Here is a 144,179-nt window from a genome sequence, read left to right on the forward strand (position 1 = left end):
GTGTGTGTCGGGGGGTGGGTGGGTCTGGTTCTCCTACTCACTTTGAAACAATACTGTGTAGTGACATAGATTCATCGTAGGCACCTCCGTTTTCAGTCAGACCCCTTTCCTTTCTCACCTTTTTTACATGATCATAAAACTATCAACAGGTAGAAAATGTAGAAAGTAGAGGGGAAAATCATTCATAATTCTATCCCCCCACAACTGTTGCTATTTTGCGATCTCTTTATCCGCCTATCCACATGAAGAAAGAGCTTCTTTGGAATCACCAGTGGCGGTTCCACATTATAATAACTTTCTATGCTGCTACGTAGTCTTAATAGCTATCGTGTTTAATGGCTGTATAATATTCCACCCAATGCTGTGCCATCACTTAGATGCACGTGGTTCTATTTATGTGGCTTTCAAGCTTTCAGTACAATAAATAGCACCATCTGAATGCTCCTCATTCCATCAGGCCTGGCTGGCCCCCATCACGTCTTTTACTCTGAGTTTGCACAGTGTCATTAGTTGTAGATGGAGTGGCTCATCTCTCAGTATCCACAGATTCTACAGGGACGCACACACAGAACATCTTTATCAGACCTCTGGTGGGGACAGCAACAGGATGGACATCCAGTTAAAATTGGCACCAGCCACCTTCATCGCCCCCTCCCCAAAAGTGTGCAGCTGTGCCCACCCCACCTCATGCCAGCCTGGTACACTCTTACAAAGTTTTCCTTCTTTTCCCTTAATCACTGATTCCCAGAGGCATCTTTCCTTTTCATTTCAAGATGAGCAGGACTTCCCAGAGTGGTTACAACTCGCTGAAAGGAATGATTTTTCGGGCCTCCTAGCAAGGGTAGACTTCTTAAAGGATTGTGGCAGGATCTGTGTTTGGGGCTGGGCCCCCTTGGGTTTGTGGTTCTGAGGACTTTGTACAGGCTCTGCTCTACAGGAAACTGACTCTCTCCCAGCCCCCATCACACCGTCCTCCGTTGGGTCTGCACGTGCATGCTGCACTGTCCCTGAGACTTCCTGATGCATCCTTTGTCCTTCCTCACAAAGCCTCTCTGCCTTGTCCCTTTTCCAGCACCAGTCCCTCTGACCATCCCACAGTCTGCCGTGACCCGACCCCAAGCTGGTACCTCCTCACCCATCATCTCTGTGCCCCTTTCCTATCTGTAATGTCACTGATCTCTGAAATCAGCAAGTTGCGTGGGGATTATTTTCCAGTAGGGAAATAATCCGTCACAGGGTAGGCCCATGTACGCTTGAGTCATAGAAACTTCAGGAGAAGGGAGACTATAGAAATGATGCTTTTCCACCACTTCCAGTGTCTGCCTTGCTCTTAACACAAGATCCCGGGGAGCTGCCCCGACTGGGAAAGCTGACCCTCCATACCTCTTTGAGAGAATCTAGCTCTGCTCCTTTTCATTGGCCCAGCAAGTTGATGATTTTGGGCTTTATACCCTCCACCTCTTCTTTTTTCAATCTTCTCTCTCTCTTATTGGTCTTTTCTCACACCCGATGCCCTTTCCTTTAGGAAATGCTGCTCTCAGGACAGTATAGCTGAAGTGTACACCTTACTGTGAATGAAGGGGTGTCCTTAAGTTTCATGAGCAGGCAGGGTGGTGGCTACAGGTTGTCTAGTCGCATAGAAATGAGTTCAAATTCTTACCCTGCAACTCACTAGTTGTTTGACTTAACTTTTTCGAACTTTAGTTTCCTCATCTGTAAAATGGGAGTAATACCTACCTTGGATGACATAAGACATGTACAATATTTAACAAAGTTCCTCACACATAATTATATTTATTGCTATGGATTATTTTTATTAGAAATAAAATAATATTTTATTTAATTAGAAATATTATTTTATTTCTAATTTCTTAGTTCTGTTTGGGGAAAGAAAATATGTAAAGGGATTTTAAGCTTGAGCAGCAGACTTTGAAGCACGAGTGTGTGTGTGTGTGTGTGTGTGCGCGTGGGCGCGTGTGCGCGCGTGCATGGGTGCGTGTATATCCATGGATGCGTTCATGTGTAGTGATTTGGAAAATCACTGACTCAAACCCAGGACCACACAGGGAAGAAGATTCTGGGACTTAGGGTTTCTAGAGTAACTGAATTGACAATAGATTAATCTAGTCCAAACTTTGAGGCTGGGGCTATAGCTAGAAGGTCAAAGCCTTCTTGCATGCTATGCTCTGTACATAAGCATACTGTCCTAAACTCTTCACAACAAAAATGTGCACATGGAGTGCTTGTGTATGAGAACAAAGAAAAACAAAAAATAAAAATAAAAAGGAAGCCAGAGGCTCTTAATTTTTTTTTGTAAACCCTTAATAGGCTCCTTCCTCCTTTCCTATAATTTCTTCCTGCTGCCCTCATGGTGTAATTCCCCTCACCAACTCACCCTCATGAGATCGCCAATGATTTCACTAGTAGCAAATAGAAACTGAAAAGGTGCATGCTTGTGCAAAATGTGTGTGCACATGTATGAGTGTGCTTGTGTTTATAGTGCATGTATATATACACATGTCTGCATGTGTATATAAGCATGTGTGTGTTGGGTGTGTGTGAGCCTCCTGGCCTGATTTACCCTCGTCTCCTTCTCTTTAATGATGGCTTTTGACCTGTGTCAAAGACCTGCAGGGGACAAGAGAGCCAGGAGGGGGCTTGGTGAGAGAAGATGGAGAGTAAGCTCCCTGGGAGATGAAACTCATGCAGCACACAGGGGGCTTTTGTTCCATTAATTTTTATTGGAAGAGGCACATCCCCTGCTGCTTTAGACTGCCTCTCCCTCAGGCACAAAGCCAACTGTGTGTGCTCCTGCAAGTGCCTTTTTTGCAAATAACTTGGGGAAGAAGAGGCGCGGCTGAGATAGCTGCATACAACGTGGAACTGATAGTCTAAGACTCCAACTTACTCCTGGAAGGGGAGGACTGAAGGGAGTGAGGAGAAATGAGGGGGCCAGTGGGCAAACTGCTGGCACTCCATTAGTCAGAAGCACAGTCCTGCCTGGGGGTGGGGGGGAGAAGACGTAGGAGTGAGTTGATCGACATCATGAAGGCGAACTTGGTCTTATGGCTCCACATTTTCCTTGAACCAGACCCTTTGGCATTTGTGTGTGTCTGTTGTTGTTTTTTTTACCAGGCTGAGCCTCTACAAAAAACAGGGGCAATGACCTTTCTTAGTGGATCCCAGGTGTCCCATGTACAGGAGGGTTCACTCACCATTTTCTGGTGGTGGTGGTGGTGGGTGTTGGCCCAGAGAACATCTGAGATGCCTGAGCAATCTGTATGCGACAGAGGGCTGTCCTGGACTGCTGACCCCCTCACTCCTAAATTAGTCCTTAATAAGGCCATGGATTTAGTTCACCTCTCTCAGCCCCCTTGCCCCTCTCCTCTGGTAGCACGCCTCTGTTGTGGGTTTCCAGCTCCTGGCAGCACTTTAGCTGGCATGGAGCAGAATTCCTTCCACATTCTTCAAATGCCTCCAGCCCATTGGCCCTCATTTCCTACTCCTTTTCTCGTTTACCCTGCTCCCATCATGATAGTCTGTACTCGTTGATGTTTGACGGTATCAGGTTTACTCCAGCCTGTGGGTCTTTGCATTGGCTGTTCCCTGTGTCTGGAATGCTCTTCCCCTGCCCACATCTCACTTTGCAGCCAGGCTGCCCTGTTTAAACAGAAAACCACCCTACCCCAGCACACACATTCACACCATGCCTTTTACTTTACTTGCCTTTTCCTTCATAGCATTTATCAGCTTCTAACATATTATGACATTTACTTTTATTTGTCTTTTTGTCTGTTTATTGTTTACATCTCCTTCCTCCTTAAAAAATTAAGCCTTTGAGGGCAGGAATCTTAGTTCATTTAGTTAGCTGATGTATCCTAAAGGTACAGAGTTGTAAATTGCTTGGAGATATTTCACATTTTGGTGAAATTAAGCAGAGAGGACTTCTGGTAAAGTTAGCACTAAAATGAGAGAAAACTGTTCTTACAGCATTTCCCCAGATTCCGGCAGTGGAGTGTATTATGACGGAGATGGGCTACTGTAACAGCAACAATAATACTCATATGTAAAATGAGCATGTGATACCTAACCATTGTGTAGTGCTCTACAGATGTTACACACCTTGTAGTGGAGCTTCACAATGATCCATTGAGAATGACAAGGTAGATAGCTTACTCTCAATTGTAAATGAGCAAACAGCCTCAGAAAGCTTAAGTGGTGCACTCCAGGTCATACAGCTAGTGAATGATATAGGTAGAGGCCCAAGCCTGTTTGTCTGATTGCTAGACACTCTTTTCCCCCCTCATCCACAAGGACTGACTTCCACATATAGCCTATTCTTGGCAGCCCCTTAGAGCCACTTGGGTATTTCCAGCTTGAGTGGCTGGGGTGAGGAGCAGAGGCTGGGAACAGAAGGTTGACTTTGTACCATGGGTTTGCTGGAGCTTTGAATACCTACATGCAGGGTTTGAGAATGGAGCAGGGTGGAATTGTCTGTAAAGGTTTTGTTAATTTTTTAATTGCATAAACCACGTAATTCATGCAGGGAGTATTGACTGAAGCTTCACTGTGGAAGGTGGGCAATATTGCCTTCAACCAGCTGGGTTTGTCAGGAACCTTTTGTGTGTGTGTGAGAGAGCATTCTTTGAGTAGTAGTTCTCAATGGGGGTAATTTTGGGGACATTTGGGAATGTCTGGAAATAGATTGGTTGTCCCAGCTATGGAGGGGGTGCTACTGGTATCTTGTGGTAGAGGCCAGGCATGCTGTTAAACATCTGACAATGTCCAAGGCAGCCCCACAGCAGAGAATTATCCAGCCCCAAATGTTAATGGTGCCAAGGTTGAGAACTCTTGCTTTAGAGAATAAGGTGGGAATGACAGTCTCTGGTCCCCCTTATGCTGTTGTTTTTCTGATTCTGTAGTCTTCAGACACCCTTCTGGCACCAGGATGAGCTGGTGAGCAATTGGAGGGGAGGGTAAGCACTCTATGCTGTCAGTTGCCTAGAAACCTAGGGCATTGCAAAACCCAAATGAACTTCTGGGCCTAATCTGGTACTCTGGTACTGCTGGAATGCCCTGGGATATTTGTTCTAACTCATCCAATTGGTATTGAAATACTTTCCAAGTGAAAGATAGCACTGTCAACTACTACTCTGGAAATTAGCATATGCCTGCCAGTGTTTACTTCCTTTACCAATAAAGTCAAGTTAGAATTTCTTCCCTATACCCAATGCTCTTCATTTCTTGGAGAAACATACTGGATAATTGATTGTTACATGTACACACCTGTTTACATATATAATTTTAACAGAACATTAGGATAGAAAAAGAAGAAAATACCTTAAAAGATTACTTATTCCTACACTGTAACTTAATAGCTGAGGAAACAGAGAACCTTAAGCAATTGAAATGATTTTCTGAGACTCCAGGACCAGGACTGGAACCATGGTCTGGAAACTAGCTAGCTGAAGATTAAATAGACTATTAGAGTTACTAGGATAGAGGTATTCCTTGTTTGGGTGAAAGATTTTGTAGATTGTTAAGTTTATAGATCTGAGCATGTCGGGCACCATTCCTGTCATAGAGATGTAGGACTTAGGCCATGCCTCTTGCTTAAGAATGCTATATCTTCTAATTAAGGTCTTTATTCTGTCTGGCTTTCCTCCTAGCTCTCGGGAACCCGTGCTTTAATCTCCTTCACAGGCTCCTCTCCTTCCAGTGGTCCTCACATTCTGGGGTTCCTTGGGGTCAGCTCTTCTCCTTTGCATTTTGCATGTTCCCTTTAGATGACCTCACCCGCCCTCTTTCAGTCAGTTGCCCCTAAGAGCCCATATCTTTTTTGGTGTTGCATGCCCAATCTATCTCCAGCCCAAGGTGTGTGTATGTGGGGGAAGTTCTACTGAGGATAGGATTTTAATGACCAACTTTCTGGCATTGACATCTCAACTGGGTGAGTGTCTGATCTTCTTAACTGGACCCTGAGCTTCATCAGGCTCTTCATTTTTCCAGACTTCAACACAATGTCCAACAACTTAATACATAATGAATGAATGAATGAATTAATTAATGTATAAGGGGGATTCAGAGTTGCTGAATTTATATGAAAAACTTCCAATACTAGTAGACTGTGGATAATCTAGAAGTCTTTTTTTGTTTGTTTTTGCAGTTAATATACTGTTTTGCTCTGTTTGGGCTGCTATAACAAAAGCACCATGGACTGGGTGGCTTATAAACAACAGAAATTTGTTTCTCATAGTTTTGGGGGTTAGAAAATTCAAGACCAAGGTGCTGGAAGATTCATTGCCTAGTGAGGAACAATTCCTAGATGGCTGTCTTCTTGCTGTGCCCTCACATGGTGGAAGGAACAAGGAAACTCTCTGGTATCTCTTTTACAAGGACACTAATCCCATTCACGAGGACTCTACCCTCATGAGCTCATGACTTCCCATAGGCCTTTCCCTCAAATACCACCACATGGTGATATGTTTCAACATAGGAATTTTGGAGGGGCACAAACATTCAGTCTATAGCAGATGCCAAGGCCTTACTACAAATCTTCTCAATCAGGATTTTAGGATGTGGATTCTGGACATTTGTGGTTGTAGGAAGCTCTGCTGAGGATTTTGCCTGTTCAGGTAAAGAACCAATAACTAGCAAATTATCTACTGGGTGCTTTGTTTTTCTGTGAGAACACAGCTTCAGTATTTAGTAAGAAAATAGGAGCCTCTTTGTATTAATTATATATTATTTCTGCAATACATCTATGGTAGGTGTTGCTTTATGACCAAGAGTTATCAGCCTTTACTCAAGTGATATAAATTTTTGCTTTCACTGTAAGTATATGTCTGAGTCTTGCATATTTTTTAAGTCTAGGTTCTTTATTGTTTAATGTATTACATAAGTCTCCTTTCCCCCCCATTGACCTCTCCCTGGCCACCCCCAACTCCCAACACATGCCTTCAACACCCCCTTCCCCCCGACCCCGCTCTTGGGTCTTGCATTTTTGCTGACCCACTAATGTATGAGAGTCTTGGATAACCACTTAGTTATTATTAAAAATAAAATATTGATTCATTTAATTGTTTTAGATGCAGGATTACAGTAATGAACAAAATAGACAAATATCTCTGCTTACACAGAACTTACATTCCTTATGGAAGATAGCCAATAAACAATGATACAAAAGTATCTATATATATAAAATCCTAAGTGACCGTTACAACAGAATGACCAGAATGACCGATCACTATGATGCGCACTGACCACCAAAGAGCTGATGCTCAACGCAGGAGCTGGCCCCTGGTGGTCAGTGTGCTCCCACAGCTGGAGCGCCGCTCAGCCAGAAGCTGAGTTCATGGCTGGCAAGTACAGTGGTGGTGGTGGGAGACTCTCCTGCCTCTGCAGCAGCATTAAGGAGCAGGGAGCTGAGCATTAAGGAGCAGCGAGCTGAACGGTGACGAGTGAGCAGGCAGGTGGGTAAGGAGCGAGCAGGCAGGTGGGTAAGGAGTGAGCAGGCGGGCAGTTAGGAGTGAGCAGGGGGGCAGTTAGGAGTGAGCAGGCAGGCAGTTAGGAGGGGTCCCAGATTGCGAGAGGGACGTCCGACTGCCAGATGTCCGACTGCAGGGATCGGGCCTAAACTGGCAGTCAGACATTCCCTGAGGGGTCCTGGATTGCGAGAGGTTGCAGGCTGGGCTGAGAACCCCTCCACCCCCCGACCCCATGCACAAATTTCATGCACTGGACCTCTAGTGATACATAATAAGGTTAGATGGTGATAAAGGCTATATTATCTATTGCTATGTAATAAATTAAATTAGCCCAAAACTTTGAGGCTTAAAACAACAACAACAAAAATTTTTTATAGTTACTACTAGAGACCTGTTGCATGAAAAGATTCATGCAATAGGTCTTCCCTTCCCCTGGCTGCCGGCACTGGTTTTCCTCTGGCACCTGGGACCCAGGCCTTCGCTCCAACCGGAGCCGCCTTCAGTCTTTGCTGCTCCGGCTGGAGCCGCCTTCAAGCCTTTAGTATGCAAATTAACCACCATCTTTGTTGGCGGTTAATTCGCATATCTCGCTGATTAGCCAGTGGGAGGTGTAGCGAAGGTATGGTCAATTACCATGTTTGTCTATTATTAGATAGGATTGGTCAGGAATCTGGGAGTGGCCTAGCTGGTTTTTTTTGGATCGAAATCTTTCATGAGATTATAGTCAGATATTCACTGGGGCTATAATAACTTGAAGGCTTGACTGGGGCTGATGGATCCACTTTCATGATGGTTCAGTCCTATGCCTGTTGCAGGAGGCAATGTGGGCCTCTCCATAGAGTTGCTTGAGAGTCCTCATGACATGGCTACTGACTTCCAAACCCAGGGCAAGTGATCCAAGAATGAGAGAGTGTGTTAGGAGAAAGCCACAATACCTTTTAAAGACCTGTTCTTAGAAGCAATACACCATCATTTCCACCACATTCTATGTGTCAAAAGTGAGTCACTAAGTAAAGCCAATACTCAAGGGGAGAGAAATGAGGCTCCCCTTTTTGAAGGGAAGAATACCAAAGAATTTTCCATGTATTTAAAACCACTACAGAGACTAACAGAAAAAGATCAAGTGGAGAAGGGAGAATGGAGTGCTGATGGAGGGTAGGTTGTCATCTTAGATGGCTGCCTGGGGAATGTATCACTGAGAAGGTGAAACTTGAGTAAATATCTGAAGGAGGCTAGTGTGATTGGAGCAGAGTGGCAGGAGGGTGAGTAGCAGGAGATAAAACCAGAGGGATAGTGGGGTGTGTGGAGCAGATGGGAAAGGGCTTTTTAGAATGGTGTTAAGATGTTGGCTTTTACTTTGAGTGAAATGGGGCTTAATGGAAGATTTTTAGGGTGATGATTTTTTCTGTTCTGTGGAGAATAGAGTGTAGGAAAGCAAGAACAGAAATAGGGAGACCAGTTAGAATTTCTTAAAATAATCTAGGTGAGAGAGGATCATGGCTTGGCTTTAGAGGGAATTTGTGTGGCGATGAATAGCAGATGTGGTGAGGGGTGGTTGCATTCTGGATATATTTGCAGGTAGTGCTACAAGATTTGCTGATAGATTGGATGTGGGGTGTGAGCAAAATAAAAAGTGAAAGGGATCGCTGCAAGGGTTTTGGCTTGTAGAACTGAAAGAATTGAATTGGCATATAGTAAGATGTTAAGTAATTATCATCCATTTCAACAAGTTTGATGTACGAAACTCATTAAAACTTCTTTAATGATAATGAGCATTTTTTACTTTGTCATTTTAAAACCAGCAAAAATACTCAAAAGTAAACAATGATTATTGGATCCTCTGGCATCTATCTTTCCAATTAATATCCAAAGAGTTTAGAAAAGAACATGGACTTGATGAATTTTTATAACCATCATTGTTGGTAATCTAAAAGAGTAAGGAAAATGGTTATTAACAATGTCTATAAATGCTCAGAGTTCCTGAAAATAGGGATCATAACTTCAACAATGAACTACAAGGAGATATCTCTGATAGAAAAGTAATCAATGTAAATGAGAAAAAGAAATTTACACAAAAGACTGCCCCATATGCAAAACAAACTAGAGAACTCTTGCTCATTCAGATGAACATTCTCATTTTAAATATTTGAAAATTCATTTTTCATTCAATAAATATTTATAGATCACCTAATATGTAGTAGGTGCTGTTCAAGGTTCTGATCTAAGGCAGAAATATTAGGTTGAACCACATGAAGCTGGTCTACCGAATGGCAATTTCGTGTTGTGCAAGATAATATTTTATGAAAAAAATTTTGTGTACAGGTTGATTGCTCTAATTAACATGTCATTTTACCATGTGTATGTATGTTTATAATCAATATTTTAATGTCTATTTCTTCTGCACTCTCTTTGGGCCACTTATAATGTTTTACTTCTTTTAATAACCTAGTCACATCCTTATTTCTGTCTTTTTATACCAGTCACACCTGCCTGTTGTAATTTAAACTTTATTCCTTCCTTTCCTGTCCTCTTTGTAAATGGAGCACAGCTGTTTCCTGTCACCTGTGTGTCCAGTGTCCTTTCATGTACTTGAACCCATCTGTAAGGTTGTATTATGAGCTATAACCAGGCCTGAGGATATACTTTATAACTAAGTACATCACCTCCCAGCCATTTTTGCTATCAGTTTAGTGTTTTAAAGACCCGTCTCAACCAGTTATAGCCAGGCTCTGAGCCCCAGCTGTGTGGATCTTGCCTAGTTATGCTGTCTTGCATGTAACATTTGTGACAAGCTTAAGCTGGGGTAATTGTGTCCCAGCCTTGAGGGCGGGTTCAGCCAAGGCTAGTTTATAGTGATGACCATCATTTGATAATGTTCTTCAATTTCTTATTTCAGAGCTGAATGTGTGTGATCCAAACCAGAACTCTCGCTAGGTATGCAGGCAATTTTATTTTATATTGCAGTGAGAAGTGGTTGAGTTTCTCACTCCCCTTGGATTCACCTGCATTTTTTATTCCAATATAACATATGCTCAGCTTTGCACATCTCAGACACACAACATCTTATCACTCAGTTGGGAAGTTTCTCTCTTCCTATTATTTGCTTTCTCTGGTGCTCTACAACTTTATTTTGTGTTGTCTCAGAGGCTTTCCTGAGCTGAGTGGTACAATTACATTGGAATAGCTGCAGGATGTGTCCATACTGGAGCGTGATGAGTATGCTATGTGAAGCAGGATGCCATTATTTTTGTCTGTCTTCCTTAATTAGTATTACACACAGCATGACTTGGGTCTGATCCATCCCCAGTTTATTGGGGAGTAACACCATGAGGTGGAAAGAATGTCTGTCGATATTAAGAAAAGGAATTTCTTTTGTGGTACATAAACTGCTAGATGGGTGGAGAGAGCATTACCCAGCACCTGCATTCTCAGAGATTGCTTTGAAACCCATTATATTGTTTCTCTCCCCTTTCTTTATCACATTTGGCTACAGGCAGAGCGGCTGTCATTTACAATGTCTATTGTTTGATCGCAGCCATTGCCTTTAAAAATCCAGGTCTGGAATGGGTGCAAAGGGGTAGAGAATGGAGACAGCAGACCCTCACCAGGCACAGGATGATGACTCCATTCCAATCACATTTCCTTTTAATGGGGATCCTGATGGGGCTTTCACTCCTCCACAAGTGCCATGCTGCATCTGGTATAATGGCTGCACTTGATGGATAATTTATGCAAACAGAACCCAAACAAGAAGTCATTAAGCCACCGAACGAGGGTCCTTGACTTTTGCAAAACCAAACAGTTATTCTGATCCTGATGAGTTTAATTTTACTTTGGGTTGAGTACTGATGAATACATTATATTTAAAATAAATATTATATTATCAATATTCATAATCAAACTGTCACTTGGTATTTAATTTTTTTAAAATAGTGTTATACAAAGCTTGCTTTTCATAAAGTCACAAAGTATTCATATTTAGACCTTTAGTCTTATCTTGAGTCTGTTTCTAATGGACTCCAACATGGCTAGATGTAAAAAGGAGGAGGGGAACCTATTATTTGGATATTCATAAATACCTTTACTTTTCATTTGGTTAGTCCTTCTCTTATATTTGTAGTTCTAGAATGCATGTAAATGTGAACTTGAGAATTGGATGCACAGGAACTGTAAATCACTAGACAACATAAAGGATATTGATATTGAATGTGATTTGGCTTCCTAGTGATTAAAATCCACTTACAAAGATATTAAAATGGAAAAAAATAAGGCTTTAGCATGCATCACGTCGTTGTTGTAACTCAAGCACTATGTAGGCATACAATGTTTGGATGTCAGTTTATATACTGTGTGGTGTTCTTGGTGCTTTCCAGATGCCCAGCAGTTTATTTTAGTAATTTTAATTTTATTAGAACAGCGTCCTGTGACTTGGTTGCTGTACGGTATCCCTGGGAATGCTCATGTGAAAATCATTAAAGCCTAAATGTTCCTGGCAGGTAATCTCACCGTCTTTTCATCTTTCATCTCCAGGAAGGTGGCCCCTGTAGATTGTTTAAAGGGAAAGAAACACTAGTCTACCAGAACAAATGACAATGCTGCACCCAGACCATTGCCTCCCACTTGATGAAAAAAAAAGAGAGGCTGTAAATCCATGGAGTTCAATCCTTCAGGCTTTACCTTTGGGGAGAATGTTCCTCTCCCAGGACCAGGTGCAACATGGCACAGTCCTCAGGGTCTTTAAGCCCCATTCACCCCCAGAGGGGACAGAGCCCCCAGCACCTGTGACAGGCAAGCCTCCCAGACCCACAGCTAGGGCAGCTGTATCTATGACATTGCCATTTCAGAGTGACATGGGAAACAAGAGGAGCTGATAGCTTGGGGGCCTGCAGCTTCAGGATAGGAGTTCACTGTGGTTCCAAAATAAGAGAGAATGGGGGGTGGGGGGGTGGGGTAGGGTGGGGGGGTGGGGGGGGGGTGGGGTGGCAGTGGGGGGAGGACTGAAGTAGAGAGGGGAAGCAAGCTTTCTGAATTGTCAGGCCTCTGACTTTTTCTCTATGGAAGAGTAAAGGGAAGAGAGAACTATAACACACAGTCCAGAGGTGGAACAGATTCCAAGGAACATGTCAGAGAAGTCAGAAGGCCTTTAGTGGATTATCAAACAGAGAGCGACACTCTTGCAGCTATAGATGGCATGGCATGCATCATTAAAGAGTATCACTAGCTCACTTGGGAAGGAATACTAGCAGCCACATCCTAAATTGCTTGTTGATACCAAGGATTTCTTTGTCCAGAAACCCTTATTCCCCAAATATCTTAGAGACTCTTCCAAAAATATGATAGATTTCTGTCTCTAGATTTGCTAATTCCATGTGTCACCTGCAGGGCCTTAAGCTTAGGTCTTTAACAGGAGTCTCAAAGCAGTTTTGTTGTGGACAGCCAGAACCATAGTTTACAGATTGTTGTGTTAGATCCTGAAGTCAGGGATCCTGCATCTACAGAACCATCTCCAGCCTATAGCTTAAAGAGATCTTTATTTAACTTGCGGGTCTCTGAGGAGAGCTAATTTTCCCTTTCTGGTAATTTTCTTTTCCTCTCAAGGTTTTAAAATTTCACACAAGAGTTGGAGTGATCTGAATAGGAGATTGTTTTTACTTTGGCTTCAGTGCAAAATTCCATCAAGACTGCTCTATACTAATCTCTACCCCTTGACCATGAGTCTAGAGTCAAAAGACTCAGGTATAAAGAAATTACCTTTTCCCACTCCATTTGTGAGAGGGGAGATGTTATGTAGGAATAAGTTAAATAGATTAGGTAGAAACAGTTGGGCATATCTTTAGGTTATCTCCTTATTGTTCTATATATTATTTCATCTGTGCCTGTCATTTCTTACAACTGTGTTTCTTAGGCTCTCCTAGGCTTCTAAGTAGGTTTGGTCCATGGAGGCACTAGCAGAAGGCTGGAGGTGGGGGAAGAGAAGACAGGACATTTCTCTCTCACTTTGCCCTCATGTTCAATCACTGGCTACATCTCTTCCATGGTTCTAGCTCCCATAGTTTCTTCCTCCATTGTTCCAGCTCTTTCCAGATAGCCTCTGGAAAGTTTCTGGGAACAACATATCTGTTCTTTCATCCAACGCTGATAACAACTTTCTGTTATGAATCCTGTTTTGCTTTACTTCTTTTACTTTTTAGCTCTTTAACTATCTGTGTAACTTATCCCCTAAATAAGTGTTACTCCTTTGAAAATGTCTGGAGAGGAGAGGTTCCTATTTCCTGCTGGACCCTGACTGATTCACTGACCACAGGTAAGACACTCCCTTGCATAGAGCCTGATGGAATTTAAGGAAGGTCATGTGGTATAGTATAATGGATCTGGACTTAGAATTCTGGGGTTCACATTTTGACCACAGGCAAATAATTTCATCTCTTTGGACCTCTGTTTATTTGGCTGTGAAATCCTAATGGGTAGACTCCAAACTTCCCTTTTATCTTCACACCAACTCTTCCAAAAAAGGGAATAGGGTTTAGATTTAATAGGCTTATTGAGAGCTATGGAAATCTCATGTATGATCTGCCTTGTGTTATAACTTATTATAATTACTCATTATAAGTGCTCACTATATATAAATACTCATTATAAATACTCATTATAAATATAAGCACTCTTTTATGCTGAGCCCAGGCATAGCTTCACCAATGCTTTCCAACATAATGATTCTGGCAAAGGACAAGATTTGGCAAGCAAGTTGAAACCCAGTTTCCACCCATGATTCCAGGTCTTTACTTTTTTTTTTAATCCAGATTCAGAGACTGAGGCTGAGAGAGGCTAAATGCATGTCAGATGCATGGAAAAATACATTTTTATTTTAAAATTATCCTGACATGTCAGCATATTACACACACACACACACACACACACACATTTATATATTGTATACACACACACACACACACATTTATATATTGTATACACACACATTTATATATTGTATATATATATGTGTGTGTGTGTGTGTGTGTGTGTGTGTGTGTGTGTATTTAATATCATAGAATTTGTTTGAAATGGGAAGGCAGCTGGGAGATCATCCATTCCACATTTTCATCTTATGGACGAGGAACATGAAGCTCATGCTCTGAAAACAGGGATGTGTGTTTAAATTCTGTGGGGAAATTAAAGGAAAACAATGAAGGGGGTGTTTGTTTTTCATTTCAAGCAGTGAGCAGGTCCTCTTTTGGTTGGTAAGTGACCCTCTATCACTAGAAGTGCTACAATTTTTGTATTTTTGTTTTGATGATTAACACATGTTAACTCTGTATTTTTCACTTTTGGAATCTGGGGAATGGAAAAGTTCAATGGCCAATTGTCACAGAAAATAGAGGGAATGAGATACCCACAAATGGCTTTTAATTTCTCATAAAATTGCCGTATCTCGAGTGTGGTGGAGTCAGCTTGTGTTAAGGCCCACTGGAATTCTCTCCTTATAAGGGTAAGAAAACAAAAGGTGGCAGACAAAAATATAAAACTTCTGGGGTTTATTTTAGCAGCTCATTTTTGATGGAGACGATAAGTTTGCAGAATATATGAAACTCTGTTTTATTTTCTATAATCTGTCTACCTGCTGATTTTTTAATCGTAAATGATCTAACAGTGATTGCCATAGATTTCCCCTTCATTGTAAAAATGCAAGTGTCTGAAATAAGGAGCAGAGCAGTTGATTTGTTTGGTTACATTTCACAGGAGCAGTCCATTCCCGGTGTATGTGCTCCAGATGTGGGCGAGCAGTAAGGTAGAGCTTTCCAGAAACCCGAGGTCGAGATTTTTCCTTGCAGCGCTGTCCAGTTTGTTATTTATATGCCATATGTTCTCTCAAACTCACCCCTCTGCTATATCAATTAAAACCTTGACTTGTTTTGTTGTTATTATTAAATTGTGATGGTCTCTATCTTGAAGCATTTTCACAGAAATGTTTATTGTTCACACTGCTCAGGTCCTGAGCCATACCCAACCCACCGGAGGGAGGCAGGAGAACTAGGACATCAATCTTACCAGCTGGGTTTATGGCTTCATTGTCTGGTCTGATTTTATGAGAAGAAAGCACATGGTGGTGGAGGAGAAAAATTGCTAGGGGGTAAACGTGTCCTTTGAAATGCCACTCTTGGCTTTCTGACAGGGTAAAAAGAAAGCCTATGGTGGATTTGTTAAAGTACAGTGATGGAAAAGAAGCCAGGGTGGACTTTTTGGCAGGGAGCTGAATTTTCCCTTCTCACGTAGATGTTAACTTTCTGGGGGAACACACTCTTCTACAGGAGCAGTAAGGAGCATCATTATGTATCCTCTTAGCTAAAAAGAGGGTTTGATTGTTAGAGATGCCACCTCAGAGAAGATTGGCCAGACCACCTGGAAAGCCAGAGGTGTTCAGGAGCCCACAGGGTTCTCATTGACCCAGGGGCATGATTCATCATGAACTCTAAATCCTGAATATCAGCCCTAATTCCAAGTGCCCACTTGGCTCTCTATTTGATAGTGGTCCCAACCATCAAGCAACATAGTGCTCACCTACCTTAGGAAGGAAGGAGAGGAAGGATCGTGTAGGTAAGAAGACGGTTAAAGAGGATACACTCTGAATTCAGACTGGCCATGTTCAAATATTACACCTGCCATCTACCAGCTTAGTGAGTGGAACAATTTTCTAAACTTCAGTTTCCTCATCTGTAAAATGGGTACAAAATAGTGCTTCAGGAAGATCATTTATGCACAGAGATTTGCACAATGTTAAGTACTCAATCAATGCTGGCTTTTATTATTTTTAAGAGATCTTGACAAGCATTCAGGATATCATATATACACTGAAGATATGACCAGGCAACCCAGACTACCACCTGATCTCCAGGCCTGAAGGAGGTTACACTGTGAAGACAGAGGGGGATCTCTGGTGGAATGTTGGAAGTTTGCTCTTCCTGGGTGTTCTGTTTCCTTCCTGAAACAGGAAGCAGACATTTCCTCTTTACAGTGGTGAGATGGAGCTTGGGGTCTTCTGCTTGAGAGGCACCTCTGGCTCAGGAAGGCTGAACAAGCCCAGGGTGAACCCACACTTTAGTCTGCTTAGGGCTGGCTCTGACTGGATCCTGAGGGGTGAGAGGGATGAAGGGAACCCTATTTCTGGGCCACCCAGTTCATCTCAGCAGGAGTGGAGCATAAGCCCTGTCAAGACTATTGTGAAATCAATGGAAATAGCACTTTTATTTTATATCTTAGGGATTGTGTTGAGGTGCTAGAATTTAGATGATTGTCAAGGTCATTTCTAACCACATGATGTGGAATTTTGATTATTTTCTAATAAATAAATAATCAAACTAGAGAATTGAGGCCGGTTTTTCTACCCCAATTTCCTTTGTGTTCCTTAAAGTTACATCTCTCTGAGGGCACACACATGTTTTGCTGAGGGATACTTTTGGGTTGGAGTCTTGTTGGACACATTTTCTTCACTAATCTGATAAATATTTATTGTCTGTATTATGTGTCAAGAAATATAACAGTCACTGGGGTATGTGGCAGGAAACTAGCCAGATGGGGCCTTGCCCTCATAGAACTCCCAGACTAATCATTGCCTCACTGGCAGGCTCCGTGTGGTAAGATAGCTGCCATCAATTCCTTCCTGCCTCACTCAGATGCCATATGGTGGAAGTGATGCTCTATCATTTCAGGATCTGGTCTTCAAGAGGACTGACAGGTTGTGCTTTCTCTGTTTCTCTATTTCCCTATATCCATGGCTGGTCATAGAAGAACCCTAACTGCCCATAGACCACCCAAGGAGCCACCCGAAGCTGAGGAATCTGAAGGAGAACCAGAGGTATGCTACAGACATACAGCCCTAGTCAGGCTATCGCAGTCCTCTTCAGCTGTTAGAGCTGCTCCTCTGTGCTCTCACGGAACTCTTGCCTCCCAGAATCATGACCATAACAGAATGGTGGTGGTTGTGAGCCACACGTGGTGGGGTGGTTTGTGAGACAGCCATGGGTGGTTGGAACACACAGTGTCTGATCCAGCTTTGATTCCTAGAGTCAAGCTGTGACTAGCACATAGTGAATGCTCAATTAAGTGTGCACTGGACATTCATAAACCATGCCTCACTCTTACACTGAATTTACATTTCTGCATTTGTGGATGCCAATATTTGTCACAAGAAAAGTGATACAGAGGCAGAAGCCAGGATCTAAGCTATATAAGGTTTGGACTGACTTCACAGGATTTGATTTTCCAGGACACTCAAAGACAAACTCCCTCTCCCTTCACCTCCCTGTCCACTGCACACACCTTTCAGAGAAAATCAGCTCATTCTTATACATGGATTCTTGAAGGCTTAGAGCATGAGCTTCAGGATACCTTCCCTCTGAACTTCGAAGCTCTGGGTCCCGTGTTAGAGCATTGGTTCCTGTGGAGACATGCCTGATTCTTCAAACCACCCTCACAACGCACTTTTGGCCTGATCCTGGGCATTAAACTTGGCTGACTCTCCAACTCTGACTCTTAACTAATCTGTTGCAAGAAAGGACCTTTCCAAAAACTATGCTGAGCCACCTGATTACCCCACTTCTTCCAATTCCTCTAAGTCAGTGGTTCTCAACCTTGGCTGCACATTAGAATCACCTAGGAATCTTTTAAAAATCCTGATTTATGGGCCTCATCCTCCAGAAATTCTGTTTCTTTGTTACTAATGTGTGGCCCCAACCCATAACAAAGAAACAGAATTTCTGGAGGATGAGGCCCATAAATCAGGATTTTGAAAAGATTCCTAGGTGATTCTAATGTGCAGCCAAGGTTGGGAACCACTGCTCTAAGTCAACCCTCCTCAATTCTTGAGTGATTAGCTCTTAGTCTTTCTTATGTTTTGTAGAGTCCTGATGCTCCCATGAATGCCACTGTAGTTTCTCAAAGAAATTTTTCTATATTTAGAAGGACTTGATTCAGTAGAATCTTGCCTTATTCTCCCACCCTACTCTTCCACTCCAGAAATGGAATGTTCTTCACCCCCTTTTGCATGGAATCAGGCATACCTCTGTGGTGCTGCCCACGTGGACATCCTATGAGCCTCTCAAACCCAATGCGAATGGACAAATTATGTCCTTATTCCTAGTTACCTAATCTTTAGGATTTACTTTTACACATTTCCCCCTTCTCACATGGTGTTTAATCAGTCCTCTGGCCTTATAGAATCTTCTTTCCAGATGTTGCTCACACCTGCCTCCTGTATTCCATTATGGCTGCCATTGCCTGTTCTATTATAGTATGTCTCTCCTCTCCATGCCTTTCCACTCCATGTCAGATTTACCCCCCAAATGTACAGCTGCCCACAGTTCCACTCCCCTGGGGAAGACCCGTGACTGACTCTCCATTCTTTACTCAGTTAAGACAAACATGTCACCTGGCATTCTCAGACGTCTTCAGTTTGTTCACCTTTATTTCTCATTCTTGTCTCTACTACAGCAAAACTGGACTATTTTGTTTTCAGACAAGCACAAGTCTGTTTTGCAATCGACACTAGGTTTGTGAGATTCTTTTTTTCTAGAGCTCTTCTCCCTTTTCTAAGAGCCCACTTGTTTCCAAAGACCATCCAAAGCTGGCCTTTTCAATCCCACCTCACCTGATGTAAGTTCCCTTCCTCAGCCCATCCAGGGGAAGCCTTTCCTTTGGCTGAGTTCATAAACCATATGGTTGCTCTCTGACAGCTATCATTGGCTCTGCATTGTAGATATCTGAGCATAGCTCTGAGACATGCTAGCAGACTCTAACCTTACTGAGCATTGGGGCTAGGCACACAGGAGGAGCTGTCTCAGTATTTGAGAGACTGAACTGACTTGGTTCAGCTGAAGCTCAGACTATCCATTGGTTAAATTCGGTCAGATCTTTTCTACCAATATTTTCTCCTCTGCTGTCTTTCTTTTTTCTCTTTCCTTTCTATCTCCCCGAGAGCCCAGCACTCCCATGCATACCTTGGATTGCACGCAGTTCTCCACCTGCATGCTGAGGCAGTGTCCTGGCTCCTAAGCTTTCTTTTCTCCTTTGCTTCCCTGAAACTTTCCTGCCCTGGGCTTTTCCCCCTCACGTCTCACTTCATGCAGGAACTAATTTTATAAACTAGTGTGAGTAGAGGTGAAAATCAGTAAAAATCGAACCAGAAAATATTTGCCATTGGTTGAGTGCTCATTGCCTGCTCCCACTGACCCATCCCAGTTCAGGCTCTCACCATGATATGCCCTTTGTGTCGCTACAGCAGGTCCCAGTGGATTGTCTCCTCTTGCTCACTCTCTCAGCTCTGGAATTCTACTTATTGCTTCCCGACAAGTGTCAACACAAGGATATGGTTATTTTGCTGCATTTCAAACTTCTTGATTATCTCAAGTCTTTCATATTCAGACTCCCAGGTACCCTTGCTTCCCCCTCTCTAAGGATATGGCACAGCCCTTGCTGGTTCCCTTTGCTTTGGTCAGGCTCACTCCCACACTCATGGTCTCCATCCTCATGTCATTCTCAAATGTGCTCAAGAGTTTCTTGTTTTCATCACTTGGATCATGTTGCGCCCTCTTCCTGGCATGCTCCTCTGCTCATCAGAAGCCATCCCTCCTTGGTGCAGATTCCTTTTCTTTTGGAAACAGTCCTGAATCACCTCCACAGCCATCTCTCTAGGCTTTGGATGGCTCTAATGCTTCTCTGCATCGCTGTTTGCTAATTCATCATACACTGGCTTGTGACACTTCTTGTACAACTTTGAGCTGTTACTTATCTTTCATATATTTGTTCACTTTCCTTGCAAATTTTATGTCTTATGTCCTTGAGGTCCCTGAGAACACAGGGCACATCTTTGGCATTCTTTTTTGTCCCCCTCAGTGCCTTGCTCACTTGTCATAGCTGCCCTATAAATATTTCTGGACTATCAAGGTTTAACCTTCCTCAGGTGAGCCCTACATTTCTTGTATAACAGTGATCTTTGAGGCCTTAAGCCAGACAGTAATTATCAAGAGACTTTCTTTGACTATCAAGGAGGCCATGGGAGGTGTATTTTGGCACCTAGGGATCTATGGATGTCCTTTACATCATCCTATATTAATAATGACTGACTCATCCTGAGACTCACCATGTGGCAACCTCTGTGCTAAACGCTTGAACATTATTTTATTTAATCCTTGCAATAATCCTATGGGAGTAATTATTAGTGTGATTATACTTTACAGGTTAGGAAACTGAAGTACAGAGAAATTAGCTCATATGTGTGGTATGCCACATTTTCAAACACTGTGGTGTGAAATTTTAGCCACTATTCATAGCACACCCTGACCAAAAATGCAAAAATAAATAAATAAATAAATAAAAAGTCAGCCCTTATATTTGCACACTATTACCCCTACATTCTATAACTTTTACACATAGAATCTTTTTTATTTTATTAATATTTATTGTTGAGATTATTACAAATGTCCCTCTCCCCCTCCTCACCCTGCCCATAGCTCTCCTCACCCGATTCCCACCCCACCCCAGGCCCTCATCACCCTATTGTCTATATCCATAGGTAATGCATACATGCATATAAGATCATTGTCTAATTTCTTCCTGCACATCCCACACCCCCTGCCTTCTGAGAATCATCAGTGTGTTTCATTTCCATGCCCCTGATTCTATTCCATTCACCAGTTTATTCTGTTCATAAGATTTTTATTCATTTGATTTTTAGATTCAATTGTTGATAGATAGATATATTTGGTGCCACTTTGTTGTTTATATTTTTTTATCTTTACCTTTTTCTTCTTCTTTCTCTTCCTAAAGAATACCCTTCAGCATTTCATATAATACTGGTTTGGTGGTGATTAAGTCCTTTAGCTTTTTATTGTCTGTGAAGCTCTTTATGACTTTCAATTCTTAATGATAGCTTTCCTGGGTAGAGTAATATTGGTTGTAGGTTCTTGCTATTCACCACTTTGAATATTTCTTGCCACTCCCTCCCTTTGGGCCTGCATACTTTCTGTTGAGAAATCAGCTGACAGTCATATGGGCATGCCCTTGTAGGTAACTAACTGCTTTTCTCTTGTTGCTTTTAAGATTCTCTCTTTGTCTTTTCTCTTGGCATTTTAATTATGATGTGTCTTGGTGTGGTCCTCTTTGGGTTCCTCTTGTTTGGGGTTCTCTGTGCTTCCTGGACTTGTAAGTCTATTTCTTTCACTAGGTAGGGGGAGTTTTCTGTCATTGTTTCTTCAAATAGGTTTTCAATATTTTGCTTTCTCTCTTCTTCAAATGTTGAATGCAAATGTTAATGCAAATGTTGGTACGCTTGAAGTTGTCCCAGAGGCTCCTTACACTCTCTTCATATTTTTGGATTCTTATTCTTTTTGCTCTTCTGGTTGGGTGTTTTTTGCTTCCTCATATTTCAAATCATTGATTTGATTCTTGGGATCCTCTAGTCTACTGTTGAATCCCTATATAATATTCTTTATTTCAGTCAGTATATGCTTAATTTCTAACTGGTCCTTTTTTTTTTTTTTCATTCTCACTAAGATCCTTGAAAGTCTCACTAAGTCCCTTGGAGGTTTCTAGAAGATTCTTGAATAACCTCATAACTGTGGTTTTGAACTCTATATCCAGTAATTTCCTATCTTCCATTTCTTTCATTTGTGACAAGTTTCTTTGTCTCTGCATTTTGGCTGCTTTCCTGTGATTATTTCTATATATTTCTATATATTGTGCAGAGCTGCTATGTTTCCTTGAGTTGATAGAGTGGCCTTGTGTGGTAGGTGTTCTATAGGGCCCACTAGCTCAGCCTCCCTAGTCACCTGACCTGGGAACTCTATGTGTACTCCTTTGTGGGCTGTGTGCACAGTCTTGTTGTAGTTGAGCCTTGATTGCTGTTGGTGTCACTGGGAGTAGTTGACCTCCAGGCCAATTGGCTGTGGGGACCAGCTGCGACTACAGTGGGAGAATTGCTGTGCAGGAGACACCCTTATGAAGCAGGACTTGCTTCAGTGGGGCTTTGGTGCTCACTGAGTCTGCCCCTTGAGTGTGTTGCTTATGGATGTGAAGAGTTGTAATCTGGTATGGTCTGACACTGACCACTGGGTACACTGGCTCTTGAGTCTCCAAGGAGGTGCAAAGTCAGCCACTGCCTGGGGCCACACAGCAGGAGATACAAAGAGATCTGAAGGTTCCTCCTCTTTGTATCAGGTTTGGAAGTGCCCAGTTGAGGCCCAGCTGTGAAGCAAGGCTGGCTGGTGCTGATGCCAGGTTTGGGGTCTTTTATTGATAGGTTTGGGATTCCCTGACCCAGCTGTAGCTCATTTGACAGGTTTTTAGCCTGAGCAAGGACAGGCCATTCATATGCAAAATCCACTGCATACTTAGGTGAGGTTGTAAATTGGGTGGGGCAGGGTCTCAGGGAATCACCAGGGCTGAGCAAACAGAAATGGCTGCCAGTCAACCCTGCAACCCAGGAGGTCCCAGCAAGGGAACACTGACAACTGCGAGCACCTCCCTCCTTCGAGTTCCTGTCTCGATGCCAGACAGTCCAGTTTCTCCTTGTATGTGTCTGGGTCTACCAGAGCCTCATCCGGTACTGGAGTTCAGAGGAAGCAGGACCTTGTAAGTTCAGTTCATAGTGCTGGCCTTTTAAGAGGAGCAACTGCGTCTCCAACAACCTGTGTGTCACTCAGCCCCAATCCACACTGGTTTTTATAACCCTTAGTTCTTACTGCCCATAGGGACTTCTTTTCCCAGCTCAGGGACTCTGGGCTGGGGTCTGGTGTGGTCCTGGGACTCCTTGCTCCTCCTGGCAGCTTCTGCAGAGGTGATCTCACTCCTGATTAAAAAAGTGGCCCATGTGGGTGCCAGACCAGCCTGTTCCACAAAGACTCTGTGTGCTTTCTTCTTTACTTTTCTAGTTATAGGACTTCCATTTAGCCAGCTTTCTGGCGGTTCTGGATGATGATTGTTCTGTATTTTAATTGTAATTTTGATGTGGTTGTGGGAGGCAGCGAGTACAGGCTTTTGCCTATGCCGCCATCTTGTTTCTCCTCCATAGAATCTTATTTAATTGACTCCACACCCCTATGCAGAAATTAGCACACTCCTAATTTATTTCTGTTCTTCTTCTTTATATCTTAGATTTCATCCTCTCACATAATCTCAGGTGCTTTATGCTGCTGATAATGCTTCTTCTCTCTTGTAAAATCAACATCTCTAACTTAATTTTGTTCAGTGTATCATAGATACTTGTGTTGGTTAGGAAACACCAGGCCTCTCTGTATTTCTCTTAGCCTTTGCCTCATACTTGACACCTCATGTTGCCAATAAAGCTGCTGTAGTTCAGACATCCTGTCCATTCAGGGCAGGGAGAAGAGGTATCACCTCCTACCTCCCCCTGGCACTTCCATTCATGTGTCATTGTCCAGAATGCATCTCCTGGCTATTTGGAGCTTGAGGGAAGGTGGAGAAAGCAAATGTTCAGCTTGGAACACTGTAGGATCATGTTATCAAGGAGGAAGAGAGGAATGAATAGTAGAGAGGTAACTTTCTGCCATAGCACTTGTTCAGTCTTAGGTTAATAAACAAATGATATATCATCTTAAGCTTATTCAATTTTAAGTTATGAAAGTAATACGTGAATGCATTCTTACTGTAAAACAAAATCTAGTATGTCTAAGTTCACAGGATAAAGAGAAAACTCCTCTTTAATCAATTCCAATCATACCCCCCTCCTTGGAAATAATAATGTTTATCAATACAATGAACATCCTTTTAGACATTCTAAGCATGGGCAGGTATGTCACACATTCATATATCATTCTCTATCTCTATAATCTCTATCTCTATATCCATATCTATCTGTATAAGTGTATTTATATAGTCATATATATTTATACATAAACATGTGATGAATTCATAGTTTAGTTTTCTACATGAAATAATATGCTTTTTCTATAAAATGAGAATATCTTGTAGGTTTTGGTTCTGTGCTTTGCTCTTTATTTACAGTACCTTAGTGTATCTTGGAACTCTTTCCATACCAACACCAATAGAGATCCCTCATTCTTCATCTTGACTCCAAAATAATCCATGTATTGGATGTGTTGTGGCTTGCTTAATCTCTCCCTTGTTTTAGAATATCAGGATTGTCTGACTGGGACTAATAGCCCCTTTTTGAGTAAAGACAGTGCAGTTTGACAGAGGATCAGGGACTCTGTTGGTCACATACTGGTCAGGTGGAGCGCTTCAGAACCAGGTGTCAGGATTCTCCCATCCTGTGCATTTCCCAAAGCTGCCATTTGGCTGAAATGCTGCCACATGGCTGAGGAAGGCCGTGGTTGAAGCCTCTTTGTGGGACTCTGTTAGAAACCTGAAGTCTACTGAAATGATTCCTCTGGCAATACTGATTGGTGTCAAAATCCCACATCAAAAGACTTCTAACTAAATAGCTGCCAGAGACATAGACATAGTTTTCTTTAAAAAACTACCTCAGAAATTTTTCTTCCTGAAATGATGTATTACAAGTATCCTTGATTTCTCAGAAGGAAGTGATTTTGATTCTGTCCCGGAGCCTGTTTCCTGGGTAAAAGGGTGACAACAGAGCTGAATTCTCTGAGCTTTGTGCTTTTCTGAAGCTCACAGTGGGAACACTCATGCCACATTAGGGCAGTGCCAGAGGCCCTTCAAAGTCTTTTTTTCCCCTTGGTCTTGGAGGGTGGGGGTAGATTTGCCAACGTGCTCATATTTGAAGGTGTAACACATACGCTAACACGTGTAAAAGGGCAATGAAATCACACAATGGTGCATTAAAGCCTCCAGAAGTTCAAATAAAAGCTCAGCGTATCTGTATTTTCTGGGGTTTGGCAGGGAAAGAGCCATCTGCTGGAGCACACTTCGTGGCAGTTCTCATTGTGTATTCACTTAAAATGATTGCAAAGACGCATTGCCTTGTGCATAAATGCTCTCTGATTTCCTTTAGGTATGAGTAAGACCTGGACGGCCAAACATGATTTGTTAGCTATTCCAGATATTAATCAAGGTCAAGGGAAGGTGAGTGTTGGAAGGCAGGAGAAGATTTTCCCTTGGTGTCAGCTGGTGCATACAAACCAGAAGGAAGAAGTTCTTTTGCAGGAAAGGAAACACACACACACACACACACACACACACATCATTTTCCCTTCTGTTTCTTTCAAAGGCACAGCTTATTTACATAAACCAAAATGTTAATTTTCCCAGAAATCAAAGCCACTGGCAGACTATTAAGTAAAATTCATGTGTGTATGATTAACATTGGTACCCTCTTGCTCTAGTAGAACCTTATTTTTTTTGAAAAACATATGGAACTCATTCATGCTTGTATTACCCATATCTGTGTGTTCATATAGATGTTTGACTCTGTGTTCAGTGAAATGTCATCATTTCTTTTACAACAGATTCGGAAGAGAAAATGCTCCTTAGCGCACAGCGTTATAAATGGGAGAGGAAATGAAACTGTGTGTGTGAGTGAAGTGAGGATCAGGAAAGTGACCTGTGTATCAAAGAAGCAATTTTCCTACGGGATAGAAAACTTTCAATAAAAACTGGAAGGCAAGGAGCAAATTTTAGAAATGGAATTTTGCCATTGATTGTATGTTGTTTTTCCGGGTTGTGGGGGCTGCCATTGAAGTCTCCTTGATGAATGTTTGCTTTTGTGTCAACATTTAATAGGGGAGTTTCACACGTGTTGAGGAGCTTCCGGCCTTGTTAAGGCACTGGCTTGCAGATGTAATCAAAGATGGTAAGATTGACTTGGGAAGGTGCAAATACCAGTTCTGGAATTTCCAGCAGCAAAACATAAGTGTTGTTGTTGTTTTTTTCAAATTCTCACCTGAGGATATGTTTTAATTGATTTTTAGAGAGAGAGGAAGAGAGAGAGAGGGGAGAGAGATAGAGATAGAGATAGAGATAGAGATAGAGATAGAGAGAGAGAGAGAGAGAGAGAAACACTGATCGTTGCCTCCTGTACCAAACCCGCAACCTATATGTGCCCTGATAGGGGATCAAACCTGCAACCTTTTGGTGTGTGATGATGCTCCATCCAACTGAGCCACACAGCCAGGGCAAAATATTAGGTTTTTGTGCATAATTCTAAATAGGTAATTTTAGAAGTTACATGAAAAGTACCAGAATTTTCAGAAATTTAATTATTTTCACAGTAACTACCCTGAACTAAAAAACAAAACAAAACAAAAAAACCCCATGAAATTATTCCCACTCTTAAGGGATTTTCTGATTACAGAGAGTGTGTAGTCTCATAATTCAGGCAGTGATGCTTTCTTATTAACTGAATAAAAACATTCTGATGTTGGAATAGTTTAGGATGACTGCCCTGGTAGTTAAGACACTTACGTCTGCTCTGAGGTCTATGGGACCAGCAGCACTGGGCAGATGGGAACCTGAAACAGTGGAAACAAGGAAGTAGTCTGGGGAGTTAGAGTAAGTTCTCACCTTCATGATCTCTATGCTCAAACCAACGGCTGCCTCTGATTCTCATATCTCTGATCACTCCCCTCAGTCTCTTTTGCAGATTGCTTCTCAGGTTTCTGAGCTCTAAATACTGGAGTGTCCCATGATTGTTCCTGGACCATTTCTCTTTTCTATTTACACTCACTCCCTCGTGATCTTCTCCAGTCACATGGTTTTCACACCACTTGTCTGCTAATAGCTCACAAATATATCCTCCAGTTTGGACCTCTCCCCCAAACTAGACACATATATCCAACTGACTACTTGATAATTCTAGTTGGTCCAATGAGCATTTGACCTTTCCACACATGACCTTCTGATAATCTCCTGTAGCCAACTCTACCAGCAACCTCCTCATCTTGGTTAATGTAATCTCATTCTTCTGAAATCTTGGCACTATCATTGCCTTCTCTCTTTTTCTCACATTTTCCATCCAGACTATCAACACACCCAGTGAGTCCCCCCATTCAACTGCTACCACCTTGATCCAAATCACCATCATCTTTTACCTTCTAACTGACCTTCTTTCTTTTACCTTTGTTCTTCTGTAGTCTATTCTCAACTGGCAGCCAACATGATCTTGTTAAAATATGCCAATTGTTTTTTCATCTCAATCAGAATAAAAGCCAAAGTCCTTACTGAACTATAAATCCTGACACAATCTTGCTCCAGGTTATCTCTCAGACTTCGTATCCTACACGTTCTTCCTTGCCCTTCTCTTTACTCCGGCTACACGGGCCTCCTTGGGTTTCTAGAACATACCAGGAATATTCTTGCATCAGGGAATTTGCATTTTCTGCACCTCCTCTCAGAATGCTCTGTGTGTAACCACACAGTTCACTGTCACTCCCTTGCAGTGTTTTAGTCCCTTATCTAATAATGTATTCCTCATCTGATACTACTTGTTTGACTGTCTGAGTTTGATTCTTTCTCCTTCTACTTAGTAGCCGTGTGACCTGGGAAAGAAAGTAAGATGCTTCAATTTCTACATTTTTTAAATGGTGATAATAATAACAGTATTAGGTTGAACCCTGAGGTTTCCACATCCATAGGGCAACTGGTGCAGTATTAGTTATGTTTTTTTATTGTTCAACCTAATACCTACCTCTCTGGGATCTGATACGGACTAGATGATGTCATACACATGAAGTGCATTGTGCAGGGCTTTGTCTACTATAAACCTTAAAGACTGTAGGCTGTTAATATTGCTAAATAAAGTCCCCAGTGGATCACTCAAGGCCTTCCAAAATCTGGCCCCTGCTGTTTGTCTATCCTCACCTTCTTGTGGGCTTCATAACATACTTACCACACTTTGACAGTGAGGAACTTACTGGATTTCCTAAGCCCAGATGGCTCTTTCACGTACTTTTGTTTCTGATTGTGCTAGTTCTCCTACTGGAATTTCCCTCTGGATTTTAAGATCTAGCACATTTATCCCCTTCTCCTCCACCTCTGTGTAGATATCGCTGCTCCTCCCAATGTCACCTTCTGTGCTATTTCTGAGATTTGAATAAACTTCATTGCATGCATTGCAATGATTGATTTACATAGTTATTTCTATCATTTGAACCTGACTTCCATAAATACAAGGCTGGTATCTGATTCATTTGTATCTTCAAAATCTTGCACAACCTGACATCTAATAGCTCCCAATAAGTATTTGGTGACGGAATGAATGGACAAATTCAGAACATGGAGACCCTGTTTTAAGAAAGTTCTCTTTTACCATTGGTCAAGATTAAGCTAACAGTTAAGAAGACAAAAAACCATGGAGGCATGATGAAATGAACACATTTCAGAAATCCAGGTAAATAAGCTTAGGAATATAACAGGACAGGGAGAGAGAGCAGAATTGGGGAGCAGAAATACTGAAGTAAATTAGATCTGAGAGGATGGCTGCTTGCCTTTTGGCCTCTTTGTGTTCCTGATGGTGGGGCTGGATTTTGTCCCATAAATAACTATAGGAAGCAACTTCCTGCCAGAGGGTGAGCTGGAGACGTGTAGGTCTTGCACCCTCATTCTGAGTGATGTGCTGCAGAAGCCCCAGGAGGTGAGTATGTTCTTACAGCTGCCCCTTTAAAGGCCCCAGGCTACACTGATTTAGGAACAGACTCTCAGATGATTTTTAATTCAAAGGAGAACTTTCTGGGCCTGGCATCAATGCCTTTAGATATTTATGCACACCTGGGTTATCAGATAAATAGAAGCGGGTGGCTTAGGGATGATGGTGAGCTGAAGACCCTGCTATGGCTGTTGAAATGAGACAACCTGGGTCCTTTCTCTGTGGACCATTGACCTTCTTTCTGTATATCAAAAGCACTGGTCTGGAGAAAACCAGCATGCATGATAGCTGCACTCCCCACCCCCCCTCCCCCCCAGGCCCTGGGAATGAAATAAAGTTATAATTATAAGAAAGATAAAGCTGAATGATGCCAGTGTCTTGCTCAGTTAGATTCTTTACCTTGCTAGGATATTTCATAACCATGGCACATGGGTTTAGATTACAAGTGTCTGTGTTTCTTTTGGTGCCTAGTATAGCACCTTACAAATGGACAGCATTCAAGTGAATTATGCTATGAAGGCTGGATATTTCCAACTACAGGAAAACTGGCCAAGGAGTGAGACATTTAGCTGGTCCAGTGTTCAGGGATTCATTTAGGAAAACAAAATTAAAAGGGCAGAATCTCTTTTAATTTTGTTTTATAGCTTGTCTGTGGAAGATGGGACCACTCAAGATTTTAAAGTCTGGTCTGATTTGGTGGCCCTTAAAAAAAGTGTTATCACTAACAAGGGGATGAGAGTGACTTTATAGCATATTGGCAGTTAAAGGAAATAGTTAAGTGCATGGGTTTTTGGTCAGACTCTCTGCCTTCAAATTTTGTCTCTGATATATGCTGGCCAAATAATAGAATTCTCCTTTGTGCCTCAGTTTCTTATTTGTTAGGTGGGAATAATAGTGGCACCTGTTATTCAAAACAAAAATTATGTTGATCCTTGTTAAAATGGTAAAAAAAGACTTTATTCAGGACTATTGCAATAAGGGTATTACAATAGGGGAGAGAGATGGGGCTCAGCTCTTAATACAGCAAAGACAGCTGGGGATTCATTGCCAAAGTGGAAGGTGAGATGGCCAGTGGATGAAAAATTATGAAGGGAAGGCACAAGGGCAGGGGGAGGCTTGATAAACCCACTTAACAGGATTCCTGTTGAAGGCAAATCAGGGTGACCAGATATCAAGGGTGGGGAATTCTCTCTAAATGAACTTAGCAGGAGTCTTACTAAAACTGGACTCGGCAAGGATGGATATGGAACTCCAAGGTTGACACCTGGTCCAGCAGAGTGTTGAGAGGAGCCTGATGTGTTTGGTCAAGGAGAGAGTCTCTGCCATTATATCTTTGGATTAAATAGCTAACATCTGTAAAGTGTTTGGCACAATACTAGGTAATGAATAAACATTAACTAATAAAGCTGGGTTTGCTTTCTATGGAATATAAAATATGGACTGACAGTGTGAGACCACTTTCCTTTTGTTTAGGCCCTTGTGAGGACTCAAATGAGTCAAACTCTAGGAAAAAAATCCTTGTGTGGTCCTCCAAGAATGGAGGCTCCTGACGGGGAAGGATGATCCTGTAGTTAGTGGTCCATGGTCTAAGTCCAACCTCCTGGACAACTTATGTTGGGCAGTTTTCTGTTGGAAAGACAGAAGGGGGCAGAAGGAGCGGCAGGACTTCTTCTCTAGAGACTCTGCCAGGCTATGTGGAGATGCGCTTGATCTTTGTTGAGTGCCCTTAAAGGATTTCCTAATATACACAATTTTTAAAGAACCCTGTGTGATGAGCATCCCAGATTGACTTTGGCTTCCCATTGCTCAGGGAGGAAGAGGCCCTCATCCCAACAGAAAAGAGAAGGTGGTGAGTGCTCTAGGAACCCAGGAGACACCGAGGGGGATGCTCTTGGGGTTTCAGTCTGGGGTCCAGCTGTGCTGTGGAATCCCTAAGCCCTGATTACTGCAGGGACTGTCCCTGTGCTCATGTACCATGCCTGCTTCTAAGGTCATTATCTCCCAGGGGAAAATGCTGAGAAAAAATTCTTTAGGAAGAAAAACTTTGAGGTCTCCCATATCATTGGTGATGTTCGATCCTAAAAGATTCCTGGAACTTTAGCTTGATGTTTCTAAATCCAGTTATCCTTTGGATGTGTACATTAACCAGGTTTTCTGTTGTAGCCCCCATGTGGGAGGGAGACTAGAGATTAGGGATGGGAAGAGAGAAGCTCACCAGGCCCACCCTATCACTACCTACAAGGGATGAAAGTGAGGAGAAAGATGACTTGAAGTACAGGGGGCTGAGCTAGATTGAAAAAACTGCCAGTAGCAGACACTCATCAGTAGTTCAGATATTAGCAGTACTGGGAAAGGTCTCACCACTAACTCTCAATCCCCATGAAAAAGAATCAAGGCTATCAATAGGCTCTCAAGGTATTATTTATTGGAGTGACCTTTGTTGCTAAGTAACAGCATGATTTTTCAGACTGTATTAAAAATTATAATTGGCATGAGCTTAAAATAATGTGCACCAGCGTTGGAGACATTAAAATGTGTGGCGGGGATGTAAATTAGCCAGAAAGGTTCATGGGGGAGGAAGAAGGGGGGCGGTCAGTGCAATTGTCAGATAATGCTGAACCAAGTCAAATTAATTTCTAATAATTTGTAGAAGGTAGGCAGCAGAGAATCACCAAGCCCCTGGAAGCTGTAGGAACCACAAAGCTTGGGTGTCAGGCTAGAAATATGGGACCTCACCCATGCCAAAAAGCATTTAAAGGCAGCTGTTGGAATTCAAGGAATGACATTTTCCAAGTTCAGACTTAATCTCATTATAACTCAGTTTTTTTGACTTTACTGGGCAGAAAATTCAGTAATGACAGAGGGCCAGAGAATATCTCTTACCCTCAGGCTGCCAGCCTGAATGTTGTCCCTGAATTTTAACCAGAATTAGAACACACTCAAGTGCCAGCAACAGGTTAAATGCTGAGCTGATCATTAAGCCTGGTGCAATTTTTTTCTCAGCAGGCCAAAAATCTAAATAAGCCAGGTAGGCAGAACACCAGGTAAATTAAGATACATCTTATCCTTTTACCCCACCGTGAAATGTAAGCTTAATGCACAGAGGCCCTTGTGGGGAGAAAAGTAAATAAACTCTGGTTATGGAGCTGGAGTGGGGGAGTGAGCATGGGAAGCAAGGAGAGGTTGGTGTAGTGGGCATCACTGTCATTCCCCAGGACGCAGACACTGTGTGGGCAGAGAACGTTTGTACGGGTTAATTATTATGAACTTCTGAAACGATGAGACAAGTTTGAGGGAATTGTGCGGTTCAGGCTCTTTGAGAAGTTTTAATGTCTTGTTTTGTAATATGCTGTCCATGGCAACTGGAGCCCAGTGTTATGTGGGGCTGTTCTGTAATGGTGCTGGGGATAGAATAAGAGAATTAAATGGAGGCTAAGACTGGCCCATCGCTGGACCACTCTACAAACCTCTGCTCCTTCTGGCACTCAGAATGAGGTCTGGCGCTGATGACTCAGAGGAAGAGCCACTTTGCTGTCTGTGGCAGAATCTGCTAATGCCCACCTATAATCTATGTCCTCCTCTTCCTGGGCACATAGGCAGGCCACATTTTCCATCATCGAGGAGTGATATCTCACATGGTGGGGGAGAGAAATACACAATAGGATGATGTCCGATGATGTCATTGGGGTGGGATTTTGAGCAACATAAAAGCCCAGTGGAAGACATTATTATTAAGTACTAATAATAACTGCTGATCTATTCTGTGATTTCTCAAATAAGCCTGGCATACCTCCCCCAATTAATAAGCTCTGAGAGACTGGGTTTTGTGGTCAGACAAATCTGTGTTCACATCCTACTCTGTTACTTACTTAGCTCTTTGGTCTTGGGCAAGTTAATTGAAATTCTCTGAGACTCAGTGTCTTCCTGTATAACATAGGAGTAGTAATAGACTTGGTCAGAAGGGGATACAATGTGATAAGTATCAAAGCACACTGTTCAGTGATTGGCATATAGTCAGTGCTCAATAAATCTTTTCCTGTATACAATGGTCCATTAATATCCATGAGGATATTGGTTCCAGAATTCCCTTGGATACCAAAACTTGAGGATGCTCAAGTCCCTTATGTAAAATGGCATAGTATTTGATATAACCTACATAATCCTCCCATATACTTCAAATAATCTCCAGATTACTTATAGTAACTAATATAAATGTTATATAAGTAGTTGTTATACTGTATTGTTGCAGGAATAATGACAAGAAAGTAAGTCTGTATATATTCAGTATAGACACAACCAACAATCATGGCAATCATCCTGGCCTAGTTACATAGTATGTGTCAGCAACAATGTAACTTTGTTCAAATATTTTTGATTTGTGGTTGGTTGATGCCACAGATGCAAAACCCATGGGTATGGAGGGTTGATGGTAATTGTTATTATTCATATTGAGGGAACCTTTGAGAGGACCTTGAGATCAGCAATCACCTCATTCTGTAAGTGAGGACTTGATGAATAGAACACCAGACTAGGACTTGTTCTTTTGTGTATCCTGGACGTTCTCAGTCTTGACTGTTAGCTCAAGATGCCCCTCAAATGCTTGAGAAATGTTGCTAGAGTACAGTTCATTGGAGTCAGGATGGCCAAAGAGAGGCTTCTGTGTAGGACAGGACTCCTGGGAGTACAGCAGCTCCTCTTAGGGTCATGGCTCAGTTCCTTGGAATAACATCCACTTTGGAATCGGACAATTTGGTTCAAGTCCTAGCTCTGTCACTTACCAGCAGCATGACCCTGTGTAGGGGATATGATTTTTCTAAACCTAGGTCATCTTGTCTGTAGAAGAAGATGACCTTTTTCTCAAAGGATTGTTATGGAGATACAATAGTGGTTCTCAACCTTCTGGCCCTTTAAATACAGTTCCTCATGTTGTGACCCAACTATAAAATTATTTTCATTGTTACTTCATAACTGTAATGTTGGTACTGTTATGAATCATAATGTAAATATCTGATATGCAGGATGGTCTTAGGTGACCCCTGTGAAAGGGTCATTCGACCGCCAAAGGGGTCGCAACCCACAGGTTGAGAACCGCTGAGATACATTATGAGACCCACGAACACCTGATTTGATATCCTGAGAATCCCCAACATCTAGCCTGATATCAACAGAGGAATGGATGATTATTTTTCTCCTGTTTTTTTCTTATATTGAATGCTAGCTAGAGCCAAGGAATTTTAAGATTTTATTCTTCAGAATTTCTAAGGATTTAAATAATCTGCTTTAAGTTTATAATAATATTTTCCAGGTTGTAGTGATAATATGTATTCATTATACAACATTTGGAAAAATAGAGAAACATCCAGTGAAATAAATGGAAACAACAATGACAAAAATCTAATTCTAGCGATAACTCAGAGATGTTTACATTTTTGTGTCTTTCCTTCTAGTCATTCTTTATTTCAAGCATCTTTAGATCCATACTACATATGTAGTTCTTTATGTAAAAAAAAATCTGGCTTCTTTTAGTATTGATTATATGATGAGCATACTCTCTGCTATCATTCTTTGAGAATGAAAATGATTTTTAATGGCTGTATAAATATTGTTTCTATAAACTCTAATATATATTTAACTATTCTCCAAATGTTGGGCATGTAGATTGGTTTTTAATTATAAATAACACTTGACCATATCTTGAATTTGATCTATTCCTTACCTTTCCCAACCTGCTTTCTGCTCTAGGAGACACAGATGTATGGTTAACTCAACTGTCTTTTTGTCCTCTGACTTGTGGTTGGTTTTGGTTAATTTGGGACCCAGACAGACAATTGGGTTATCTCTTTTCCTAGCTCACTTCATGCTTTGACTGAAGTCACAGCACCTTTCAAGGTGTGCTCTGCCCAGGTTCTTCCTCTTTCCCATAACCCTTCAGCCTAGGAATGTAAACACCTCCCTGTTACTAGTCCTGGAGTACTAATCTCTCCTTCCTGTACTTTCCATACCTGTCTTTTACTTCTGTAAAATAATCCATTGTTAAACTTCTTAAAATGATTCCATTTTGAGTTTTCTAATTCCTGCTGGAACCCTGACTGATAGAACCATTTTATCTGTTGTACCAGCAGTTGTATCTTAGAGCAGTCTTTAGACCTGTCTGATCATTCTTTCTAGAAAATTCCTATGAGCTAGTATATAATTCCTAATCCTTAATTTCTTCACCTGTAAAGTGAGATTAATAATAATACCCAACTCACAAGGTTGTTGGAAGGACAAATGTGCTAATGTATGAAAATTCTGTATAGCCTATGAATTGCTTTACACATATAAGACACAGGTTATTATCACTACCTACTTAACCCCAAGGGAGCCCTAAAGTGTATTGGTTTGGTTCCAGGTTGAGGTTTTGCAATATTAATCTTTGAAATGTTTTGAAAACCCCAAAGTAGCTGTGGCTAGCAGGTTCCTTTGCCTTGCCCCCATAAAATTCACATCTTTGGTTTCTCCACTCCAAGAAGAAGTGACCTTAGGAACTGCTTTGTTTGGTCCACATACTTGGCAGGCCATTATTTCTTCATGGAATTTAACAAGGGCACGGAAGTTGTGGGCTCCCATGGGTGGCATATTCAATACGTGGTGTGAAGTATGGCTGACCCAGGAGAACTCACTCACCTTCCTGAAGTGAGCAGCCTCTTTTGAGCTCCTGGGCTGACCCAGTCCATTGCATTCAATATGGATCTGTTTTAAAAAATCCATTCAAGCACATAAGGTAAAAATTGCCTTATTGGCTTTTTGTCTGAAATTTTGGCAGAGCATAGACAGATTTCAGCATTTATTGCCCTTTGAGTGATTTCCAGCTTTGTTCCAGGAAAAATACAATTAATCTTGTGGCAGCTGCTCTATCAATCCGGATGAGGGGCAAGTTGTTTCAGTGATCACGTGGCGTTTCTGACTCCTTTGGCTGTGCTCATCTTTTTGGCTGAGGTTGAGTGTAATGCACACCAGGGGAAGCCTCTTGCCTCCATTTGTTCAGTTGTCTGCAAAGTCCCAAGCCTTGCGTGGGCCAGAGGCTTTGTGCATCCAGCTGTGCTCCATCAGACTAGGGAACACTTCTGGGAATGTAAATGCAAGGGGCCCCAAATTGGACTGGGAGAGGCAGAGGTGCAGTGTGTGTCACGAGGAGGGTGACCAAGACCTAGGTGACTTGCATTTGTCCTGAACATGATGCTGTTTGAGTGTGTGGCTGGGGGAATGGAGGACAGCTGCAGCTCTAACATCCTGAATCAGGACTCTTAGCTCCCTCCTTTGTGTGCTCTTTGTTCTCATAGTGGTTGCTGTAGCATGAAGCTCTATTAGGTCCAGGCCAGCCTAGAGTCCCAGGGCTACAGAACACATTTCCTTACTTCCCAACAGCTTTGCAGAGCCTGGTATTGGCTTGACTCTGAACCTGGCCTCAGCTGGTTAATTTCTCTGCCTTTATTATCACGCTATCCTGGTGCAGGGAATATTCTAGCCGTCTCCCTGTTACCACACTAATGAGTGATGTTAAACAAGTTGCTCTATATCTCCGGGTCAAGACTTCTTTTACAGTATGGGAGTTAGATTAGATCACAATCTCTCAAACTTCATATTGCAAGGACACTTCTGATTATTCCTTCCACCCATTGCCCTGCTCTTTTGCCAAACTGAATAAATAGTGAACTTATTTTTGTTTCACAATTAAAAGACCTAATTCACCACTTGTAAATTTTATCCATTGAAATGTCAATTTCTCCCCATTTTCACAGCCACCACCAAGGCCAGACTACATGGGCCCCCTCAACAACAGTCTCCTAGTGGTGGCTCTCACCGCAGTGGAAGCATTCTGATCAAGTCCCCTCCCTACATGGCTCACAAACCTTCAGTGCCTCCCCAGGGCTCATGTGATAAATTCCAAAATGTTAAATAGGTGATCCTCAGTGTCATCTCATGCCACCCATTCTCCTCTCATTCTCTGGGATGGCCACTTTGGTCTTAGATCAGTAGGACCTCTGGATAAACTGTTTTCTCCTCCTCTTCTTTATATTTCATGGACTAGTTTTCCAGATGGGGTCCTATTCTGTTATGGGTTCTACAGAGGAGTTCCCTTCTTTGTAGCATCATCTCAGGGAATCATCATATTGGACTTCCCCACAGACTGTGAGCTGCACCAGGCTTGGCCTGGCACCCTAGCATTTAGCAGAGGGCCTGGCTAATAGCAGGTATGCCATAAACCCTAAAGGAAGAAAGGAGAAAGGGAGGGAAGAATAAGTTTAGTTATTCTGGATAGATGTCCAGTTTCCATTTCAAATTTTGAAATAGTGGCTGTAACACAAAATGCCCTACATCCAGGGTAGTCATGGTCAGGTTGGAACCAGCATTAGCCACTCATTGGGTCCAGGCAGAGGGAGGGGGTGTTTTTCTTTGCTTCCACTGATCCTTCCCTTTTATCCCTGTTGTGGGTGAAGGGAGGTGATGCTGGTGCCAGTGGCAGCCTGTAATCTGTCCCTCTGATTGATGGGCACTGGGAGAGGTCAGATAGAGCAATGCACAGGTAGAATTTGACACCAGAATCATTACTTCTGGCAGCAGACAGTAACGAGTAAGATAACAGGTTTTCTTTTCTCTGCTGCCCAGAAGCTTAGACATCATCCAGCCCAGCATTTGCCCAATCTCCCCATTTGTCAGCATCTCCTGGGCAGTGCGCTAAAATACAGATTCTCAGGTCTATTGCATAAATCCTAATTCCACAGGCCTATGAATAGTCTGATTCAGTAGGTGTATGGTGGGATTTACACTTCTGTTTTAATAACTCAGGATCCTCAGGGATTCAGATGCTCAGCCAGATTTGGGAACCACTGACCTAGAGCCTAACCCCTTATTTTATTGTATCTTCATTACAACAGTTTTGACTATCATATCAACAAAAAACTATTCATGCAGGTTTTTCTTTTGTTTTCTCTTAAGAAAGGTGACATCTTTTATTTTCATACCACGTTGAATATTTCAAAGTGTTTTCACTGCTCTTGTCTCATTTGATTCTCATACAAGCCCTTTTAAGATCACTGGGACCTCCACCGTCTTCCTCTGTAGTCGATGTGGGCACTGAGGGGCCAGGTAGCCAAGGGAGGATTTGCCAAAGGTCCTGCAACCTGTTAGTGCCACCGCTGCTTCTATAATCTGGACACTTGCATCCATTTCTGGGAGGTGCCCGTGTTTGATTCTAGAATGCCACACAGCTTATTTCATACTTTTTGATATATAATTTCTGTATTAAACATTTGCAATTAGCCTTAAAAGAAATGATTGATGGCCTTTCCTCATTTTTAAAAAGGGTGCTTTACAGATACATAAAGGTAAGGAGCTGTTAGGGGAGGTTTTATGGCAGATGGCTCTTGGCAGCAATTGCTTTACTTTATGGCAGTCTGGAAATTTTCCTGGGTAATAACTTTCTTTTCTTTTAACAGGCATAAAATAAAGAGGTTCTAGATAGTTGGATCATTATCAAATGATTTTCCAAAGACAACCATAAATTGTCAACACCATTTAGGCAAAAACAAGAGTTGCTCACATCTGGAAATCGAATACATCAATTTTTGAGTTTTCCCCTTTTCTTGGGAATGTTATTTGGTTACCCAAACTATTATTCCTTAAATGGCAATTAGACTTGGGATCTGGGAGAAGGAAATTTGTGAGAATTTCATGCAACTTCCCCAAACGGTAATATTTCTCTTATGAACAGAGAAGTGAACATTTGATCTTGATCGCCCCAAAGATTGAGAACAAAGCAAACTTCAGTTTAGGCTGAATTGGCAGAAATTTAACTGTGAAAATTAGCCTTGAGAAAAATTGATGGGACTGAAATCATAGCAAGCTGCTTGTGTTTCATTAATTCACTCAACCAAAATTTTGAATCTTGATTATGTGATTAAATGCCAGGCTTTGTGGGAGGCACTGGAGATTCAGGTGGTAGAGAAACAAATGTGAGTTCCAGCCTAGCAGGAGAAGGCCATTGGGTACATGCCTTGTTTTGCATGATGTAAATAACTCATCATGAATATCATCATTGCTACTTTATTGAGTGCTGACTTTATGTCACTCATGGTGCTTCATAAACTCTTGAATTCATTTAACCCTTACAACATCCCTGAGATGTAGACACAGTTTTTAATTTCTTTTGATCACGGAGGAAAGTGGATCATTCAAAGTCACACAGACAGGAAGCAGTGGCCCTGGGATATAAACCCACCTGTCCAGCTCTTAAACTCATGCTCTCAACAAGGTAGATCCTCTCTCAGCAAATACTTACTGTGTGCATGAATGGATGGATGAATGAAATAATTGCAAGTAGGATGAGAGTTTTTAAATGGAAAGCACAATATTGCAAAGGAGTTTAAACTTGTCTACGTCTGAGTGGGTCTCTCTGTGAGTGGCACTTCAGCTGAGTCCTGGGATGGTTCAAGTGGATGGACAATGGATGGGAGGGGTAGAATGTGAAAGTCAGGAAGTCAGCGGGATCTTGAGCCAGACGAAACCTTAAAGACCATCTAGTACAGTCTCTAATTTTATAGATGAGAAAATGGGCAGGGGGATTGATGGGAATGCAGAGAGCTGGGATGACAAACCAGATTTCTTGGCTTCAGGAAACATCAGGAAATGATTAACTACGGTAAAAGAAAATTTTTAAAAAGAAATACCACTTACTCTGTTACACCATGAGGCTAGACCAGGGCTTCCTAACCTTTTTTACATCATGGCACACATAGAAAATACAGTTGAGTACATCTGTGACCATTCCAGCAGTTACCATTTGGGAGGAGACCTGAGTTCCAAGACCCACCATGGAGGCATTGTGAATGGCTCCCCCCCTGGTGTCCCCTCCATGCTTCTCTTTCAGACTTTACTGTCCCCTAGACACCCAGTCTCACTCCTGCACCTGCAGTGTACAGGGACCAACCTTACAGATGCCTCTAAAAGTCCATACTTGGCAATCCTTTCCCATCCCCTGCATTGCCTAGAACTCCACACTGACCTTTTCCTCCCACCCAAGCAAATGGCCTTCCTTTCACCATCAACACTTTTCTATTGGACAGAAGTAATCCAATCACACTCATATCAAGTTGTGAAAGACTACTCTGCTATCCACTCTCCTAAGATGAGAAGAGGGTTTATTTACCTTGTAAAAGAAGAGTTAACTACAAGAAGTGAATCCTAGAGACCCAGGAGCAATAGTGATGTTTCCTGGAAGGAGCCAGTCTCCTTGCACTCATGACATGAGAATAGCTGGGGGACTATGTACATCAATTTTTGATGTATATATCTTACTTCTCCAGCAGTGTCAGCAACACACTGCCTCTTTTTTCAGCTCCAATGTGTGATACATTTCCATCAACCCAGCTAGGTAAACTTCTCAGGATGATGGCCTGGCCAGGTGTTTTTCTTTCTGGGCAACTGGGTTTTTCTTTCTGTGCTATTAGTGGCAATAAGATTCTCTTAGTTGCTGGACTGTTGCATACGAAATGCTTAATGGGACAAAGGAAAAGATGTTGACCATGTGAAATAGATCTGGACACCCTAGCTTCATTTGCAATTGGGTCTCTGATCGAAGGTATAGACTGTTTATTTTTTTAAATCAGTTCCAGGCTGTGTGGGAGGGAGAGAGAAACTGTAAGTGTCTGAGAGTCAAGAAGACCAAACAGAACTCAGAAGTAGGTAGTGAATGCAGTGGTGGACAGGTGGAGATTTCCTTCTGCTTACAGGTTGCCCTTTGTGTGTGTCCATGTGCCTGTGCTGCATCCTGGGCCAGGTGCCCCTCTTATTACCTCTCCAGAATACCACCCTGATATGGTGGTGCCAATTTCTGGTTGACAAAGACACAGCCGACCTTGTCTCTGCCTGTGCTTGGATTTGTCAAATGGGGCACATACAACTCTTCCTGATGGAGCTTTCTCTAGCAATTAAGTATTCAGATGATGGCAGCTTAGCAGAAGTACCATTTTTCTTAGGAGCATGGACCTGGCCAACAGTTATCTCATCGGAAATTTGGGTGGTAAGGCCGTAGGTGGAGGGCAGGGCAGATTAATAAATCGTCAATGATTCATCTGTACTTGCATAACATGAAGTGTGCAGTATCTCTCCTGTGCAGTTTTCCCCTAACAAGGAGGGCGCTGCAGCCTCAGTAACTCACCGCACTATAGTCTGAGGCTGTTACTCACATTCTGGAAGAGTAATCTTGTGAAGGTTTCTCAGCTGTTGTCCCTTCAGGCAGAACTCCATGAAAGCCTGGAAGAGAAGAAGAAATTTGGGCTTCATTTAATGAGCAGATGCCTCTTTTCTAGTTTCTAGGTACTTCATTGGGACATTCAGACGTATCTTTATATCTTCTTATGCAAATGAGTTATCTGCATTATTTAAAATAAGATGTTGTCTCCATCAATTTTAACAAATGTTTCAGTTATTCACTTGGGTGTTTCAAGTCAGATTATGATCTCTAGAGAGGATCTCTCTCTCTCTCTCTCTCTCTCTCTCTCTCTCTCTCTCTCTTCTCCCCTCTCTTCCTGTTTATCAGTTCTAGGCTGAGCAGAATATTAGAGGTTACCTTCTGTATGGGAAGTACCCTTGTACCCCTTCCTTGTACCCTTGATTTTTATCTTTCAATGTATGGTAGCATAATCATTTGTGTTCAATCATGTGAATTTTCTAGAGTAAGAGGTTTATGGGCATTTAATTCTATTAGTACCTTGGAAGAAGGTAACAGCTAGTATTAGCTTTTGTTTACAAATGGGAAAAGTAGAGCATTGGCAGGGGAATGTTTTCCCTATCATTCAAAATATGTTAGGATGAAACCTCTTGAATTTCTGAGCAAATCTGGTATATCTTTTGTCTGTTGCTTTGCAATAAGCCATCCTAAAATTCTGGGTATAAAACAACAACTATTCTTATGTTATTATCATAGTTATGTATTATAGTAGTTATTATTGCTATAGAATTATTATTGCTCAAAGCCCTGTGGTTTAGCTGTGGGTCAGCAGGTCTTGGTTGGGCAGCTTTGCTGAAATTGGCTGGCTGACTTGGTTGCCCTAAGATGGACTTAGACAGATTTGTTCTGCCTCATGTACTCCTCATTCTCCTCTTGGACCAGCATGTTAGCCTAGGCAGGCTCTTTACATGGTGGAAGCAGAGATGTAAGAGGTCAAGCAGAAACTTGCAAGGCACCGTAAGACTCATCTGGGAATTGGCACACTTTCATGTCTACTTGACTCAATTGGCCTAGTGGTCACATGGCTGGACATGAATCAAGGGTACAAGGAGAAGTGAAGAACTGAGCTGATAACCATACCTAGTGAGCAACAAATTCACAGACTGAAGTATATTGTTTTCTTGGTGGAAGTGTTAGGGAATGAATAGGTTGGTTCAGGAACACAGGCACAAGAGAGGTGATTCCAAGACCTATATTACACCTTTGTGTGTGTGTGTATGTGCAACACACACACACACACACACACTTAAAAGAAAAGGAGATACAAAAAGTTTAAAAAGCAAATAAATCTTCCTACTCTTTTACTGAACACTACTATCCTTCATTCTCCCACATATTGTCTTTATTTTTATACTTTATTTCTCACCTTCACTTTTTCATTCAATTAACAAAGAGATTCAACCATGGAAAACTCTATCACTCATCATTTAGTAAGATTTGCTCTGGGCAGGGGTGCATATAATTTGGTAGGCTCATTAGCCATTCATTTTCTTTTAAATTGCATACTCTGGATGCTGTTGGTTTATGTAAATGTTTCTTTGGTGTTAAAAGTGACCTTGTTTATCTCCTCCTAGTCTAAAAGAAAATACTGATTATTAAAAAACAGAAGACAGGTCACCTGTGGCTTAAGAGGTTCTCAGAAAGGTTTGTCACTAAATGTTCTAGAAAGATAAGATTCAATACTAACTATTCCTTTTAGGTTGTGGAAGGAATGTTTATTTAAATAAGTGTTTGCAGGGATAGGCTCTTACTCTAAATGCAATGATGTAAGACTTAACCAACAGGCAAATTTGGAAAAAAACAAAACACCAGTCTACTGAAGGGCAGGATTAAGTGAAATTCCTTAAACAAATTTTTAAGAGTGCTGTGAATTCCTTTTGTCTGTCTTGAGTAAGTGTGTTGCTCTTTAATGAGATTATTTTGATGTTTTCACCAGGCTTGAGTGCAATATATAACAAAGCTTTCTTTCTATTCCCCTTTCCTCCCAAGGAAATGTCTTCTGTTGGGCTAACAGTTGATAGCCGACTTATTATACCCAATTTTTCTGATTTATACATTCCAGGTCTGCCTGTAGGTTTTATATTCTTCCTGCCTCTGGGCTATGTCAACACTAGGTGACCAGATCAACTGCCTTTCTCCTTTTGCCATCTTTAGCCATTTATTTGCATGGACTTTACCTGTAATTGTGCATCTTTACCTCACACATGCTCCTCACTCACACCTATCACTGAGATGTGGTTCAATGCTCTTGTGCTCCAAAGAAATTGTTCCTAGTTTTGCCTCCCTGAGAAATAGCCCACGATCTTGGAAGAAGTGTTTAATTCACACAGTCTCAGTTTTCTTATTGCAAAACACGAGAGTTAGATGAAATAATCTCTTTTCCAGCTCTAATATGCTTGGATTTTAAGCGTTCTCCAGTCTCTGCTCTGACCCTGTAATGCCAGTTGAGCATCAGAGATGTTAGAAGACTTGCTGTGTACCCAGAGCAGGTTGGAAGCAAGAAGGAACACTTTCTTCTGTGTCTTTGAATTCAGAGGCCCTAGTTTAATGTTTTGAATATGATAAGTGCCTGGTAAATGTTGGTTGAATTAATGAATGAATACAGAGATCATCTGACATCATTCAGCTCACCAGGGTCATGTAGACATAGCTTAGAACTGGTGCCAAATCAGTTGATAAGGCAGCATCTTCAAGCCTTCATGCCAATCATTTTAATCCAGCCTAATCCAGCCAAGAATACTTCCTGTTATGCAAGTAAAACAAAGCACATCTTCATTTTTTACAGCAGCCACACGTCTCCTGTGAGAAATGGGCTTATTGTAATTCCAGCTTAGTTGAAATATGTAAGGCTTACTCATCCTGTGCATAAAATTGATAACTTGTGCATCTGGGACTGTCTATTTCTTTCCTATTAATTCATTTTAGACTTTATAAGTCAACTGAGCTTTTGAAAAGTGATTCTGGAAAATTATTTTACGTAAGTACTAGTAAATACTGGCATATGTTCTTGGCAAGGGATGGAAATATTCCATTTAGTCTCTGGTGGCCCCATAAGCAGAAATAGCGGCTGGAGAATTGGCTGGTTTCTGTTGGTAGCAAAACTTGTGCTGGTCAGTTGTTCTTTCAGAGTTTCTTTCTACCAAGGGAGAATGATTTGTTTTAAAACTTCACAAAGTGTGTGTGTGTGGGGGGCGGGGTGGGGGTGGGGTCAGGCAGATTAGATAAATGCACACAAAATAACCAGAATGACTAGTAGTGGGAAAATTGTTGGTTTTCTTCTTTGGATTCATGTATATAGCCAATTGGAAGATTCTAATGTCATTAAGTTTATGTTTATAGACCAAAAGTATGGCCAAGCTGTTAATCTTTTTATAAATTGTAAGCAACAGGCTTTTTACAGTTATAAGTTGACATGGCTGTTGGCAACTTCAGTCTGCTTAATTCTACTATTGGCCATCTCTCTGAGTTGAAGGAATGGAAATTGTAGCTTTTTTGAAAGTGCCTGACTTTTTATAGACTTGCGAGATATTCAAACCTTTCTAAGTTAGCCAAGCATTGTTGTTTAGAAAGAGGGCACTGAGCTAATGGATTAGTTGGGTTTGCTCCTCTAAGTGGATCTGGCTTTAAACCAGGTCTATATTAACATGGTAAATGGGAGATTAATGCAATCAATCTAATAATTAAGTTAAAGATATTTTGTGGCTAAGACTTATTTTAAGATCCCAGACTTTAAAAAATTGTTCCAGCGTTCCATTTATTTTTTGCTAGTATAAATATGGACTAATTTACTTATTTGACTTTTGAATAAATTAATTTATTTATAATTGGCCACTGCACTGGTCTAAATTATTTTATTTACTGCCATGCTATAATTTTTTCTACTTCTCAAGGCTAGTTTGAGAAGATATGGCCTATCTATCTATCTATCTATCTATCTATCTATCGTCTATCTATCTATCTTGAATTGTGCTGGACCTATCAGGTGATGGAAGCCAGGTTTGATGGTGGAAACCTTAAAGGAGGTCTAAGGAGCTTCTAGAGGTGGTGGGCCAAGGAAGGGCTGGACCCTGGGGAGGACTTATACAGTGGCCATTACAGAGCTGTGGCCCTGGTGCTGAGGCCAGGTCTGGATATTCCCTGAAACTACAAGTTGTAGCCTTAAAGTCTAGATCAGGGGTCCTCAAACTATGGCCCGTGGGCCACATGCAAATACAAATATTGTATTTGTTCCCGTTTTGTTTTTTTACTTCAAAATAAGATATGTGCAGTGTGCATAGGAATCTGTTCATAGCTTTTTTTGAAAACTATAGTCCGGCCCTCCAACCGTCTGAGGGACAGTGAATTGGCCCCCTGTTTAAAAAGTTTGAGGACCCCTGGTCTGGATAGTCAGACAACTGTAAAAAATTTTCAGGTTGGGGCCAGTGAATAGAAGTCTGATTTGTCAGTCAGGAACAGAACCACAGAAAGGAAGGACTGAGTAACTGAGGCTGGAATCTTAGAGAGGAGTTTTGGAATCAGCAAGTCAGAATCAAGACAAGAAGGCTTGGCTCCAGATGAAGCAAGAACTTGAGGTTAGAGTCTTGTTATGGGCTGGATTATGTCCCAAAAAGATATGTTGAAGTCATAGTTTTTAGTACCTGTGAATGTGACTTTATTTGAAAACAGAATCTTTGCAGATGTAACCAAATCATGTCATTAGGGTACACTCCCATCCAGTGTGACTGTCCCTTTAAGAAGAGAAAAATGCTACATGAAGACAGAGACACATGAAGGGAACCATGTGACCACAGAGGCAGAGGTTGGAATTATGTAGCTGCAAGCCAAAGAATGGCAAGGGTCAGCAGCCACCACTAGAAGCTGGAAGAGGCAAGGAAGGATTCTATTTGGAGTCTCAGAGGGAGCATGGCCCTCTGACACCCTGATTTCAGACTTGTAGCTTCCAGAACTGTGAGAAAGGAAAGTTCTGTTGTTTTAGGGCACCCAATTTATGGCAGCCCTATGAAATTAATGCAGTCTTCTCATATATTTCCTATCTTACTAGTCTTTAACCATAGATAGGCCCAATTCCCCAGATGGTGGCATGTTGGGACTCCTGACAGAAGTGGGAAATGGAGAGGGGTGAGGAGCAAGAAGTTCTTGTCTACATTAACTGATAAAAACAAAACAAAACAAACCTGAGATTTGACCAAACTTTCCTTTGCCCATGTAGTGATTATCTTGGGTGAGCAAAGAACTCCTCTCTCAAAGGATAAATAGGAGCAGCATGGCATAATAACCGACTATATAAACCAGCTCTATTTTCTCCTCATTACCTTATCCATATGGCAAAGGAGAGAGGTAGAGAGCTCAATATTTGAGTATAGAAACACAATAGGACATTTCTAGAAATTAATCCCACGACTTCAGGGAGTTCCCACAGCACAAGAGAAATCCACAGAATCCATCCTTAACTTTCTAGTTGAGAAAGCAAATGCAAGGTTGAAGCCAACTGGGCACCATGTGGTAGAAGTATTAGAAATGGCAATAAATTGGAGAGCATTCAAATAGGATTTTTTTCTTTAAACATGACCGCTTTCTCCTGTTGCTTATTTATTCCCTCTCTCCCAGTCTGTGGGTTGAATTCTGTGACCCCCACAAGTGTCCTGAAGCAGTTATTCTAAAAGGATGCTAGACCAGGGCCACCTCCCAGTTCCTACACTGGCATCCATCATGGGAGGCACTGTGGGAAGCCTTAGTGTTCTCACTCCTCCCAAGGCTTTCAGCTTGTGTGGCTGTGTGATCAGAGTACCAGAACTGTCCCTGACCTGACCAGGGACTGATCCAGGCACCCGCCAGGGCACCCCAAGGGGCTATGTCCTCCTGGAAACCTTCTTCCTCAGAGCTCCCAGATGCTGCCTGCTTGCCTCTCCTTTCCTCAGTTGCTAACTCTGACTTGATCTTCTGGGGTTCTCATTTCCCCAGAAAGCTTCAGTGAGGAGCAGATACCTCAGCTCCCTCCTTCCTTGCTGCTTCCTGAGCCCCCCTTCAAGTCTTACCTGCACCCCCTACATACACAGTAAGTTTCTTGCCCTCTACCCCTCCCCCCACTCACCATCATTAGAATGGCAGGCTACAAAGATAAAAATTATGAACAAAGTTACAGAACTTCACAAAAGGCTACAGGACTGAGAATTATTATTCCTTTTGGTCCCTTTCCATCGGGACGCTGTGACAGCATTTTCTGACTTTCTAGGCTGTTCCGAAAAATGACTTGTGCCAATTAATATGATTCCTTGAGAATGGGGCTTATTAATTCCCTCTACATTTTTTAATAAAAGAAAGACCAAATTATATAATCTTGATAATTGGTTTGACAAAATGTTGCAGCCTCATTAGCACTATTACCACTGAGTGCGTAAATCCAGTATTAAAAAAAAAAATAACATTTTCAAAGTGTCCCCTGTGAGTCATGTGGCAGGATTGCATAACCATGTCACTGTGGACACTAGAGAATGTCCTTAATTTTGAAGGAAATGATGGTCCAGTGTACAAGAATCTGAAATGACAAAAGCACAAATATTATAGGATTCCACTTTTATGAGGTACCTAGAGCAGTCAGATCACAGAGACAGAAGGGACTGGGGGGAGAGGGAATGGGGAGTTCTTGTTTAATGGGTACACAGTTGCATTTGAGATGATGAAAAAGTTCTGGAGATGGATGGTGGTGATCTTTGCACAACAATGTGAATGTACTTAATGTCACTAAATTATACACTTAAAATACTTAAAATGGTAAATTTTATATTATGCATATATTCTCTCTCTCTCTCTCTCTCTCTCTCTCTCTCTCTCTCACACACACACACACACACACACACACACACACACACACGATGTGGAATACATGGCCTAAAGTAAGACAAAGAGAGTGTAAGGTGCTCAGGGCAGGTCCTGCAAGGAGCCGTTCCTGGACCTACGTATGGAAGCCATCGTTTCTCACTGAAGTCATCTGAAAAACAGACGACTCTGAGATAGTGTGGCTCGGTGAAAGCGATATTCCACAGACCTCGTAACAAGTGTTCTGTAGCTGAAAATCTGCATCATGTAATCTGTAGGCTTCTCATATTAAAAGGGAAAAATGGTAACACAATACCACTCACCAAATAATGCAAAATGATCATTCTTGTTTGCTCTGGCTCCTCAAAGCCAGCAAAAAGGTTCTTTATTTGTAATGCTAATGCAAGAAAACAGAGTATGCCTCAGGCACTTTTGAAATTTTCTTTTGAAACTAACATTTTCCTAAAGAGATTTATTAAATTCTTAGAAACTGCCAAGCAGCTACTTCTCATATAATAGAATTTTGCTTCAGTGAAGGTTCTTAAATACTTTGGCTTTCAAGAATTATCTGTGAAAAAATATGAATATATTTTCTTCCATTAACATTGAGGCCCATGCCACATGAGAGTACTTTCTGAGAATATTAACATTATAATATCATCCTGAAATTTTTCATTAAGAAAAAGTCATTCTTCATATACCTACAGCAATTAATTATTAAACACTACAATAAGCTATTCTAATCTTATTCAAATAAGAACAGAAAATACTAAGCTAATGTTAACTTATTCTGGAAAGAGTTCCCCAGGATTTCAGAAAATATTCAGACTCTTTCTAATCATGGTATAGAGAGTAAGTCATGGTTAGAGTCAGACAGAATTGGTTTGTAACCTTGTCCTCTGACTTATTGTCTTATATGACCTTGGACAAGTCACTTAATTTTCTTGAGCCTCAGTTTTATAATCTATAAATGAGACTAATGACAATTCATATCCAATAGAATTGATAAGACAATTAAATGATATTTGAGAGCCCAAAAAGGAAGAAGTGGCTGGGCACCCAGAGCTGTTTCCTTTGGCCCTTTTATTTATGTTTTGATTTCTGGATCATAGAAAGAGCTTCTCATTAGGCTTTGCCCAGACCAAAAAAAAAAAAATGAAGTTTGTGATAGTGATAATGTATGAAAAGTACTTAGTGCAGTGCTTGGCATATACATATATAAGAGCTCCAGTAGTAGATTGATTGATTGATTCATTCATTCATATCTAATCATTCACTTACCCGTCCATTTATTCATGTATGAAAGCAAACACTTATTAAAAGCCTTCTCTATGCTAGGGATCATCTAGTGACTATGAATGAGATGTAGAAAGATTTTGCCCTCATGGAGATTTCTTTCTAATTAGGGGAGATAAATAATAAAGAGGGAAACAAAAATTCAGCGAGTTATCTGTGCTGGGAAGCAAATAATCATGGCCACAATATAGACAATGATGGAGGGAGAAATGAGGCTCATTCTTCATTGGTTGTTTAGAATGGTTAGGGAATTCTACTCCGAAGATTTGACATTTATTTGAGAGGAGACCAGAGTAATGAGACGTCAAGCATGTAAAGATGTGGAAGAATGGTGTTCCAGGTTTTAAAAAAAATCCAACTGTAAATAATTTGGAAATTCGATATTTTAGGGAAAACTTTATGAATTAAAGATGTGGCTAATTCTGCCCTCCTAGTTCTTCAGGCTCTAGGGCCCCAGGACTGACCCCAAAAGCCTCAGATGTCAGGTGTGGGCTGTGTGTTCATGAGCCCACTATCCCTAAAGTTGCCAGGTCCTGGCTCAGCTCTTGCTCCGTCAGCAGGCTGTATGTTGCAACTGTCTTTTGGGAAACTAAAATGTATCCTTGAGCTTTGGGAGATATGCAGACATGACTCTTGAAATAAGAACAGCAAAAGATACTGTGTTGATGTCAGCAGAGAGAACCCTGCTTTTTCTCTATTTCCTGTAGCCAGATATAATGGTGAGGCTTTGGTGCACTGGAGACAACAGTAAAGGATGGAACCAACATCAATGAATGAGCAGACAGTGTTGGCAAAACCAGGGGCCAAGATGAAATGGGGAAATTCATGCAGCAGGTTAGAAACAGGAAAAATAGGCACCAGTTTGTGATCAAAGCTGGGGTAAGGGGAGCTTTAGGGGCTGCTGAATTATCTGAGCTACAGTAACATCCTCTAAATAGTGCACCTGCTGCCTTGATCTTGGGTAGGGAAGATTTTGGTTTAGTCACTGAATGAAGCTATTTGTGAGGGAAATTTTGGGTCTCTACCAAGTTAGACTCTGAATCATAAGGAAAAAGAATGGGGTGAAATTGTTTATTACTTGGGTGTGTAAAGGATCTTGGGAATAGTCCAAGTAATTCAGAGACTACTGACTGAATGTATACACTATTTGCTCCAGATTATGCTAGACATTGTGGGGGACACATTTTGGGGAACTCTATAGATATAATTGAACCCCATAATTTCAGAGCCTTAAAGGACTTGTGGTCTAACCAGTTCTTGCAATTCCTCTCTAGAAAGATTCTAGATGAGCTTTTATTACTTACCTCTAATGTAAACCATGAGGATATTACTTAACTCCTCATAAATGATTTCTTCCTTTGAAAATTGTGAATAATCTCTGCCCTGCCTTACAATGTGTATGTAGGTACCTTGTAAACCATCAAAGGCTTTTTAAATGCAAGGCTTTGTTTGTTGTAGTTAAAATAGGAGGAAAAAGGCACTGTGGGAGTGATGGGCAGGGTTTTCACTGATAATAAGATACTGAAGAGGTTGAGTTCTCACCCATATTTAGAAATCTGGAGTCCTCAGATTAGGGGGTGTTCAGATTAAGTTTTGCCATTGAATTCAGAACGATCAAGTCCTGAGGAGACTGGTGTAACCAGACCGCCAGTGGTTTATGCCCTTCTGGTATTAACTGTTAAGATGCTTTGATTCTGTAATAATCTTCATTCTGTGATCTAATGCATTTTACCTATAGCTTAGTTTTGGATGAAAACATGCAACTCACCTTTTGTATTTTTTAGGCTTGAGAACTTAAGCTAAACACCTCTTTTTGATGATGGAGAAGAGAGACAAACAGGTTAAATAAGTCCCCACAGGTTACATAATGTTTCAGGGATGTGAAGGTGGAGACCTCCCATATGCTAAGCTTTACCACTTCTTGGGGAGGCCTGGTATAAGAAACTAATTTTAGACCTCTTTTACTAGTCATTGTTCTCCCATTAAGTGGCTTCAAAAAATGCTCTTATACAGCCTTAATTCAGACATTTATAAGGTGTTGGTACATTTTTTTAAAAGAATACAATTGGAGGAATAAATTCAGCTTTCCTATTATACTGATATTAGACTCTTGGTGTATTAAATTGTATAAACTCTCTCATCTACCCTAGTGGCCATTTGAATGCCTACCTGCTCACCACACTCCCATTTCTTCATCATTCAAAGGGGAAAAATAAAATCTAAAATATTTACCAATTACTTTTTACTATAGAAAATGTGCACAGGAATCCCAGGAGTAAAAGAAATGAAATACTAAAATGTTATAAATATGCAGCTAGATTTTCCTCCACTTGCCCCAGAAAGCACAAGAGACTCCTTCATGTGCTAATTTAATAATATACCAGAGGTCTGCATCTATGTGCACATCCAGAGACTCATTGCATTTTCCGAGGGAAAGTCTCCAGATGAATGGGTTTTTGATAAGATATTTTAAGAGAATATCAGGGTCAGGAGAGTGACCTTCACAAATCTTATCAAACTGAGAATGTCATTCCTAGTGGGGTTTGAAGGATCAGGTTGGCAACGAGTCCTCCTACAGTTGCTTCGATGACCACCCAACACTGTTCTCTTTCACACTCTGACCGTAATTATTATTAACAACTGTGTTGTATAGAAAGCACTTACAGTCTATAAAAAAAAACCTTCGTATTTAAGAAGAATCTTAATTAATTCCTTTAGGACTCTGGAAAGTAGAAATGATTCTTACCTGCCTTGATAAATAAGAAAACTGAGGTCCAGAGAGGTTCAGCAATTGTTCCAAGGTCATCTGGCAGATCAGAAAAATGAGCCAGACCAAGTAAGACCCAGTTCTTTCTTTCCTGTCCATCCCTTCCTTCCTTCCTTCCTTCCTTCCTTCCTTCCTTCCTTCCTCCCTCCCTCCCTCCCTCCCTCCCTCCCTCCCTTCCTCCCTCCCTCCCTTCCTCTCTCTCTTTCTCCCTCCTTTCTTTCTTTCTTTCTTTCTTTCTTTCTTTCTTTCTTTCTTTCTTTCTTTCTTTCTTTCTTTCTTTGTTTCTTCTTTTCTTTCTCCCTTCCTTCCTTCCTTCCTTCCTTCCTTCCTTTCTTTCTTTCTTTCTTTCTTTCTTTCTTTCCTCCCTCCCTCCCTCCCTCCCTCCCTCCCTCCCTCCCTTCTTTCTTTCTTTCTTTCTTTCTTTCTTTCTTTCTTTCTTTCTTTCTTTCTTTCTTTCTTTCTCTTTATTGTTGAGATTATTACAGATATCCCTTTTTTGCCCCCATTGTCCCCCTCCACCCAGTTCCCCGCCCCACCCCACACTTTCGCCACCCTATTGTGTGTGTCCAAAGGTAATGCATATATTCATATAAGATCTTTGCTTAATTTCTTCCCAACCCCCACAACCCCTTCCCTCTGAGAATCATCAGTCTGTTACATTTACATGCCTCTGATTCTATTTTATTCACCAGTTTATTCTGTTCATTAGATTTCTTATTTATTTTGATTTTTAGATTCAATTGTTGATAGGAATATATTTGTTGCCATTTTGTTGTTCATATTTTTTATCTTTTTCTTCTTCCTCTTCTTAAAGAATACCCTTCAACATTTCATATAATACTGATTTGGTGGTGATGGACTCGTTTAGCTTTTTCTTATCTGTGAATTTCTTTATCTGACCTTTAATTCTAAATGACAGCTTTACTGGGTAGAGTAATCTTGGTTGGAGGTCCTTGCTATTCATCACTTTGAATATTTCTTGCCACTCCCTTCTGGCCTGCATAGTTTCTGTTGAGAAATCAGCTGACAGTCGTATGGGCATGCCCTTGTAGGTAACTAACTGCTTTTCTCTTGTTGCTTTAAGATTCTCTCTTTGTCTTTTCTCTTGGCATTTTAATTATGATGTGTCTTGGTGTGGTCCTCCTTGGGTTCTTCTTGTTTGGGGTTCTCTGTGTTTCCTGGACTTGTAAGTCTACTTCTTTCACCAGGTAGGGGAAGTTTTCTGTCATTATTTCTTCAAATGGGTTTTCAATATCTTGCTCTTTCTCTTCTCTGGCAGCCTCATAATGCAAATGTTGGTACACTTGAAGTTGTCCCAGAGGTTCCTTACACTATCTTCATATTTTTGAATTCTTATTCTTTTTGCTCTTCTGGTTGGGTATTTTTTGCTTCCTCATATTTCAAATCATTGACTTAATTCTCAGAATCCTCTAGTCTACTGTTGAACCCCTATATATTATTCTTTATTTCAGTCAAGCAATCATTTATTTGATTCTCAGAATTCTCTAGTCTACTATTGAATCCCTGTATATTATTCTTAATTTCTGATTGGTCCTTTTCCTTTTTTCCTTTTTTTTTTTTTGGCATTCTCATTAAGATCCTTGAAAGTCCCTTGGAAGTTTCTAGAAGATTCTTGAGTAATTTATACTGTGGTTTTGAACTCTATAGCCAGTAGTTTGCTTTCTTCCATTTATTTCATTTGGGACATGTTTCTTTGTCTCCACATTTTGGCTGCTTCCTTGTGTTTGTTTCTATGAATTGGGTAGAGCTTCTATGTCTCCTTGAGTTGGTAGAGTGGCCTTGTGTAGTAGGTATCCTATAGGGCTTCAGCCTTCCCAATTACCTGACCTGGGAACTCTAAGTTCACTCCTTTGTGGGCTATGAGCACAGTCTTATTGTAGTTGAGCCTTGATTGCTGTTGGTGTCACTGTGAGGAATTGGCCTCCAGGCCAATTGGCTGTGAGGACCAGCTGTGACTATAGTGGCAGAGATGCTATGCAGGAGAAACCCCTATGGAGCAGGACTTGCTTCAGTGGGGCTTTGGTGCTCACTGAGCCCCTTAAGTATGTCACTTATGGATGTTTAGAGTTGTAATCAGGTGGTCTGACACTGACCACTGGATACACTGGCTCTTGGATCTCTAGAGAGGTGCAAAGTCAGCTGCTGCCTGGGGCTACCCAGCAGGAGCTACAGAGAGATCTGCAGATTCCTCCTCTTTGTATCAGGTTTGGAAGTGCCCAGTTGAGGCCCAGCTATGAAGAAAGGCAGGCTGGTGCTGATGCAGAATCTTGGCCCTTTTATTGATAGGTTTGGGGTTCCCTGACCCAGCTGCAGCTTGTTTGAGAGATGTTAGCCTGAGCAAGGATAGGCCATTTATATGCAAAAGCTGTTGCACACAGCTTGGATGGGGTTGTAAATTGGATGAGGCAGGGCCGAGCAAACATATATGGTTGCCAGTCCCAGCATAGGGACAATGATCCCTGTGAGCACCTTCATCTGGTAGAAAGTCACCCCCAAGTTCTTGCCCTGATGCCAGACAATCAAATTCCTCCTCGTATGTATCTGTGTCCTCCAAAGCCTCACCCTGGTGCTGGAGCTCAGAGGAAGCAGGACCTTGTAAGTTCAGTTTATGGTGCCAGCCTCTTAAGAGGAACAGCTGGGTCTCCAGCAGCCTTTGTGTCACTGAGCCCCAATCTGCACTGGTTTTTACAGCCAGTAGTTACAGGGACTTCTCTTCCCAGGTATGGACCCCTGGGCTGGGCTTCTATTGTGGGGCTGGGACCCCTTGTTCCTCACAAGTGGCCTCCGCAAAGACGATCTCCCTCCTAATTAAAAAAGTGGCCCACGTGGGTGCCAGCCCAGCCCATTCCACACCTCTGCACCTCTTATCTAGTCTCAGTGTGCTTTCTTCTTTACTTCTCTAGTTGTAGACTTACATTTAGCCAGCTTTATGGTGTTTCTGGATGATGATTTTTCTGTATTTTAGTTGTAATTTTGATGTGATTGTGGGAGGTGGTAAGTACAGGTGCTTACCTATGCTGTCATCTTGATTCTTCTGGATCTTTCTTTTTTGATCACATTTCATCTTTTGGAGGGTGAAAACACACTTTTTAATGTATATTTACTCTAAGTAAACCTAATCCAAATTCTTCAACAAATTTTCAGAAAAGATAAATTAAGGTATAAATCACTTTACAAAAAGATTCACAACAAAGGTATTTAAACTCAGGACCTCCAATGTACTTAAAAATTGATCTAATGTTTAAGCCCCCATTGATATCACTTTAGGAAAGACAACTCTAGCATAAAGATTTGTTCAGACAAGGAGGGGCTGGGGATGAGGGAGGGAAGCCATTTTTGTTTTTGTTTTTCCTTAATGGTAGGGAAAACTGAACAGATCTCTAAATAACCTTTGGTTGGCACCATCTGACCAGTCCCTTCTTGTGAGGGTGTGGCCTACACTCAAGACAGAAAGTATTTAATTGCCCAGATGCTGAGAACTGAGAACTTCAATACTCCAGGGAGTTGTTTATCTTGTTTCAGGAATGATGGGAAAATTCAGTGAAGGATTTGAGCCTCTGTTTCATCACTGTTGCTAATACTACCTTTTGAATGCTGATGAAAGAAAGCATTTCAATTGCTTAAGTTGGATTGGATCAGAGGAGACATTTAAAATCAGGCAAAATCATTCTATTAACAAGATTAGTGCAGAGGTTGATGACTAAAGAAAACAGAGAACCTAAAAGGAAAGATTGAAAGAACTTTCATTAGAGTAAGCCCATCTTATTAAAAGCTCAACCCTGTGGTCTTGCTTACACAGTCACATCAGTGAAATTGGCTGCTTATAGGGTGTGATTAAAGCTATGTCTATACAATAGCAAAATACCAAGTTGAAAAGTGAAAGATTCAATTAATACACTTTTTTTTTTTTCTAAAAGATGCTGAACAACTGGTTCTGTAGCACTTCCCTCATTAAACTGACTGAACCAATCAGTTGGTCTGGTATCATAGGAATATGGTCCATGAAATCTTTTGGGAGGTTTCTTCTCTCTCCTTTTAAATATTCATTTTTAGATTTCTTTTTCCTTCCTGGTCTTTACCTGGAGTTCTACCGCAGTCCCTAGGACTGTTGAGAATATACCATTCAAAGGTTTCCATGATTCAAGGACAGCTTAATTAAATGCACCCCAAGTGTCTCGACATAAATAACTTTATTCAGTGATTATCACAATTTCTTCATTTCCCAATTTTTACTTAAACTGATCCCATCTGTGTGTGTGAGGATCAATGTGGGTGGGAAATCCAATTACATCAATATTTTATTTTCAGAAAAATAGCAGGCAGGAGGGTCCGCTGAGACCCATTATGTTTTCAGAGTTCAGTACAATTGAGTGCTGTTAAATAAACCATTGGCATGTAACCAGCTGCCATTTATTTTAGTGCAGAATGATCTGTTAGAGTAGATAGAACCATTCAATACCATCGACAAACAGATCGTTCATAGCCTTAAATTAGTTAGCCTATTTTTGTAATGAATGGAGACTTAATTCAAATTTCCTCATCCTGGTAACATGAAACAAATTATATCATACAGTGAGTAACGGTTTGAAAAATTTTAATTTAGTTTGGCACCACGGGCTCTTCTAATTACTGCTGACTCTTCACACAGCAGAGACAGTGACCCCGAGTCTGGGAGCAAAACAGCTGCTTCTCACCTGCAGACTCATTATCGAACTAATTATTCTTGAAATAATTTTATAATATTCACAATGAACCTAATTCTGGACCTATAAATACCAGTTTGAGTCATTTATAGTGTGCTCTCCTGCACACTTCTGCACCTCCAACCCCGCACAACACACACACACTATGTTGGAGAACTTGCATGTCCCAACTACCTGGGAAGGAAATGTCTTTTGTTTTCTGTCTTGGATATGAATGAGCATTCTGAACTCATGTTTCCAAAACCAGTGTGGCCAGTTTTGCTGTGGTCCAAAGAGTGATTATTAAAACTGGTTGGCAATATTTGGAAATTGGAGATTTTACATAAGAATCAGCATTCCTGACTTTTCTCAGAAATTGGTCTACCAGGCAATAGTAAATCCCTTTTGCAAGAGACAACAATTAGCTAGAGCTACGAAACCAGCTCCCCTTTCAGAAAGGACGTGTTTGCCATTTCTCAATATTTGACGTGGGGTTGAGGCATCAGCTGTGGATCATCATTCTGTATCTGTCTCCATTCATTTCATTTCCTGTCTGGTTCTAAGGGCTTTAAGCCTTTCGTGGGCTCTAGGTATTCTTACTTTTAGAGGTCCCATTTCACATCATATCAAATATATTTAACCCATATCCCAAATTAAATACAGATTTTTTTTGTGGGACCTTAAAGATTTGGCAAGGATTTTATAATGTTTCTTTGGAACATTTTTTACATTTGTAGACTTTTAATTGAACTATGCATTAATTTTGGATTTTACACCTTTCTTTTTGTAGTTTGGAGCCAAGTGTTCATTTTCTTCAGCAACCCCAACTCTTCAATTTGTTCTTGACATCCTCTGGGTCCTGAAGTGTGTGCCTTTGCTGACTTACAAGGATGATATCTCCTCTGTTAACAGGCCATGGTGTCTGAAGTCTGTGGAATTCTTGATGGCTGGTTGATGCCTCCCTCTGACTTTCTGTGACTTAGCTCCTCCTCTCAGGTTTTAGCAAAAGATATCCAGAGAGAGAGCTGCTTTTTAATAGGCTCTCTTGAAAAGTCCCTGACCCAAGTCCATATTAGCATTGTGGTCTCCTTGATGGAATGAGGGGAAACTTAGCACAAGGGAAATGGCTTCCCAGTATTTCTCATAAAACACTCCTTAATCAGTTTCTTCCAGTGTTGACCATAGAACCATGATAGGTAGGAGCACTTGGGGAGCTTGTTAAAAAGGCAGATTCCTAGCTCTATCCCTTACTTACTAAAGTTTTAAGCCAGGAAGGAATTCAAGGTGCCTTTATGGTTTAAAAAAATACCTTCATTTTCTTTCATCTCTAATTAAAACACAGCATTTTATTCAATTATGATTATAGGCAGCAAACCACAGTAGTATGAGCAATGCCTGTGACTTTAAAAAGGTATATTTTGTGGGATGTAAATTACATCTCAATAAAGCTGTTAAAAAAGAAAAAGAATAGAAGCAGAGGTACCCTAAGTTAGAAGTTTCTGCAATAGTCAAGGAGAGAGGAGACAGTGACTTTGATTGAAGTTATGGAGATGGAGAGAAGTAAATGGATTGGGGGCCTCTGTGTTTTAGTGGTAGAGCTGTTAAAACTTGGTGGTGGTGTGGATAGGAATAGTGGGGGAAAGATGTCTTTGAGTTAGAGCAGGTGTGGCCTCCTCGTGTGGTTCTACCGCGCTCTATGCATCTATCATTCTATAGCTGAGTGGTCTGTGACAATATCCAACTGCATTATTTGGGCTGTAGCGGCTGGCTCATGGAATGGGATCAAAGTCCAATTATATGCCTGATGGTTGATATATATTTACTTTGCTAGAAAACAAAAGGTAGTGTCCAGGATTCAGTAAGAATGATGTCTCCGAATTTTCTCTTCGATGCTGAAAAAGTTGGCTATTTGCAGGGCTCTTGAAGAATAATAACCACTTTCGTCCACAGTGTTCCTATTTAGGTCAAAATCATCTTTCTTTCTCATAAGCATTTCCTCTGAGTGTTGAGGATCACTTTCAAGTTTAAAGCGGCTTTTTAGTGGTACCGTCTCTTTTAGAACTGGATCAGAAGGTGAATGTTCTGGCGAGACTAAAATCACCTGGGTAGCCATTATAAAAGACACATGCTCATTTAAAGACTGCAGTGCTACTGAGATATGAAACTTTTAGTGGAAATTCAGCCCAAGCTGAATTTTTCCCTTCTGGTTTTTCTGATGAGAAATAAGAACAGATATTTGAAGAGGGGGGATTTCATATCCAAAGAAATTTTTTTCCCATCAGAGTCCAGCTCTAACATTATTAGCAAGAGACTTGTGAAATGCATTGCCACCCTGAAAGAAGATGCTGGCTTTGCTAAAAGTGACAAATTGCCACCCAGCATCCTCGCTTTATATAAGAAAACTTATGAGCACTATGTATAGCCAGGGGACCTGGAGACAGAGCAAACTGCGGGTTCCTACAGAGAAAGTAAAGCTGCCTGGGCTGCTGAAGTCTTTTACTGCCAAGAGAGAGAACCACTGGCAAAGCAAGAGAGCAAAATTCCTTTGAAATTGACTGTCACCTGGTCAGGATGCAGTATTTGAATCATGCCTTTAACCAGACTCAGATGAGGGTAAGCTAGAAAGGGGGAAGAAGATAGTATCCCCTGATAGACCAGTCTGCCAAATCACATGATCAATAAAAGGCAGTGTAGCCTAATAGTTATGAGCACTAGCTCTTTGACCAGTCTGCCTGGATTTGAATCCCAAATTCTTTGCTTATAATCTGTATGTCATAAAGAAAATTACATAACTGTTCCGTGCTTTGGACTTTATGTCTTACAAGGCAGACAATACTACCTAACTCATAGGGTTGCTTTGAAGTTTAAATGAGCATAGATGTGTGTAAAATGCTTAGAACAGTGCCATAGCACAGTAAATGTTAATTATTATCATTTATTGAGTGCTTATTATATGCCAGTTAAGGTACTAGATGCTGGAGACATAGAAATAGACAAGACAGAAAATGTCCTTGTACTTACAAACTTATAGTCAATTGGAGTCTTATTTGCACAAACTATCCTCATGGCATATGTGGGCCAGAGGCAAGAGATACTGTTTCAGAGCTGTCCCAACTTCCGCTTCCCCATGATTAAGGGAAGTTTATTTATGACAAAGATGTGAAGTCTGAATGCATGCACATAAAAGTCAAAAAGTGATTCTCAAATGTGGGCAGAATCGTGGCTGCCTGAATAAATCACTGTTACTGATGGGAATCGTTAGGGGGGGAAGTAAGTCTGTAAATCACTGGCTCTAACCTCAGGAGGTGCTGAGTGTGCCAAGATCTTTGTTCCTGGCTTGGGAGTGGCTATCCCAGGACAGGAAAGGAGTGAGTTGAGAGGCAGGCTTTCCAAAGGGAATTATATTTGTGGCGGGGTATTGGGTTCTTTGTCTCCTCTTAGTCCCATTGTTTCTCCTTTAACCCCTGTTAGGAATGGGGGTGGGCAGCATCCCAATGCATTATTAGTATTTGTCATGAGAAGGCATCAGTATGGCAAGAGGGAGGTTTAATGATCTGAAAAGCCAGGAAGCCTTAAGTCTGTTCCTCTAAAGGGCTGAGTTACTAGTACTAGTGAAGAATTCCATGATCTTGACCAATACTGTGGTAGAGGGACTGAAAAAAAGTCACTCAATAGAGAAAGTAATTATTTTTTGCTGCCCTCTAGACTCCATATATACTCTTCAACAAATACTTGTACAATTACTTTCTTTAGAATAATATCTTCTGTCTTCACACCCTGTGTTGTTGGAGGAAGGATGAAAGGTTAATTCAAATCTTGATTAAAATTCTGGCTGCAACCAGTCTCAATTTAGAGAGGTTGAGTCAATTACCTATGATTATCCTCAGCACCCTAAGGAACTAGAATCTGCCTTGAGAGGAGTAGTTAAAAATAAACATCAAGTCCATGCCTGGTAGAGTATGCATTAATTCTGAACAGTCTGATGTATGTGTACATGGGAGTCCCTACATTGTTTCTCTGGCTACTGAAAATTCAATTTTCTGGGACATCAATTTTTTCTGTCATACAGTGGGGACCAGAAAACTATCTTATTAAGTTCAGCAGTAAGCAGTCTGCTGGGATCAATTCTTATTCATTATATGGTCTTGGGCATATTTTATCACCTCTGAGACTCAGTTTTCTCATCTGAAAAATGGGGATTCTAATACTTAACTCATGGTACTTTTAAGAGAATCATGAGATGTGTTTAATTTAGTAAACTATAAAGGAACACACAAATATATGGGGTTGCTATTTCACACCTCTCTGGCTCCCAGCACTGTGGCTGGCAGGCACACAGGGACTCAACACTAGTAGGCTGAATTGAATGATTAGTATGATCTGGTTCAAGTAAATTTTTTCTCTTTACTCTACCTTGCCTCTTTTTAAAAAGAATTTAAAATTTGTTTCAATATTATTTTGTGTTAGTTTCAGGTGTACATCATAGTGGTTAGACAATCATGTACTTTGCAAAGTGTTGCCCCTATATTTCTAGTACCCACCTTGTATTAACTATGTATGCTGCCAGGTGAGTATTTTGCCTCTTTTAGAGCTACCATTTATTACAGGTGGCCCAGGTGATCTATCTAAATTATAAATTGTAAATGTGATCATGCTGTCACTGATTTAAAGCTCGTCAATTTCTCCTAATTGTGCACTGAAGAGAATTCAAACCCCTTACTTGCCTTTTGTCTCTTACCTCTTTACCTATTCCCTGGCCACATACCTGAGGTCTAGTGATACCACTTTGCTTCCATTCTGTACCAGCTCCATCTTTCTCCAAACTGACACCAACTCCAGAAACTCAGGGGATTCGATTTCATGCTTTGGTACAGTTGCACATGCTACTTCTTCTGTCTGAAGGTCCTTCCAGCATCTTTCAGCTGACTATCTCTCATCTCTTAAGTTTCAGCTCAACCAGCATTTCCTCTAGGAAGCTTTCTCTGAGCACCAGACTCAGCTAAGGATCCAGTCTCAGTGATGCCAGAGCCCCCTGGCCTTAACCCCTTATAAAATTATCACATAATTTTGAAGTGATTTGTCCACTAGATTCAGACCTCCTCAATGGTAGACACAGCGTCTTATGCATCATAGTCTTCCTAATGTGTAGTTCAATGCTTGGTATACAGTAGATGCTCAATATGAACTTAACTGAATTCTTGAAAACTCTGTATTAATTAGTGTGCAACCCCCTGCCACCCCGCCCCTCAAGAAAGCAGAAACTGCTCTGATTATTTAAAACGGAGGAAATTTAATACTGTGAATTCCATGCACAGATGATCAAAGAGCTGAGAATAGGGGACAGTGAGGCAAACCAGAACGTAGCAGCAGCAGAACTTGCTACCACCCTAGGAGGAGGTGGAGTTGTCAGAATAACAGGTGTGGGACCTCCAGCTAGAAGCTGGAATCCAGGAAGGCCTAATTGGAGAGAGCTGGAACCTCTCCTGCCAAAGATGATTCCTGAAGCAGAGAGGCAGGGAGAGGGGTGCCTGGGATCTCCCTCCCCTCTGCCCTACGTTCTTCTACCATTTGCTCTCATTGGCTGAATCCAGTTGATTCAGTGGAAGTCAGCCTAGTGATGCCCACGGAGGGCAGCCTCCCTGTGTTGCAGAGCCGAGCAGGGAAAGGATGATGAAAAGGTCTGAGGATGAACAGGCCTGTGGGACCACCTCACTCTGGGAAGAAGTGGGAGGCAGAAAGAAAAACTACCTAAACTATCACATTGTAATCATTTATTCTTTTGATCAGTATTTATTTAGTGCAATTGTTCATGACTGTTTTTTTCAGCTTTGATATGCATAAGAGATAATGGTGATTTGCAGATCATATCCCCATGAATGTCATGAATATGCCCAGGTCATTAGCCATGGCCAGCACACATCTCTTTTCCTTTCCCACTCAAGAAGGACACTGAGATTTACAGGAGTGAGAGTGGCATGGTTATGAGAGACAGGAAAGAGTAAATAAGTGCAGATAAATGACCTATGACAGGGACACACTTCATAACCAATCCAAGTGTCCCAGTTTACTGCTACAAAGGGATTCAGCACCATAACACATGGGTTGGAATATTCTTACATCATAAATAAATGGGGCAAGTTGATGTCTAAAATTAGAGTGAATAATTGAAGGAAGATTCCAGTGAATTCATGTGAGAAGGAACTTTTGAGCTATTTATGTATTTCATCTTAAAGGATTTGTTTGTGGACAATTATCTTAAATATGAACCTAAATTTATCTGTAGAGACATCATCTATATCATATTACAGAGGTAAAAACTTTCAAGAGAATGAAATGTGTGGACCTTATGTTCCATGAATGATTCCATGAACAATATAGCATGTTAGTCATACTGTGATTGTGATGTGACCTGACACTTCTTGTATAATACACTTTTTAGTATTGGACAATCTACCTTATTTATTTATATTTTTGTTATTTGGGCTGTTGTGAAGCTACACAATAATTATTTTTAAAAAGTTAAATCTTTTTAAATGATCAAATCACAAACAATACCCATCCCTCTTCAGAACTGGAAGTATATTTTAAAAATTGAGGAAGAGAAAATATAAAAGTAACAGGATCTTGCTTACATTGTGGATTATTTAATCACATAGATGCTGAATACATAAAATATCTCCTATTCTTGAAATCCCTATTTGCTATTAAAACATACATAGATTCAAGGGCACTCTATTTTAAATTCAGCATGCTGTCAGAATTTCATTAGTATTTATTTGTTTGTTTACATGCCTGTTGTCATTCTCCACCCCTGGTGTGAGGAGGGGGGCCCTTCTGTCTTGCTCTTTGCTCTAGAACAGTACCTGGCACACAGAAGTGGCCCAATAAATACTTGCTGGCAACTCACCACTTTCCTTTTTTGCATTCCTCATGAAGAAGTGATTGACCTTTCTGGCAAACACTCTCTTGGGAAGATGTCTAGACCTTGCTCCACTCTACTGAGCTGGACCAAGCTCTCAAAGAAGAGGAAGCCTGTTAATTGCAAGCTGTTTTCCAGTGTTGCCAAAAGGTCACACTATTAATTATGACATATATTTGAAGAAAAGGAAGTCCTGTCTAAATGGTCATATATTCCATGATGTCTAATTTGTTTGCTTTAATAAGTCTCGGCTCAGTTATTGTTGAATCAATCATCCGCATCATGTATGTTGATGACACCACCTAAGTTTCTCTCTCAAGATAATGGTATTGCCTACAGAGATTGGTGCTGGGCCATATATTATTAAACTCCATAAACATGTTGAACATTAATTGCTACTGCTGTGCAAGAAAACAATTTTTTTCCTCTTTGTGGTGAAGAGTTAAGTAATTTATACAGGATGACTCAAACCGTGTCTCTAGGCAGCCAGCGAAATGCTGCTAAATCAATCCATATGGCTGGTCTCTGTGAGAGAATCAATTCTATGACCTGCATGGGTGAATGATACAGGGTGTCTCAGCAGTGCTGAATTCTTTCTTACTATAAATGGACTAGCCCTCGAGGTTATGTCTCTACATACCTCATGAGGGAAAAAAGTGGAAACAATTACAGGGTCAATTTAAACAAAAAATAAATGCTCATATCAATTAATTCAAATGAATGGAACTTTTCCTAGGTTTTCTTTTCTGCGTGTGTTCCCCCTCTAGTATCCAAATAATGGTCTCAATGCTCCATTTCACTTTTCTGGCTCCAACACAGGCTTGGTTTAGAGGAATAAACAGCCTCTTATAAAGGCAGGGGTGAGGCCTGGGCTGTTAGTTCCCTGGAGAACCAGTATATAAAGTCGATGCCAGCCTTTGATTGCTTTCTTGGTGTCTTTAGGGCCTTGCTTTGACTCTGACTTTATTTTCATCATAGTCTTATAACTCACTTATTACCTTTAAAATTGTTTCAAAGGGCAACTTGTGAAGAATGTGATCAAGGAAAGCAAATACTCTTTGACTCTCTCTGTGCCATCCGCCCCCCCCCCCCCCCCCATAAGGCTCATCTACATTTTCTACACAAAAAGACACATCTTAAATGGTGGATTCAGAGTTCTGCTTTCTCAATGAATCCGCAAATGACTTTTATGAGGACTTATAGACTAAAGAATAATCTGATTTACATAGATTTATCAAAATTTGGTAGCTTTTATTTTTCAACAGAAGCCTAATTGGAAAATATCTTGGATTTTTTTTAATGGGCAGTGAAAAAAATGGATCATATGAATGCAGTGCAGGCTGAAGCCACATGAGTTTATTGGTCCTTGATTTTCCACTAACAAGCATGAATTGCATAATTAGGATGATCCACAGTTTGACTGTGCCTTGTGGAGGATACTTGTTTTTCTCTGAATTCCTTCATCTAACCCTTATTCTAATATCATCATTTCCTTTTTTAATGGGAGGGTGGGAGAAGTTCTCCCTCTCTCTCTCTCTCTCTCTCTCTCTCTCTCTCTCTCTGAAGTTTTCCTTATACTATTTTGCTTGATTTTGGTTGGGTAGACAACTTTAATAACCACAGTGCACAGAGGTGGTCATGTGACCTAGGCTTGATTAATCATGGTACCACTTCCCCCATCCCCTTGGTTATGGTAATACACTTTCTTTTTCCTCTCAGGGATGGTATAAACCTGGAGTTGTCTAACTGTGCCTTCCCCAGGACTTTCTGCGCCCTCACTCATGAAGGATACAGACTGTAAGGAGAGAATGAGAGCAACATGATGAGTAGTGGTGGGGTGGGAGAGAGAGAGAGTGAGCTAATGAAAATGTTTATGTGCCCATTTTCCATCATTCCTTATAGCCAACTCCTCCTCTGGACTCCCCTTTATTATGTGTGTCCATTACATTTCAGTGGACTTTGAGTTAGTAGTTAGTTTTCTCTCACTTGAATGGTTCAGGCTAATATATGATATTAAGCATCAACAACTGCTTTATTTGCATATGGAGTACTGTAAAGTCCCAGATTCTTGGGAGAGCCAGGGCTTCAGAGAAAATAGAGTGACTCTGGGGTTTAGCCTGATTGAAGAGAATTCCAGGCAGACAGTGAGGAGTAAATGGCAGGGAGTTGCATTTACACATCAACCTTAGACTCAAGTAACTTGTCATCTCAATTGGCACCCTGATATTCTCCTGTCATCCCCTCAATATTTTAGGACATGACTTTTCTTTCCCTCGATTCCTCTTTATATCTTTTGTTCATATGTAGCTGTCAACAGTTGCTTCTTTATTTTTTACTCATATCTTTTATTTCCATGTACCATATTTTGAGAGTTATGTGCATAAATGGTAATAATTACCAAGCCACATTAACCATTATCTTTGAAATTCTGGCTAAAGAGCAGAAGAAAATACTTCTCTACAAATGTGAGGAGCTAGTCAGCTATGCTCATTGGATAATTTAGTGATCAAAATCTTTGTTCTTTCCCCCTTCATCTCTGACTTGTATAGATTTATGACTGTGCTGGGAAGAAGACTGGCTGTCTCCTTGGCAGGAGGCTCAAGGGCTGACCTTACGCTTGTAATGTGGCCTTGGAAATATGAATCATGGCTGGGAGAACTTGAGAGGTGAAGGGTAAGTAGCTTTTCTTCATTTCACCTTCGCGACTATATCAGCATCTTTCAGATGGTTCAAGGTTTTTGTTGTGTGGTGGCTCATTTCTTGGATATGTGGCCCTTTTTGAGAGTGAATGAGAAGGAATTCAGAGGAGAGAGTCCCTGAAGGTGATTTGAAGTTTGAAGTCTCCCACTTATTGCTCTTGTCAGAAGCATAGTTTCATCATAATGTTTATTCAGAAGGGGCGAGGCAGAGAGTGGAAGGGGAGCTGGACTCCGAGTCAAAGAGACTGGCATGTGATATTCGCTTTGCTCTCACTAGCTCTGAGCCCTTGGGCATATGCCTTATATTTTTCAACTCTCGGATTAAGGATCTGAGAAGTGAAGGAGATGGCAGTAACTGTGTGTTGTGTGAATCAAAATAATAATAAAGTAATAAATATGAAAGTAGTCTGTGAATGGAAGTGATGGCTCAAATACAAGGCATTGTTCTTATTAAGATGCCACACTTTAGAAACAGCCCCTTTTAAGAGTGTAACAAAATAAAAACCAACTCTGTTTGTTGGAGGATGTGTATTTGGGAAAGACATTTTGTATTAGAAAATAGCAATTTGAGAAGGTAAAAAATGCTGCATTCAAAATCTTTATATAGTCATAAAATGAAAAACCTAGATGGCTATAACAGTGAGACAAGTGAAAAAAACTAAAGATGAAGTGAGCATGTGCATTTATTTTAAAAAGTCATCATTCTACTGAAAATTGGTCAGTATGTATTTATTAGTTTGACGCCTTCTGAATTACTGACTCAGATTGTGTAATTTCAGAAAGCTCAATGTTGACATGCAACACATGCAATTCCACTGGTTATTGGGGCCACGCTTAAAAGTATTTCCCAGGGAGTAACTGGGATATCGGTTTTCCTGTTTGCCATATGTGGATCTTTATACACAAGCATGTGTGCACACACACACACATACACACACTCGACAGATGACTTGAGAATTGAAGTTTCTGTGATATGGATTAGGGTCATGCTGCATCATCTCAGATTCATTGCATGCCCTGCAGGGAGTTTAACTTTGCCTGTCCCATGAAGATTGCCACTGCCCTTGGCCATTCGGTCAGATAATGAAGTCTGTCCTGGGTACTATAACCAGACATCTTCAAACACTCAGGGGCAATGAGGCTAGGAAAGGATTGCAATGTGCAGGTTCAAAACTTCACAGGACAAAGACATGCTGTCTCTCTCACAGCCCTATGGATCTATCACAGAACTGCTCAGATGTCATGGACACATGATGAAATGGCTATGGTGACATACTAGGATTCTCTGCCTCTTTTCATGGATGATTTTGAAAAATAGCTCCAGGACAGTTAATTTAAAAAAAATATTCATGTCAGTAGAGTTCTGAAAACAAAAGTAATGTTCTTTTTACTCAGCTTCCTTTCCAGATAAGCTAAAGGCTAAGAGAGAACTTCAGGTTATAAGGGAAGTCATAAAAATTTTTAGATAGAGAGTCCACCTTTCTTTTTACATGCATAAATGATAATTCTATCAGCACAGGGAGGCTGGATGTTCATTAAGGCAGAAGAATTTTAACTAGCCAATCACTGAGAATTCTGTGGAAATATTTGGCAAAAATCAACAGATAAATACAGGGTAAGCTACACAAATAGTTAAGTGTACACAACACAGGATCTCTTAAGTACTTCCCTAAGAAAGGAAAACAGTGGAACAAATGTATAATCTACTAGCTGAATCTGGTTAAGAAGAAGTAAACAACAGAATTGCATTGCAGGCAATGCTCCTGTTGCAAATTATGTTGTTTTCTAAGCATTAATCCTGATCAAAGCCACGGAGGCTTAAAACATAGGCCTATCAGCTCCTTGGGGAGAAAAGGGAAGCAGGAAGGAAGGACTGGGAAAAGTGCTGGAAGGAAAGTTGGTAGAAGAGGAAATAGGGAGAACATGGGAAAAGGGGAAGGAAATACTGAGGAGAAGATGGAAGAGGAAGTGAGGAAGAGAAATGCAGACACTAAGGAAGATGGGGCACCATTAGGAAGGACCCCAGGAAAGCCTGTGTTTCACCCCAGATAAAACCTTCTCTTTGGAGGCTGGGGTTGATGTTTTCAATGTGTTTAACATTTTCCCCCTCAGAATATACATACCTCTTAAGCTCCTGAGGGAAGCCCGGGCCTCAGGTGGAACCATATACGGTTCCCTCCAATAGCTGCCCTGCACTCCCTCAAGAAGGTTTTGCTTGGGAGAATCCTCCCCTTTCTAGTGGGTAAAGATGGGGAGACTCTGAGGTTAGGGCTTCATGTGTTTAGTCTCTTGGAAGACTGCCTTCAGAACATTTTCTGTGAGCAAGAAAAACCCAGAGCTCTTGACTACAGGTCTGAGCTTAGTAGAAATCGAGAGTGGAAGCAAATATACAGGTTTTATCATGAAGATCTTCTGGCTGTAAGATGGGCTCTACATTGGAGATGTAGAGCCCAAAGTGTAGGCTCCAGTTGGTTTCATCAGCTATCTCACAGAATAAAAGACTAACTGAGATACATGTACTCACAGGTGCTTTAAAAGGGCATGGAGCTCTAGAAATGTAGGTTACTATTAGTGCTATTTTGTATGGAAGATGTGCTTCTGTTTTCACTTGGTTTAATCCAGTTCATCTGACTTGATTACTGACTTTTAGGCCCATAAAGAGGATCCTATAAACTCTTCCCAGGAAATGTGGAAGCGCCTATTCTTTTCACTTTTCTATTTTTTATCATGGGATAGCAAGACTCAGAAATAGACATTTGTTCTCATGTGGTTCTATTTGAAGAAACTGAGGTTAGAGCTCAGGGACTGAAGTCTAGAGAGGCTAAGTGATGTTCTCAAGCCCAACTTTACACAGGTCTGACTCTTCACTAAGTTCTTGATGTCATACCTTTGTGCTGCTCTAGAGTGATGCTCAGGTTCATAGGACTCCGCACTTTGTGATGCTCACCCCTTGTACCACATCTCTGCTCTGTTGTGGTGGTCAGGATGGGTCACAATAGGTTGGCCATTAGGAAGCACTTAGCATTTTCTGAGAGGACATCTGTGAACCAGAGGTCCTAAAAAATTTGGGAAAATGAGTTAAGCCAACTTTTACATGAACCAAAGAGTTGAAGTCCAGCTTAAAGGCAATCAATGAGGTTAGCAATGATGTCCACAGGCAGGTGGCTGTGGAGGGAAGCTATAAACAGCCCAGAGTTACCATGGAGCTGGGTGGCCAATTCTGTCCCTGTGGTGTTAGAAGATTCCTAAAAGTCCTGTAACCAGGAATCTGGAGGAATGTTCCATGAAGAAATAGAAAACCTGGAAAAAAGCTTAATCAAGGGCTAAAATGAAGCCTAGGGGAATTTAGAGCAGTGGCAATAATCCTGAGCCCCCACAGCATTCAAACATCCAGGCATAGGGTGTGAGGATGGCTGTGTGGAAACCCCAAACCCTTCTGAGCCTTCATCTGCAATTTTGCAGCAGCTCCCACTGGCACAAAGCTTCTGGAGGTGCTCAAGAATTCACAGGCAATAACAGCTGGACGAAGAGCAGCAATTCCTCTTCAGCTTGGCCTGGCCAGTGCTCTCCTTTGTTTCAGAGGCAGCTTTGCTAGGTAGAACTGTGCTTTTAGTTGGGTGAGGAAGAAGGCACCCTACCAATCTCATTTAAAAAGTCATGGGAAATCAGAGATAGAGATACAAGTTACTTTATGGAAAACATCACAATATTTCCTTGGCAGGTTGCATATGGAGATTAGAATTCTCACACAATTACAATCTTTTGGATATCACCCCAGAGAATTCACTGTCAATAGCATGAAGGCAGGAGTTTTTCTTTGACTCCTGCTGAATTCTATGTGCTCTGTTCAGAGGAACGAGTGATTGCTACCAGCCTTCGCAGTCTCACGGAGGATACTAATCTATGGGACACTGGCTGACAGTTCTGTTTCTATGGGCATGGTGTCTGGACCCTTGACATCTCCTGTGGCCTCAGGACCACAGCTTGGTCCTTCACCAGTATTCTTCTTGAGTTTCTTCCTCTTAGTTATTGAGTCTGTGTTGCTCTCTCTTTGGCACAAGCTGGTTCTTAGAGACAATGTTCCTCATTAACCATTTTCTAGCATTTTTGCCATTCCTGTATATTCTATGCTTCCTTCTTCTTTTTAAAAAATGTATTTGTATTGATTTCAGAGAGGAAGGGAGAGGAAGAGAGAGAGAAACAGAAAATATGAGAGAGAATCATTGATTGACTGCCTCCTGCTTGACCCACACTGGGTATTAAGCCTACAACACGGGCATGTGCCCTGACCTGAATCGAACCATGATCTCCTGGTTTATAGGTCAACACTCAACCACTGAGCCACACTGTCTAGACTCTGCTTCCTTCTTAAAGATAAAATTAGTTAGCCATTGTCCCCAGAAACAAAAATACCTCCTCCATTTTTGCAGGTTCATTCGTTTTAGGACATGTTCATATCCAGCTGAAAATTTAGAATATGAGAAATGTACTTCCTAGAAATCCCCATTCATGACCCTTGAACAGACTGAAGACCGGTATGGGACATCAAGGACACATACTCTTTGGTTTAAAGACTCACACTGAATGTGGATATTCTGTTTTCTTTCAATTTGAGTGGGTAGTTTTCTTGAAATTATGCCTTGGGAGATCATTCTCCTCACTTCTTCCTAACCCAGTGAGGCCCTTCCTTGTTCATGTTTCTTGATGAAATAAGAGCAAATCTCTGAAATCTGAGATTGGCTCCTGAGGTGGCCCAGACACCTTCCATGAGCCAATTCCATTTCAAGTTTACTGTCCTCCACAGACTGGTAGTTTGAGGTTAAAAAAGTTCAGGAAGGCTTAGGCTTGTTTAAGTAGTAGATTAAATAGAGACCGCCACCATAGGTATTTTAAACAGGAGGGCATTTTATAGAGGAAATAAAGTGCTTATAAAGGCCCCTGAGAAGGTACTACTAGGTTGGATTCTCAGTGATTATGCCCAGAAAAATATGGAATTGACCCACTGGGGAGGGAGTGCTCATCTCTGTAGCTACCACTGTTGATATAGTCAAGAGCACATTACAAATTCATATCCAGGAATCAGAAAGCTGGAATCAAGAAGCTGCCATCTCTGCCTCTTGATGATGCCTATAAGCTGGAAATGGACCCTCAAATGCTGTTGTAGAAAAACATTGTGTTTCCTGAACCGTTCTTGCCAGGAGGAAGGCAACCAAGAGGAGCAGGCAGATGGTCATCACCTCCCTCCTGACTCTAGAATCTTATAGGTGTGCAATCATGCTTCACATAGAACCCTCAGTGTGGGAGAACACAGTTTTCAGTTTTCAACCCTTGTAGCTGAAAGCATCGTGGCCTAGAGGTCTAGAGAGCTAAATCACAGCATCCACCTCAACTGCTGTGGGCTTTTATCACCTGTTGCATACATTTTCAAAGTTATGCTATAATTACAGAGAAATATGCTGCAGACAGAGACTTTGACAATGGCATATGATGATCTTATTTTACAGTTGGACAAACTGAGGTGAAGAGAAGTTAAATGACTCCTCTAAAAGCCACACAGATCATTCCTGGCAGTGTCGGGGCAATACTGTCAGCCTCTCAGCTCTAGATTCCTTCTGATTCAGTGCTTTGTACCTAGAGTCTATGGACCTGCAGGGAACACGTGGAGTTATGCTAAAGAGTAGAAAAAATCAGGGCAAAATGAGATTAATTCAGTATTATTTTACTTGAAATTGTATGATTTGTATTAAGAGCAAGAGTTGTGTAATTATACACATTTGTGTTATAAACAAGAATTTACACTCAGGGTGAGATGGGTCAGGCCGCTTCAGGATTTCTTTTAGTAGGGCCTCCTCATTCCCTGTGCTCTTGGGACCCATTCTGGGAAAGGATTTGGGAGAGCTCTATAGTACCCCATGCTGCCTTTCTTTTCTCAGATATTGTCCTTATGTACTTTGTTGAGTGACATATAAAAACTAGTTTCATTTCCACTCAAATATTACTTCTTCTGTTAAATCTTCTCTTCATCCCTGTTGTAATTAATTGTTCATTGGCACTCCCCAAGCCCCATGTTTGTTGCTGAATTAGAGTACAAATCATAGTGTGGCTTGTTTCATAGCAAACTCGGTAATTCATGTCTCCTCTATAAGGATGTGAGCCCTTCATGGGCAGGCATTGGCTCTAACTTATTCTCAAATCCCAGCACCCAGCACAATTCCCTTGCACATGAAATAATATGAACAGTGCTCCCTCTGGATCTCCCCTCCTCCTTGGGGAGCATAAGAGACTTCCCTGACCCTTGCAGTTAGGAAGGGCCATGTGACTTGGTCCTGCCAATGAAAGAAACAGAAGTGACAGGTGTCATTTCTAGTCTGAGGCAATGACAAGGTCTTATATTATCCTGTATCTTTTTCTTCTTTGCTGCTCTGGTGGGTGTTGAGATGGCAGATCCACCAAAACACTACTACTACTACTACTACTACTACTACTATTAAGACAGCTGACCTGGAGAGATGTTCCAACCAGAAGAGAACTTTGTATAAACAGGAAATAAACATTTTCTGTATTCAGCTACTGAGACGTTAGATGTGTTTGTTTCCCCAACACAGAGTAGACCATTTAATACATATGGCCAATAATCTGTGGAATTGCATGGAACATCTACATATCTACAGATGCATCTCCCAAAAGGACACAATTTATTTGCACCTTCTATTTTCTTTTTCATATAAACACTTTGACCTTGAGAATTCCGAAAGAGAAAGTACAAGCAGTTGTTAAACTCTATGGGGACCATGGAAACAACAAGGCAGAAGTCATCACCCAGTTCAGTTGCTGTGTCTTTGACACCTTAGGCCTGCAGCAGTTCTCAACCTGTGGGTCGCAGCCCCTTTGGCGGTCGAACGACCCTTTCACAGGAGCCGCCTAAGACCATCCTGCATATTAGATTTTTACATTACGATTCATAACAGTAGCAACATTACAGTTATGAAGTAGCAACGAAAATAATTTTATGGTTGGGTCACAACATGAGTAACTGTATTTAAAGGGCCAGAAGGTTGAGAACCACTGCCTTAGGGTAATTTACAACTCCAGTAGCTCAGATTCACCACTTTGGCACATGCTAATTTTACTTAATTGGGCTCTGCAAGCTCTAGGGGCACAGAGAGATGCTAGGTTACTCAATGACTTTTTACTCCCCATGCCCAGTTTTACCTTGCTTATGTGTGATTTATGATTGACAGCTTAATGTATTTATTACAGACGTAGATGTGCATTTCCTTTGTATACACACATTGTGATCACATATATGCAACATTTGCAGATTATTTGTAGAATTTTTAAAAAAGAAAGGCAACAGGTGTTTTTACTTGAATTTACCTTTTGTTGGTATAATCTCTGAGATTTTTTTGCCATAATGAGCAGGAATTTTTATTTCAGCCAAATCTCAGGCAAGATATTTCTCCTCTCTGCACATCCATTTAGTTGTCTGGAAAGTGGGGAAGATACTTACTGGTACTCATCAGGGTGTGTGGGAACTGGAGAAAATCTTTGTAAAGATCTAGCTTATGATTTGGCAATTTGTAGGTGTTTCATAAACACTACTTGATAATGATTATGTACATATTTATGTAGAACTTTATTGTTTAGAATTACTTTATATTTTTTAAAATTTTAATTCACCCTTACAATGGCTTCTTGAGGTAGGTGTTATAGTTTCCATTTTGTAGCAGAAGAAAGTGAGGCTCAGAGAGGGCACTGTCACTTGTGCAAACTCACAGACTAGGAAGTGACAGAGCTAGAACTGAAAACTAAGTTCCTGACTCTAGTCCTCATGCTATAACTGATAGGTACTGGGAGGAAAACAGGCTGGGGTCTGAAGCACAGGACCTGGCAGAAGGTAGGAATTCAACTAGTGGCCACTATTATTGAACCAATGTTGTAGTTACCAATGACCATCAATTATGTCTCTATTATTTGTTTCTAGGTAGTTCACCAGGAACTCCTTGGCTTTAGCAAGTGACTTCTGTCAAAATAAAGCTGAGCTGTTGTTCAGACTACACTGTGTAAACCACTATAGATAATCAAATCATTGGAATAGAAGAGGAACAAGTTATTGAAAACTCTCCGGTTTACTAGTGTATACACATGGTTTATGTACATTGAACCTGGACCAAAAGGCCATCCTCTATATGTAAACATCTTAAAACTAAAATATGGCTCTTCTCTTGGAAGTAATAGGAGAACCAGAGGTTTGTTTCTTGAAGTTAAGATGCATCACATCTCACTCACATGCCTCTGTTCCTCCAAATGCCATAGAGCCAAGATGCTGGCTTAGCTCAGGATAGAGAATAATTGTGCATGTTAATATTTATCCCATCCCAACACTCAAATTAGCTCCTCTAATAATCAAGCTGAAAAACACACCCTCCTTGTTACCTGCTCTTTCACAGACAGCATTCTTCTGATATAGTTATTCATTGCAATCAATACAAAAGTAGAGGGATTTGTGCTGCCCATACATTTGGCAAGGGATTTGGGAATAGGATCAAAGTTGGTTTTATTTCAATAGGGTCCCTAGTGAGCTGTTAATTACTTGGGTTGCAAATAAGACGGCATTTGAAATAGAATATTGAATTACACCTGTGTTTGGGGGTCAGTTTATCTTCTGATATGAAGGTAGATTTGTGGCAGGAAGGAACAGGAGGAAATGAAGTTAGTTTTGTTCCTGTATTTGATGGGGAAGGTCTTTGTTGCTGAACTATTCCTCTGGGCTTTGCATAATGGGTTAAACCAAAAGGGAAAATTATGTTTCAGGAACTTCGAGCAAGAGCAGACCTCCAATTATTCCTTAAAAATGTAATCTTAGACTTACTAATATGAAATATGACTTGGATAACTTACATATTTGGTTTTGAGTACTTAAGATGATTTGAATGCCAGTTTAAATTGAATAGTGGAATTAATGTTTCTCACCTCAGTATTCCAACATTTATCTCAAACATTTAGATTTTAATCTTATTGAAAAGAAATATTTTGTGTGTTTTCTAATTTATATTCATCAGAGGATGATACCTTATTTTGGAATATTTCGCTTGCTCACTAATCCCTGAACATGCCCACCTCCTTTCTGTTCCATAAGTACCCTTCCCTGTCTCTCTACCCTATCTATCTGTAGTGCTCAATTCCTAGCTCCCTGTGTCTTACCCTTCAGGTTTCAGCTCCAATTTCACTTCCTCTTAGAGGCATTACCTCCCATTGACTCTGCCTTATCACCCTCTTATTGCTTCAAACCATTGATCACAGTTGGCATATATCTTACTTATTTGTCATATATATATATATATATATATATATATATATATATATATATAGCCTTGACTCTGAGAACAGGCAGGGGCTTGGGTTGTCCCACATACACCCATTTCTTCAGTATTTAGCACCATACCTGCACATTGAGAGCTGAATGTCTTATGTTATGTATGGATGAGTGAAGAAATGGATGATTGCTGAAACCGGTTTGGCTCAGTGGATAGAGCGTCGGCCTGCGGACTGAAGGGTCCCGGGTTCGATTCCGGTCAGGGGCATGTACCTGGGTTGCGGGCACATCCCCAGTGGCAGGTGTGCAGGAGGCAGCTGATCGATGTTTCTCTCTCATCGATGTTTCTAACTCTCTATCTCTCTCCCTTCCTCTCTGTAAAAAATCAATAAAAAAAAATATATATTAAAAAAAAAGAAATGGATGATTGAACAAATCATAGCCCAATTCTCCTCTTCACAGAGCACTGATCAAACCATTAGGAGACTATAATATTCAGTCTCAGTCCTAACTTAAAAAATAAGTTTATGAAACTGGACAATAACTGAAAAACTGTAACAAAGCTGTGGGTTTATTTCTATTTATTTATTTTTTAAATGTATTTTAACTGATTTCAGAGAGGAAGAGATAGGGAGAGAGAAACATTAATGATGAGAAAGAATCATTGATTGGCTGTCTCCTACAGGTTCCACACTGGGGATGGAGCCTGCAACAAGGGCATGTACCCTGACCGGGAATTGAACCGTGACCTCCTGGTTCATAGATTGATGCTCAGCCACTGAGCTATGCCAGCCAGGCAGGCTGTGGGTTTAGATTCTGCCATATTGACTGCAGAACGTTTGACAACACCAAACACTAAGCTGTTAATACACTGCTGTAGGATCTCTCTTGGCTTCGCTCAGTGTGGCTCTTTCTTTCTACCTCCTGTGGGTCTCTCCCCTTTCCTCGTCTATCTCTCTCTCTTTTTTACATCCTGCTTTTTGCCTGTATTTCTGTCTCACAGAAACTCCTGACAATTTTCTCATGGGTTAGCTAAGACATAAATACAAGCTATCTTGCTTTTATCAAATTCATAATTGCTATTACTAGAAGATCTGATCACAACAAAATAAAACTGACAATGACTAAAATGGCTTGTGGTAGAATTTGTTATTGCCTAAGAAATTGATGGCAAAATTAAATCTTCTTGACAAAATTTAGACATATAAAATCTGATCTGGGAAAATTGAACTTTGTGGAAATAAAGAAAACTCAAGATGGCAGAAGCCATAACTGTTAAAATTAGATATGGGTAAAAAAAAACAAACCTGATTTAAAAAATATTTTTATAACATTTCTAAGGAAAAGGATTGATGCTGACCAAATAATATCAGTGAAATTAAAATAATAACAAGGTAAGAGCATTTATATTATTTAATCAAGGGATTATATAACTGGGGAACTTAGTCAATATTAAAGTACAGGAAAGGCAATTTATTGTACTGAACAATGGACAACTGTTCTCCTTTTCCACCCATAAAAAAGGAAGGCCTTAGAATACAGCACCTTGATGTGTTTTTTTCTTTCCACATAATTCTGAGTTTCCTAAGATGATTAGTAATGCACGAGTATTTTTATGTTTTATCAAATAAAAGATAGTGATGATAATTTTACATTTAAAGGCATAATAGAGTATATTAGACTTTTTATTTGAAACATTGCTATTTAGACCTCAGGGTCATAACCATGACCTTATTCATCTGGTGGGGATACACTATTTTAGACAAAGTGTCAGTACTGCAGACCCAGACTTCTAAATTGACAGTTTATGCTATGGCACCTCTTTTCTTCAGTAGTCTTTGAATAATTAGTGTTTTATCTGGAGGAAAAAAAATGGAGAATTGACCTTAAACAAGATGCTTTAGTACTATACATTCTTATGTTAATTATGTGTCTAGCAGAGGCCTAATTCCTCAAGCTAGCTCTACACAGCATTTGGAAAGTGGCTTTCCAAAAGGTTAGTTTATTTTGGACACCTAAACCAGAAGTGAATTTCCAAGCTATTTATATTGGTCAGATTAAATTGCACTATCTGTAGTTCTTGCTGAATAGATTTTTTTCTTATCTTCATTTTTAAATTGTTTGAAGATTTTTTTTTTTTGGCATAGGAAAAACAATGTTGAGAAGTCAATCTCATATCAATAGGATGATAGCCTGTGAATATTTTTGAAAACTAGCACCTTTATATGAATTTCCTGTTGTTTCCTGAAACACTCTACTCTCTCAGAAATTTTAATACAAAGGAAAGAAAGTTTTACCACAAATTTGTGCCTGAAACACAAGAGAAGATGAATAGACGTCTGCTGCATTAAAAAAGGACATAGGCATGCATTAAACCCCTTATGCCTTACTTTTTAATGATGCAATTGTGAATTATGTTCTTGTTGCATTTGTAATTAGAGGCTGAAGCAGATGGTGAAGACTTATTTCAAAGTGATGTGTCTATTAAAATAAGCCACACTGCTAAATGATTGTTCACTGTAACAGCATCTTACGCCCCTAAAACACTCCGATTCTTTGTTGATGTGCAGTTGATTACCACAGCTGATTACATATGTGCACATATTTGCTCGAAAATGTATCAAGAATATTTGATATGTGCAATACAAGTGTGTGTTATCACAATTATAGATAATGAAGCTTTCAATGAATTATTCAGTCACACCATCTACAAAGGGAATGCACTGATTTCCCTTTTCAATAAAATTAGGCATGAATCTTTCTAAACCATTGAGGCTAATTCACCCTACCCAGTGGAAAAGCCTTGAATGGAGAGTGGGGAGTTCTTGAGTATTGAAAGATTCTCTTATGCACATTCTAATAAAGAGCAATTTTGTTTAGGGTGAACTCAATCTATGGGTAGTGGTGGAACCTCAGGGGGATGGAGAGAAATAGGTATTGAGAAAGGGCCAGGTAAAAATAAAATCATGCAGGTAGTCAATTTGGTAGTATGTATCAGAATATTTTAGGTTGTGATAAAAACAACACCTACATCTCACTGGCTTATTGTAACAGAGATTCATTTCTCTCTTTGGCTACATGTCTATCGTGGATCATAAAAGGGACTCTGCTCCATAAGGTCCAGGATGATAGAGGTTGCATCTCAGCACAGGCTTCTACAATTGCCTCACTAATGGGAAGAGAATGGTCACATACATACTAGCTTTTGAAACATTTTTATGAAAGATTTACATGACACTTCCATTCAGTTATTGGCCAGTGCAAGTCACATGACTAACATTAAGAAGTCAAGATGCGCAATCCTATGTGCCTGAACTATTTGGTAAACTACAGTCACAACCACCGCATGATAGAATTTTCTGCAAGGCTGTGTGCCCCTGAGATAGTTTCTCTACCTGACTATATGGACTACTCCATTTCTATCATCCAGGTCCGAAAATATCATCAGATCCACTCTTTCATGTTCAATAATATATGTAAAGACTTTTAGAGAAGGCTGTGTGTTACCTGGAGGGGCAGAGGAGTCTTCCAGTTTAACATTTCCTTAAGAGGTATTAACGAGAATGAAGCATTCGGTGATCAGTTTAGTGTGGGAATCTTTGGGTAAGTTTTTCAAATTCCTTTACTTCTCAAAGCCATCAATATGTCAATAGAATATATATATATATATATATATATATATATATATATAATTTTTTTTTCTATTATAGCCAACACAGCATGCAGTCATTTCTCAATTCCACAGAATTTGACTTGTGGGGGAGTTTCCCATGAGATGGTAATCTGTGGAGACACATTTTGGGTAATGCTGCTCAGGTCTCTCCCATTGGTACCTGGTTGTATGTTTGGTCATCATGTATCTTTTGGGTTGGTGAACACATCTAGGTGCTGGGAGAGTGACACACCCAGGGAGGACGAAAGCTCTGTGCCACCCCGACTGCCATACCTTGCTCTGATCATCTCTTCTATTTAACTATTCCTGAATTGTATCCTTCATAAATAAAGCAACTAACACAAGTGAAGTATTTTTCTCAGTTCTGTGAGCTGTTTTAACAAATTACCAAAACTAAGGAAAGGGTTGTGTGAACCCACAATTTATGGCAATTAATTAGGTGTACAGGTAGCTCAGGACTTGAGACTGACATCTGAAAGAGGATATTTTGTGAGACTGAGCCCCTTTAACTTGTGGGATCTGATGCTAACTCCTGATAGATAGTATTAGGATTGAACTGAATTGTTGGACATCCAGTCAGTGTCTGGAGAATCTGGGAATTAGTTGTTGATGTTGGAAAACACTGCATAATTGGTAGTTATCACCTGGAAGGTGCAGAGAGCTTCCGTAGCTATAACTTCTCCCTTAGCCCTCACCCTCTTCTTAGCCTGGAAAAGGAGCATGATTTTGATGGATGTGGAGGCATAGGAGAAATTTTATGATAGGTAAATACATCTTTCACAGGAAAATGGGCCTGGGGAAATGGAACCTGAGACCACAGAAAAGTGTGAAAAGGATGGGCTGTTGACCTGCATAAACATGGTTCACTGAGTGGAATTTTAGTCCCTTTCACCTATGCTGGCCAAATGCTGGTGCTTGCTAGAGGGAACAGCATGACACCATCCAGGAATGACTTCACCACATTCTCCACGTAGATGAAGGGTATCTGGAGTGTAATAGCTTGCAGCTGTTTTTTTTTTTTACTCAAATGGCAACATGAAAGGGAGAAACCTGGAATTTCAGCATTTGCCACCAATGTCTAACGCAGGGTTAACTGACAGCTGCTCCCGGTCCTGGGTCAGGGAAAGTGTGTGAGGAGCAGGGCAGCACCAGTGAGCATAGGAAACCTGAGCGCCTTACAGCTATTGTTCTTCAGAGTTGCACCCTTTTACTTCACTAATGAAGTTGTTCTTTGGTAATAGACTGAATTACCTAAACACTGAAGGATCTGTTTACAAATGCTGTACCTGGGGTCACAGCCATCAGATGATTTTAAGATGTCATTTGTTTGAGTTGATCAATGGCTATAAAAATTAATTTTGAATGCCTGATTTAGCATGCATGCATTCTCCAAGTAGCTTCTTTGTCCAGGAGACACTTGGTGTAAGCCTGTGGCTTTCTAGAAGTTTATGAGGGTTTTTCTAGCAAGGGTGGGGAGGGGATTCATAGGTGTGTTCTTTCATAATGTTATTCTTCTATAATATTTATTAGAATAGTAACAAATCTGCTTCTATTCTTGTCAGAAATGACTAACTTTAGATAGTAAAAGACACCTGTGCCTTCACGAACAGCAACAGTCAAATCATTAATATAGGTCGGCAAACTGCCTCGGCAAACCGTGGCTCGCGAGTCACATGAGGCTCTTTGGCCCCTTGAGTGTGGCTCTTCCACAAAATACCGACTTCTGCACATGGGCCACGAAGTTTCAATCGCACTGTACGTGTGCACCTGCATGTGGTATTTTGTGGAAGAGCCACACTCAAGGGGCCAAAGAGCTGCATGTGGCTCACGAGCCGCGGTTTACCGACCACGGATCTAGGGAATATTGGGGTTTGTGCGGTTTTTGTAAGATTGAGGTAGACTTCAGCTAGCCTGGATTCTTTAACTCCATGGTCATTGTTATTTCCCCTAGAGATGATGTGTTAAAGTGGCTTCTCAGCTAATAGGAAGGAGGCAACAGAATACAGCTAAATATATGAGGGACTGGAGACCTTTATTTTAACTCTGGCTTTGCCTGTAATACTATGTCACCTTGTGAAAATTGCTGAATATCTCTGATTTTGGCTCCTCATCTGGAAAATGTAAAGGTTGGTGAGATAATCTCCAATGCCCCATCTAGCTTTAAAATTCTATGATGCCAGGAATATGGTTTGCCCATCAGTGAAAAGTCACTGAGCCGACCTTGGAAATTGCTTCATGCCAGTTAATCTCCTTCCTCCCTTTGGTGCAAAGTGATCAGAAATATGGTTTCATATTATAAGTCATAAATATGTTTCCTTGGAATCTCTCCTCCACTGCTTTACAAAAACCATGTGTCCTAAATCCATTTGTGTCTGAGACAAGTGCTGAAAAACAAATACTTCCACAAAGTTAAGTTGAAAGTGAGGTTCCTGTATGAGTAATCTGTTTGATAACTTATTACCAAGAGGTAGGAGAGCAGGAAGAGGAGGTAGGTTTGAGAACCTTGTTCATTTTTGTGATGCTTTTCAAAGCTGCCCTACAGGGAAATCACTTTGATCAACACAAAAAAGGACCTATTTGGGCTATTCTTCATTGTGAAGCTCCCAGTGGCATTGTAGCATCTTTGAGAATGAGAACTGCTAGCTGCATACAACCTCTGTCTGCATTATTCTTGACTTCTCTCCCCCTTCCCTCCCAGTCCCCTTCCCATTTTCCACTTCCTATCAGCCTGTGGTTATTTCCCATTTACTGAAGCTCTGGACTTGATTCTAGATGTCCCCTGGTCTATTCTCAGACAACTCAAGCCTCTTTAGCATTTGGTTAATTTTGTCGGGGTGCCAGGAATTTATTCCAAAAGACTGACATGCTTTCAAAGAGGTTGGGTCAGAGACACAGAATAAACAAATCTATGAGTGTTTCATTCATTAATCTCAGAACCCTATTTACCATTCACAGGCTTATTTTTCAGATGACCATGGCTTCTAGCACTGAAAGAATTACAGATATCAAACAGGATTTCTTTGTTCTTGATATTTGGTGATCACATGTTCTCACTTTTTCCAAATTCCCCAATTAATATAATTTTTATTCTTGTGTAGAAAGGTGATTTGCTTAACTTAAAGTAAAGAAGACTTAATTTTCTATCATTAGGTTACTTCTCACCTTAATTTATCGATAGGAAAATTTCCCTTGTTGGGCTGTGCCACTGCATTCTGATTTTAGAAATTGGGGTTCCTGTGGTTATTGGACTATGTCCCAAAAGTACAAAAAGAAGATTCAAATGAAGTTTAAAAAAATCAAGAAGTGATGTGGTATAACATGGTTTACATATCTCCATCAGACCCACAGCAAGAACAGCACCAGCCAAATCTCAGTCACTTGGGTTTACTCCTCACCTGTGGATTAGTGGCTGAAATTAGATGATGAACTTGATAGTGTGTTGAGCTTGTTATTAATTGGATTAGCTGGTTTCTGTGTGTTCTTGATTTATGCAATTTGGCCTAGAAAGACAGGCAAGGTTTTCTAGGTTTCCAGCACCACCAGTACTAGAGACTGAGGACTTTAGAGCATAGTAAAGAGCTCTTGGTGGTGGTGGTGGTGGAGGGGGGAGAGGGACAGTTGTGTGAGGACACCCCTGAGGAAGCACACAATAATCACTAATAAAGACACAGTGAAAAGACACAACCCAACCAGTGTCAGATGAATGGGCAGCCACTCAGGAGAATTGGTTAGAGTTATTGCAGTAGAGGGTGGTAGACATTTCTGTAAAGGCCTTTTTGTGAAGCTGAACTTGAAGCAGGCTTTAGAAGAAGAAAGGCTGAGTAGCATTCATGGGTGGGGGCTGGTCCAGGGAGAGAAGGGGTAAGTCCAGGCAGGAGCAACCAATCTGGAGTAGAGAATGTGAACTTGGATTCTGAAGGAGGTGAGGGCATTTGGGGAAGGTTGGGAGGGCAGAGGGAGATGATGAAATCCGGAGGAGCCAAAATTTAAGATTAAGAACTGGCTAATTTACATTCTTGGCTGAAAAGATGGGAGAAGAGTGGGAAAGATGGGCAAAATATCTCCTAGCTCTGAGGAAAGTTGGGTAAACCTGATGAAATTGGACTCAAATTAGTCCTTCCCCTTTGCTTGCTTCTGGGTATGGTTTTTATTGTAAGGTCCTACTCTCCAATATTAAAATCCTAATTCCACTTTTCTTTCCCCACTTCCTTTATATTAAACCCTGCTTAGGGATTATAACTTGTAGCCAGAGGTCGGACCTCACAAGGTGGGTTTTGTGGTCCATCAGGAGTAGTGCAGTGGTTCTCCCACACTTTCATCTCTGTGTGAGGACTATCAGATGGATTAGCCAGCTGCCTGTTCCCAGGGGCACATCCACCTGCATTGACCTGCTTGGGAAAATTTCCTCTGGGCTCAACACCCTTGTTCCCATACCTAAGCCAGCCGTCTGACCCTCCCCAAAAGGGTGTGTTTCACTTGTACTGACACAGGGAATGTATTCTTGTCCTTTTGAGTAAACAGTTCTGTACAGTAGAGGGTGGGGCCATATCTGAAACAAAAGCTTGGGATTATGTTGTTTCTCTAGCACCCGCCTTCCTGGGGTGAGCTCACTGCATTTAATGACACCCTTCTAGTCCAGCCTGGCCCCCTTTTTTGGAATACTGGGTAGTGCTTAATATTCTCTGCTGGGAACTCACCTCTTTCCATGCCAGTTAGAATCAGATGGTATCCCTTTAAGATCCCCAGATAAAACATGTGTAGATCTGTCAGTTGTTAACCTACATTCGATTGATGTGTGATTTTCATTTCTAATTAGACCTGTTTGCTCAAGAAGTACAAACAAAACCAAGACATTTCCTCATGCTGTTGCAGCTGGTTGCAAGGTAGCCTGTATTTACTACTTCATGGTTAGTTTTAAAATCCAAACTATAAATGTGAATTACTTTTTGGTCTGACTCCAGGGTGTAGGTTATTGTTATGCTAATTCAGGTGTATGTCTTCCCAGACCTTATAAGTATATAAATCTTGTGCTCTTTTGAACAAATTGGGTGGTTAATCCTTTAATCAGTTATTGAGAGATTGCTACAAGCACAGAGCAAAGGCCAGCCCTCTCAGCTCAGCCTTTTGAAGGTCATCATTGTTATGCATTTGATGTTTCTCCTTTGTTTTTCCCTTTTTCTTCTATTAAATAAGAAAGTTGGTCTAATCCTAGAGCAAGCACTTTCCTTTAAAGTGGAAAGATGGGACCATGGGAGGAGAAAGAGATCTAATGCTTCAAATAATAGGCAATGCTGGTGATGGGAGCAGTCTCTTAGCCTCCCTCTTTCTTTCCCCCTCTCCCTGCTTCCTTCTTAGGTATGTTCTGAGAAGGGATATTTGTCTCCAGCAGGCTGGTTGTATTTGTCATTTGGCTTTTCTGTTTTCTTAACTATGTATTTATATATATTCTGTGGGTAACCCTTTTGTTAGCATAGGAGGCTGTTTTTCCTTCATCTGTCCCTGAAAAAAAATTAGTGGAGACTCCTCCAACTGCTTAGAAATAATAGGTTAAGTTCAAACACATTATCATTCATTGGCAGCTATTTCTGACTGTAATGGGGAGAAGGTTTAAGCTCATATGAATTGTTAATGCTGACAATAGAAGTGCGATGAGATGGTCTGCTATCAACTCCTCTTTGTGTGGAGGGCCTGGCTCAAACCCTGTCCTATCTGGCTGGATATAGACCTACAGCCAGTAATGCCCCTGGACATTTGTGCTACCTTGGTTCCATAGGATGCATTAAGAATTGATTTATGTTTACAAGGACTTGTTCACTTTTCTGACACTCCAGATGACCAAAGCACATCATTTTACAGCCTCTCTTCTACTCAGGCTTCATTCAATAGTGCCCAGGAAGGACCTTCTGGAGGGTGCTCATGCAGTGAAAACCCACATGGAATGCTCTCAAGGAGTGCAATTGCTGGTATCCATCTGGATAAATGAAAACAAGGTAGAAACATAGGAAAGAGTGTTGGAAATTGTGATCCTGATCTCAAAGCAGAAAACATTCTCTGTAAGCGTTCTCCTATGGAGTAGGGTCAGGATCCAAATCAGAATCTGAAGTGCCTGTGGAAGTCACAGATAGATGATGTTTTAAATTTTTGTGGCCCTGAGGGCTTGTAATTTTTCTTCTTTCTTAAATCTATCTAAAAATCTGTTGAAATCTAAATTGCCATGGATGGGGCTCTTGTCACTCACCTTGGGCCAGTTGGTGAGATAACAGTCCTTCATTTCCAGGACTAATGTTGAACAGATACAGGTGTTTGTAAATGTTGGGCTTCACAATCATATAACTAAGGAAAATTGCTTAGAAAACAAAAATAGCAGTTCCTAATATTGAAAAATTAAGTCAATTCCTTTAGGAGTAAGACTCCTAAAGATGACAGTAAGCTTAGTTACCAATTAATGAGCATTTACTGGCTTTTCTCTTGCAAACTGGGCATTACTGTCTGCCATTCTACACAGGACAACATGGAGTCTCACCCTCAAGCTCATAAAAGCAGAGTGGGGATACAAGTCTAGATCTGTCAGCCACAGCAATTCGTTCAGAGGTGATCACATGACCCAAAACAGTCCAATGGAAGTTTTCAGGAATAATTGCAGGACTCTGGGAATCCTGGAAAGTTAAGCCTGAATATCCTGGAAAGTTAAGCCTAAAGGGACTGGTTTAAGAATGAAGCCATAGCAGAGGAGAGCACACAAAATGGAGAAAATGGGGACATGATTTTAGTACCTGGATACAGCTGTGCCTGAAGCCAATTGCTCCTGGATTATTTAGTGACATAAAACAATAAATTCTTTTTTTTTTTGTTTAAGCCTCTGTTGGAAAAGGTAGACTCATGCACTCATGTAGACATTCTTTCCATCCCAACTTGGTTATATAAAAATGTGCCTTGGGCCTGGAACATTTCCTTGCCAAGAGTAGAGTTCTAACAGCCTATACTAGGCTTATCACCTTGTGTGGGAATACCTTTCTCTGTTTTGGATTTAAAGTTTGCTCCTTTGTTCTCTTTAAGCATGGATGTCATATGGCACCTGGCCAACCCTACTACTATATCTGTCCTCTTCAGGGAGGGGACTGGATCCTTCTAGTGCAGCACAAGAGCGCCAAGTACCCTGCATCTAGTAGCCATAGGAAACTGAGGCCCATCATTGGAGCTGATCTTTCCCTTCCCTGTGTCAGTGAAGTGCTATTCCATCCACTGCTTAACTGAGCTGCGTCTTCCTGGAGACTCTGATACCCAGATGCACTAAAGAGAAGTGTTTAGGCTTCTGCTCCTGGTGATAGGCAACAGGTATCACTTGTTTGACACTCTTTGAAATAGTTTTCTGTCTTGAAATTTAAAACTGAAAGGCTCTTGACAATTTTGTCCACATTGCCAAACTTTCTCCGAGTCCCCCAGGTAAACTGGTAATTTCTCTTACCCTTCCCTCACACACTGAATCCACCACTGTGATTGTACCATCATAATGATGGTGGTTACTTTTATTACACATATGCCCTTCACTAGGCTGCAGAATGCTGCAGAGTAGAGATAATGCCTCTGTGTATATGTGTGTGTTGCATATACACGTGTGCATGTGTGTGTGTGGGTGTGTGTATGCCTATATGTGTTTAATTCTAATCTCTAGACCCAAACTTACTCCAGAAATGCAAAATAATCTTCATGATTTAAACAGTAAATTCTTTAGGTAGCATTATATGTCAAATTCTCCAACCCCTTCCCAATATATCATAATAACCCCTCCTATGCTTGGTACTTTGAGAAGCGAAATATTGGGTATGTGTCATTAGTTCCCTCCAGGAAGATGTAAGGTCAGAACATGTAGGAACATTCTGATAAATCTCTGACATGTTAGGTGGTGAAGATGTATTTCTCAAGAGCTAAACTAGAATTCTAACTTTATTCCAACAGAGATTAACTTAATAAATTAAAATTTAAGGCACACAGAGCCATTTTTTCTTAGTCAACCTACTAGAACTTTTTGAACACTGATTTGAGCCTGTATTTTGGCTAAATATTATGACAGACAGAAGAAATACGAGACCAGCTTAGTGGAACCAATTTTAGACTTGGAGAGAAATGAGAGCTGCTGATTTTAGGAGTGCTACCCAAGTTTGTCATACTCCCAAATAGCTTTTCTTTCTGCATTGCTCTTACAGATTTTTTTTCTTGACCATGTAGAACAGTGATGGCAAACCTTTTGAGCTCGGCGTGTCAGCATTTTGAAAAACCCTAACTTAACTCTGGTGCCGTGTCACATATAGAAACTTTTTTATCTTTGCAACCATAGTAAAATAAAGATTTGTATTTTTGATATTTATTTTACATATTTAAATGCCATTTAACAAAGAAAAATCAACCAAAAAAATGAGTTCGCGTGTCACCTCTGACACGCGTGTCATAGGTTCGCCATCACTGATGTAGAACAAAGGAAGTCTCTGAAACTCACCATCCATTCTCTTCTTTTTTTTTTTTTAAATATATTTTATTGATTTTTTACAGAGAGGAAGGGAGAGAGATAGAGAGTTAGAAACATCGATGAGAGAGAAACATCGATCAGCTGCCTCCTGCACACCTGCCACTGGGGACGTGCCCACAACCAAGGTACATGCCCTTGACAGGAATCGAACCTGGGACCCCTGAGTCCGCAGGCCGATGCTCTATCCACTGAGCCAAACCGGCCAGGGCCCATTCTCTTCTTGACATAAATTAATTTACTATGCTTTTCTTTCTTTTACCTAAAGAGATCCACCAAACAAGGGAATCAGGATTTAGCTCTGGTGGCCCAGCCAATTCTTGAACAGGGGCTAATTCTAGGGGAAGGCAGTAGGAATCCCTGTGGAGCAAAGTTCTTATGGCTAGATTCCCTTAAGAGGATGCTCTGTACCCAACCCTGCTGCTCAGTAAAAATAACACCAAAGATAAGATGAAGTCTGCTTATTTTTTTAAAAAATATTTTATTGATTTTTTACAGAGAGGAAGGGAGAGGGATAGAGAGTTAGAAACATCGATGAGAGAGAAACATCCATCAGCTGCCTCCTGCACACCCCCCATTGGGGATGTGCCTGCAACCAAGGTACATGCCCTTGACCGGAATCGAACCTGGGACCTTTCAGTCTGCAGGCCAACGCTCAATCCACTGAGCCAAACTGGTTAGGGCTGAAGTCTGCTTATTTTGAAGTTTAATATTGAGACCATAAGAATCATTGAACATTAGTGACTGCAGAGAACTCAGTGATTGCTTTGTGCAACCCTATCACTTTGTAAAGAAGGAAACTATAACCCCAAGTGCAGTTTGACTTGCCCCAAACACATTTCTAGTGCAGTTTGGGCCCATTTCTCCCAGAATTTTTTTTACAGCTTGAGGAGCATCAAAGCAGGGGTACTAAGAGCTCCTGTTCCCCTCTACAGTCAGGCTGTATGGGTTTGACTCCTACTTCAGTTGCTAATGGGCTTTGAGTGAGTTATTTTTTTTTAGTCTCTTGGTGTCTTAGTTTCCTCATTTATAAAATGACTAGTGGCCTGTTGCACAAAGATTCATGCAATAGGCTTTCCTTCCCCTGGCTGCCAGCACCAGTCTTCCTCCAGCACCCTCGACCCAGGCCTTTGGTCCGGCCGCAGCAGCAAGGCTTGGCTTCTCCCCCGGAGCCCCTCCTTGATAGGAGTCCAGGGCTGGCAGGAAGCTTGGCTTCCTCCTTCACCGGGAGCAACCCAAGCCTCCTGCTCACTCCAGCTCTCTGACCGCCGCCATCTTCAGTTGTCTTCAGTCTTTGCTCCATACCTGTGTATGCAAATTAACCACCATCTTTGTTGGGGTAATTTTCATAGTCGCTCTGATTGGCTGGTGGGTGTAGCAAAGTGGAGGAGTGAGAGAGTGATGGTTAATTTTCATGTTTCTCTTTTATTATATAGGATAATAGCAGTAATAACTACTTCAACAGGCTGTTGTGAAGATTAAATGAGTTGATATGGGTAAAGCAGTTAGAACAGGGCTGATCCATAGCAAGTGCCCAGTTAATATAATGGATATTCTTGTTTTCATTCTATGTTGCCTTTCAGGATGTGATTTCAAGGCTACCAATAGGAACCTTTTGCTATATTCTAGCCCTAAACCCTAGACATTCCCCTATGTATTTGCCCTTGTTCCATACTCCATTATGTAAGTAACTGTGTCCCCTACCCCAAAGACCTACATTACACAGTTAACATCATGACTTAAAATGCTAATATCACTGAGAGAGGAATCATGGTGACTTACTTCCATCCTACAATTAAGAACCAACATTGGATCTTTTCCTAGGAACAGGTTTGCAAGGAATAGAGACCACAGGCTTTGGGAGCCTGGAAAGTTAGGGTGGTGGGGAAAGGGGTGGCTATTCAGGGGTAAGGTGGTCAAAGGTACAGAAGGCAGTTGGTCTACAGACAAGCTCATCAACATGTTTAGTATTTATGATTCATTATTTTTCTTGTTCTCCCCTAGTTCTTTGCCTGTGGCCCCTCGTGTAAGGGTAGCTGCACATCCAATGAAGCACCGCAGCTCAGGGTGGCTGGGCCCAGAGCATCCCAGGGAGTGATTGTCTTAGGCCAGATTTTCTCAGCATTGGTGCTACTGGCCTTTGGAGTGACCCTTTTTGTTGTGGTGCTGTCTTGTGCATTGTGGGATGGTTAGTAGCACCCTACTGATCAGATACCAATAATACCCCTCCCCAATATGTTATGACAACCAAAATGTCTCCGACACTTGCCAAGTGTTCCTTGGGAGCCAAATTGCTCCAAGTTGAAAATATTTGGCTTAGGCCTTCTTCTTAAGACCTGTTGATTTTATTCTCTCTTGGGCAGGCCAGACTGGACTAAGGTCAGTGGGATCAAGGACTTTTTGGCTCCCTCTCTCCACATGAAGATTCCCCACTGCCCCCAACTTCCTCTGGAAAAATCTACTTGGGCCTTAATTTACCTATACTAGGAACCTTTTGCTATATTCTAGCCCTAAACCCTAGACATTCCCCTATGTATTTGCCTTGTTCCACACTCCATTATGTAAGTAACTGTGTCCCCTACCCCAAAGACCTGCATTACACAGTTAACAATGTGGCTTAAAATGCTAATATGCCACTCCCCTGTGATAGGAGAAGGGCATTATCTCCTGGGTAGAGCTAGCCAGCTGAAGACATAGTATGCTACCCTAGGTTAGAGGACAGGATGCCCACAGTTGCCCACTACCCTAGTTGTCAGCTGGGGCCACTCAAAGTTTGACAACCAGATAGGATCACCTCAAACTCCTATTTCTCCAGACAAGGGAAGCCATTTTTCCCTAGAAATGTATGCCCTCCTCCTCACTCTGCAAATCCTCAGAACTTTCATCTTTGCTCTGGGGTCCTGTGACCAAGCATGCTTTCTCCAGGCTATGTAGACGAGGACATAGAAGATTCTCTCTCTCTCTCTCTCTCTCTCTCTCTCTCTCCCTCCCTTTCCCTCTCCCTCTTCCTCTCTCTCTCTCTCTCTCTCTCTAATTTACTGCCAAAGAGTTCACTTGTATAACAACATTAGTTTCTGAAACTTTTCAGGGCAGACAGAGAAAAACCTTAAAAACTTTGGGAGGGCATATATGAGCATGGGATGCCTCTCTCCCTTTCAGCGTTTCTACCACTTGCTGGAGTGAGGGCAGTGGGTATGCTTTCTCTTAGGACCTTCCTTCAGACTCTGTTATTCTTGACTCTCTCCCAGATTTCTAGCTGAAACAGATTGTTTTTGTTTTCTGTGTTGCTTTAAATTAGCAGTTCGTACCCAAGTCCCTAAGACTCTTTCATGGAGTCTTCGAGGTCAAAACTATCATCATAATACTAAGTGACTACTTGTCCTTCTCACTTATTCTCTCACAAGTATACAGTGGAGTGTTCCAGAAGCTACACGTTGTGTGATGACATTCTATAATGAAATGTGTTGACAGTCATTTGAACCAGTTTTTTCCAAATGACCAATGCATGGTGTGACAAAATCATGCATAAATGAAAGATCCATTCAAAGTGCAAGAGACTTCAAAAACTAAATTTATTTATATAGTTTTTGATTCTTCATTGCAACTGGCTTTAAAGAAACTGCCACTTGTAGAATTTTGGTGCTCCATCAAAGTTGATCCCAATTATCTGAAAAGACTAATAAAGTACTCGTTCCTTTTCTAGCTACACATCTGTATGAGGTTGGATTTTCTTCACCCACTTTAATGAAAACAACATATCATGACTGATCATATGCAGAAGCAGATATTGAGATTCCAGCTGCTTCTATTAAGGCAGACAAGACAGAGCTTTGCAAAAATGTAAAACAATGCCACTCTTCTCATTAAAATAATTTGTTTTGGAAAATATATTTTTTCATAACAATATGTTATAAAACATATAATGTATTTATTATTGTTATTTATAAATAAGTTAGTTTATAAATATTTAAGTGTGTTTTCAGTTTTAATTTCTTATATGGCTACTACTAACAGATATAATTTACATAAACAAAAACTTGTTGAGGTCCTCGATAATTTTTAAGAATATAAATGGGTCCTGAGACCACACCTTTGAGAGCTGCTACTTTCCAGCAGCTTATCTCATTGGTTCCTATCCCAAATCTGCCATACAGATGGGAAAAGTTGCTTAAGCATTGCCCAAATTCCAGGCACTGTGTTAAGTGTTTTACGTGAAACTTAATTATTGTTAACCTTGGGAAGTAGGCATAATTATTATTCACATTTATAGTCAAAGAAATTGAGGTTTAGAGGGGTTTTGAAACTTGGCCAGATTCACACAGGAAGTAGTAAAGGAAAACTTTAAATTTAGGTGTCTGAATCCAGAAGTCTCACGCTTAACTTTACAACCAATTCAGCTGGGAGAAAAAAAAAAAAGATAACCCAGAAAATAAACTCTTTTTCATGAACACATGCAACTTTCCTTAGAGATCAGTGTTTGTTATAGGCTTGCTTTGCAAACTTTGTTGTGGTTAGACTCCTTTCTCTGCTCACTCAGTCCATCTCTGGGAGGTGACACTGACCCTGCTGACATCATGGCTGCAGCCTGGGAGTAAAGATTCCAAGTGTGCCCTCCTTGGCACGCATGGGCTTTGTTCTCCAATTGCAGGGGTAGCCTTACTCTGTGATTCTTTCTTAGCACTTCTCAGTCTCCAAGTCTCTTCCAAGTATGTATTTCTCAGTTCTCTGGGGATGCTCAGCTATCAGTCTGTGGCTGAGCCTGAATAAGCACCTGGAAAGCAGGGATTTGATCCAGAGTGCATTTGGCAACAAAGCCAGGCTCAGAGGAGGCTCCTGATGCGGTACACATCACAGCCCAGAAACTCAGGCAGGAGGTGCTCTCTCTGGGACATTCCAGAGCCCCCAGTCACGCTCACTGGGGTGCACGGGTGCATGGAACAGGAACAGGAACCCTGGTGTAATGCGATCATTGGTGATCACCTGTTTTAAGTTGTGAAGATGAAGTTTGAGAACACTTCATGGTAGGGTGGGGAGGGCGGGGAGGGCAGGGGGAGTGTTTCAGCTTGTGTGAAGGCAATCAGTATTTCAAGTCTCACCATCTGGAAAATTCTTTCATAATACGAATGCTGTAAATATTTATTTAAGCTTCCTCTACCCCCTGCTGCCATTTCAGAAGCAAGGAAATTGTTCAAGAGGCCAGATTTTTACACATAGTATTCATAAAGTATACTATGGGCAAGAAGAGTGTAAACATCCCTGTCCTGCTATTCTACTCTCAGTTGAAATTACTTCTTTGTGACTATGGTGACATTTTAGATTATAAATGGACCATTGTGGCATTTAACTAATTTGCCCAAAGTCACACAGTTAGTAAATGACTTTGAATCAGACAGAACTGGGTTGAAATCTCAACCCTAATTGTAATTATTCATGCAATTTCAGCATGCTGCTTAATGTCTCCAGGCCTTGATTTCTCTGTCTGTAATATAAGGATAGGGTCATTGCGAAGATTAAATAAAGTAAAGAATATCAAGTTCTGAACAAGGTGTCTGGTACATAACATGAGCTCAATAAATTAAGCTATAATGATAATTACTTTTGGAACCTACATTATAGTTTTAAAGCTTTTATTTCTTTTCATTATTTTCTGACACCAGTGGATTATGAGCTGCCTGTATTCAGTCAATGCCTAGCATAATACTTGATATTTGGGGTATTAAATGTAGGATGAATGAATGAATGAATGAATAATTGATGAGATCATGACAGAGCGTATTTTCATTGATCAGCAAAAACATGTTGAAAATATCTGAGGCTCAGCAATGACTACTGGGGGCATTGACAAACTAGGTTGAAGAAAGTCCTTGGGCAGGAAGGTAGCCAGAAGGCAGAGTCTCTGATGGACACACATGGGTACCCATACACAGTGCCTGACTTTAACCCTTGCTGGAGATCTGGTAAAACTGTCTGTATGTAGGTAACTTTTAAACTGGCTGATTTACAGGGAAATTGGGAAATTTTGTCCACCATCCAATTTACCTGTTTCAGTCAGTAGAGAACATTTCCTTTGGATTAAGTATTTAGAATAGTATAACTGCAGGAAAGAGAAAGGGGGAGAGAGAGAGAGAGAGAGAGAGAGAGAGAGAGAGAGAGAGAGAGAGAGAGAAAGAAGAAGAAGAAGAAGAAGAAGAAGAAGAAGAAGAAGAAGAAGAAGAACAAGAACAAGAAGAACAAGAAGGAGAAGGAGAAAGAAGAAGAAGGAGGAGGAGGAGGAAGAGGAGGAGGAGGAGGAGGAGGAGGAGGAGGAGGAAAGAGAGAAAAGAGAGAGAGAACTAAATTTGTACTTCTTGCTCTTAAACCACATTGGAAGGGCATATATGAGCACGGGATGCCTCTCTACCATTAACTCACTCTGGGATCCAGGTAATTGGAGGTCTGCCCAATGACCCTGGGGTTATCTTCCTTCCAGACAGCTGAATGGGGGAAAGAGCACGGAGAAGAGCTGTGTGAGATGTGTGTATGCGCCAAGCTTGCAGTAGCATAGGTTATCAGATTTGTCTCTATTTCATTGTCTAGAACTCAGTAATATGGCCACAGCCATCTGCAAGAAAATTTGGGAGATGGCTTGCCTGTCTGAGCAACCACTTTCCAGTAACAACTGTATAATATAGGTGAAAGAACCTAAACTATAAAATATCTTTGCCACATGTTTGAAGAGGGCAATATCTCTGGAAGGGTGGTTCATTATAAATGAGTTTGTCCCCAGCAGAGAAAAAACATCCTCAACGGGAAGCCTTGATCGCCAAAAAAGTTGGGTAGAAAGGTTCTGCACTACCAGAGCTGAGTGGTGCAGGCTGTGGGATAGATAACTGGGCCAGACCTGTGGTCCTGGATGCTTGGGCAGAAGAAGCAGAATTTAGGAGGGAACAGGAGACATGTAAGAGAGAAACAAAAAAAGAAATCATGGTTTTGCAGAGGATAAGAGAGTGCCCTACAGAGAAGCAAAATGGTGCCTGTGGGCGGCCTTTGCAGTAAAGCACTTACAAGCCATTTGGGGGCTCCACTCAGGTGCCACAAACTGGAGAATAGGACATGCCTCACCCCCTCACTGCTTTTCTTCCTCTGAGCAGGAGAGTCGGGCTCATTATGTCTTTAGGTGGATTTTATAGTTCTGGATGTGAGCCTAAAAGTTGCATGTGGTTTTCAAATACTTATTTTATCACACTCCATGATTACTTCCATTATGTGTGGCTAACATTTGAGTCTTTTCAGATTTAGTAGGGATATAAAAGGTTTAAATAAGCCCAATATCAGATGTGTCTGGGATTCCATTCCTTGCGTGCACACTGTAAATAAATGCTGATGAAAAATATTTGAGTTCCAAATTCTGCCACCCCAAATCCTGCAAATATGCACATAAAAGCCCTATAATCCCATAAAAGCCTTTTCACTTGTAAATAACACTATCTTGTTTTCCATCTCAAATTTCTTCTCCTGTAATTACACAATATTTGGTTTCCCCTTTTTAGGCAATTCAAATTAAAACTTATTTCATTTCATAATTACAAACATTCATTTTGAGGAAAGACTAATCTGACGGGAATTTGGTTCCAGTGATATTATAACCCAGACTTGTAATAGCAAAGCAATCCATCTCCTGACTAATGTTTTGGAATCTTTTAAGACTCTACTCCAGCTAAGCATTTGCATTTGGAAAGCTTTATCCTTTCCCCTGAAATAATAATGCTTTATTAAGAGCACTGTGTGATTTGATTTTTGTAAAAAAAATAATAATGATTTAATTCAAAGACTTCAAGATATAAAGAATTTAAAGGGTGAGCCATTTCACCCTCTTAGTATTGAGTTATTTTATAAGTCCCATGAGTTCTGGAGCAGAAAGTTGCTTGGAAAATGTTGATTATTAAGTTCATTTTCAACTGTTTCCTGAAAAAGGAGAAACAAAATATTCTTTGTCTGAGTATCATGATAGGTGGTAATTTTGAAATATTAGATAAAGTGTATGTTATTATTATTCTGAGTATGGATAAAGGGAAAAAGCATGCTGACTGGACATTTGGGAATGGATAGTTAATATCTAGAGAAGCATTTTGTTTATTAACTAATAAACACATAGAAAAAAATGCCAAATGGAGTACTTATAGGGTGATTACTGTTTATCCATTGCAATGTAAGAATCATTCCAAAACACAGTGATTTAAAACAATGATTTATTGTGTTCTCTCACAGTTCAGAGGGTTGATGGGTTCAGCTGGGCAATTGTTGCTTGTTGGAGTCCCTCATTTGGTCTCAGTCAGATGGTGACTGAGGCTGGAGGCATCTGAAGGATCTTAGGCTGGAATACTTAGTGGTGGGTAGACCATCTCTCTCTTCAGCCCCAACATGTGGCTACCTTGGGCTTCCTCCCAGCATGGTGGTCTCAGGGTAGTCAGATTTCTCATAGGGCAGCTGATTTCCCCCCAGAGTGAGGGTTCCCAGAGACTAAGACAGAGATGGCAAAGCTTTTTCTAGTTTGCTTTTCAAAGTCCTGCAGGATCAGTTCTGCCTCATTCTATTCATTGTGAGTGAGTCACAGGGACAGTCCAGGTTCATCAGGAGGTAATTACCCAAGATCATGAATAGAGGGAGGTATGGGTCATTGCTGGGCCATCATTGAAGACTGCCTGCCACAATCACCAACCCTTGATCACTTTGCCTACTCAGATCATTTTGATGGGTGAGATTTCCACACCAGATCAGTGGGTGTTTTTCTTCTGAAGGATTGGATTTGGTAAGAACTAGGAGGGAAGGGAGCTGATAAAGGCTCTTTGTTAGGACAACCTCAGGCTGTTTGAATGTGTGTGTGTGTGTGTGTGTGTGTGTGTGTGTGTGTATGTATATGTATGCGTGCGCGCACAGTATTTTGGCTTATCCTTATTACCTCTGCAGTTTGATTTAGACTGGGGTCAGGAGGAGAGAAATATTAAGTCCACTCTGTGCCAGGTTCTATGCCGCACACTTTAAACATTTCACATCATTGGTGAGAAGCTATTAGTGTAGTGGTCACGTTCAAATCCTCAGTGGCTTTGCCACTCACAAGCCATGGGACTTTGAATAATTACTTAACTTCACATAAGTTATTTATACCTCAAAATATTTTTGCTTATATAGATGTCTTCAGTTTATCTGCCAGTATATTTGAAAGCAAATACTGCTTAATGTGCATTAACTTATCAATGAGGTTGTGTCTTTTTTATTGTTTATTAGCTATACAATTTTATGTGTTCTCTGAACTCTCATTCCTATTTCTTTGCCCATTTTTATATTGAAATTTTTCTTATTTATTTGTAGGAAATTTTTTATACTAGAGATATTAACATTGATCATTACATGTTACAAATGTTTTTTTTTTGCATATCCTGTCATTTCTCTTTCAACTTTGACCACAGAATCCATTTTCCTAGCAAAATTTTTTTGTAAATGTTATCTCAAGAGAGAATATAATCTGTTATGAATGTTGTTCTGATAACAGAAATAATAAATAGGTTTGATGTGTGAAATAATAATCACAGAACTAAATTATCCTCTGGAAAAAAGTACCTAATTCAGTATATGGAGGCACTAACCTTAGACAACATAACAATATCATATTTCACCTGTCAAAAATATAATAGTATATTATAAATAGCAACATGATTTTTGGAGAAATTTGTCTCAAAATAGAATGCAGACAGGAATATTTTAGACTTTAGTAGCAAAATATGCTTGAGTTCTATAGTTGATACATATAAAGGAGAAAAATAAAGTACAAAGCAAAATCCTCCTTTAGTGGGTCAAAAAAAGCTCATTATAAGAAAAATTTCTTCCCTGCTTCAAGACAAACCTATAGGACAATCTCCTTTTATACAACCATGGGTCCTCCCAGCCTTGTCTGTCATTTGTCGCCATTAACCCAGGAGGGACAGTTACTAAGCAGCTTTATTGAGATGGCAGCAGTGGGGTGGTGGGAAGTCTTAGTTCTACCACTTGCTATATGTATAGACTTAAACAGTTTACTGAACTCCTCAGCCTCAGTTTCCCCCTCTATATAATGGGAATAAAAATATCTTCTCACAGGGAATTTGTGAAAATTAACATGAGATCAGATATGTGAAACTATTTAGAACCTGCACATTGCTATAAATCATAATTTATTCCATACGAGAGTCCATTAATAGCATCATTTTCAAATAATGAGTAAATGAATCAATGCAGTTGCCTTTTACTCAGGAAATGAGGTATGGGAAGAAAAGAGGACATGTGTTCTGCTTTAATAAGCCTTCAAATCTATAAATTATGCTTTGTATTTATATAACATCTTGAAGTTTACAAAGTGCTTTCACCTAATGTGTTATTTATCCACTCATTCATTCAGTGGAACTATAATGATGTTAAATAAGACTGAGTCCTTGAACTCATGGTTAAGGGAAAAACTAAGTGTACAGAAAAACTAAGTACACAGAAGGCCATGCTCTTAATTTCAGTGGTTTTGTGAGTTGAACGCAAATGATCATGGGAAGCAAGCAAGTGTATGGTAGATTTAGTATTTCAGCTATCCATGTCAAACATCTACAGTTTTGGATTATGTATTGTTTTTTTTTTTTTTTTTTTTTTTTTATTTTCCTCTTAAAGTATTACAAAGGGTATTACATAAGTATCCTTTTCCCCCCCCCCCGCCCTTGACAAACCACTACCCTCCCTTACCCCCCAGTGTCTTATGTCCATTAGTTATGCTTATATGCATGCATACAAGTCCTTCGGTTGATCTCTTACTCCCCTCCCTCCTGCCCCCCAACTCTCTCTGGCCTTCCCACTGCAGTTTGACAATCAGTTTGAGGCAGCTCTGCCTCTGTATCTATTATTGTTCAAAAGTTTGTAATGGTCTTTATTATCCATGAATGAGTGAGATCATGTGGTATTTTTCCTTCATTGACTGGCTTGTTTCACTTAGCATAATGCTCTCCAGTTCCATCCATGATGTTGCAAATGGTAGGAGTTCCTTCTTTTTAACAGCAGCATAGTATTCCATCGTGTAGATGTACCACAGTTTTCTAATCCATTCATCTACTGATGGGCACTTAGGCTGTTTCCAGATCTTAGCTATGGTGAATTGTGCTGCTATGAACATCTGGGTGCATATATCCTTTCTGATAGGTGTTTCTGGTTTCTTGGGATATATTCCTAGTAGTGGGATCACAGGGTCAAATGGGAGTTCCATTTCCAATTTTTTGAGGAACCTCCATACTGCCTTCCATAGTGGCTGCACCAGTCTGCATTCCCACCAGCAGTGCACAAGTGTTCCTTTTTCTCCACATCCTCTCCAGCACTTGTCGTTTGTTGATTTGTTGATGATGGCCATTCTGACAGGTGTGAGATGGTACCTCATTGTTGTTTTGATTTGCATCTCTCGGATGATTAGTGACTTTGAGCATGTTTTCATATGTCTCTTGGCTTTCTGAATGTCCTCTTTTGAAAGGTGTCTATTTAGATCCTTTGCCCATTTTTTGATTGGATTGTTTATCTTCTTTTTGTTAAGTTGTATGAGTTCCCTATAAATTTTGGAGATTAAGCCCTTATCCGATATGACGTTGGCAAATATGTTTTCCCACGAGGTGGGTTTTCTTGTTGTTTTGTTGATGGTTTCTTTTGCTGTGCAGAAGCTTTTTATTTTGATGTAGTCCCATTTGTTCAGTTTCTCTTTAGTTTCAACTGCCCTAGGAGCTGTATCAGTGAAGAAATTGTTTTGGCATATGTCTGAGATTTTGTTGCCTTTGTATTCTTCTAGAATTTTTATGGTTTCCTGTCGTACATTTAAGTCCTTTATCCATTTTGAGTTTATTCTTGTGTATGGTGTAAGTTGGTGGTCTAGTTTCATTTTCTTGCATATGTCTGTCCAATTTTCCCAACACCATTTATTGAAGAGACTATCTTGGCTCCATTGTATGTTCATGCCTCCTTTGTCAAAAATTAATTGAGCATATTGGTTCGGGCTAATTTCTGGACTCTCTATTCTATTCCACTGATCTATATGTCTGTTCTTGTGCCAGTACCAGGCAGTTTTGAGAACAGTGGCTTTGTAATACAGCTTGATATCTGGCATTGAGATCCCACCTACTTTGTTCTTTCTCAGGATCGTTGCAGCTATTCGGGGTCTTTTTTTATTCCAGATGAATTTTTGGAGAGTTCGTTCTAGATCTTTGAAGAAGGCCATTGGTATTTTAATGGGAAGTGCGTTGAATGTATAGATTGCTTTGGGTAGTATGGACATTTTAATGATGTTGATTCTACCAATCCAAGAACATGGTATGTTCTTCCATCTGTTTATGTCTTCCTCTATCTCTTTTTTCAACGTCCTGTAGTTTTCTGAGTAGAGGTCTTTAACCTCTTTAGTTAAGTTTATTCCTAGGTATCTTAATTTTTTTGGTGCGATGGTAAATGGGATTGTTTTTCTGATCTCCCTTTCTGAAAGTTCACTGTTGGTGTATAGAAATGCCTCAGATTTCTTGGGGTTAATTTTGTATCCTGCTACATTGCCAAATTCATGTATTAAGTCTAGTAGCTTTTTGATGGAGTCTCTAGGGTGTTGTATGTATAATATCATGTCATCTGCAAATAAGGACAGTTTTACTTCCTCTTTTCCAATTTGGATGCCTTTTATTCCTTCTTCTTGCCTAATTGCAATGGCTAATACTTCCAGTACTATGTTGAACAGGAGTGGTGAGAGTGGGCATCCCTGTCTTGTTCCTGTTCTTAGGGGAAATGGTGTTAGTTTTTGTCCATTGAGTATGATGTTGGCAGTGGGCCTGTCATATATGGCTTTTATTATGTTGAGGTATGATCCTTCTATTCCCACCTTTCTGAGAGTTTTTATCAAAAATGGGTGTTGGATTTTGTCGAATGCTTTTTCTGCATCAATTGATATGACCATGTGGTTTTTTTCTTTCAATTTGTTTATGTGATGTATCACATTTATTGATTTACGGATGTTGTACCATCCTTGCATCTCTGGGATGAATCCTACTTGGTCATGGTGTATGATCCTTCTGATGTACTGCTGGATCCGATTTGCTAAGATTTTGTTGAGGATTTTGGCATCTATGTTCATGAGGGATATTGGCCTGTAATTCTCTTTCATTGTGATGTCTTTACCTGGTTTTGGTATTAGGGTGATGCTGGCTTCATAGAATGAGCTTGGAAGCGTTCCTTCCTCTTGAATTTTTTGTAGTAGTCTGAGGAGGGTAGGTTTTAGTTCTTCCTTGAATGTTTGGTAGAACTCCCCTGTGAAGCCGTCTGGCCCTGGGCTTTTGTTTGCTGGAAGCTTTCTGATGACTGCTTCAATTTCTTCCATAGTTATTGGCCTATTGAGGTTTTTAGATTCTTCCTGATTGAGTTTTGGAATGTTGTATTTTTCTAGGAATTTGTCCATTTCCTCCAGGTTGTCCAGTTTGTTGGAGTAGAGTTGCTCGTAGTATTGTTTAACAATCATTTGTATTTCTGTGGGGTCTGTTGTTATTTCGCCTCTATCATTTCTGATTTGGTTTATTTGGGACCTCTCTCTTTGCTTCTTGGTGAGCCTGGCTAGGGGTTTGTCAATCTTGTTTATCCTTTCAAAGAACCAGCTCTTGGTTTCATTGATTTTCTGTATTGTTTTTTTGGTCTCTATTTCATTGATTTCTGCTCTAATCTTTATTATCTCCTTCCTTCTGCTCACTCTGGGGTTTTCTTGTTGCTCTCTTTCTAATTCTTTGAGTTGTAGAGTTAGATGATTGACTACCATTTTTTCTTGTTTTTTGAGATAGGCCTGTAGAGCTATAAACTTCCCTCTCAGGACTGCTTTCATTGTGTCCCAGAGGTTTTGGATTGTTGTGTTTTCATTGTCATTAGTGTCCAGGATGTTTTTAATTTCTTCTTTGATGTCATCGGTAACCCAATCAATATTTAATAACATGCTATTCAGCTTCCAAGTGTTTGAGTATTTTGGGTTGTTTTTATTGTAGTTTATTTCTAACATTATGCCATCGTGGTCTGTGAAGAAGCTTTTTATGATTTCAATCTTCTTGAATTTGTGGAGACTTTGCTTGTGACCCAATATGTGGTCTATTTTTGAATATGTCCCATGAGCACCTGAGAGGAATGTATATTCCGCAGCTGTGGGGTGAAGTGTTCTGAAGATGTCAATTAAGTCCATCTGATCTAGTGAGTCATTTAGGATTGCTGTTTCTTTGCTGAGTTTTTGTCTAGCGGATTTATCCAGTGATGTCAGTGGTGTATTAAAGTCCCCTACTATGATTGTATTGTTGTCGATCTCTCCCCTGATTTCTTCCAGAAGTTTTCTTATGTATGTGGGTGCTCCTGCATTGGGTGCATATATGTTTACCAGGGTTATATCTTCTTGTTGTATTGATCCCTTTAGTATTATGAAGTGGCCTTCCTTATCTCTGGTTATGGCCTTCACTTTGAGATGTACTTTGTCAGATATAAGTATTGCTACCCCAGCTTTCTTTTCCTTTCCATTTGCGTGAAAGATATTTTTCCATCCCTTCACTTTCAGTCTGTGTGAGTCCCTTCTAATGAGGTGGGTCTCTTGTAGACAGCAGATGTATGGGTCATGTTTTTTTATCCATTCAGCCACTCGATGTCTTTTATTTGGAGCATTTAGTCCATTTACATTTAAAGTTATTATTGAAAGGTACTTGTTTGTAGCCATTTCTTTTTTTTTGTGTGTGTGTGGCTGTTTTCTTTCTGAGCTTGATATTTCTTCTTTTTACACCAGTCCCTTTAGCATTTCTTGCATGGCTGGCTTGGTGGTGATAAACTCCCTTAGCCCTTTTTTGTCTGTGAAGCTTCTTATTTCCCCTTCAATTTTGAATGATAGCCTTGCTGGATAGAGTATTCTTGGATTCAGTCCTTTGCTTTGCATCACTTTGTAGATTTCCGTCCATTCTTTTCTGGCCTGATGTGTTTCTGTTGAGAAATCATTTGATAATCTAATGGGAGATCCCTTGTATGTTACTTTCCGTCTCTCTCTTGCAGCCTGTAAGATTCTCTCTTTATCCTGAACATTTGCCATGGTAATTATGATGTGTCTTGGTGTGGGTCTTTTCGGGTTCACCTTGTTTGGGACTCTCTGGGCTTGTGTGACTTTTTTCTTCCCCACCTCAGGGAAGTTTTCTGATATTATTTCTTCGAATAGGTTTTCTAATCCATGTTCATCTTTCTGTTGTTCTGGCACCCCTATTATTCGTATGTTGTTTCGTTTCATGTTGTCCCAAAGCTCCCTTAGGCTCTCCTCCTGTCTTTTAATTTTTTTCTCCATTTGCCGTACAGTTTGAGTGTGTTTTGCTTCCTTGTCTTCTAATTCACTAATTCGGTCCTCCGCTTCTCCCAGTCTACTGTTGATACTTTCAATGGAGTTTTTTATTGAAGCTATGTCACTCTTCATTTCTTCTTGGGACTTACTTAAGTTGTTGATTTTTTCATCTGTTTCTTCTAGCTTCTTGCATAAGTAGTTGAGTTTTTCATCTGTTTCTTCTTGCTTCTTGAACATGTGGTGCATGTACTCTAGGAACCTTATTCTGAATTCTTTTTCCGTCATGTTGCATATCTCTGTCTCACTTAGCTGCTTTTCTGGCGAGTCCTCCTTTTCTTTCCTTTGGGGGTTTCTTTGCCTACCCATGTTTGATCTCGCTGACATATGTAGATGTTGAGGTGTTCAGTGGCTGCTCCCTGGGTGGCAGGGGTTCCTTGGGTTGTGGTTGCTGCTCAGACGGTTGCGGTAGCAGCTGCTTTCCAGTTGGCAGCAGCTCCTCTGGTGGGTGTTGTTCACAGCTGTGTTGGCTCTTCTGGCTGGTGGGGGGAGGCTTCACGTACAGTTGCTGTTCCACAGACAGAGGGTGTGGTGATCAGGAGGCTGTGGTGATCAGGAGGCTGCGGTGATCAGGGGGCTGCTGTTGCTTGGATCTGCGGTCTGGGAAACGCTCCTCTTACCAGCACTGCATGGTCTGGGAAACGCTCCTCTCTTATGGGCACTGCACGGTCTGATCAGTTCCTCAGGATGCCCCCTTTAGTCTCAGTTCTCCGCAATCACAAAATCCAAATCTCAAATCTCCTGGCGCCAGCAAACCCGCGGAACTCCTTACCCTGGTCAGGGTCTGTGTCTGTCCCAAGAGACGCGGCTGTCTGCCATGCGGTCTCCCTCCGACCCTCTGGGCTCAGGTCTGGCAAACTTTCCTGCCCAGATCCCTGGTTTTTAACCTTTCCAGGGGAGGTCTGCCCTTCCAGGCTGCAAGCCGTCTCACCAGCTGAGTAAATTTGCCAATTCGGGGTGGGTGTTATTAGTTTCAGCTGCTTACTCCGTTTGCTCCGGGACAAGACCTGGGACGCGTCTGCCTATATCGCCGCCATCTTGCTTCCTCCTCGGATTATGTATTGTTTTGCTAGGGCTGTCATAGCATAGTACTCCAGACTGGGTGACTTGAACAACAGACATTTATTTTGTCACAATTTTTCAAGCTAGAAGTCTGAGCTCAAAGTGTCAGCAGGGTTGCTTTTATCGGAGGTCTCTCTTCTTTGGCTTGAAGAGGCTGCCTGTGTTCTCCCTGTGTCTTCGCAGGGTCTTTCCTTTGTGGGAGTCTGTGTCTTACGTTTGTTCTTATAAGGACACCATTTGTGGGATTAGGGCCCACTCTAATGACCTCATTTAAAGTTACTCACCCCTTTAAAGACCCAATCGCCAGATACAGTCACACTTTGAGGTACTGAGGGTTAGGACTTCAACATATAAATTTTTTGACGGGATACAATTGAGCCCATAGCTGAATTTTAGACAAAATCTGTCTTTGGGGAATCAGACAGGGTAATAAAATTCAGGATCTAGTTAACTTATTTCTGGCATGTGCTAATATAGTTGCATTTCTTGTAAGTCTTAAAGAAAAAAATGTGGTTTCCTTTTATAAATAGTGCCAACTGTGATGACTTAACTACCTTCTCAAAGGATTGTTTAAGCACACTCACTAAGCCTTTGTTGGACCACCAGGTTACTTCTTGTTAATATTCATGTGATTTTTGCTCTTTCTTTAAAAGTAATATTTTAACTTCCCTTTGTCCAGGTAAATTTAGAAGAAAATGCAATAAAAACAAATCTGAATTATTGTTGATTCTCTGCAGTTTGCAATTATGTTCTTTCTCCACTTTCTCTGTGATGTCTAATTGCAGGAGTCAATTCCTATGTGCATTTGGTAGCTGTGATGGTTGGAGGCAATGCCCCCTTGACTGAAGCAGCCAGGGACTAAGCCACAAGTTGTTCAAAAGGAATTAGTACCTCTCTCCCCAGACACAGCTTGAACACATGGAAAGATGAAATATGGGGAAGAGGTGGGCAATGAGACAAGTGGCCCAGGTTGGTGAAGAATAGGAAAATCTCAGGCTTCCTGCGGGCACTGCCTGGTCCCATAACGACATGCTCACTCACAGTAGCATTTGGGCTTTTCTTTTCTTTGGTAGGAAGAAAAATTTATTGCCATGTGAAATTTTATTGATATTTTGATACTAATATTGCTAGTGACAAAGCTTTGAGTCTAACAAGGTATATGCATGTTTATGAGTTTATGTGTCATATGGAGTCCCAACCTCTGATAAAGCTCTCTGTTCCTGATAGAAATGACAATAATTAGAACTAGGAATAACTATGGAAAGCTTCAGGAATCAAATTCTGAAGCCATAAAAGAAATATAAATATAAAACAAAATAAATAAAAATATGAAATTAAAATAATCTGAAGCTAAAGAGTTCTTTTTGGATATTGGTGTTGGACCAAGACCTGTGGTGTTTGGCAGATCCATAGATGATATGATATTGCCATTCTATCAAGAGAATTTTATCTGTGTACTTATGAAGTCCCTGGGGTCTTTGGCTTCCACCACCCCAGGCTAAGCAGCAAGAGAACAGACTTTGGACTAAGACATTGGCTGCACCACTAAAAGTTGTTTGACCTCTCTGAGGCTCAGTTTCCACACTTATAAATAGGAATAATAACTCTTAAATGGCTTGGGAGATAGAAGAGCTCAGTAAATATTTGTGGTATTTGTGGACTGAATGATTGTTTCTTTCCTTATCACAGATCAGCCTACCTGTATTCCACTTCCTTATCCTCTTTATTACTATGTCTTTATCAAAAACACTTCTTAGAGATGGTTTTGGATATTTTAATATACCTTCAAGTAAACTTAGGACACTCTTACCTGTGTAAAGGAAATCATTAACCATTGTCTCTAACCATGAAAAGTTCTTTGATCTCTTATAGGGGTTTTAAGTATTATTAAGTGGAAATAGGTGGCAAGACATTGGTGGTACCACCCAAAGTATGCCCCCTCTAAGACCAAATAGCTCTACCTGAATATGAGAATGGTCCTGCTGCTATAATCATTGGCATCATCATAATATTCATTAGGATAGTCATCATCTCCTCCACCTCTTTCTTCTTCTTGGTCATGATCATCACTTGCAGTTGTATGTGTCCAAGTAGTTATTCTGCTCATGGGTCACTTGGAACAAGTGAGTCGTTATGAGTGTAACTTCTTTCATAACATTAAAAATGTTGAGCTTAATAGATTGTCATTGATACATTTCCTATTAGTTGTCTTGTCCCTATTGTCTGTACCATCACTCAACCTTTGGAAACAGCTTGGTCTTTGCTTTCAGACAAAAACTCTATGTAAATTCTGGCTCTGTTTTTATAAGCTCTGTGAACTAGGACAAGTGTGTTTACTTCTCATCTATACAATATGAATAATAAATAAATGACATTGCAGATGTATTGGGTAAAATAAAAGTAATGTGTTTAGAGCACTTCACACAATACTGGGAACATATAAATGCTTAGTAGAAGGGTAGTTATTATTGTTGTTATTAACACTGATTTTTAATATAGTATGAATGAAATCCCCTAAGATAATTTCTGGCATTAACTAATGCTCAGTAAATAGTAATAATGCTTGTTAGGTTAATTATTTTATTGTCACAGGAACCCTTCAAAACTCAACATAAATTTTCTACCCAGACCTGGCCAGTTTGGTTAAGTGGTTAAGAGCATTTGCCTTCGGAATGAAGGGTCATGAGTTTGATTCCTGGTCAAGGAAATTTACCTCGGTTGCAGGCTTGATCCCTGGCCCTGGTTTGTGTGGGAACTGGAGGCAACCAATTGATGTGTCTCTCTCACATCGATGTTTTTCTCTCTCCCCCTCCTCTTCTTCCCCTCCACTCTCTCTAAAAAAATCAATGGAAAAATATCCTCAGGTGGTGAGGATTAAAAAAGAAATCTTCTATCCATTTCTATACCTTTAAAGGAGCCTTAGTATCCAAGCCCCAAGCTGATGACATCAAATTAAAACAAACCTTTGGCCCACGGCTCCAATGTTAGTAATTGCCTTGGACTTGCTTATTTCCACCCTCCTTTTTACTCCCCACATCTGCATTGTTTCTTTTTTTTTTTTTTTTTTTTTTTCTTTATACTTTTTTTTTTTTTTTTCGCTTAAAGTATTACAAAGGGTATTACATAAGTGTCCTTTCCCCCCCCCCCCCCCGCCCTTGACAAACCCCTACCTTCCCTTACCCCCCAGTGTCTTATGTCCATTAGTTATGCTTATATGCATGCATACAAGTCCTTCGGTTGATCTCTTACTCCCCTCCCTCCTGCCCCCCAACTCTCTCTGGCCTTCCCACTGCAGTTTGACAATCAGTTTGAGGCAGCTCTGCCTCTGTATCTATTATTGTTCAAAAGTTTGTAATGGTCTTTATTATCCATGAATGAGTGAGATCATGTGGTATTTTTCCTTCATTGACTGGCTTGTTTCACTTAGCATTATGCTCTCCAGTTCCATCCATGATGTTGCAAATGGTAGGACTTCCTTCTTTTTAACAGCAGCATAGTATTCCATCGTGTAGATGTACCACAGTTTTCTAATCCATTCATCTACTGATGGGCACTTAGGCTGTTTCCAGATCTTAGCTATGGTGAATTGTGCTGCTATGAACATCTGGTTACATATATCCTTTCTGATTGGTGTTTCTGGTTTCTTGGGATATATTCCTAGTAGTGGGATCACAGGGTCAAATGGGAGTTCCATTTCCAATTTTTTGAGGAACCTCCATACTGCCTTCCATAGTGGCTGCACCAGTCTGCATTCCCACCAGCAGTGCACAAGTGTTCCTTTTTCTCCACATCCTCTCCAGCACTTGTCGTTTGTTGATTTGTTGATGATGGCCATTCTGACAGGTGTGAGATGGTACCTCATTGTTGTTTTGATTTGCATCTCTCGGATGATTAGTGACTTTGAGCATGTTTTCATATGCCTCTTGGCTTTCTGAATGTCCTCTTTTGAAAGGTGTCTATTTAGATCCTTTGCCCATTTTTTGATTGGATTGTTTATCTTCTTTTTGTTAAGTTGTATGAGTTCCCTATAAATTTTGGAGATTAAGCCCTTATCAGATATGACGTTGGCAAATATGTTTTCCCAAGAGGTGGGTTTTCTTGTTGTTTTGTTGATGGTTTCTTTTGCTGTGCAGAAGCTTTTTATTTTGATGTAGTCCCATTTGTTCAGTTTCTCTTTAGTTTCAACTGCCCTAGGAGCTGTATCAGTGAAGAAATTGTTTTGGCATAAGTCTGAGATTTTGTTGCCTTTGTATTCTTCTAGACTTTTTATGGTTTCCTGTCGTACATTTAAGTCCTTTATCCATTTTGAGTTTATTCTTGTGTATGGTGTAAGTTGGTGGTCTAGTTTCATTTTCTTGCATATATCTATCCAATTTTCCCAACACCATTTATTGAAGAGACTATCTTGGCTCCATTGTATGTTCATGCCTCCTTTGTCAAAAATTAATTGAGCATATTGGTTCGGGCTAATTTCTGGACTCTCTATTCTATTCCACTGGTCTATATGTCTGTTCTTGTGCCAGTACCAGGCAGTTTTGAGAACAGTGGCTTTGTAATACAGTTTGATATCTGGCATTGAGATCCCACCTACTTTGTTCTTTCTCAGGATCGCTGCAGCTATTCGGGGTCTTTTTTTATTCCAGATGAATTTTTGGAGAGTTCGTTCTAGATCTTTGAAGAAGGCCATTGGTATTTTAATGGGAAGTGCGTTGAATGTATAGATTGCTTTGGGTAGTATGGACATTTTAATGATGTTGATTCTACCAATCCAAGAACATGGTATGTTCTTCCATCTGTTTATGTCTTCCTCTATCTCTTTTTTCAACGTCCTGTAGTTTTCTGAGTAGAGGTCTTTAACCTCTTTAGTTAAGTTTATTCCTAGGTATCTTAATTTTTTTGGTGCGATGGTAAATGGGATTGTTTTTCTAATCTCTCTTTCTGAAAGTTCACTATTGGTGTATAGGAATGCCTCAGATTTCTTGGGGTTAATTTTGTATCCTGCTACATTGCCAAATTCATGTATTAAGTCTAGTAGCTTTTTGATGGAGTCTCTAGGGTTTTGTATGTATAATATCATGTCATCTGCAAATAAGGACAGTTTTACTTCCTCTTTTCCAATTTGGATGCCTTTTATTTCTTCTTCTTGCCTAATTGCAATGGCTAATACTTCCAGTACTATGTTGAACAGGAGTGGTGAGAGTGGGCATCCCTGTCTTGTTCCTGTTCTTAGGGGAAATGGTGTTAGTTTTTGTCCATTGAGTATGATGTTGGCTGTGGGCTTGTCATATATGGCTTTTATTATGTTGAGGTATGATCCTTCTATTCCCACCTTTCTGAGAGTTTTTATCAAAAATGGGTGTTGGATTTTGTCGAATGCTTTTTCTGCATCAATTGATATGGCCATGTGGTTTTTTTCTTTCAATTTGTTTATGTGATGTATCACATTTATTGATTTACGGATGTTGTACCATCCTTGCATCTCTGGGATAAATCCTACTTGGTCATGGTGTATGATCCTTCTGATGTACTGCTGGATCCGATTTGCTAAGATTTTGTTGAGGATTTTGGCATCTATGTTCATGAGGGATATTGGCCTGTAATTCTCTTTCATTGTGATGTCTTTACCTGGTTTTGGTATTAGGGTGATGCTGGCTTCATAGAATGAGCTTGGAAGTGTTCCTTCCTCTTGAATTTTTTGTAGTAGTCTGAGGAGGGTAGGTTTTAGTTCTTCCTTGAATGTTTGGTAGAACTCCCCTGTGAAGCCGTCTGGCCCTGGGCTTTTGTTTGCTGGAAGCTTTCTGATGACTGCTTCAATTTCTTCCATAGTTATTGGCCTATTGAGGTTTTTAGATTCTTCCTGATTGAGTTTTGGAATGTTGTATTTTTCTAGGAATTTGTCCATTTCCTCCAGGTTGTCTAATTTGTTGGAGTAGAGTTGCCCGTAGTATTGTTTAACAATCATTTGTATTTCTGTGGGGTCTGTTGTTATTTCGCCTCTATCATTTCTGATTTGGTTTATTTGGGACCTTTCTCTTTGCTTCTTGGTGAGCCTGGCGAGGGGTTTGTCAATCTTGTTTATCCTTTCAAAGAACCAGCTCTTGGTTTCATTGATTTTCTGTATTGTTTTTTTGGTCTCTATGTCATTGATTTCTGCTCTAATCTTTATTATCTCCTTCCTTCTGCTCACTCTGGGGTTTTCTTGTTGCTCTCTTTCTAATTCTTTGAGTTGTAGAGTTAGATGATTAACTACCATTTTTTCTTGTTTTTTGAGATAGGCCTGTAGAGCTATAAACTTTCCTCTCAGGACTGCTTTCATTGTGTCCCAGAGGTTTTGGATTGTTGTGTTTTCATTGTCATTAGTGTCCAGGATGTTTTTAATTTCTTCTTTGATGTCATCGGTAACCCAATCAATATTTAATAACATGCTATTCAGCTTCCAAGTGTTTGAGTATTTTGGGTTGTTTTTTTTGTAGTTTATTTCTAACATTATGCCATCGTGGTCTGAGAAGATGCTTTTTATGATCTCAATCTTCTTGAATTTGTGGAGACTTTGCTTGTGACCCAATATGTGGTCTATTTTTGAATATGTCCCATGAGCACCTGAGAGGAATGTATATTCCGCAGCTGTGGGGTGTAGAGTTCTGAAGATGTCAATTAAGTCCATCTGATCTAGTGAGTCATTTAGGATTGCTGTTTCTTTGCTGATTGTTTGTCTAGCGGATTTATCCAGTGATGTCAGTGGTGTATTAAAGTCCCCTACTATGATTGTGTTATTGTCGATATCTCCCCTGATATCTTCCAGAAGTTTTCTTACGTATGTGGGTGCTCCTGCATTGGGTGCATATATGTTTACCAGGGTTATATCTTCTTGTTTTATTGATCCCTTTAGTATTATGAAGTGGCCTTCCTTATCTCTGGTTATGGCCTTCACTTTGAGATGTATTTTGTCAGATATAAGTATTGCTACCCCAGCTTTCTTTTCCTTTCCATTTGCGTGAAAGATATTTTTCCATCCCTTCACTTTCAGTCTGTGTGAGTCCTTTCCAATGAGGTGGGTCTCTTGTAGACAGCAGATGTATGGGTCATGTTTTTTTATCCATTCAGCCACTCGATGTCTTTTATTTGGAGCATTTAGTCCATTTACATTTAAAGTTATTATTGAAAGGTACTTGTTTGTAGCCATTTCTTTTTTTTTGTGTGTGTGTGGCTGATTTCTTTCTGAGCTTGATATTTCTTCTTTTACACCAGTCCCTTTAGCATTTCTTGCATGGCTGGCTTGGTGGTGATAAACTCCCTTAGCCCTTTTTTGTCTGTGAAGCTTCTTATTTCCCCTTCAATTTTGAATGATAGCCTTGCTGGATAGAGTATTCTTGGATTCAGTCCTTTGCTTTGCATCACTTTGTAGATTTCCGTCCATTCTTTTCTGGCCTGATGTGTTTCTGTTGAGAAATCATTTGATAATCGAATGGGAGATCCCTTGTATGTTACTTTCCGCCTCTCTCTTGCAGCCTGTAAGATTCTCTCTTTATCCTGAACATTTGCCATGGTAATTATGATGTGTCTTGGTGTGGGTCTTTTCGGGTTCACCTTGTTTGGGACTCTCTGGGCTTGTGTGACTTTTTTCTTCCCCACCTCAGGGAAGTTTTCTGATATTATTTCTTCGAATAGGTTTTCTAATCCATGTTCATCTTTCTGTTGTTCTGGCACCCCTATTATTCGTATGTTGCTTCGTTTCATGTTGTCCCAAAGTTCCCTTAGGCTCTCCTCCTGTCTTTTAATTTTTTTCTCCATTTGCAGTACAGTTTGAGTGTGTTTTGCTTCCTTGTCTTCTAATTCACTGATTCGGTCCTCCGCTTCTCCCAGTCTACTGTTGATACTTTCAATGGTGTTTTTTATTGAAGCTATGTCGCTCTTCATTTCTTCTTGGGACTTACTTAAGTTGTTGATTTTTTCATCTGTTTCTTCTAGCTTCTTGCATACGTAGTTGAGTTTTTCATCTGTTTCTTCTTGCTTCTTGAACATCCGGTGCATGTACTCTAGGAACCTTATTCTGAATTCTTTTTCCGTCATGTTGCATATCTCTGTCTCACTTAGCTGCTTTTCTGGCGAGTCCTCCTTTTCTTTCCTTTGGGGGTTTCTTTGTCTACCCATGTTTGATCTCACTGACATTACTTGTTGTTGAATCGTTCAGTGGCTGGACCCTGGGTGGCAGTGGCTGCTCCCTGGGTGGCAGTGGCTCCTCGGTCTGTGGTTGCTCCTTGGGCGGTTGTGGTAGCAGCGGCTCCTCTGTTGATAGCAGAGCCTCTGATGGGTGCTGTTCACAGTTGTGGTGGCTCTTCTGGCTGGTGGAGGGTGGCTTCAGACGCAGCAACTGTTCCCCAGGCAGAGCGTGTGGTGATCAGGAGGCCGCTGTTGCTTGAATCTGTTGCGTTGATTTAGAGGCACAAAATACAACACAACAAGGCACAACGTACCAGGCACTGAACACTATTGTATTTACGATATTACTAACCCCAAATAAAGGTGGCCACCCGAGCTAAGAGAGTTGGGAGGTAAGGGGGAAAGAAGAGAAAAAGATAGAAGAGAAAAAAGCAAGAAAGAAAAAAAGGAGTGCAAAAATGAGATTGGAAAAGAGAGGGGAAAAAGAGGAGGAAAAAAAAGAAAAAAAAGAAAAAAAAAAAAAAAAAAGAAGAGAGAAAAGAGAGTGAAGTGTAAAAGGGGGAGAGACTATTTATGTGAGGAGGAAACTCCTATAGGACCGCCACTAATACCAACAAATTGCAGCAACAGATTCCTGGAGATGAATACAAACTACAAACAACCAATAATATCAAGCGACGCAAGGGGACAGAGAAGCGCAGAAATAACCGGGGGGGGGGGGGGCGGGGAGAGGGAGGGGCAGGAAAACAAAAAGAATAAGCAGTCTAACCTTACAAACAATCAAAAAAAGAAGAAGAAAAAAGAAAAAAAAAGAAAAACAATATACTCGTCAATCAGGCAAACAACGATAAAACAATAGAGAGAGAAAAGAAGAAGAAGAGAGAGAGGAAAAAAAATGGATAGTGAAGGAAGATAAGGGAAAGGTGTGTAAGGGTTTAGAACAGGGGATTGGACGTAGGATATTTAAGCAGGGTTAAATTTTGACAGAGGGTAAAAAGAATAGGGAAGATCTAAAGCTGGAGTAGGGTAAGAGAAACAGGACAGCAAAAGGGAAAAAGTGGGGAAGATTGTTTAGCACAGAGGCAAATTGAGGTAGAGAAAAATGTTGCTAAAGGAACGATGAAAATAGAATGGAGAACATTAGTCCCAAAATAAAATAAAGACAAGATAAGATGACACTTTAAAAACTGGTAAAATGGTAGCGGTAATAATACTAGTTAAAAATAAAAATGTAGTAGCTGAAAGGGCAAAATCAGGTGATGGAGAAAAAGAAAAATGAAAAAAAAAAAGCAAAAAAAAAAAAGAAAAATGTTTTCTTAGTTAAAAGGAGAAAAAGTAATTTAAAAAAATAAAAATAAAAATTAGCATTAATGCAGGTGCTTCAGATCTTCTACTCTTCTTATTGGCACGCCCGGAATTCAGGAGAATGTTGACTTTCTCTCTGATACACTGCTCCTCCTTGTTGCAAGCCACAGTCCTTATTGCCTTATCTGTATTTACAGAGGAGTCAGTTCGTGGCTCTGCCTCTGGGTGGCAGTGTGTCTGGGTTGACCTCCGAGGTTATAATTTCTCTCCGACCAGTTCTCTATTGTACCTGAACCAGCTCCGCCCAGAGGTGGTTCCCTCGGCGCCACTCCCAGCTCTGTTTCCCAGGCTCCCCAAAAACAATCTTCCCCTACAAGCTCTGCTAGTGACCCCAACTGGGCACTCACATGCACTGGGCTCAACAATCAAACTCACAGAAGTAAGAGGAAGTGTGCAAACTAGAGCCTGGGAAGCTGTTCGAACTCGCAGGGTTCCACCCTCCAGAACCGCGCGGAGTGTCTGCGCGCGCTCAAGCCCCTGGCATCAACAAGTAGCCGGTTATCAGGGAAACTCTGAGGCAGCCCTCATGCATCCAGTCCAACTATGGGCTCATTTATAGTGTTACCTTCTGGCAGCAGCCCTGCGGGAGCCCTCCCCCTTTGCGAGACACGCTGGCCTCTATAGGCACGGATTTTGGAGAGCGCGGATTTTGGCGGACGCAGATTTCCCCCTGCGCCTGTGCGCGAGTTCCTTGCTCCAACCTGAACTGCGAACCGCACTTTTGAGGTAAGTCTAACCTTTCCGTGGAGGGGTGCAGGTCTCCCCTTGGCTCTTGCAGTCGCGCTGTTTGCGAATCGTTGCCTCCGGGTCAGTAGCCGATCTCTGGATGCCGGTGAACGCTGCCTGAGATGGCGCGGTCTCGCCGCTGCGCTGGCGCCCAGAGGGAGGTTTCAGCCTCAATCTCTAACCATCCGCATTTTTTAGGAGTTTTCTGTCTTTCCTGGCTGCAGACTCTCTCTCAGCTGAACCTCCCCAGCTTGATCGGGCCGATTGTTACCCGTTTCAGCTGCTCGCCCCTATCTGGTCCGGGACAAAGCACCAACACGTCTGTCTAAGCCTCCGCCATTTTCTCTCTTGCATTGTTTCTTGTTTTCTGGCTTCTGATTTCTCCGTTTGGCCTTGCATTCCCAGCACTGTGCTCACCCCCAAGACCTGGTGGCCAGGTCTAACGTGGGGGCTCTCTGACACGGCTCTCCCATGCCACCCCCAAGGCTTCTGCCTTCCCTGGCTCCTGCTGGGCTCTTGTCTTCTCAAGGAAGCTTGGAGAAATTCTAGCCATGGTCTGGGTTTGGTCATTAGGAAGTCCTTGATCAATCAAATTGTGTTATTACTTATTATTCTCAAAATGTTCATTTGGCACAAAATTCCATCCTGGATTCTAAATTCTGCTCCTTAGATAATACCCCCTTTTTCTCTCCTAGTTTAATTGTCTTGTAAGAAGATTCTAAGATCAATTCACCTTTTTTTCCTCATGGTGAGAAAGCTGCTAGCAACTTCCTATTCTTATAGTACTGGCAATATTTTGTCCATTCTGCCTCTGTCACCTATTTGAATGAAGATTGCTTTACCTGGCCTAGCCTAACAATTAGGAGTATCATTAGTGCAGTGGGTAGAGCACACTGAAATACATTTGGCAGAACTGCCCTTATTCTATGCCAGAATGTTTAGGGAGGAGACCATGGTTCTTGCCAAAGCCCTTAGTCCCAATGCTGGCCCATGAATCCTGCTAGTTAAAGGGTTTAGGCAGCCCTGATTTTAATGAAATGTTTGATGACACAGTTGCTAGATACCTACACTATTTCTTATCAGTTTAGGTTCAATGGACTTCCATCACCTATTACCTAGGACTCTTTAATATATGCACTTCAGCAAATCCTTATAAAAATAAGCGCAATAACTACACGGGCAGGTTTCGTTTTCTAATCTGTGAGTTTCTTCTCAGACAGAAGCTTCCTGATAACAATTAGTAAACTGTGGTCATGCTATTTGTGTCTCTCAGGATCTGAATAGATTTTTATTCCATGCAGAATAGTGGAAAGGCAGAAAGCTTAAAAAGAAAACACACACACATACACACACTTCAGTTGAAACAACCCAACATTTATTTCAGGGTCATTTCATCAGGCAAAAAGGCTGCCTTTTAGCTGCTTCAATGCTTTCTGAAACCTTTTAAGCTACAAAGGGAGTGATTCTGGTTTTTGTGGCTAAAATGCTAGAGAGGATGATTGGTTTCATTAGCCAGGGAGGAGTGATAATATACTTCTCCAGTTATTGGGCATATTATATTAATAACTCATGATGGCTGGAGTGTTTAGGTGTATATTTAAAACTCAGTGTAAAATACCATGCCATTAAGAATTTAAACACATTCTAATTTAATTATAGCCAAGAACTGGTTCCAAATGATCTCGTGTTTTTGTTGGCAAGTTTCAATATTGCAAATTTCGAATATGGAAAGATTTATTTTCTTTTACTCTTTGCTCCTTTAATTCTGGATTGTTAAAAACCTTAATCATTTAAAAGAGCACACATTTGGAAAATGAAGGGCAATTGGAGTTATGGAAAATTCTAGTTTTCGTCAATACTATTTTGTTTTCCATTTTAAAATGTGCCATTTTTTTCCTGCCCATGTTATATTGATTACTCCCAAGTTCCTTTTACCTTCTTCTTGTCCTTAAATGACTTTCCCATTCATTGAATGGCTATATTCTTGTCACATAATTTTTCTCTATGGATGACAATGGGAAAAAATGTACCAGTTGAAAATTTCATCAGAAACTATCATTTAGTTACATCCTAGTTAACTTGGGGTATGATGAATAGTGATGATGATTTCCTGGGTCCTGTCTTTTGAGGGTCCCTGTGCAGAGACTTAACGAGGTATCTATAAGGGAGGTATAAGAAATTAGCACAGGACGACTGGTCATGAATAATATTTGGAAATGTGTAAACTTAATCATATATGGCTATTTCTATTTTGTCTATATCTAGCATCCAGCTACACACTTTTCAAGGTAACTTTTTTTTGGTGTGGCCTTTGATAATTGATTTAAGTATGCCTAGCTTATATAAAATCATTTTTAAAAATAAGGTGGAGGAGAGAAGCATCTTTCTTGAAGAATTTTCCTTGAATCTTGAATACCTTGAATTTTTTGGCCATAACTCTTCACCATTTAGGGATGAGCTCAATTATCAGTGATGTCTGGGGAACTGGTAGAAGATGTAAATCTACATCCTATACGTAGCTCATGTACCGATGGCACTTTTAGAGCCAATTCTCATCAATCCCTGCCATCTCCAGCGATGGAGAGAGCAAATCTCCAAATGAAGTAGGCACTAGGCTCTCAGTGTAAATATCAGATCTCTGAGCCCTCTGTAACTTTCAACTGTCAAAGAATTATGGGATGATGAGCCCCCATGATGGGGCAGTGTGCTAATAATTTTGTATTATAGTAATTAATTTGGAAAACATTTATAATTTAGAAAAAAACAAGCATACCAAACCAGTATTCTTATATCAACTACAAAATGAAAAAAATAATATTTGGTTGGGATATGACAATGAAATAATCTAAATGATTCTGATATGGGTTTAGGAGAAGAATGAATTTAGCTTTCTGGATTTATAATTTTAAAAATATGTATGTTAAAGATGCATGGTTTTTAGAAATCTTTCCTGATTTGATCATTCTGAGTGGCAAGAAATAATTTTCAGGAAGTGTTCAAGCCAAAAGGCCTGTCCATTAGGAAATAAGGACTCCTGTCTCTGTAGTTCTTTGCTGCCCTCTCATTACAGATGTTCCCTCTGCCTTGCCTGCCGAAAGGGGACTAGGGTCAGGCACTACACATTTTGTAGGCCACCCAACACTGCTGAAAAGACCTGTCACATTTTTGTCAAATTAGTTTTCAAAACGCCCCCAAATAATAAAATAACAATGTTATTTTTAATAACAATGTTAAATTCATATTTAAGAGTTATTTAATGACATACCCCCTACACCATTAGCCTGTGAGAGCCCTTCAAAGATAAACATTCTTAGCTAGTGCCTGGCTAGGAGTAAACTCATAATCAATACTGACTAAATGAATTAATAAACAATTTGGTTTGAGAGGAGAGATACATGAGCCAGATGAGACTGCCATTACATGAAGTTATAATGCTGGTGGAGAGAAGTCAGTTCCTGTGAGTAATGCAGTGTAGAATCCTGATTGGACAAGGTATATTCCTATAGGATGCCACTCATTATTTGTCTATATTTTAGCTATTTGTATCATTAATGAAGAGGATATTATATTTTCTTCCCCCCCCTAATTAGCCATTTATTATAAATATTTTTCCATGTTGCTTGACAATCCTTATGCTTTGTATTTTAATAAATATATTTTATATCTATTATATATTTTAAATAATAAATATATATTTTAATAGAGTTGCTATAAAACAATTTTTTAAACATTATGTCATATTAAATTATTGATGTGAAATTGTTGAGTAAAGGGAAATGGACATTGTGGTGACTTTTGCTATTAATTGCCCTTTGTGAGAAAAAGAAAAGCTAGCACAAATTCACATGGCAATCAGCATAGAGAAGTGAACCAATTTTCAATTTGACTTTACCAGCACACCCCTTCCCAGAAGCCACTTTCAAAATGCTACCTCCCACATTGCACACACCCCTCACCACAGACACCCACAACCATTTCCTGAGGCTTGCCTCTATAGGACACCAAAACAGTCAGGGGAAAGAAAAATGCCCCAAATGTTTCCCAGATGTTGGAATGTGTGGCATAATTTGGCATAGAAATGATTGGAGCTTTCGTTTTTCAACTAGATGTTTTGGCAACCTGCAAACACAACCTTAATATAATTAGTAAATTTCTCCTTTCCCCACAAATAGACTTAAATTCATAAAGTACTTAATGAACACATACTATGTGTCAGTTACAGTGGTTTGCATACAGTGGAATTCAAGATTTCAGTAAGCTACAGAGCTGAGATGAATAATTTTAGGCTTTTATGAAAGATAAGTATGCATATGGGCTGTTTGGGCCAATGTCTTATAGCAAATACTCATACTTTCAACTGAGAAGATTGTATTTCTTACATAGCTCTGTAATTGGCAAATTTGGCATAATAATTACACTCTGGACTATGTATCACTTATCTACCAAAATGTTGTTCACAAGTGGTAGGAGAGATCGTAGAGACACAGAAGGAGCATGCCTACTAGTAAGCTCATGAGAAGAGGGCAAGACAGAAATATGCTGGTCCTTCTCAGGGCTCATTCTCCATCCTCTGGGCTATGAGAATAAGAGAAACTCTTGTTCTGTTGGCATGGACCCATGTCAAAGAGACACCGAAGGAAATCTAATCCACCAAATTGCCTGGTCAGGGATGTGTTCACGGTGTCTAATTGCTTCAATCACATAATCTCAGAGGTAGAAGCAGACCTAGGATACATTAATGATTATTTTTCAGTGTTACTCTGAATGAGGCATGACTCGAGGTGCTAGGGAGAGCACCTCTGACACTATGTTTACAGGTGACTAACTGGAAAGGTCTACAGGGAATAATCCAATTTGAATATAGAACATCCAAGTGATAAGACTCATTAATATGAAATAGTCTTTCATACTTTTCAGGATGAAACAGAGACTCAAAGGAGGAAAATGATTGGTTCAAGGTGACAGAGCTCGTTGCTGCTAAGGTGACAAGCAAAACACAGTCCTTCTAGCTCTTGGTTGCCTAGAAGACTTCTGTTTTCTTTTCCATGGCTCAATATTCCATGCTCATTTCTTATTGAAGAAAAGGCAATGAATAGAGGGGAAGAAGAGAATGATTGTTTGAAGCTTATTCATTTTTGAAGTACTATTTCCCAGAGACTGCAAACATCACTCCCATGGGAGACTGCAAACATCGCTGTGGTTCTTTACCCATTCCTGTTTCCATATTATTTGCTATGCAATTTGCTTCTCCAGCAAGAGGTGGAGTCTGTTTCCACTTCCTTTGATTCTGGGCTGGTCCTGAGACTGGCTTTCACTAATAGAGGTAGCTGAAGTCTCAATTTGCCAGTGCCTAGCTTAAGTCTCCAAAAGTTCGTGTGCTTCTGCTTTTTTTGAAACATCTTGAGAGTAGACCCGATCTAGCCATAGCAGGTTGGAAACCACATGGCTCAGTCATGCCAGTCAACCTAGGTGACAACTAGACAAATGTCAGACCTGTGACTGAGGCTATTCTAGACTAGTCATTCCCCAGCTTGCCTGGAACTGACCACAGACATGTGAGCAAGCCCAGAAGAAGTCAGCCATGGCTGCCCTAGGTCTGCTAAACTACCCAGCTGAACAATGATAAATGCTAAGTTTGAAGACAATGAGTTTGGGGGCTATTTGTTACTAAATAGATACAACTGTAAAGGTGTCTAGTCATGTGATCCTGCCTTTGCTCTGGATTTCTAAGCTACATGTTTCTGCAACTTGAATGGCAGACAGAATCTGGCACACTTTCATTCTGGCTCATCCCGTCTGGATTTATAGTGAGCACAGAGCAAGCTCTCAGATGGACAAAGCTTGTGGCACCAACCTGGATATTGGCCTCGTGTGGTTCCCTCATAAGAAAGTTCATAGGTGGACACAGTTATCGGCAATGAGAACTAAGAGGGAGCTAAGGAGCATGCTGTCTCTGGTGCTGGGACTCACTGAACCTTTGCCTAGCAGTGGTCGGCAAACTGCGGCTCGGCAAACCTCGGCTCGCAAGCCACATGCGGCTCTTTGGCCCCTTGAATGTGGCTCTTCCACAAAATACCGACTTCTGCCCATGGGCCACGAAGTTTCAATTGCACTGTACATGCGTGCCCGCACGTGGTATTTTGTGGAAGAGCCACAGTCAAGGGTCCAAAGAGCCGCATGTGGCTCGCGAGCCGCGGTTTGCCGACCATGGGTAGGGCATCCCACAGACACCAAATACTGTCCTTCTTCCTGCTGGAGATGAAACTTGCTGCTATGAACTGAATTTTGTCCCTTGAAATTTATCTGATGTTATGGTATTTGGGGTTAGGGCCAAGGGAAGGTAATGAGTTTATAAGGGTGGGCTTATCATGTTGGAATCGATGCTCTTATAAGAAGAGATATCAGAGAGCCACCCTCACCCTCCACCTCTATGCCTTGTGAAGGTGCAACCAGAAGGTGGCCATCTGCAATCCAGGAAGAGAGTCCTCCCCAGAACCAGATCACGATGGCACCCTGATCTGGAACTCCCAACCTCCATAACTATGAGATAATAAATTTCTGTTGTTGAAGCCACCCCACCTGTGGTATTTTGTTATGGCATCCCCAAACTAATACACAGCTGTTTCTAGTTAGACAGATGTTTGGCATTGCTTCAGGGGAAAATAATCTGAATGATTAAATGCATTTCTCACTCCAGATGTTTTGGCAATGTGAATATGTAGCAAACATGTGCATGTGGGATGGCCCCATCGCTGTCCTGGGGAGTAGCTTCTGGACAAAATGGGAAATTCTGGGAGGGGTCAGAGGAAGTTCCCTTCTCTTCCCTGCCAAGGAAGCACATGTTCTCTTTTGGAAAGAGGGTACAAGAACTCCACAGTAAACTGTTGTCCTTGGAGATTTATGAAATACAGCCTCCTTCTTTTAGCTGCAAACAGACCACATTAAGCAAGCCCTGCTGTGGGTATGTCATTACCCTCCTCCGGTCTGGTCCTGGTATGTCATTGTCCTCCTCCAGTCAGGTCCTGGTAGCCACTTTTAAATTTTTGGTTGAAAATTGTAAGAAGTAAAAGTCTGGACAAGGTCAAATGAGTGAGGAACAGAATATGAAACAATGAGTGCCTTGACTAGGACTTGAACTGAAAAGGGTTCCCAATACCAACCATACAATGATAAAAGGCAGGTCTTAATGCATAACTATTAGATATAGACAATTGTGTCATTATTTAAATGTTCTCCTCCTTCCCAAACCTAAGAATTCTGTTAATACTGATTCTAATGTTCTCACATGTGTTCTGGAGAGTCTGGTTTGCTGACCACATGGAGGGGAATCCTCTACTGCAGGGTGGGGGAACCTTTTCTATAAATAATGCATATTTTTTATTTTGCTAGCCATATGGGTTGCCACTACTCAACTCAGCTGTTGTCATGCAAAAGCAGCCATTGATAGCACTTAAATTCTTACACACTTAAGTGAGTGTGACTGTGTTCCTAAAACACTTTATTTACCAAAAGAGGTAGCAGAGCAGATATGGCTCATGGGCCATAGTTTGCCAATGTCTACTCTACGGAGTTAAATGCATCAATGGTTCTTAGGTGCTTTAAGCAGTGCCTGGAATCTGGTAATATCTTTCAAACTATTTGCTACTAGTTTCCTTTGCCTGGTGAGAAGCAAGGTAAGCAAGAGGTATACACTAAGGAGAAGTGGGTTAGTATACAGTGAATTTGACACTCAGTCAAATGAAATAAAGACAGGGGTTCTGTTGAGGGGAAGAACACATAGTCCCAGTACTTGGCACAGAACTCCATTAAAGATTGTATGTCTTAGTTCTGGCTGCTATAACAAAGTCCCATAGACTGATTGGCTTGCAAACAACAAACATTTACTTCTCACAGTTCTGGAGGCTGAAAGTCCAAGAGCTAGGTAACCAGCATGGTGGCAGAAAAGGGTTAGAGGGCTCTCTGGGATGCCTTTTATAAGGGCACTAATCCCATTTATAAGGGTTCTGCTCTCATGATCTAATTACCTCCTAAAGGCTCACTTCTAAATACCATCACAGTGTTGAGTTTGAATTTCAACATATGAATTTCAGGGGGATGCAAACATTTACTCCATTGTAGTGTAATTCTCTTGCAGTGCCAGGAAATCCACATGTTCCATCATGGAGTAGGCCATCCCTTTCTCTGCTACATCAGTTTGAGAACTAAGTCTGCAGATACTCTGCATGCAAAGACTACGTTGATCTCCTGTACCCCACAGCATCCAGCACAATATGGGGCTGTCACTGTGACATGACAAAGCAAACAAAATTCTAAACCCCGAGGCAAAGTGTCATGTTGCATGATCCTGAGTAAGTGTCCACAATAACAACATCCCTGCCTGTTACAAATCTTTTCACTCAATCCTGGTTGCATTGGCTTTTTCATTGCTCTATTAGCTCAATGCAGGTGTGTGAAAACATTTGAGCATGATGGATTGTTTCTCCAAGAGCCAAAAGGTAAATGATGAAAGAATTGAATAGAAAACATGTTAACAAGCTATTTTATATTAGCTCCAAGGAGCTAGATCAATTACTATGATGTGTTACATGTTCAGAAGTCAGGAAATTCTAAATTATGGTTCCCAGTATGAACGTAACTCAGCCCCTTTACACATGTAATATTTTATATGACTGTATATGGTGTTAACTTTAATACTTTAACATCTATGCTTAATGTGGCAACTATAAATTCAAATTTTTTGACTTCAGAGGTTATAACACTTAACCATACAGCTGCATTGACATACTTATAGCATTCCAATATTTCTTGGCGCAACATTTTGAAAAAATATACCCATATATGGATCAGTCTGGTCTTTTTGTTATCATGCAGGAAAAAAAGAAAAAGAGTGTAGCCCTGCCACTGTTTAGCTCTCTGGTCCTCCTAGGTCATTTGAACTAACAGAAATGTGACTTAATAATTTTAATTTTCTAGTATTTTCTATACCAAATCGCATTTTGAGGAAGAAGAATTTTCTGAACATTGTTGCGTCATTTATTTCAAGAGGTTTGGTCATCCTAGAGGTGATGTGGAAAATGGAAGACACGTTCAGATTTTCATTGCACTATTCACATTGCAATAACTGCAGATGGAATCCTTTTAAGTTTAAAATCCCACATGAGAGTCAGATAGATTTATAAGGGAAAAACTCACATGCCTGGGGTATAACCAACTTTTTCTGAAACTGGTATGAGGACCATAGTTTTTTTCTGGATTATTTATTTGCTGCTGTGTGCACATTGTTTTAGGTGAACAGGTTTTTCTAGTCGCAGAGAAATCCATCTCCTTTCCCTGGCCCTATCCCCATACTACTCAAGGCTGCAACTTTCTCTGATATTTGCAAATAGGTTGGGAAACATCTGTCCTGGCCACTGCTGGCAGGAAGCTGGAAGAGCCAGGAGGGAGTCTGTGCTCTTAACCACTTTTCTATTATAATTAGTCCCAAGTTCCTTGTTCTTGGGCCAGGTACTCACCATACACACACCTACATGTAGATACAGTGAGTGTGGTTTTTATTTTATAAGCTCAAGTGAACAGGAAATGTAGCTTTAAAATTGTTTCCTTTAAGTCTACTTAATTTTCGCTTTTTCATTTTAACCAATCCTACCCGGATGGTATACTGTTCACAGGAGCTATGCTTTAAATATGAGGACACAGAAAGGTTAAAAGTAAAATAATGGAAAAAGATATACTGTACAAACACCAAAAGTAAGCTACTATATTTACACTAATATCAGACATAATAGATTTTAAGGTAAAAAGTGTTATTAGAAATAAATGAGAGCAGTTAATAATGTTTAAGGGACCAATTCAACAGAAATGCAATACTAATCTATAAGATAAACTCAAAAAACATAAAGGAAAATCTAGCTGAAGTAAAAGGAGATATTGAAAGATGTATAATCATAATTCAAGTTGTTATAATAAGTAGCCAATATTGTTAGAATAAGAAATTATTATAATACAAGTTAGTCTAACACAACTGTTAGAATTTGCAGACAAAAAAATACGTTGGGGATGTAAACAAGTTTACAGATACTATCTACCAACTTGACCTAATTGAAATTTATGAAACTACACTCAACAACTATATAATATAAATTCCTTTCAAGTGTACATAAAACATTTATTTACTAATAGACCCATATGCTGCATTATAAAGCAAGTCTCAAACATTTCAAAAGATTATGATAACCATGATATGAAAGCAATCTAGGGGTTCATCAGTGGATGAATGGATGATGAAGATGTGGTATATATACAATGGCATATAAGTCATCAAAAAGAATGAAATCTTGCCACTTGGGACAACATGTATGAGCTTAGAGGGTAGTATGCTAAATTAAATAAGTTGAACAGAGAAAGACAAGTACATATGATTTCACTTATATGTGAAATCTAAAATGAGCATGTCTGAAAGAAGAAAGGGTAGGAGAGAAGGAAAACTAACAGTTATCAAGTATTTGCTATGTGCCAGTACTCTATTTCCTGCAGTATACTGGGCTTGTTGTAGTTAGTCAATGAAAACCCTGAGCTCTTTTGGTCCTAAAATTCTCTATAAATTGAGTGGATTTGACCATGTGGCCATCTGTGCACCAATGACTGAGGGAGGAGGAATGCAATGTGCAGATTTGTATATGTCTGTGTGCCTTAGGCTAGGAGTGGGCCCTACCCAGGCCACATAACATGAGATTAGGGAAGGGAAAACTCCTAAAGGAAAAGCAGGGCTATGTCACAAAGACGGAGAAATAAATACTAGGGTTAAAAGTCATCGATATTCACTAGAATTGCATAGAAATTACTATAATCTCTTGTTCAAGAACGTAGCCTAATTTTTCCTACTTGGAGGCCAAAGGGAAAGTTACTCTTTATACTAATCCATAGAAATAAAAGTCCACTTTTTTTATGCCTCTGAAGAGGCAGAATAAGGAATAAAGGGCAAAGGGACAAAAAGCTAGAAGGAGAAAAAGAAACTTCAAGGCTATGTAAATAGAGAAATATGCATTTTCTTGGTGGTAAGCAATTAATTGATGAATGCAATATACTTAAGTGAATTTTGAGTAACTGTATAAACAAGGGACAGATTTTTATTTTGGCAAGTACTATGAAGAACCCAGATATGCAAAATTGGTATATCTCCATAGGGGCACTGGACACACATTGCACAGGTCTAAATTAGTTAGATAAAAATTGGAAATTACAATTTGAAACTCATTATTACAGTAGTTATGTTTAATTTAGCTTTTTTTCTAAATTATATGCAGTTCATTCCAATATGTAGCTGAAATCCATTTTAAATTGTCCTTTTAAGGTGCATTTCTGTTTTCTTTCAAAGCTATGACCTAATCACCTCCCAAAGGCCTACCTCCAAACACTGTCATATTGAGGATTAGATTTTGACATGAATTGGGGGAGGACAGAAACATTCAGTTTATAGCAGGAGGTGAGCCTTGGTTAAGAGGAGAGAGGGAAGGGCATGGCCATTAGAGGTAGCATCATAGAACACGATCCTGGGGAGAGGAAAATAGAGGCCTCAAATTTGATACTAGATATCTCTGGAGGGGGCGCTCGGCTACTCCAATTCTGTCTTTTTTTTTTCCAAATTGCATTTGAAACACATGAGTGTGTCCCCAATAATAATGTCTATACTACATGACCTTGATCTTCTGTCAATGGCTGATTAACCCACTCTGGGTCTTAAGGAATTAGAACAGAAAACTGGGAATCACAGAAACAGGAAATTCTTGAGTTGTCTCCATACTGATAGATGTACTAGTACTAGAGCCTTTTAAGGAGCCTTTTTACACATTTCTTTTCCCCTAAAGACTCCCACTCTCATAAAATTTTAATACCACAAAAATGTATATCTGTGTATGTACCATATATATTTAACTCTGCTTTCTACATAAAAAAGTAAGATTTTTTTCACTTCCCCCCTGTAATTAATTTTTGCCCTCTTGTGGGCAATATCATACCCATGAAAAATGCAATTTTTAGAGAGAAAATTCCTGATCTCCTCTAGATGGTTTCTACAATATAGCTATTTCCTGCCCTTTCTTAGCCTTGTTTGTTCAACTCTTCCTTGAATTTTGTGAGATGGATTCATCTTTTAAAGACATTTATTTTCTGTTACTTGCAACAAAAATAACTCAAAAAGGAAAGCAAAAACATCAACTAATCCAGGCTCTAAAGAAATTCTATTATGTTTAAAACACCCAGAGGCTACTTGAGAGACCTTATATCATAACACTCCTTATCAGATAAGTTTTCATATCAGCACCTGACTTTTGTATTTAAAAAAATGCAGGCATTGGTTTTTAATTCAAATTGAAGACATTCTAAATCTACATGTTATAGAAAAGGCAACAGGAAATTGCTTTGAATAATGGAAAATATATCTGTGTCTGAATAATTTAAAGATACTGAACCAATTTTCATTTGCATGTTACACATGTATACCAGCCATCCCACAAAACACTGAACAAGTAGAAGAATCAATAGCTATTTTTTTCCACATAATTTTAACCTGGTAGCAATAGAGAATCAGAAGAAGGATCTTATCTCATCTCATGCACTATTATACCATCAAATCAAATCTGAAATTAGTGTGAGATTTGTTGTTCCTTTTAAGAAACTTATTTTAAAAGTATTTTTTTTCTTGAAAATTTTAGTTTTCCTTGATAGGACTCAAGTTAGGACTTTTAGATTAGATTTTCATTTCTGACATTTGGTATATGTTTTTGTTTTTGCTAATAGTGGAAATTAAAGAGCCTATTTTTATAGTCTTTTACTTTGTTAATTTGGTTTTTGATGGTCAGTCTCATTCTCTTTATGCTTTCATTCTCCTAGAATGGATGAATCTTTATTACAGCTTTTAATGCCTCTCCCTTTTGCATGTATATGTATGTGTGTGTCCTTTCCTTTACTACTGCCATCATTTCTTTTTTTAAAAAATACATTTTTATTTCAGAGAGGAAGGGAGAGGGAAAAAGATAGAAACATCAATGATGAGAGAGAATCATCCATCAGGTGCCTCCTGCATGCACCCGACTGGGGATTGAGCCCACAACTGGGGCATGTGCTCTGGCCAGGGATCAAACTGTGACCTCCTGGTGCATAGGTTGACGCTCAACCACTGAGCAACATTGGCCAGGCACTACTGCCATATTTTCAATGGTATCCTCTTGAATCGGGAGATTATTTTTCCATTACCCTTGCTTTTAAGTAGTCTTTCTGTTTCAAGTGCTTCTTTATGTTACACTTGTATTATTTTCTCTAACAATCATAAAATAAAAAGTAGAGCCAGACAGCTTTCTGGTTGTACATAGCTTCTTTTAGGGCTACATATATTCTTCCTTCAGTAAAACAGGTTGGGTACCTTTATTAACCTGTGCATTTAAATGGAGTATGACTGATTCTTAACTTTGGAGGGTGGGAGCCAATTTAAAAAATAATGGTTAGTAACATAATAGATTGAAATCCACACCTTCATTCACTGAGTGCTTTCCTGGGTTTGAAGCATTGAGTAGGCGTTTACATATGATTGAACTTAATCTCAGGATAAGGCCAAGATACAGATTTACAAGGGTTGCTTAAGGACACTGGACCTTATAGAGATTGTCAGTGAATAAATGTCACAGGATCAGAGAATGATTGAAAAATATTCAAAATGAAATAAAATGTATAGGTCTGTATAATACTGAGGCATAAGCTCTTTTCACTCAGGTGAACAGTTTTTGACATTTTAAAATGATTAACTTAAAAGGTAACAGATCTATGCAAATTTATGAAAGAGCTTGAGGTGTTTAGGGGCTATACCTGTGCCTGAAGCATACTAAGTACTCAGTCTTTGTTTGCTTTTGAATGGATGGCTAATGAATTAATGAATAAATCAATGATTTTGAAGACCAACTATTTCGTGGCGTCTTCTTTGAGGCAGGTAACTAGTCACGTGGCATATTTTTCTGGTGCATTTTGCATGGCAGGTAATTGATGGTGCAGAGAGGTTTCAGGTGGGTGAGGAAATTCATCGTTTGCGTAGGTGCCTGTGACTGGACTAAAGAAATATTTTGCCCTCTCCCTCCACCTGTCTTGCTTTGGCTCCACTAACCATGCTCATGGCCAGAGCACCTGCAGTCTTCAGCCTCGGCAATTGCTTTGGGGGCAGACAGCAGCTGTCAGCTGAGAGCCCAGGGGTTTCTCTCCACCAGTGATCAGATGGTGTCATCGCAAAGAGGGCACTGGAACACTGTCCACTTCCGGGGGAAAGAAGAGCTCTTTTCTGGTTAGGCTGTAATCAGGCACCCTCTTCTAATCAAATTGCATGTGGGTTGTTTCAATTCATTTGAGCTGGTATCTATCATCAGCGAATTGACTCGATGTAGGCCCAAGGGGTAGGGACCTGCATCACCCATTGAGGACAGCAGAATTGGCTTCTAGGAGGCAAAGCAACAGTTTTGGTTTTTATTTCACACACCAATTGACAACATTCTGCAGCAACGGGAAATACTGACTAGAAAGTTGGGAGCAATACCTGGGAATAGGTAGGTATCTGAGCAAGTATTGTGGGTCACATAGCAAGTTCTTGTTTACAGAGGAACACACAGGAACCATATGTGAGAGTCATGGCCATCCAGCTAAACCTTGGATGGTTTGACTCTCTTTTTGTCCTATCTGACCTGTGTTCCTTTGTATTCAGATTAATGATATTTATACACTGAATAGGAGCCAATCCCAGTGCTGGATGATGTTGTGGGCAATATAAAAGAAGGACATTTCATGAACTGGAGAAATGTACAAGCAGAACAATTTTACACATATTAAACATGACAATGTAAAGTGGCATAAGTTGAAATGATTGATCATGATACAGGCAGTCGATGACACCTGCATGCTATCATGGACAGCAAGCTCCATGAAGGCAGCCATTTTACGGCTTTACGGCTGTATCCCCAGCACCTAGAACAGTAAAGGGCTCATAATAAAGGCACAGGAATTTGTTGAATGAATGAGTGAATCAGAGCCCAGGGGAAGGAGAGCCGCTAAGAGATTGGGCTCTGGCTTTTCAACCATGGGTCTGCCCCTCGATGTGAGACATTGGGCTGGTTTCTTAATCTCTCCAAGTCTGAGTGTCCTTATTTGTGAAACAGGGTTAACATGAATACATCGCTCATGGTGTTGTTCTGAGAATGGAATGGGATCGATCACATATTAAAGGAGATTAACACAGTGCCAGGTTTATATTAAAGGCTTAATACATTTTAGCTGTATTTGCTACTAATGGCCAATTGTGTCAGTGTCAGTGGGGTTAGTTTTCGTTGGAGATGATGAGTTATGGGAAGACCTGGAATCTACTCCCAGCTCTGCCATTGAATCCAGCCTTTTCAGTCTGAGGAGGAGTTGCAGAATCAAATGCCCACTGGGGCCAGGCAGGTGATAGTAACAAACCAAGTGAGCCAAGTCTAAGGAAAACGTGGCCTCAGCATCCAGGACAATAGGGGCGAGGGGGAGACTAGCTAAAGGAGACTTGGAGGATGTCAGCTCAGAAGTACCACATATTCTGAATTTTCAGAGAAGCTGAAGATATACATTTTCTAGGAATTCTCACAATTTTTGAAAGCTAGGAACTAATTCAGTTTTTTTTTTTATTTCTTTTAAATATTGTCTGGGACACTGCTTTGTGAGCCAAATAAAACATGTCTGTGGGCCACTGGTGAGCTGCTTCCAGTTTGGATCCAGGGTTGGAAAAATGAGAGTCTTCAGGGCAAGTTTTAATAAAAACAGCCCCAATCACTGACTCGGGCATAGCAGCTTTCCCTCTGCTTGGCTAGTAAAGGGCTCCAAGGATGAGCAACCCCATGGCCACCAACCCAGAAAATTTACCTGCGGGGAGTAGAGGACTGAAATGGAATTAGAAATATAGAGGTTCCCCCTTTCTCTTATACTTCCAGCCACTTTCAAGTTGGTTTTAATTGCTTACGTGCGTTGAGAATGGCTTAGTACTCCTCAGAGGAAACTAAAGCGAATACTCCCATGTGACACTCTTCCTGGCCACCTTAAAGCCAACTCTAAAAGAGGATTCTCTGTCTCAGAATTTTGATGTGAATGGCAGCTGTAGTATGAAAATGTACTCACCCCCAGGGCTCTTTGATATACATTTTGCAAAATGAGAGCAGGAGCTTGGATTTCCCCATATTGCTGAGAATCACAGTTGTGGGTTTGAGGTCTTGGTAAAGACAGAAAATCTCACTGAGTCCATCAGTCAGGATGGGGCCAATCAAGCACTGGGTGAGACCTGGGCTGTGGGTCCAATAAGAATGTCCTCTGTATGGGTGGCGGTCAATGTCTACAGTTGGAAAATTCATCTTGATTCAGCTGCCTGGCTTTGTGCAGGCATCAGCGGGAGTCACACCGAGCATGATGTGGTCTTTAGATCATCCAGCAGCTGACCGACTCAATTGATTTTTTTGTAACTGCAGCTTTTCATTTGGCATCATAAAGACACAATCTAAATAAAGCATTAGCCTCTAGAATGTGTTTAAATTGAATTTCTGGATACTTTGGCATGTGTCCAGTTTTAAATAAGTTCTGCTCTAACTGTATCTAATCTCTAATCAAAGGATCCTAGTATACAGAACATTCCCGTTAATAATGATACCTTAGACATCCATTAAGTCTGGACATTAATTTTATGGAAATTCTCCAATACATCTCCATTAAAACTTTTTTCTGAGTAAAATTAGTAATAAAAGCTTTTAATAAATGTCATAAATATCTATGTTCAATCAGACTATTACCCAAATTAAAACCAGACCAAAATAGAAAATAGTAATTTCTGCTAAAAGTCATGACCTTCAGAAAACATTTTGAAGAAAGAAATCGCATGGTCTGTTATTACTCAAAATGTGTTTGTTACAAATAATAATTAGTAGGTGGAGAAAATTACTAGTTATTTGACCATTGTGTGAATTCTCTAGTTTCACACACCTATTGGCTCATGCAATAAACTCTATGGTCTGTCCATATTGTGAAAACAGGCTTTGCAGCTAGGAACGTCAAGGTTTGAGTCCTGTATTCTCTGACTAGTTCTGAGATCCTGAGAAAGTCATTTGCATTTCTTGAGTTTTGCTTTTATAATCTTTAAAATGGATCAATAATACCTAGTAGGAGTATGCTGAGACTCAGATGAGATTATGTATCGGGAGCATGTAGTACTGCACTTAGCCCATAGGTGGTGTGGAATAAGTGGCAGTTCTTATTGCTACCATCCAGAATTGAGGTAGAGTTAGGTGTACAGGTTTTCAGAGGGTAGGAACGAAGGGTAATAAGGAGCAAGTGCTGGCTTTTTTCTTATCTGTATACCTAAGAAAATACAACCCCTTTTCTGTCCTCTGGCTTTTTTCTATTCCATACCCTTGGTAATTAACTAAACTAGAAGTGACAACGAGATGTGAATAAATATGCATGTGCTCCCATCCTGTTCCTTCCATTTACGTAAAGCTTTGGGTGTAGAGTATAATTGCAATGCACTGTTGGCCCCATTTGACCTGACCAGTGTAATCACAATAAAGCAAATGCTCCACTTAAGAATTGTGGGTGGTAGGGGTTTACCTGGAAAAGTGGGAAGACAGGATGTAGAACCAGATTCACTGGCTTACTAGCTCCTGATGGGTGTTCACTTGCATTTGGTCTGCATTATAGGGCCATTACCTTTGTCCCTTTGTCCTCAAGCTTCAGGCATTGGGCCCTTGAATCCTTTGTTTCTTGACTTCCTGGCCACCATCTGAAGTCCTTCTAGATAGATGGTTATATTTTGGGATTTCATTAGAAGTCATCTAGTCAATGAATTTTAAAATTGTTTTATAATGACAATGGAACTTTTTCTTTAAACAAAATTTTATGAAGAAATGTGAATGAACAAAAGAGATAAAAATGATACTAGTAATTGCTCTGGTTTTAAGCAAGAGTGGAAAGGGTGGGGTTTTTCCATTTATCCCTTGTTCCATCCTCCTGCTGTTTCCAAAAATAATAGAAAACGATTAATTCTAGTTTGATCATCTCTGGAAATAAATTCTGAGAAGATAATTGATCTGAAGGTCACACAGTTAATGAATGGAAAAGCAAGTCTAGGGCACAGATGTACTTACTTGAGGTGCTACATGAGGATCATATTATTTGTTGTTGTTTTTTTTGGGCTATAACATCAGAAGAGTCATTCCCCCGTATCCCTTATACCCTGCTTACCATGTTCCTGAGATAATCTCAGGTCAATACTTTTGAATGCAGCAGGAAGTATGGTTTACTCATGTAAATACAGGCATAGAGAATTAATGCTAATATAAAAGGTGACATGAATAAGTAGTCAAAGCTTATATTCAGAGACCTCTTTATTTTGGATGTCTTGATCTAACCACTCAATTCTATCTTTACCCAACTCAGGATATACTTTTTTTTAGCCTTTTCCATTATCCAGAATCCCTACTTGTCCAGCACCCTTCTGTGGTGCCTGCTTGCTTTCATGTCTGGCTTAAATGTAGCTCTTGGACTCCTGAGAACCAGGGAAGTTCTTGCCTGGCTCTTCAGTTCTAGTACCACTGGCTCGTCTGTGGGGCAGAGTACCAACTGAACTGCTCATTCCGTGTTGCAATGTAAAACCAATAAGCTCTGCAGAGAAACAAACAACATTGGATTTGGTCTATTACAAAGTAGAGAACTGTAGAAAATTTAGAATATAAAGCTAAGCAAATGAAAGAAAATAAAAATTACCCACCATTAATTGCAATTCAAAACTTACTACATTTTGATATGTTTCTTCTCTCTTTTTCTTCTTTAAAAAAACATATTTGGCTTAATTTATTAAAAGAGTTTCTTACTGTACAACAATTAGATTTTCACACCTTTTTCCCTTTATAAACTACTAGAAGCCTGGTGCACAAAATTTGTGCATGGGGTGTGGGGGGGTAGGGGGGCTGTCCCTCAGCCCAGCCTGCACCCTCTCCAATCCAGGATCGCTCTCACAATCTGGAACCACTGGCTCTTAACCGCTCACCTGCCTGCCTGCCTGATGCCCCTAACTGCTCCACTGCCAGCCTAATGGCCCTAACTGCTCTCCCCTGCCAGCCTGATACCCCTACCTGCTCTCCCCTCCTGGCCTGATCCCCCTAACTGCCTAACTGTTCTCCCCTGCCAGCCTGGTCCCCCTAACTTCTCTCCCCTCCTGGCCTGATCACCCTAACTGCTCTCTCCTGCTGGCCTGATCCCCCTAACTGCCCTCCCCTCCTGGCCTGATCCCCCTAACTGCCTATCTGCTTTCCCTTCCTCTCCATGCCTTTCGGAACCCTGGCACAGGCATGCTGAGAGCTCTCCGCTGCGGCCCTGCCCCCATCCTGATTGGTTGTTACATGATGACATCCTGACCAATTTGCATATTCCTCTATTATTAGTATAGATGCTTTTACAAACACCATGTAGCTGAATCTTTGCCCATATCTCTTGGATATACATTATTGGATGTCTGGGCCATTGGAAATGTGGAGTTTCAAGGCTTTTTACATCTATTTTCTAGCTCACCACTTTGATTTTTCTTTTGAGCTAAGGCAAGTTTCATTTAGTTTTTGTATTAGGTACTCTTGTTAACCTATTACTAATGCTCTAAGTAATCCTTCAATTTTATGACATAAACTCCTGTTCTGATTATAGCTTGAAAAAAATCAAGTGATATATTGTTTCAATATGAACATAAAGATGCCTTTCAATGGAGAAATGAAAATTTAAATTATAAAATTCTCAGGCCATTTGCATCATTGTTTTTGTTGTTTAATTTTTGTTCTTGATGGTGTTATGGCTTGTGACTATTGAACATGTGCTCTGTGAGCCAGGGCCTTTACTGAGTATGCTACAGTCATTATTTGATTCAATCCTCATAAATTAAAAATTCCATCTGACAGGTAAGGGAACTGAGGTCCATTAAGATTGCATCTTGCCAAATGTCATACAGCTAAGGTGGTTGTCAGAATAGTATTCCCCAAATATGCCCATGTCCTAATTTCTGGAACCTGCAAGTATATGGCAAAAGAGATTTAGCAGATATGCTTAAATTGAGAACCTGAGGATGGGGAGATTATTTTGGATTATCTGGGTGAGGCTAATGCAATCATAAAGGCCATTATAAGTAAAAGAGGGAAGTAGGAGGATTAAAGTAAGAGAAAAAGATGTGGTGATGGAAGCAGAGGTCAAGGGGATGTGATTGCTAGAAGGGGCCAGGAGCCAAGGAACATAAGTGGCAAGGCATCCAAGCTGGAAGAGGCAAGGAATCAGATTCTCCTTTGGAACCTCCAGAAGGAGAAGTTAAGTTACTTTCCCAGGATCATATCACCATTGGGATGGTCACCCAGATGACCTCAAAGCCTGTGTTCTTTTTATTTTGTGCATGCTGCCTTCCCAGAACATGTCAACTATTTATGGAGAATCAAGAATGATGTTAGCCAAAGCTGCTGCTTAAAACAAAGTTCTGAACTCTTTGGGTGAAACTGGTTTGGATACAAAGGCTTTGCTTCCCACACCTGTCGAAGCTGATCTATTTCTTACAAATGCGTCAGCGAGAGTGGGTGCACAACTGTCAAACTGGCTTGCTGACGTGACAAGTGGATAAGATTGGCATTCTCTGTCTCCCTGGCTGATTTTAATTGTTCTTTCGGTTGGCATGAATACAACTTTTGTTCTAAAGTTGATAATGATAGCCTTCTATTGCCCCTTTTATTTCCACAAGAGATATATCTACATTTTAAAAAATTCCATTACACACACATCTGTGGTTACGCTCTTATTTTTCTAAATGTAATTATCCGGCTAAGCTAAATTATGGAAAAGAAATTATAAAAATCTTTTCCTGCCAGCAATCTGAATCTGGCCAGCACATTCTTGGCGATTTATGTGTTGGGTATAATTTCTCTTTATTCTTTCTTCTCCCCTCCCCCCTGCACCCTTGCCCCCAGAACCCTTTTAAACTCAGGCATGCTTTATAGTTGGACTGACATTTTTAAAATATTGATCTTAGAGAGAGAAAGGGAGGGAAAGAAGGGAGAGAGAGAGAGAGAGAGAGAGAGAGAGAGAGAGAGAGAGAGAGAGAGAATGAGAATGAGAATGAGAGAAACATCAGTTGGGTGACTTCCACATGGCCACATGCACCCCAGGCAGGGATAGAACCCACTACCTGGATGTGCCCTGTCTGGGAATTGAACCTACCACCTTTGGATGTATAGGATGATGCTCCAACCAACTGAGTCACACTGGCCAGAGGTGGACTGTCATTTCTTTTTTTAAAAAATATATTTTATTGATTTTTTTCCAGAGAGAAAGGGAGAGGGATAGAGAGTTAGAAACATCGATGAGAGCGAAACATCGATCAGCTGCCTCCTGCACACTCCCTACTGGGTATGTGCCCGCAACCAAGGTACATGCCCTTGACCAGAATCGAACCTGGGACCTTTAAGTCCACAGGCCGACACTTTATTCACCGAGCCAAACTGGTTAGGCCTGGACTGTCATTTCTTAAGGTGGTTCCTTGAGCAGAGTACTATTGCTAACTAGTATATTTGTACATACTTTGTAGGGATAGGTATATTGTAGCTTTCAAATTAATTTTGAATTATTGTGCATAGAAAACAAAAAACATAAATGAAAATTTTTATATATTATGAGTTATACACAGCATGAAGTCATATTTGAAATTATAACTGGGATTTGAAATGTGGTATTAATGAGTCTATGTAATACATAATCTATTTTTAGTGAGAATAAAAATAGTTACAGCAATTCTTAAAAATTTGGCTTAAGCTAAAAGGGGTTTAGGTAGAAGCCTGGCAATGAAAGAATAAGAGACTACAAATGGTTTTTTGAGTTATTCATTTTTGCTTGGTCATGGACCCTGTCCAGAGCTATTCTTGCTCATGCACCATCAGCATGAGCCAGTCTCAGGGTTCCTGGAGAGTAACTTGGCAATGATTAGTCAACTTAACTGCACCATTACTTTATACACCAGAAGTTTCACTCCTCATTAGACACTGCAGAAACTTTCTTGCAAAAGTTCACAAGAGATATATACAAGGATGCATCCTGTTTTCTGTTTGTAATAGCAAGAGATGGGAGTAATCTGGGTATCTGTTACTGGAAGAATAGCTTTTTAAAAAAATATATTTTTATTGATGTCAGAGAGGAAGGAAGAGGGAGAGAGAGAGATAGAAACATCAATGACGAGAAAGAGTCATTGATTGGCTGCCTCCTGCAAGGCTCCCCACTAGGGACCAAGCTTTCAATCCAGGCATGTGCCCTGACTGGGAATCAAACTGTTACCTCCTGGTTCATAGGTCAACACTCAACCACTGAGCCATGCTGGTCAGGCAAGAATGGCTTTGTAAAATCTGTTCTGTGCTTCTTATGGAAACAATGTGCTATATTTCCATAAAGCAATGTGAAGACCTTGAAAATAATTCTGAGTGGAAAAAAAGCAATACATTTGAAAGTATGTGGTCTAAAGGAAGACACACGCAATAGCAAGGGAAAGGCTTCATGGTTCACTCAGTCTTCATAAAGAAGATGCTGGAGCCAGCCTGCCTGGGGTGAAATTCGGCTTTTCCAGTCTGTGGTTTCTTTCTAGCTCTGTGATGCTGAGCCAATGATTTAACCTCTCTGTGCTCCAGTGTCCTATACTGTAGGATGAACCTACTACTAGTACTGACTCCATAGGGCTTAATGAGGCTTAAATGAGTTAATATGTATACAGTGCTTAGAACAATGCCTGGCCCATAATAAGTACCATATTATTAAGAGCGGTTGCTTTTCATCTATTCAACATATGTTTATTAAGTATCCTATATAATAAAGAGGTTTTATGCAAATTGACCATCACTCCAACACACAAGATGGTCACCCCCATGTGGTCAAAGATGGCTGCCACAAGATGGCTGGCAGAGGAGGGCAGTTGGGGGTGACCAGGCCAGCAGGGGAGGGCAGTTAGGGGTTCCAGGCCAGCAGGGGAGGGCAGCTGGGGGTTCTGGGCCAGCAGGGGAGGGCAGTTAGGGGTGACCAGACCTGCAGTGGATGGCATTTGGGGGTGATGGGTCAGCAGGGGAGCAGTTAGGCATCGATCAGGCTGGCAGGGGAGTGGTTAGGGGGTGATCAGGCAGGCAGGCGAGCGGTTGGAAGCCAGCAGTCCTGGATTGTGAGAGGGCTATCTGACTGCCCATTTTGTTGGACATCCCTCGAGGGGTCCCAGATTGGAGAGGGTGCAGGCTGGGCTGAGGGACACAACCCCCGCCTTATGCATGAATTTTGTGCACCGGGCCTCTACTTAAATATAAAATACTCTGAGCAATATACAGTGTTTATATCATCCAAACAAGAAGGAAGGAACCAGAAAAACCGAAAAGTAGTGAAGGAGCTAGGCACTAGGGTCATTTAGTCTAAGATTCCTCAGACTTTGAGATTGTCACTAAATAGCAAGCTATTAAAGTAAATTTGTTAGTAACTATCCTTTGATTGTGTGGATAAGTTTAACACTGAGCAGAATATACAACTTTGAATAGAATCTTACTAGTTGGCTCAAGTATATGGCAAAATATTCTTTGAGTTTCATAGAAAAAGAGCAGCTGCCCATTTTTGCATCCTGGCTTTGACATTAAAGTTTGCTTGTCATTAGAACTTTGCTCCCAGGCGCTTGGTACCCAAGGAAAGCATGCACATAGAGGCAGCAAAGGAAGGTGAGTGCTTGGGAGGATCTAGATAAACTGAAAAAAGATGTTCTGTTCTTGGACTCTGTCTCATACCCCAAAAGGTAGCTTTATAGGTCTTCATCAACTATGGCCTTAGGAGATAGAAATCATTTCTACTCAGGTACAGAGATCCACAGAGGGATCCCTTCCTGCATTCTCTGAGCATGCTCTACTTTTTCAAGCTTGGCAAGAATGGTTCACTAAACCCTGCCCCACCCACAGGCTGAACTACAACATCCTGCACACACATATTGTAGAAGTAAATGGGCCTCTATTCAGGTGAAGAAGCTCCTTTTATCTCCTCCCCAACTCTTGGGAGTGGCTGTCTCTAAAATGTCATTGGGGTTAGTTTGGCTCCATTCCAATCCAGCCACAGTAATGAAATATTTACTGACCTTAGTTGTTTGTGTGTTTTGTGCCTTTACCTCAAACCAGTGGTTCTCAAACTTGGTGGCACATTAGAATTGTTTGGGAGCTTCAAGAAGTACTGATGCTTGGGTCTACTAATAGAGATTCTGATTTAAATGGTCTGGGTTGGGGCCTTGTAATCAGGATATTTTTTAATAGTGTTCTGGTGATTTTAATATGCAGCAAAGTATGAGAACCACTCACGTCAACAGTGACTCACGTGAGCTACTCAGTGGAGGTGATTGTGGCCTCATTTATATCCTACCATGAAGAGGCATAGGACATCATTGGAGACAGGTTGTTGGATGTGATCAAGCCCATGGAGAGCCACTCTTAAAGAGCCCCACATTAACCCTTTGAGAGCTGCTGGGAACTTAGGCTTTTTTTTTAATTTTTACAAAATTCACTGTTCTTATTGTCAACATAAGAAATGTCCAATTTGGTAGAGAATTTTTATGAATTTATTTGAGCCAAACTGACAATAATTGCCAGGAAGCAAAATCTCAACAAATTGAGAAAGGAAAGCCGGGTGGTGGTGGTGGTGGTGGTGGCAGGGGCGGGGGGGGGGGGGGGGGGGGGGGGTGGGGTGGGGGGAGAGCTGGGAGATCTTTGGAACTGGAAAATAAGGCAGAATAAAGAAGCACATACTTCTTTTACATTGGTGGGTGCAGCATAGTTAATAACATTTGCAGCACACAGAGGTGGTATAAGGAGTACCAGATAACATGAGGGGTTCTATAGTCTCATGCTTTGGTGGGTGGTTGCGTCCTGAGGGATCTGGGAAAGGAGAATACTCTGACATTCCAAAGGTATATCTTAGATGCAAAAATACATAGACAGGTTCACTTAAGGTAAAGATTGACCTTTGTCAAGGAAGCTACAGGCCTAGGATATGACTACCCGCCATGACCTGCTTTCGGTTAGGAATTTTTATGTTCCCACCATCCTTTGTGGCTACTTTCGGTTTCTGAGTTTATAATGCCCATCATGCAGGCCTCCCTGAGCTTGTCAGGTTTAGTATGTGCCACCTTTTTCATCCACACATCACTGGGGACTGAAGAGACAGGATGAATCGCTGCATCTCCGAGTTCCTTTTGAGGTCCAATAACAGTGGTGGAACCTGAACCCTAAGAAAGTCTGGCTAGTCCATAATTGCATGATTTATTCTTTCCACTAAAACTCTGTTCAGAAAAGGTCTTATGGAAGGTTTCCCTGAGAAGGAAGAATATTGTTTTACTTTTTGTTAACGCATAAAAATTACAATGAGTACAAATTATAAGTATATTATATTTTTATATATTACTAGAGGCCCAGTGCATGAATTTCGGTGGGGGGAGGGGGAGTCCCTCGGCCCAGCCTGTGCTCTCTCGCAGTCCTGGAGCTCTCAGGGGATGTCCGCCTGCCTGCTCGCTGCTCCTTAGTGCTGCAGCGGAGGTGGGAGAGGCTCCTGCCATTGCCACTGCGCTCACCAGCTGTGAGCCCGGCTTCTGGCTGAGTGGTGCTCCCCCTGTGGGAGCGCACTGACCACCAGGGGGCAGCTCCTACGTTGAGCATTTTCCCCCTGGTGGTCAGTGTGCATCATAGCGACTGGTTGTTCCGCATTTGGTCGATTTGCATATTAGTCTTTAATTTATAGGATATTTACACACACACACACACACACACACACACACACATCTTAAAACGGATACCAGAAACAAAGGCCTGAAATGGGTAAGGGTCAAGTACATTTCTATTTATTCCTGGTAATACATTTTTTCCCCAAGAAGGAGGTTTAGGAAATGACACTCAGAGGGTACTGCAGGATCTACTGGTGTGGTGGAAGTCATTAAAACCTTCTGGGGTGATCGTCATCCCTTTTGATAAACTGTAGCAGGTAGTTCAGTTCATGTGGATTCATTTAGTAAATTGCCTTTCTTTTATTGCTTTTATTTTCCTGATTTGGTATATTCAAATATTGCTCTTTCTGCCAAAGGTTGGGGGTCCACCCAAGTACCTTGGAGACTTCCCTGGAGGAACCCACTTCACAGGAGGGGCCCTGCCTCTGATGCTGCAGATTCAATTACTGGAACCAATGCCAGAATCACCACTTTGTCATTCTGCAGCCCATGGGTACTGCTGCAGCTTAGAAAGATTGGTGAGGGCCTCCTTGGATATTGGTTGCCCTGTGCGATATCTAGTACTCATCCTGGCTAACTGTGCACCCAGGAAACCCAGAGATGCAGAATGAAGAGGCTTTGTGCCTCCACATGTGCTCTCTAAACACTTTTCAGTCTTACCCAGTTTCCTGTCTCACAGATGCTTCCTGGAATTGGTAACCAGTTAACCAGTATGGATTGTGGAAGTTAGCATCACTAAATAGGTCTGCATGGGCAAGACAAGTTTTTTTTTTTAATATAGGCTCTTTAGCTTGGGAGAATGGTACATGCTCTGTGATGAGCAGATACACTCTTTGAGAAATGGGACTTACACTCTTTGAAACCAGAAAGGTTCCAGAGCATCCGAAATGCATATTCTTCCCATCTGTATAAACTGATTTCCTTCTAAATATTATTTCTATACTTTCAAAAGGTAAACAGTGGTCCCCTGACCTGCACACAGACTATTGAGAGATTGAACAGTTCCCATCATCTCATGACTTAATTCAATTTTTAATAAAATAAACTATTAAAATAGACCAACAGTTGTTATTTCAAGCACAAATCAGTTTCATGTTTAAAGTAAAATACCGTTTGGAGCAAGGTGTCAGAAAAGCACAGAGCTGGGAAATGCTTGAGCTATTACTATGTCTGGCCTAGAGCAATCTCTTCAAAAATCTGCCCTAGCAATGAAAGCTGCAGGTCTGTGCACCAATAGAGCCACCTTATAGAAGCTCTACATTCCAGCAGTTAGTTCCTCAGCTATCTTGTGTCACCTGCTCATACGTCTCTGTCTTTTTCTCCCAGGTCAATACCTTTTACTTGTTGTTTGGCTCATTTTCCTAGAGCTTTAGATTTATGGATTGACTCTCTACCTTTCAATCGCTTCCAGCCTGGGGCCTCCCTTTCTGGCTTCTGAGCTAATTACTTCTCCCTGGAGTTAATTATTTTCATCATGGTGAGAAGGAAAGTGCAGCCTCTGACTACTGTCAGCTTAGAGCTGTCTGGCTCCAACAGCTGGACCATGGAGCTCTGTTAGACAGAAACAGTTTCTCAGAATATCGGCATCAGATGGTGCAAATCGCTGATCATGGGTGGAGCAAGACAAAGACAAAGCCACTGCGTGAACATGTCTGCACACAGTTGAAAACAAGCACACTGTCCAAACCAAAATGGTCAAACACTCCCCTTTCTGGGTCCACATGAGTGAGTGCTGCTTCTTTACAATGTTATAACTTTAGTCCAACTCTGTTCCTTCTGTCCAGTAGAAAAGAATTACTGAGATAATAGAATTGTCCCTGCTTTCTGAGGGCACCCAATTCAATACAAAACCATGCCTTCTTGAGCCTGCCTTAAAATTCCGTACAATCTCCCATCTTAACACAAATACGTGCAAAGAGCCAGTCAACCTCACCTGCTGAATGTAAGTGTATTTCTGGTGGTTTAAGGCTGGAGGGAATTGGCAATGGAGACTCCATCTCCATGAAATATTCGTTTGATGACAACATGCTTCTTGACATGATCTACTAACACTGAGTACCAGCCTCCCAGGCAGCCCCACCAAGACAGTTCTGTTCTGTGAGAAGACCTGAGCAATTTAACTGAATTTCTTCAATTTTCAGATTAAAAGAAAACATCAAAAATAGCAAATAAAGTTGTGATTTTCCCTCTCTAAGGGCATCAGGTAGTGAGCAGCAGAGCTGTGATTAGTACCCAATCTTCTCATGCCTGGTGTAGTGCCCTTTCTGCTCTAGCATGCGATTCAGAGAAGTACAACTCCCAAGTACAATGCACCTTTGAGCACTCAATTCCATTTACTATCTGTATCTACGGAATTGACTTTGGTTTCTGTCCTCTCCTTAGAAAACACTTTAACCTTCAGATGCTGGGCTCTGTCCAATGTTCAGACTACCCGTAAGTCACTTTTGGCTTTGATTTTAAATGCTCCTCTGGGCACTTTTGATGGGGCAATTATTTCTTAGGTGTGAGAATCTTATTTAGTTGCAAACTCTTGTCAAAGCCGCTGTTTTCTTTTCTGCTCAGACTTGGCAGTGAGCTCTCCCCCAGAAGTGATTTTTAATTTTTTAAAAAAAATCTCTCACCTTCCATAGTTAAAAGAGAGAAAGCTTCAGAAGGGAAAAACTGAAACAGAACTTTAAAAGTTCCCTCACCAGGACTCCCTATGTGATTCTCCTTGTTGAAGAGATAGTTACTGTGAGTCAGGTGTCACCCAGACACTATCCTCACTCCAGCCTTTTCCATTTCCTTTACTGTTCAATCTCTAAATTGTCTTCATTGAAAGACAATCCTTCTAACTGTGTTGTCATTCTATCATCTGAATTTATGTCAGAACACATTGCCTCTTGAGGAGACTTTCTTAAAAAAATATACATTTAAGGGTAGAATAGTTTGTTTATTAAGATCATAAAATAAAGTCAAGGACTTCTTAAAGAAGAAAAATATGGAATCCCCAGACCAGAATAAAACTATTCTCATTATTTTCCTACTAGAGGCCCGGTGCATGGATTCATGCACTGGTGGGGTTCCTTGGCCTGGCCTGAAGGGATCTGCCTGAAACCAGCTCTCTTACATCCCCTGAGGGTTCCCAGATTGTGAGAGGGCAGTTCTCAGGTGACACATCCCAGAATTGGGCTCCCTCCTCTCTGGTTCCGGGTGCGAAACCAGAGAACCACAGCTGCCAAGTCATGGCAGCTTGGAAGCTCCTGCGCTGAGCATCTGCCTCCTGGTGGTCAGTGCATGTCATAGCTACCAGCCAATCGGTTGGTCACGTAGGCTTTTATATATGTAGATTACAAGTGAATATTTCCAACATATCTATGACAAAGGGGAGGGACTAATTGATATTTTATTGTTCTATTTAACATTATATAATAAACGTAGTCCATGTTTTCAGATGTTTGCATTATACATTATTTCAAGGAAGCAGAATGTTAGGTTAATGTGTAGTAAAGCTATTTTGGACAGTTAGTTCTTTCCAGTTTTTTAGTTGTTTTGGTATACACAAGACTGCTGTAAATATCTTTGTGCATGCAGCTGTTTGCTTTTTCTGA

This window comes from Myotis yumanensis, unplaced genomic scaffold (assembly GCF_028538775.1).
Source record: "Myotis yumanensis isolate MYYU_CA2020_CCGP unplaced genomic scaffold, mMyoYum1.0.hap1 SCAF_8, whole genome shotgun sequence".
In the NCBI taxonomy this organism is placed as follows: domain Eukaryota; kingdom Metazoa; phylum Chordata; class Mammalia; order Chiroptera; family Vespertilionidae; genus Myotis; species Myotis yumanensis.